The 122,074-nt window shown below is 40.3% G+C and overlaps 2 protein-coding genes and 1 non-coding gene across 17 annotated transcripts; all 3 read left to right on the top strand.

Annotated features, from left to right (window-relative positions):
• Positions 1 to 8,752: 8,752 nt before the first annotated feature.
• On the top strand, positions 8,753 to 114,120 carry FKTN (fukutin). 15 transcript variants are annotated; one of them, XM_062207821.1, is made up of 14 exons: positions 8,836 to 9,018; positions 13,353 to 13,449; positions 13,557 to 13,651; positions 15,611 to 15,795; positions 27,817 to 27,876; positions 32,982 to 33,185; positions 43,133 to 43,410; positions 45,787 to 45,919; positions 52,480 to 52,609; positions 61,819 to 61,952; positions 64,094 to 64,221; positions 83,351 to 83,448; positions 108,063 to 108,144; positions 109,310 to 109,398. In XM_062207821.1, exons 4-13 carry the CDS (start codon positions 15,691 to 15,693, stop codon positions 108,116 to 108,118), a joined length of 1,326 nt encoding a protein of 441 aa, XP_062063805.1. In that variant the 5' UTR covers positions 8,836 to 9,018; positions 13,353 to 13,449; positions 13,557 to 13,651; positions 15,611 to 15,690; the 3' UTR covers positions 108,119 to 108,144; positions 109,310 to 109,398. The 15 variants fall into 15 exon arrangements, with proteins under 15 accessions (XP_062063796.1, XP_062063804.1, XP_062063805.1 ...); XM_062207825.1 differs by lacking the exon at positions 109,310 to 109,398 and adding an exon at positions 100,715 to 100,779 and having other exon boundaries at positions 108,063 to 108,127; XM_062207820.1 differs by lacking the exon at positions 108,063 to 108,144 and having other exon boundaries at positions 8,835 to 9,018; positions 109,310 to 109,419.
• Positions 102,973 to 103,136, top strand: LOC133772114 (U1 spliceosomal RNA). The gene has a single exon (XR_009867739.1). It is a non-coding gene; the product is annotated as a U1 spliceosomal RNA (small nuclear RNA).
• Positions 109,420 to 118,237, top strand: TAL2 (TAL bHLH transcription factor 2). Its single transcript, XM_062207828.1, has 2 exons — positions 109,420 to 109,511; positions 114,034 to 118,237. The coding sequence occupies exons 1-2, from the start codon at positions 109,420 to 109,422 to the stop codon at positions 114,368 to 114,370; spliced, it is 429 nt and encodes a 142-aa protein (XP_062063812.1). The 3' UTR covers positions 114,371 to 118,237.
• Positions 118,238 to 122,074: the final 3,837 nt, after the last annotated feature.

The raw sequence follows: 122,074 nt of genomic DNA, 5'->3' as shown, positions 1-122,074 counted from the left end.
TCTTAAAAAGTTGATTAAAATGTGTAACTCAAGTGCTTTGAGCCAAACTAAAAGTTGCAGTTAAGTGTTTAGGAACTCCTTGATAATTTATAAGAGGTCTGGATTTGTAACTTCCTAAATTTTTGAAGCTCTTAATGTCCTTTAATTTTTTGACTTTCTTCCACTCTCCTTTATTTTGGGCTGTGACAACCTTCTCTTAAGAGGTAACCATTGCGGCTTACATTTGAGTTGCTTTCTACCCAAAGGCCTGTGTAATGGTGGTAGTTTCTGCTGCTCACTGAGAGGATATTTTGTTTCATTGATAAAACAAATCTGAATGAGGAGTTTTATTTGAACTGCAGTGTTTTTTAAAAGTTGAGGACTTACATATCTGCACTACTGTTTGATGACATACTGGTAATTTTAGAGACTTGGAACTTAAAGTTTAGAGAATGAGTATATCTGTAAGCATTCTTTTGATTCTCTAAACAAACGTAATTTTGATTTTTGTTCCTCATATATTTTGAAAGATATTTTTGGATATTCTTTCCCTATTTAGAGGGCTACTCCAGGACCTAAGGAAACAGGAATTTATAAGTCCGTTTTATAAACTCAAACCTGAAAGCAGTAATTTAGTAATCAAGTTGCTTTTATGTGATTAGCTACACAGTATATTTTAGCAAAAATGACCCAGAAAAAGCCAAATGTTCTTGTATACAATTTTTTACTATTATGTCTTATATAATTGTGTCTTCTCATTAATTCAGTGCCTTTTTCCTCTAAGCATGCTCTTGCTTCATGCTCCATGCAGTGTCAACTGATAAGCGGAGAGCATTATGTTATAGTGGTCAGGGCCTTCTGTGGCAGGAGCATGGGGAAAAAGAAACGTATTAATCAGGGGCTGGAGGAGTGTATCTGATCCTTTCTTGTGCTCATGCCATCATTTGAGACTCTTCATATAATTTTTTCTAATATTCTTTTGGAAAATGTATTAAATTTCACTGGGGAGGTTTCATTTCTCAGAGATTTTGTGATAAATATATATTTAGCAAATGAAGAATCCAAGTTCTCATTACATGTAATACTTGTTATTAAATTGTACTATTATCATTTTGAAATAAGAACTTGAGGGTTTCCTCTTACTATATTTCTTGAAGGTTTCTAAAATTAAAAACAAAATACATGAATTTCTTTTTAGTCTTATGTTTTAAATTTACTTGTAAAGTTAAACTGGAGAAAGTTTGTCACCCTCATTTTCAAACTAAAAAATAATCAAATATAGTGCCTATTTAGTCTCAGAATAAGGGAACTGTCTTGTTGGATCATAATGTAGAACATTCTCATTGACATTTGAATTAAGTATTGAGCATTCGTGCTCAATTTAGTATATTGTAAAAGGTTGGCAAACCCATTCAGACATTCTTTACTTCTTTATTTACTTTATGTTTTGACAGGTCAAACATGAATGCTTTCTGCAAAGGAAATGCATGAGAGGTTGACTGTCGTGGATGTAATCATAGGTGTAAAAACTTGTTTTATAAAAACATTGATCTAGTATTGCATTTGTCATTTAGCAGTTGAATTTCAAACCAGTTTTATTGAACTGGATATAGAAATGAAGGAACTGCCTTAAGCACTTTAGAAAATAATGTTTTTACAATTCATTTTGACTCTTTTAGCAAACCATGTTACATATGTCTCTAATTTCTTGTAAATATATAATTAGTAATTATAGAAATTTAACATACAGCAATTTGAATGTTCCAGGTATAACTAAACAAATTAAAAGGATTAGGCACCTGCTTTTCTGTACATGGTTTTAATTGATAACATCTGCACCATTTTGACAAACTGAAATGACTACTGTATAACTAGACTTGGCAAACTTTTACTCTGTTCCATAATTAGTAATTTTCCCCCATGGTATATAAAGAGACATACTGGCTTTCTTTTGCTTACTCATTTGCAACATTAAAGTATGAAAAATATGTGTCATTTGAATCCATTTGTGACTTATCCTAGGTCATATGATTAATAACAAGTATCTAATTAAATATTTTAATGAGGCTAATATGAATGGTTGGCTTTTATCCCTATAGTTTTTCCATAAAATTATATTTATTTCTGTATTTTTAATTGTTTCTTTTGGAAACATTGGAAACAAATTAGGAAAGGATGTATTTGGAAAATGATTACTTCAAAAAGTATTACTTTTAAAAGGAGACAGTATAGACTTCTTGCCATAAAATATGATCCCAGGCTAAGAAATTATATTTTCAGATTATCACAATTCTCTTTAAAAAGTTATATTTCCTAGATTGGTGTTCATTCATTGGCTAATTCATACAACAAATATATGAGTGTGATATGGCAGTCAACATTTGACTACTTTATATTTGCCTTTGCAAAAAGTATTGAAATTTGATTTATGATGCATAAATCATTTATGATGCTGCTTTTGAATGGGGGGACATTTTGTATCTTAAAAATAATGTCTTGCTAGCCAGATGTTTAGAAGAGTAATTTCAAATTTCAAATTCACTGCATAATAAGGTTCACTTTTGTATCGCCACATAAAGTAAGTCTGGAAAAGTTTCTTATTTTTTTTTCTACCCTGGATATTATCTTTTAGGGAAATGTATGGTCAGCATAAATTTTCTCAGTATCCAAGTACCCTAGAGTTATTAGTTATTCTTAACCAAAATGTACAGTTCAAAATGCTGGCACTGAAGTATTACGTGAGATCATGAATGTTTTCTTAATCATCACAGCAAGATTACCTCATGTTCAATATAGTTTTACTTTTATGTTAAGTACAGTATTCACATTTTTTAAATTATTTGTGATCCTGTTATGTATGGTAGCTTTGTTACTTGAATATTTGGATAACCTAAATACTTCAGTCATTTTGAATTAGCTGGAGTTTAAATGGATTGCATTTGCTGTATCTTGTTTTCATTGAAAAGATAGTGTTGGACATGCCATTTAATATTTGTTTCAGATTGTAAATAAATACCAGAAATTTCCATAGTACTTTTCTCTTCAGCCTACCCAATTTTTCAAAAATAGAGTATTCATTTTTTTCGGGGTCAATATAAAATACAGACTTTGATTCATAATTATTGAAGCTATATTAGTTTAAACTGATTTTTTTCTAATGTTACTCATTCAGTATGAGTCGGTCCTTGGGCACGGACACCTAGAGGGTCTCACAGTATGTAGGGAAGAAGGCAGGTGAATGTATTTTGCTTTGGCCTGGAGCTGATTAAGTTTAGACTAATTTAAAACAAGTCAGATTGTAAGTGATTAGTAAAAGCATTTTAATCAGTACTAGAACGTTTTTTGGAAAGCATAAGGAAAATGCGTAATTTGTTTTAACATTTCAAATATCTCTGAGGTACCAAAGCACTGAATCTAATTTAGCTTTCAAGGGAGACTCTTTAAAATCAACCTTATAGCTACTGAATACTATAAGATATATAATAACTAAGGTTTTGGAATAATTTATAAAAGTTACTAGTCAAAAATCTCTGGATATAAAAAAAATTGGGTTTCATATCCTTTGAAGTTGTTATTCACCTTATCTCTACCATATGATATATCTACAACCTCTACATAAATCATTAATCATCTTTGGGCCTCTGTTGCCTTATTTCTCAAAAAATTGTAACTTACTCAGCCTACCTCACAGGGCTGTTGTAAGGAATAACGTGGAATGGAGCACATAAAATTGCTTTAACGACAGTAAAGTACTGTGTAAATGTGAGGTGTTACATTGAGTTAATAATGGATTTAAGTGTTTGGGTACTTCTAGATGTCACTTACTTTGATAGAGCATGTTCTTTAAGTGCTATCATCAGTGATTTCAAATGTGATTTTGAAAAATAAAACCTCCAATTTTAAAATGCCCTTTAATATATACACGTAGTCTGTATTTTTATATTTTCTCATAAAGCATGTCACTATTTCAAGACTTTCTAGAGCTTTAAAAGTTCTCTCACCACATTAGTGTGTCAATGTAGAATAGTAGCATAAATAAATAGATGACTTAAGCTACATTTCTGCCCAGGAATTTGCACTTACTGTTTAGGGGTGCTCCGCGCCACATGCTAAGAATTGATTGGCCTAAATGACTCCAAACAACCAAGGGATTCAATGGTTTATTGTCACTGGATGAACAAAACAAGGTACCCAGTGCACTTTTGACAACTTTGTTGCATTGTCATTTTTAAAAAAATAAAATGAAGCATTTGAAAACCTTGCTAGTTAACCTGAATATCATTTAGTATCTCTCCTAATGTATTTGTCTTAAAATGGTTTACATGTTAATCTACAGATTTGGTATGTCTATTATCTAGACATGATTTTGCTATGCAGTTGTGATAATAAAAATTCTAAGTCAAAGTCCTCAGGTTTAACGTTTAAGTTATAGATGAAAACCATTAATGAACAACTTATGTTGTACTCAGTGCTGCAAAATAGTGTTTTTATAAGCACATTGCCTCATTTTCCTTGGAAACAAGATAAACCCTCTTAAATGGTTTTGTAACTTTAAAATAGGTTATTCAGAATGAGTAACTTGTATGTTGAAATGATTGTATGTTCTATGTAGAATGTCCCAGTTAAGTTTTTACAAAAATACCTGGAATATGTCATCTACAAATTAAAATTTTTTCTGCTTTATTTTGCTTCAATGCTTACTTTTATCAACTTTTATTTAAACATCTGTAATGTTCTGCTGGAGATGAAAATTAAAAAAAAAAAAGCATGCTCTCTTTGCTTCAAAAGCTTATGCTTTAGAGCAGTGGGGTGGAATTTTATGTAATGATGGGAAGTTCTGTATTTGTGCTATCCAGTTAACAGTAGCCCGTGGTTAGTGCAAGTCAATTTTGAATTTTAACTTAAACAAAAAGATCTGTTTGTTGCCAGTAGCTACTAATCTGTGTGGAGATGGGGAAAAAGTTGCTGTAAGAAACTATAATGTAAATTAGGAATTTGGTTTCTGTCTTCGGAGCTTATCACATCTTGGCTTGTACTTTGACAGATGGTAACTGAGAGAACCAGAAACTAAACCTTTTTACAATATATGTTCTAAGTTAAAACCAGTTGGGTAGAAAACAGAAAATTAATCTGACTTTGTGAGACTGATTCCTGTAAATAAGATCACTTTTACCAGGAAAAGAATGAAGGGGTACTGGTTAGTCTTGAGTCACGGGGAAAGGAGTACTGACAAAGATACTGAGAAAACACTCTTTACTTGGGTGCGACATTTCTTGAGAAATTTAGCAGTGTCAAGATTTTAAATGCACATACCCTTGAATAGTTAATATTCTAAGTATTACTGTTACATATATACTAAAAAATAAACCATTATCATTGTAGCTCTACAATGGCAAAATTCAAACAACATAATTGTTAATTAAAGACAAATCTGGATGATCCTAGAGGCAAATTTCTTTTTTTTTTTTTTTTTTTTTTTTGGTAACCAGGCAAAAACTGCTGCAACAAACCTAAGTTTCTTTAACAAAAGAATGAGCTACCAGAATTCCCAATACTCCCCTTTTCTAACTTACTGTATCAGTAAGCTACTGTTGCTGTGTATTGGCCTGGATACATTATGTACACATGTACTACTCCATAAATGTTAGAAATCTTTAAACCATTATGGGAGTTACCTTCCTCAATGAGAGCCTTTTGCTTGGTATACCAGTTTTGTGCCTGGATGAAATCATGAGCATTCTGCTTTCCTGTCCAAGATTTTCCTTATTAAATGTCATTTTACATTTATATGCGTGGTGCTAATAGTGTTTATGCCTCCTTTGCAGTTACTTCAATGGCAGATGATCAGATTGTGGTATTTCCATATATCTTTACACAGCTATTAAGGATATGGTATTAATGGAAGGGTATTCATGATATTATGAAGCAGGGAATGTCACCCAACAATATGCAGAGTATTAATACCATAGGATGTCTACATACACTTAGATCTAGACCCCAGACACTTGCTGTGCCAATTCAGGAATGAGAAATTGAAGGAGTCAAGAGATAATGCCTGCTTGGAGGCCACATTCCTCAACTCACTTGTAGACTGTTTAGATAACCAGGACCCCGGAATTCCCTGCCGTCCCCTGAAGCTTGCTTCCAGGACACGTGCAGGCCTCTTCCCCAAGTCCACCTTGAAAGAACACTGTACTAAAGGTGTATATACCTATATGGATGGCAGCTTGTGGGGAGTGTGGGTGAAGCTTGCATGTGCAGACTGGGTTTTCTCCTATGGGTGAATGATGAAGCTAGAAGTAAAAAGAGATCCAGGGGCTGGAGGAAGGACAAGGCAACCTGGTTCATAGGAGGATTACATACTTAACTAGATTTCTGTTGCTTGAGATATTTGTTGAGGTAGAAGATACAACATCTTATTTGATGGTTAGCTCTTAGCAGTTTTTAGACATTGAAAACATGTCAAGGTTGCCTTCCATTTGTATTCTTGCCCCAGACCCCACAAATATTAGGAGTGGGCCAGAATTGGTGCCTATGTGCACAACTGAGTGACTTTAGAAAACTGTTTCAAAATAAGTTTATTTATTTGAAAGGTCAAGAGACGAAGACATTCGCTGATTCACTCCCCAAATGGATGCAGCAGCCAGGAGTGGATTAAGCCGAAGCCAGGAGTCCAGGACTCAGTCTGGGACTCCTACAAGGGTGGTAGGACTTCAAGTACTTTGAGCCATCACCTGCTGCTCCCAGAGATGTGCATTAGCAGGAAGCTGGAATTGGGAACAAAGCCAGGACTTGAACCAAGATACTCAAAACAACAACAAAGAGGATGCAGGTGTCCCAAGCAGCATCTTAACTGCTGTACCAAGCATCCTGACACCTGAGTGGTTTTGTACTCCAACTGTAGGAATTTCAACAGATTAAAGCATAGTCATGCTGACAGTGCCCTGAAGGCTCACAGTGAACCCTCTGGTATGAATGAGCAGTACCATTGCCATTCGAGTAGTATGCTTACTTCAAGTTGGTTGTTTAAACTTGTGCATGTCAGTGGCAGTCATTGTTACATAATTTATTATGTATAATTATGTATAATTTATTATATAAACCAGTGAAGTGAGTATGAAAAATTACTTATCAGGAAGATGAGCTAATCTAACCAGATATTTGTGTTCAACATACTTGCAAATGACAGAAGAAAATTGCCATTCCACCACACACATTCAAAATTCCAAGACTCTGAATTCAGATTTCCTCACTTATTGTTAAGTTCCTGGTCCACTTTACAAAAAAAAGAAACTAGAAATTGACTGATCCATATTTTAAAAGTGTTTAACTCAAGTTGGAAGACTGGCCAGTGTAATCAGCTTTAACGGCCTTCTTTTACATTTATGCGGAACATTTTTAAGTACTTGGAATGTTATTCTTTTTTTTTTTTTTTGACAGGCAGAGTGGATAGTGAGAGAGAGAGACAGAGAAAGGTCTTCCTTTGCCGTTGGGTCACCCTCCAATGGCCGCTGCGGCCCGCGCACCGCGCTGATCCGAAGCCAGGAGCCAGGTGCTTCTCCTGGTCCCCCATGCGGGTGCAGGGCCCAAGCACTTGGGCCATCCTCCACTGCCTTCCCGGGCCATAGCAGAGAGCTGACCTGGAAGAGGGGCAACTGGGATAGAATCCGGTGCCCCGACCAGGGCTAGAACCCAGTGTGCCTGCGCTGCAGGCAGAGGATTAGCCTAGTGAGCCATGGCGGCGCCGGCGGAATGTCATTCTAAGAACCAACACCTCAAGCTCATTACCTAGATTTACCAGTTAACATCTTGCCGTTTTGTTTCAACTGTTTTTATATGTTCTGCAATATGCATAATTTTAAAAAAACTCCATGAATACCCTTAGCATTATTAACCCTAGTACATCACTAGCATGTAATGACGGTTCACACTAAAGCTGCAATGAAATTAACTTGTATGTACACAGAGAATTTCTGGGAGGGAAAAGCAAACGATGTCAAGAGTGATAGGTTTTAGGAAGTAAGGGAGAATCTTCCTCCTTTACTTTGTGTATTGATAAAAGCTTTTTTTCTAAAACGAGGCTTAGAAAACAAAAGTCCCTGGGGGAGTATCTTCACTTTCTACTGTGGACCGACAGTACTTTTTGTAGAAAGAAGTTAGAGCTATTTATTTAGTGCTCTATAGTTTAAAAAATTCCCATTAAGTTTAATTCCTACCTAATTCCGTGGTTTACACGGTTATAGGAATTCCACGGGCGTTCTGACCCTAAGCTGGCAGAGAACAGCCCGCCAGAACGCACACAGGCCCCTCAGCCAAGGGGCTGCTGCCCACCCTCTCCTGCAGCTCAACGAATGGTACCCGCACCAGAGATTATCCTGAACCCGCCTGTGCCTACCACGTGCACTGAAAATTATTCGGAGTTTATCTGAAGTGCACACGTAATTGGCATCCTGTATCTTATCTCGTGAACTCCCATATCTGAGGGCACAATTCGGTCGGTGCCCCCTAAGCTCACGAGCACTCGGGTTTCCCTACAGTCTCACGCTGCCTCGGTGCGCGGCGGTAGTCGTTACACGCAGAGACGAGGGGCTGCGGCCCAGGGGCTACATTCCAAACACGAGGCAAGCGCCAGCGCCCACAGCCCGCAGGGAGCAAGCGCCGGGAGACCCAGGCAAGCCGACGCAGACTCTCGCCCGGCGTGCACGTTCGCGACACCCGTCGGCCCGTAGCGCGCCTCCGCACTTGGCGGCCCCGTTTGCGGCGGTTGCTGTGAGTGCCGTAAAGCGGCATTGCGGCCGCTGCTGTTGAGAAAGGTAAGGCAGGGGAGGCTCTGCTCGGTCCCTGGGCATGGCTGAGTACCTTCAGGCAGAGATCGCTGGTGGCTCAGGTGCCAGGCGGCTCCGGGAATTCTGGCCACGCGCCTTCGCCGAGGCCGGCCACAGGCTGAACGCCCTGGGCTGGATACTCCTGTGTGCCCACCAGCATCGCGTGCTAGAGATCAGTGGGCCATCTTCCCCACGCCCCCGGGGGTGTCACCAGGTAACAAGCCTCATCCTGGGACAGGTTCCGTTTTGGAGGGCAGTGGAGACGCCTGTAGGAACGGGGCTGGGGTAGTGACATTGAGCGGGCTCGTGAGAGCCGTGTCGGAATCTGCTAGCGGGTCCGTGGGGGAGAGAGTGTGGGAAGTACGGAGAAAGGAGCAGCTGGGTTTCGGCAGCTCTGCGTGCGTTTTAGGGTGGTGGCTGGAGGAGGACCTCAGGGACTTCAGTCACTGTTTCCAACCGTTTTCATGTCTTGGTGTGGTAAGATCAATAATAAAAGATGTAAAGATACTTCTAAAGGAATGTGACCACTCTTGGCTGGAGGAGACCAGTCTTGGGCCCGAGGTGCCCCAAGCCCAAAGACTAAGGATTGATAGTATTTTAGCCTACTTAGCCTGTTGAATAATATTTAATGTGAATTCAGCCAGTTTTAGGCTGGTGGGGCAGATGATTGATGTACACTAATAACTTTTTTTTTTAAGACTTATTTATTTGAGAGGTAGAGTTACATGCAGAGGGAGAAACAGAGAGAGAGGTCTTCCATCTACTCCCCAAAGCCGCAAGGGCCAGAACTGGGCTGATGCAAAACCAGGATCCAGGAGCTTATTCCTGGTCTGCCATGTGGGTGCAGGGGCCCAAGCACTTTGGTCATCTGCTGCTGCTTTCCCAGTCACATTAGCAGGGAGCTGGATCAGAAGTGGCACAGCCAGAACTTGAACTGGCACCTGTATGGGATGCCAGTGCTGCAGACGGCAGTGTTAGCTGCTACACCACAGCACTGCCCCCCTACTAAAATATTTAATTCAAAGTAAAAAGTAGGAAAAAGCTTTAGGATTAGTTGCCTTTCTTTATGCTTCCATGGTGGACTGTACTTATCCCTTCATAGCAATTATACTGCATTGTTATTGCCTCTGTATTCGCTCTGATAAAGTCTATCACAGATTTTCTAACTTCAGGGGGAGGGAGAGAGAGAGAGAGAGCATGCGAGTGAGCAAACAGGCATATTTGCATATGCTGATTGATTCATTAAATGTCCACAACAGCCAGGGCTAGGCTGGGCAGGAGCCAGGAACTCAATCCCTGTGAGTAGCAGAGACCCAGTAACTTCAGCCATCATCATCCCAGCCATGGATCCATCCCAGGTACTTTCATGTGGGATATAGGCATCTTAACTGCTAGGCTAAACGCCTGCCCTACAGTGATCTTTGTTTTTTTTTTTTTTTTTTTTAATATTTCTTACTTTCTTTGAAAAGCAGAGTGTTGGGTGGGGCAGAGTGGAGCAGTATCTTCCATCCACTGGTAACTCCCCAAATGGTTGCAAAACCTAGAGCCAGACCAGGCTGAAGCTAGGAGTCAGGTATTCCGTCTGGATCTCCCATGTGGCGGAAGGGGCCTAAGCACTTGGGCCATCTTTCACTACTTTCCCAGGCATGTTGGCAGGGAGCTGGATCAGAAGTAGAGCAACTAGGGCTCATATGGGCAGCAGTTTAACCTGTTGTACCACATTGCTCAACCCCTGGCATCTCTTTAAAGTTTCACAGTATTCATTATTTTTTTAAAAAAAAGATTTATTTATTTGAAAAATGCAGAGTTAGAGAGAGAGGGAAAGGCAGAGAAAAATCTTACATTTACTGGTTCATTCCCTAAATGGCCACAATGACCAAAACTGGGCCACTCCAAGACCAGGAGCCAGGAGCTTCCTCTGTGTCTCCTACATGTCTTCCACTGGTTTCCCAGGCACGTTAAGCAGGGAGCTGGATTGGAAGTCGAGCAACTGGGACTTGAACCAGTCCTCATATGGGATGCCAGTGCCACAGGTGGTGGCTTTACCAGGTAAGCCACAGTACAGGCTCTTACATTATTCATTTTTTGGCACCCATATAGGATTCTGGTGCTGCAGGCATGGCTTTACCAGGTACACCACAGCCCTACCCCCTACCTTATTCATTTTTAAGTGGTTACTGTATTACTAATAGAGAGATAGTGCTAATAAAAAGGAGCATTTTAACAGGCTGATATTCCCCCTTTGCTCTTGAATTGCCTTGACATTTGTAGAAAATAAATAATGTAGTAAAGTTAATTCAATATCATCTTGATAATCAAAATGTAGTTAAGCTTTTGATATAGTTTGGTCTTTTATTTCATGTAAGAATTAATTGTAACCTAGAGATGTTTCTGAAGATAGAACAAGATATTAATTTTGATTTTATGTCTGTGGTGGCTCATGTAGGTTTTTATTTATTTATTTTTAATTTATTTGACAGAGTTACAGACCGTGAGAGAGAGAGACAGAGAGAAAGGTCCTCCCTCCATTGGTTCACTCCCCAAATGGCCGCTACGGCCGGCGCGCTGTGCTGATCTGAAGCCAGGAGCCAGGTGCTTCCTCCTGGTCTCCCATGCGGGTCCCGGGACCCAAGCACCTGGGCCATCCTCCACTGCCCCCCCCCCCCCCCCCCCGCCGCCGCCACAGCAGAGAGCCGGACTGGAAGAGGAGCAACCAGGACTAGAACCCAGCACCCATATGGATCAATCCCATCCGAAGTGGAAGTGGAACAGCTAGGTTTTTTTTGTTCTTTCTCATTTATTAATTTAAGCTTAAAAGAGGCTGAGCAATGATGATCTATCTGAGTGCTACTTTGGATTTCACTAGCTACCAGCATATAATACATTAATGCATGATTTAATACAAATATAAGTTCAGCTGAAAGCTAGAAAATGAAGAGTATTCTCCTTATCTTGTGAGCTGCATATATCAGAATAATGATTTTGTTTTAGTGAGTTTTAGCTAAAAACACAAACTAATGCCGTCATCAATGTTGATGTATGTTGCTTGTTTTCATGGTTTTAGGAGATAGAAAATAATTATGATTTATTCAGTTATCTTTGCTTAATAAGCTTTGTAGATCAAGTGGATTATTCACATTATTATTATCATTTCTCTTAAGTAGTTTGTTGACTTTATATAATTTATTATAGTATTTGTGTTATGTAGACTTTAGCTTTGAAATCTCATTTTATTTGCTTTAAAACTTCAACACTTTTGGGGGCCCAGTGTTGCAGCATAGGGGGTAAAGCTGACTCCTGTGATACCAGCATCCCATGTGGGTGCCAGTTCATGTCCTAGCTGTTCCACTTCGGATCCAGCTCCCTGCTGATGCCCTGGGAAAAGTAGCAGAGGATGACTCAAATGTTTGGCCCCTTGCCAAACATGGATGAAGCTCTTGGCTCCTGGCTTTGCCCTGGCCCAGCCCTGGCAGTTGCAGCTATCTGGCAAGTTAAACAGTGGATGGAAGATCTCTATCTGTCTCTCCCTCTCTCTCTCTCTCTAGCTCTATCAAAATTAATAAATAAATCTTTTTTTAAAAAACATTTGAGGGTTTTGATTTTAAAGTGTCAGAGTGAAGAATTTCTGCCCTTTTCTATTTCCTGAAACAACAAGGAAATCAGAGACAGAGATGTAATTACATCTTTGCTGAGATTGGAAGACTTTTAACTCCTAAAAGAAACACTTAAGAAATGATTGTCAGCTGTACGCAGGAAGAGGTTAAAGGAAGATTTTGATAGAGATCTTGGGTAGAGCTGGCAAAGCAAAGAGAGATGGATTTCTTTACAGTGGGATCAGGATGCATAGGAAGGCAGTGGGAACTTTCTTGGACTATTTGGCAACATGAGCTTTCTCTTGCTTAAACTCTCATTCTCTGACTTTCTCACATAGACGTTTGTGCAAAACACTGTCAGAGCTTTCTTGTATGCCACACGGCCTACCTTCCAGTGTATAGCACAGCCTTGCTTCCTCCTTCCACAGTCTTCCTGCAAATAACAGATCCAGAGTGTGCTCAAATTATTGAAGGATAAATAGTAATAAAAGGGAAATGAATTCAATATCTACATACAAATCTACAAGAAAAAAGGAGAAAAGCAAGAGAGAAAACCAAGTGAGAACGAACCCATGAGAAAACTATTGGCCTAACAGTTACAATGAACATCTATTTCCTCAAAATTAAAAAAGTGACTGGCGCAGGCAGAAGTAGTAAAACAGTAAATGCTGAATCACAATCTACAGAGCTTACAAGAGAAAGGAAAGGCAAAATCAGAGAAACAAAGGCCATGTTGGAATCAAAAAGGAATATTAACTTTGTTGAAAACTCAGTAAAGGACATGATGACAGGTTTTTGAAAGTTGAGCAGAGTGAATTGGGCATGAAAGGTGATAGACAATTATATTTCTGGAAACAAAGAATTTAGTGTTCTAAGAAAAAGATATTCAAATATATAACTTAAAAAAACTTTCAAAAAAGATAACTTTCCACAAAGAAAAATCTTTATTCTACAGATGAAAAGGATACACAAAGATCGAGGAGAAACTGATACAAGGGTATAGTCCCCATCATCATTACATAACCTGGTTGAACAAAAATTGAATTTTTAAGGTAAGGAAAGTATGTATCCTTTGCTTATTCCATTAAAAAAATCAAATTACATACAGGATGTTAGAGTTGGGGAATCATGTTTTCAGGCATATTATTTGTCATTACAGGACAATGGCATAAAGCCTGTAAGTCATCATGGGAAACAAAGTATGACCTTAAACTGTCAACTTGCAACTATTTTTGAACAGTGCCAGAACTCAAGGTAGGTGGTACATTTTAAGTTCTTTCTGATAAATGGCAAGATGATGGAGTACCAGTTATCCAGTAGATGAACAGCGATGATATAGCAAAAGAACTGGCAAGGAACGTTACAGGAGTAAGATCAAAATAACTGAGACTCATAGTCACAGAATAGAATAGAACCATAACAAAGTAGAAATAACTAATAAAAGTTAATACTATGGGCCGCTGCTATGGCGTAGCAGGTAAAGCCGCTGCCTGCAGTGCCAGCATCCCATGTGGGCGCCGGTTCAAGTGCCAGCTGCCCCACTTCTGATCCAGCTCTCTGCTGTGGCCTGGGAAAACAGTAGAAGATGGCCCAACTTGGGCCCCTGCACCCACATGGGAGACCCAGAAGAAACTTCTGGCTCCCGGCTTCGGAGCAGCGCAGTTCCAGCTGTTGTGACCAGTTGGGGAGTGAACCAGTGGATGGAAGTCCTCTCTCTCTCTCTCTCACATACTCTCTCTCCCTCTCTCTCTGTAACTCTTTCAAATAAATAAATAAATCTTAAAAAAAAAGTTAATACTAAAAGAAGAGATAGGCAGAAGGAGGTTTAAATGTTCTAATTAGTTTATGGCTGGAAAATAAAAGACATTAAACTTAGATATCAAGTAATAGAAAAGTTATTATATTTGAAATCATTAAAAAATACTTGAAGAGCTAAGTATAATTAACAAAAATCATGCAGTAGAGAGGATGTAAGAACTAGAACTATATTAAGCTTCTTATGTTAAAGAAGTAATTATAGAGATTGGAACTCAGATGAAAGAACAAAAAGTGTTTATCATGCCAAAAAACTGAAATTATACATGGAATATTTATAAAAATTGACCACATCCTAGTTTACACATACACAAAATCTCCAAATCATTTAAACTATGGTTCATTTTTATTTCAAAATTTTATTTATTTATTCATTTCTTACAGAAAAGCAGAGAGAATCTTCCATCTACTGATTCACCCCTCAGATGCCCATAATGGCCAGGGCAGATCCAAGCTGAAACCTGGACCCCAGAACTCAATCCAAATTGCCCATGTAAGTGGCAGGGAACCAGCTGCTAGAACCATCATTGCTGCTTTCCAGGGTGCGCATTATTAGGTATTTGGAGTGGGAAATGGAGACCAGACTTGAACCTGGCATTCTGATACAGGATACAGCTCCCAGGGGGCATCGTAGCCTCCGCACCAGATACCTGCTTCAGACCACATTTCCCACCCATGTTTCTCGGTTTCTGGAAGTGGCTCTAGTGTGATGGGCAGCAGCAGCATCACCTGGAAACTTGTCAGAAGTACGGATTCAGCAGTCCCATACTAGATTTATTGAATCAGAAACTGGAGAAGTCGTCCCTCCCCAGGCCTACTTGTTCAATTTTTATAAATATCTGATTCATGTTTTCTGTTATTTGTAATTGTAAAGACTGTCATGATAGGCTGGTGCCGTGGCTCACTAGGCTAATCCTCCGCCTGTGGCGCTGGTACCGCAGGTTGGGGCGCCGGGTTCTATCCGGGTTGCTCCTCTTCCAGTCCAGCTCTCTGCTGTGGCCCGGGAAGGCAGTGGAGGATGGCCCAAGTGCTTGGGCCCTGCACCCGCATGGGAGACCAGGAGAAGCGCCTGGCTCCTGACTTCAGATCGGCGCAGCGCGCCGACCGTAGCGGCCATTTGGGGTGTGAACCAACGGAAGGAAGACTTTTCTCTCTCTCTCTCTCTCTCACTGTCTAACTCTGCCTGTCAAAAAAAAAAAAAAAAAAGACTGTCATGATAATCATTTTTATTCTTTCATCTTTGGTCTCCTATTTGGTTATTTTCTTCAGTTAGGAATTTATGAGATCAAAGAATGGTCTGTGGCACTTTAGGTAACTTTTGCTTTGTTCTGTTGCTGATTCCTAAAGGTGACACACTTAAAATGGGTTTTGTCTCTTGAGAAATAACTTTGTTCACAGAAACAGGATTATCTTCCTATCCACAAAGATGAAAAAGACTGGATATTTTCAAAAGACAACGAAGTGAGCAATGCACACTGATGAATAGAATCAATAAGAACGTGATTTTGGCCCTTTTAACAGTGGCAAGTTCTGCGTTTCTGCTGTTTCAGCTGTACTACTACAAGCACTATTTATCAGCAAAGGTAATTCCAACCCCTCTTACCATTAGACTTCATTTTAGATGGATACTTTTTAACTCACTTCTTTGTATTACCTAAAATTAATCATGGGTTTTTAACTCTTTAGAAATATTTCTTAATGTTCTATGTAGATTATTAAAGCAATTTAGAATAGCAGTTACATGTTTTTGTAAAAAACACACTAAAGTCAAAAGTGTCACATTTCAGTGATGTTTAACCAATTGAGATTTTCTGATGTAGCTGTGGTGTTACTCTAAACAGGTTATCTCTTGTTTAAGTAAACTCTATGATAAATTACTTTGACAAAATTAGTATTTTACTATTGTGTATATTTGAATTTAATACCTAACCTACCAGAGAAGTGTACCACTATCTGTGTCTGCACAAATAAATAAGTAGAAACAATGGTTTAGGAACTAATAGTTGTAGCTTCTAAAGAGCACACAGAATATACTTTTGTAGTCCAGATAAAGAATTCCAAAGTTGAGAACATGGTGTATTGTGACTAGTTGGCAAATTTTCCACTTGGGGCTTTTATTATAATAATTAAGATTATTAAGAATTGCTGGAAGGTACTTCAGCAAGTTTATTGAAAGATAGAATTAAAAGGTGTTTCTTTTGTTGGGAAAAAATTTTGAAATCCATGTATAGTTTTTCATAATATTCATTTTCCATGAACGTTTTGAAGCCCCCCTCCTATTACATGCTGTGCATACAGAATTTAACCCTAAAAACAACCCAGGGGGAAAATATATGGGATTTTTTTGTTTCTATTGTTTAACCTCCACTTCATAGATGAATTATTCTCTAGATATATTTAGTCTCTACTCTCCTCCACTAATGAGAAGTATACTTCTGTGCCCTGTTATTGTTGGGCATGACCATGGACTTGCTTTGGTTAGTGGAATGTTAGCGTACCCGCTCAGAAGCTTCAAGTGGGTAGGTAATTGTGGTTTGACTTGCCCTTTGTGCTCTCTTGACCTACCAGGAGAAAATAACGTGCCCTGTGTGGATACAGCCCCTCGAGCCCTGGCCCTGGGTGAGCTATGGAGCAGGCCAGAGCATAGCTGCTTCACCTGACTGCATAAAGAAGTGACTTAGGATTGGGAGACGTTTGTTATGCACATTGCTGTGGGAGTTATCAGACCTCATTTTACAGAAGACTGGTCTGAAGCTCGTGACAGAGATGTTAGAAAATTTACCTACCCAAACCACCCGATTTCTTTTTTTTTTTTTTTTTTTTTTTTTAATTTTTGATAGGCAGAGTGGACAGTGAGAGAGAGACAGACAGAAAGGTCTTCCTTTTGCCGTTGGTTCACCCTCCAATGGCCGCCGCAGTAGGTGCGCTGCGGCCGGCGCACCGCACTGATCCGATGGCAGGAGCCAGGTGCTTCTCCTGGTCTCCCATGGGGTGCAGGGCCCAAGGAATTGGGCCATCCTCCACTGCACTCCCTGGCCACAGCAGAGAGCTGGCCTGGAAGAGGGGCAACCGGGACAGGATCGGTGCCCCGACCGGGACTAGAACCCGGTGTGCCGGCGCCGCAAGGCGGAGGATTAGCCTATTGAGCCGCGGCACCAGCCGTACATTTGTGTATTTTTTTAAAAAATATTTTATTTATTTATTTGAGAGGTAGAGTTACAGACAGTGAGAGGGAGAGACAGAGAGAAAGGACTTCTGTCCATTGGTCACTCCACAAATGGCTGCAATGGCCGGAGCTGCGCCGATCCAAAGCCAGGACCCAGGAGCTTCTTCTGGGTCTCCCACACAGGTAAAGAGGCCCAAGGGTTTGAACCATCCTCTACTGCTTTCCCAGGCCACAGCAGAGAGCTGGATTGAAGAGGAGTAGCCAGGACTAGAACCGATGCCCATACAGGATGCTGGTGCTGCTGGCAGAGGATTAACCTACTGTGCCATTGCACCGGCCCCTGTATATTGTTTTAATTGTTCTATTATTTTATTAATTTCTTACTATGCCTAATTTATAAATTAAAGTTTATCAAACTTTATGCATAGGAAAAAGGGTAATATACATAGGGCTCAGTATTATCTGCAGTTTCAGGCAGCCACTGGTCTTCGAATACATCCCCCATGTTTAAACTACTGGGGCCAGTGTTGTGGTGTAGCTGGTAAAGCCATCGCCTGTGATGCCAGTATCCCATATGAGCTCCAGTTCATGTCCTGGTGCTCCATTTCTGATTCAGGTCTCAGCTAATGGTCTGGGAAAGGCAACAGAATATGACCCAAGTGTTTGGGCCCCTGCCACCCACATGGGAGACCCAGATGAAGCTCCTGGCTCCTGGCTTCAGCCATCTTGGGAGTGAAGTAGTGAATGGAAGATCTCTGTCTCTCCCTCTCTCTCAATTAACTCTAACTTTCAATTAAAAACCTTTTTTTTTTTTTCCTAGAAAGGGAAAACTACTGTATACAGTGTTTTGACTTGAAACTTGAGGGAAGTACAAATGTATTCTCTGTGTTCCAGTATAGTTTCTCCTGATGTAGGAAGAGAATCCAAAATTTAGGTAACTTTGTTTATTGATTGTATCTGAATTACATTCCTCATTTGTTCAGTGAACAGCATCTTGTAAGGTATTCTTAGATAAACAAAGAAAATTTACACAAAAATACTTTCTGGTACAATTAAATTGGTTTGACTTGTTAGCTGAGCAGTAAAGAAAAATAATGCATACAAAATTATAGCTCGGTGTCAACGTAAGAATCATGATTCTAGGGCATCCTTGAACTTCATGGTGATTTAAACAAAGGATGGAAAACTGATTTTTATCTTTCATCCCAACCTATGTCTAGTAATAGTAAATGCCTGCTGGAAGGACTACAGAGCTTTTCAGGCTCTTCAAGAAAGAGTACTCTAATGTCTTTGATTGGTGGGGAAGAAGTTGTTTGCTATCCTGGAGTTAAAGTGGCCTCCTTCTGTCTGTTTTTGGGGCTTTATTGCAGAATTCCTTTGGCTTTAACTGGTTAGACAAGTTTAGATTTTCTATGATCCCTTAAATGAGGTCTGAATAATCCAGTTAGCTAGTAGCATTGAAGATAAGGGATGAGTACATTATATCTGTTGGGTCTGCTAAAATTCCATAGATGAGTACAGTCAGCTCTTCAGATTCCAGAGCAGTCCTCTGGATCTTTGAAATACAAACTTTTTTTTTTTTTTAAGATTTATTTTATTTGTTCGAAAGACAGAGAGAGAAGGCCGGCGCTGTGGCTTAACAGGCTAATCCTCCGCCTTGCGGCGCTGGCACACCGGGTTCTAGTCCTGGTTAGGGCGCCGTATTCTATCCCAGTTGCCCCTCTTCCAGGCCAGCTCTCTGCTATGGCCTGGGAAGGCAGTGGAGGATGACCCAAGTGCTTGGGCCCTGCACCCCATGGGAGACCAGGAGAAGCACCTGGCTCCTGGCTTCGGATCAGCGCGATGAGCCGGCCACAGCGGCCATTGGAGGGTGAACCAACGGCAAAAAGGAAGACCTTTCTCTCTGTCTCTCTCTCTCACTATCCACTCTGCCTGTCCAAAAAAAAAAAAAAAAGAAAAAAAGAAAAGAAAAGAAAGAGAGAGAGAGAGGTGTCTTCCATCCACTGGTTCACTTTCCAAATAGCAGCAACAGCCAGAGAAAATCTGATCCAAAGCCAGGAGCCAAGAGCTTCTTCTGGATCTCCCATGTGGATGCAGGGACCCAAGGACTTTAACCCTCTGCACCACATTACCAGCCCTGAAATATAAACTCTTGTAGTATGGTGGCTTTGTAGGCCCCATGGACTCTGACTTTTATAAATAGATGCTCCTGGACTTAGTATGGGATTGTGCCCTGATAAACACATCATAAATTGAAAATGCATTTACTGTATCTAACCTACTGAGCATCTTAACTTAGTAACCCAGTCTACTGTATGGTTTCAATTTTTTGCCCTCATGATCGTATGGCTTACTGGGAGCTGCCCAGCATCTCAACAGTATCATACAATATATTACTAGTCCAGGAAAAGATCACAATTCAAAATGGAGTTTCTACTGAAGGCGTATCATTTTTGCACCATCATAAAGTCAAAAATCACAAGTTGGACATTAACTATGATTATAATTTCATGTACTCCATTCATCTGCATTTATTGATCACTTTTTATACACCATTTGCTTAGTAAGAATATAGGGATAGATAAAAATGGCCCTATTCTTAAGCTATTGCAGTAGTTCTTGAATTCGGGAGCTAGATAATCCTGAATTCAGATCCTCATTCAGTTATTTTGTTTTCAGCAAGTCACTTAATTTCTTTGAGCCTTGATCCCTTTAAACAGAGTTAATAGCAGCTTTGCCAATTGGGATGATGTTTGTGATGCATCTAATTTAGTGACTGATTCAGGGTGAATGCTCAGCATATGGTAGCTATTAATAAGTTATATTTTATAGTCCTTTTAAGGTTTATGTTACAGTTAGAAAAAGTTATATTTGGTTATTTAGTGCCCTAGTGAGCCTAAATTCATCACTTTTTCATAAACACATTAATTGAGCACAAATAATTAAGATTGATAAGAAAATTTGAAGCAACATGCAGGTGTTGTGGCATGGTAGATTAAACCTCCACTGGTGATGCCTGCATCAGATATCAGAGTATCAGTTTGAGTCCTGGTTGCTCTGCCTGTGATCCAGCATCCTGCTAATGTGCCCTGGGAGGCAGATGGTGGCTCAAATGCTTGGGCCCCTGCCTCTCATGTGGGGGGACTGGATGGTGTTCCTGACCCAGCTCTATCTGTTGTGGGCATCTGAATAGTGAACCAGCAGTTGGAAGATATTTCTTCCTTGTCTGTCTCTCTCTCTCTCTTGCTCTCCCTTTCAATAGATAGGAAAAATTTCTGTAGCACTTCAGAAAATCATAAAATATTAATGCCTAGGTGGAGGGAATACAAAACCAATGAACTGAATGATCCAAACCTTATGTTGTTGTTGATTAGGTCAAGATAACCAGCACCAGTGCCTGCAGTAATCGGCTGCTCTTATTGTCTAGGAGCCATTTTCACATTATGTGCTAGGATATTTTACTTTGCGTTATATTTAGTAACCTGTATATATTTAATTAGAAGGAAGGAGGAGGGAGTTGAAAGGAGAGTTTGGATTTCAAATTAGGCAACAGTCATTCACAGTGAACAATATCATGTGCCATTAATAGAAATGGAAATGAAGCTCACAGCTATCAGATTATTGTGCAAAAAATATTTTTTAAAGATTTATTTATTTATTTGGAAGACAGAATTAAAGAGAAGCAGACAGAGAAACAGAGAGACAGAGGGGTCTTCCATCTACTGGTTCACTCCCCAATTGGCCACAACAGCCAGAACTGTGCCAATCCAAAGCCAGGAGCCAGGAGCTTCTTCTGGATCTCCCACGCAGGTGCAGGGTCGCAAGTACTTGGGCCATCTTCTACTGCTTTCCCAGGCTATAGCAGAGAGCTGGATCGGAAATGGAGCAGCCGGGACTCTAACTGGTGCCCATATGGGATGTCAGCACTGCAGGAGGTAGCTTTACCTGCTATGCCAAAACGCCGCCCCATGTTCCTTCCTCCTTCCCTCCCTCCCTCCTTCCCTCCCTGCCTGCCTGCCTTCCTTCCTTCCTTCCTTCCTTCTTTAAACAGGCAGAGTTAGTGAGAGAGAGAGAAACAGAGAGAAAGGTCTTCCTTCCGTTGGTTCACACCCCAAATGGCCGCTATTCTACCAGTCTTTTTGCCATTTGATTCTATCTTCTCATTATGCATTTTACTTTAATTTTCATTCCAAATATCCAGTAGGCAATGTTTTAGAAATCTGGGCATTTTTTTTTAAAACTACTGACACTTCAAACATATGGTCCTTCATTTAACAATGATCGGTCATTTATTTGTTAAATATTTGTTGAAAATTCATGTGTCGGGACCTGCACCATGACTTACTTGGTTAATCCTCTGCCTACGGTGCCGGCATCCCATATGAGTGACGGGTTCTAGTCCTGGCTGCTCCTCTTCCAGTCCAGCTCTCTGCTGTGGCCCGGGACGATGACTCAAGTGTTTGGGCCCCTGTACCCGCATTGGGAGACCAGGAGGAAGCACCTGGCTCCTGGCTTCGGATCGGCGTAGCTCCGGCCGTAGCGGCCAATTTGGGGGGTGAACCAATGGAAGGAAGACCTTTCTCTGTCTGTCTCTCTCTCTCTCACTGCCTACCTCTATCTGTCAAAAAAAATATATAAAGTTCATGTGTCAAGCACAATATTAAATGATGAAACACAGGAATAACGTTCAGTTCTTGCTTTACTAGAACTCACAAATTGGCAAAGCTCATGATTGAAAGGAGTGACAAGTTAAGAACAAAGAGACATATAAACAAGTAACAACATGTTACATCTTCAAAGCACACATCATAAAACCCTGTTTGGCCTGTTGTGCTACTTAAACCTTAAGAACACTTCTGCCCCCTAGTATCCAGCCTTTGTAATCCTTTCTTTAGTACGGAACAGATGAAGTTAATTCTCTAGATAGTATTTCCATGCAGTAAGATCCACACTTTATAGCATGGTATTCTGCATATTCTCTGTTTGCTTCTCTAGATCTTCTCTTTACCATAGTGTGCCCCAGGAGGCTGTCCTCTATGGGCTGTGTTAGCTGAGCTCCCTTACACTTTGGTTTCCAGTTGGGTTCAGTCAGTGGGAAAAATTAATTGAAGATTGGAAAAGAAAGAGTAGTCAGATTATTTATTCTCTTAGTTCTCTGTTTATAGGCTCATTGGTTGATAGTGACTATTCCTCCTTATATCTACAGTTAGAACCACTGGGTGCCAATACTGTTGCTTCTCAGAGGTGGATTAACCAGTAAGATAATGAAATTTAAAACACCAGGCCCTCCACCCATAGGCCACCAAGCTTCATATTTTTGTTACCAAATTGCTTTAGTTACAAAAGACATTCTGCCTTCTTTTTCTTAAAAAGGACCGCCAATATGGTATAATCTTCAGGCCCTGTAAAACTTTATTCTCCAATGTCTCTTCCCCTGACCCTTCAAGCTTATATAGGTGCAAAATTTTCAGGAAATACATACTGCCAGATAATATATTTAAGAATATCATTGTTAAATATTTCAGAGCAGGAATATTTTGAGGTGCCCTGATAGGATGAGTAGGAGTTTTCCAGGTAAACTGGAAAGATGAGAAATCTCTTACAAATAGAAGAAATGGCCTATTCAAAGAAAGATGAGCTATTTTGGATGTCTAGAAGAAAAGAATAGTACAATAGAAACCAAAGGAAGTACAAATGTCTTGAGGCAGGAATGTACTGAGCAGTTTTGAAAACATCAAAAAACAATTTGTCTGTAGAAGGAGTGAGAGACAGGGAGAATAAGGCCAAAGAGTTCCATATTGTTGAGGGCCTTGAAAACCCTTATAAAGACTGTTTTTATTCTGAGTGAGACTGGGAACCATAGGAAAGTTTTGAGTTGATATATAACATAGCCTAACTTTTCTTTTAAAACTAGTAGTCTGAATGCTCTGTTAAGGATAGATAATAGATTGTGGGGGCAAGTACTGGAACAGAGAGACCAGTTAGAAGTTATTCTAGTAATTTACATAAGACATGATGATGGCTTGGACCAGAAAATTGGTGATGGAATCAGTAGAAAATGTGAAATAGAGCTGTCAGTTTTTCTTGATTGATTAGGTGTGAGATATCAGAGAGAGAAAATATAGGGTCAGGATAGTATTTCTGGCCTTCCTAATTGAAAGAGAGAAGTTGCTGATATAAGAAAGACTGGGAAAATCAAGTTTGAAAGATAGTGAAGACCAGTTTTTTGGTACATATTAAGTTTGAGAAGCCCTCTGGATACCCATGTGAAGAAGACGAATAGACAATTGGATACATAAGTGGAGTTCAAAGGGGTGACATGGGTTGGGAATATAAAATGGGGATTTTAAGCAGAGAGATGGTATTGAAAGCCAGAAGACAATATGAAATACCAAGGGAGTGAATATAGAGTAGAGGCAGGAAGTCCTAAAATCTGAGCCTAGTGGTGGGAAGAACCAACAAGTGAGTCTAAGAAAGAATAGCCAGGGAGAAATAGCAAGAAAACCAAAACTATGGTGATCTTTTGAATCCAGTATTTCAGTGAGTCAAAGGTTGCTAACAATTCTTAATAGATCAAATGCAGAACTAATAGGTAACAATGGATTTAACAATTTGGATCATTGGTGATCTTGGTGAATGTGTGGGAGAGTGTCTTTAAGCTCAGTTGCATTCATGGGGGGAGAGGAGCTGTAGGCAATGACAACAGAAAACCCATTTGAAATTTTACTGTAAATGGCACAAATTTGGGCTGGTAACAGGAGTTGGGAGGGTTTTCTTTTGCTTTAAGATAGGATAAGGAATAAAATGTTTGTATCCTGATGGAGATGACCAAAAGAGAAAGAAAAACCACTGGAGCAATGTCTTTGACCATGCAAGAGGTGATGGGATTTGGTGTAATGAGTGGAAAAATTGGCTCTAAATAGGAATGTAGGCAGTTCCTCTCTTATGAAGGGTGGAATGGCAGGTGATATGGCTTAATTATCATAGATGGAAAGATGTGGTAGTTTTTGTAAAGTTCTTCAGTAATTTATTTTTTCAAGAAAGGTAGGTAGGGAGGAAGTGTCAGAAAGAGAAAGGAATAGAAAAGTCATCTAGGACAGAGAGTTAATAAGCAAAGGAAAAGTAAGACGATTGCTGGACCAAATTTAGGCCCTACTTGAGACAAATGATCATGAATTTAAAGAGGCACCAATCAGCAGCCGTGGTCAGCTGCACAGTTGCAGGTGCAGAATTAGTGGACGCTTGGATTTTTGCTGAACAAATCAAATGAAGTGAGTTAGAGGCAGGTTGTGATTGTACCAAGGAAGTGATTATAATAAAACCTGAGTATTTGTGATGGCATTATAATAGCCATAAAGTGAAATAGACCAAGTGTTTGTCCACCGAATGAATGTAAAGACATTATTTCTTAGCCATAAAAAGAAATTAAGTACTGATACATGATCTGCATTATGGATGAACCTTGACAGCATTATGCTAAGTGAAAGAAACCAGATGCAAAGGGCCACATTTTATGATTCCATTTTTACATAGTATCTAATAGGCTAGTCCGTAGAGGAAAAATTATATTAGTGTTATAATTGGAGCACAAGGAGAAAGAATCAGAAGTGACTGCAACAGGAACATGGTTTGTTTTGGGGAGGAAGAAATTATTCTGGATTTACATAATGGTGGTAGTTGTACAACTCTGTCAATATACTACACATCATTGAATTGTACACTTTAGAAGGGTGACTTTTATGGTATGTTAAATATATCTCAGTGAAGGTATAAAAATCATCTGCTCGTTCACTAGAATTTTACTTGTCCCAAACTCAGCAAATTAAACAGTTCAAAAATTCATTCTTACATACCAATGTGGGGCTATTGAGAACAAGTAGCTATACAGTAGAGTATACAGTCTATTTTCAAGATTGGAGATTACAGACCTGACTCTTTTTTTTTCTTAAATATCGTTTCTACTAAAACGTTGTTGGCTAAGTTACACAGCGCTTGTGAGAAAAGACCAATTCTGACTGTACCTTAATTGCTCAGTATATTCAACTCTCCCCCATTCTTTCTCCCTCCAACAAACCCTTATTAAGTATTTACTAATTGCCAAGCCCTATGGTAGGCCTGGGTGTTAAAAGATGGATTGGATTTTATCCCTGCCTTTGAATATACCTTTTAGTTGGAAGGTGAATTTCCTTTTTAGGAAATTGGAGGACAATTTAGTACTACTCTAATTATTTTTCCACATACCCCCAACTATAGTCTGTAGCTAAAGAATGTTTTAAAGGAATAAGAATATCTTTAGATCTTTTTTGAGTTTGAAACAATCTTCCTCTTATCTCTGGACCATTAGACACATTTTCTCCTGTTCCTTTCAAAATATTTTTGGGCTTAACAGTGAATACTGGTATTTTTATTCTTTCTGATTCTCTAGAACTTAATATTTTAAAAAACAGTTTAAGAAAATGACTCCTCATTTGAAATTATGGTGTATCTTAGGAAAAGTAGGGGCACTGGAGCTGTCAGTAAAACAGAAATAATAACGTGTCAAACTGTACCTGACACTTAGGAACTGTTTAATAAATGTTACACCGGGTTCTAGTCCCGGTCGGGGCACCGATCCTGTCCCGGTTGCCCCTCTTCCAGGCCAGCTCTCTGCTGTGGCCAGGGAGTGCAGTGGAGGATGGCCCAAGTGTTTGGGCTCTGCACCCCATGGGAGACCAGGATAAGCACCTGGCTCCTGCCATCGGAGCAGCGGTGCGCCGGCCGCAGCGCGCTACCGCGGCGGCCATTGGAGGGTGAACCAACGGCAAAGGAAGACCTTTCTCTCTGTCTCTCTCTCTCTCACTGTCCACTCTGCCTGTCAAAAAAAAAAAAAATAAAAATAAATGTTACATTTTCTTATCACTTTGCCAAGATCTAAAATGCTAATTCAGTGTGTATGGATATTTTGAGGTTAGGAATTTAGAACTGAATGGATAAACCCTAATTCAAAGAAATGGCAGAGTTTGCTATTCCACTGATGGAAATTAATTGGCTCAGAGATGGTGGCCATATATGTACTCTTTTTTTTTTTGACAGGCAGAGTAGACAGTGAGAGAGAGAGAGAAAGGTCTTCCTTCTATTGGTTCACCCCCAAATGGCCGCTATGGCCGGTGCTGCGCCAATCTGAAGCCAGGAGCCAGGTGCTTCCTCCTGGTCTCCCATGCGGGTACAGGGCCCAAGCACTTGGGCCATCCTCCACTGCCCTCCCGGGCCACAGCAGAGAGCTGGACTGGAAGAGGAGCAACTGGGACAGAATCTGGTGCCCCAACCGGGACTAGAACCTGGGGTGCTGGCGCCACAGGTGGAGGATTAGCCAAGTGAGCCGCAGCGCTGACCCATATATGTACTATTTAATGATCTGATTAACTTAGTGTAGTCTGTCAGTACTTTCCATCTTGAGTTATTATATTATAAAATTGTTGAATTATTAGCTTTTTATTTTATGGAAATATGTATTTGGATAATGGTTTTAAATATTTATGAGCTAATTATGCAGGTTTTTTTTTAAAGATATTAGGATATTTTATTGTTATTTTATGATTATTCAGGTTATTTTCTTGTTTTTTTTTTTTTTTTGACAGGCAGAGTGGATAGTGAGAGAGAGAGAGAGAGAGAGAGACAGAGAGAAAAGGTCTTCCTTTTTGCCGTTGGTTCACCCTCCAATGGTCGCTGCGGCTGGCGCATCGCGCTGATCCGAAGCCAGGAGCCAGGTGCTTCTCCTGGTCTTCCATGCGGGTGCAGGGCCCAAGCACTTGGGCCATCCTCCACTGCCTTCCCGGGCCATAGCAGAGAGCTGGCCTGGAAGAGGGGCAACCGGGATAGAATCCAGCGCCCCAACCGGGACTAGAACCCAGTGTGCCGGCGCCGCAAGGCGGAGGATTAGCCTGTTAAGCCATGGCGCCGGCTCAGGTTATTTTCTAAATGACTTTTGAAAATGATGCCAAATTGCTTATGTTGTTAAGCAGAGGAATTTTAATAAATTTAAATGTGGTAAAGCCACTATTTGAAAGTAATGATTAGTTAGCAGTAGTGTTTTTAAAAAAATGTTGGGCTGTCTGTACAACTCTATGGTTAATCCAAGACATTGGAATGACAATTTACCTTTAAGCCAAAGAGCATATTACAAGCTGTCCTCCTTGTAATATGAACTGTGGTCTTAAATACATTTTTCTCTCTCCTGCTCCTTAAGGACCAGACTAACTGTGTACAGGGCTGACTACACTTCAGCATTGCTTGTCTAAAGAATTAATGTTTTAAAATGTAACCAGCTTTTGACTTGTAAACACTAACGTCAGTAATGAAACACTACTAATTATGCTGTTTGACCCTCATTCTTACCCTAAATGTAATATTTCATGCTGAGCTCTGACATTACTAAAATAATTTTTTTTAATCTTCCTAGAATGGAGCTGCTTTATCAAAATCCAGAGGAAGCAGAATTGGATTTGATAGCTCACAGTGGGTATGTACAATAAACAAGAAATTCTGTAATTACAATATTTACTTAGTTCATTTGTTAATACTCCATAAAGAGTTGCTGAAGGATGAGAATGACAGTGTTTACCCTTGGGGTGGGGAGGGGAGTTTGGTAGTGGCAGGAAAGGGGAAGGCTCTATGCCAGGTATTTTTATTTATTTATTTTATTTGTGTTATTTTTAGGGGGTTAAGGCCAGAAGGGAGCATATTAACTGGTGCCTTAAACTCTAGGCCAAATGCTGGTCCTGTGAAGTGCTTTTCATGTAGTGTCTCATATAGTCCCCATAGACACTTAGAAGGCAATGCATGTTGTTATTCTGAATTCATTTGGAGAGATTAAGGTTATTTGGCTTATAAATGCCTGAGTCCATATCATTTACTGTGGTGGTTCCCCAAATGAATGGATATGTGAATCAAAACTGAACTATGAATGAGGAGAAATTAATGATCAGGAATAAAAAATCTGATCAACCTGTTTCCTTTTTAAGATGAAGGAAATTAGCAGTGTATGTAATGTATTTGTATTTTATAAATTTGAAAGCCTGCACATTTATAAAATATATTTTTCTTACTAAATTTAGAATGAAAAACAATGCTGGGTTACTAATAAAAATAATTATATTCATCCTGTTAGTATCCATTATAGAAATGACTAGATATTTCTTGTAGATATACTTAAATCTTGGCTTCTGTGTAACCAGAGACATGGAAGGCTTTAGATTAGAAGTGAATTTTCCAATAACCAAATAGTTTGATTTGGGATCATTGCTGACGTCAGCTGGATTTAGACAAGTGTTTAAAAAGTAAAGTCCAGGCCGGTGCCGTGGCTCACTTGGCTAATCCTCCGCCTGTGGTGCCAGCACCCCGGGTTCTAGTCCCAGTTGGGGTGCTGGATTCTGTCCCAGTTGCTCCTCTTCCAGTCCAGCTCTCTGCTGTGGCCCGGGAAGGCAGTGGAGGATGGCCCAAGTGCTTGGGCCCTCCACCTGCATGGGAGACCAGGAGGAAGCACCTGGCTCCTGGCTTTGGATCGGCGCAGCACGCCGGCCATAGCGGCCATTTGGGGGTGAACCAACAGAAGGAAGACCTTTCTCACTGTCTAACTCTGCCTGTCAAAAAAAAAAAAAAAATGTAAAGTCCAGCATATCCTATTATCAGACTCCTCAGCTACTTGGTTTAGAAATATCAATGTGCACTTTTAATTATTAAAAATGCCAAATGGTTTGCTTTAGGAATTTTGGGTACTCTGAGGGGAAAAGGAAGCATGATATAGTTGGTGCACTGTTAAGAACAAGTTCAGAAACAAATTTAAAAGATGTAATAGCTTCAGTGGAATGGAAGATCTTGCTTTGTCTGTGTTAAATAAACACTTTCTTACAGCATCTCCATACCTTTTAGTAGAGTCATCAAAGGGGGTATAAATTCAGCCATTTTAAAATAGAAATTTTTGTATTGCTTAAGCCTTAAAACAACAGAAAAGGAGGGTGACTCCCATCTTTTTCATTTGAAGAATGATTTTTTTTTTAAAGGTTTGACTTCCAAGATAAATGAGTAGGAAAATAAAGGGTAGCTTACTACATTGACTTCTCTTTTTACCTTAATTAATTACATTGCAGGAACTAGCCCTTTACTAAGAACAAATCCTGACAAGCCCTTTTTAGATTTTAATAAAATTTTAATACACGGATAGATGAATGGGCTTTTATGGCCTCAGCATATCCTATTTTCTTTTTTTTTTTTATTTTTTATTTTTGACAGGCAGAGTGGACAGTGAGAGAGAGACAGACAGAAAGGTCTTCCTTTTGCCATTGGTTCACCCTCCAATGGCCGCCGCGGTAGGCGCGCTGCGGCCGGCGCACCGCGCTGATCCAATGGCAGGAGCCAGGTGCTTCTCCTGGTCTCCCATGGGGTGCAGGGCCCAAGGACTTGGGCCATCCTCCACTGCACTCCCTGGCCACAGCAGAGAGCTGGCCTGGAAGAGGGGCAACCGGGACAGGATCGGTGCCCCGACCAGGACTAGAACCCGGTGTGCTGGCACCGCTAGGCGGAGGATTAGCCTAGTGAGCCGCGGCGCAGGCCATCCTATTTCAACAAGACATTTTGTGTTTTGTAAACAAAACAAGTTATTGAAGGCCAGGTGATAATGTTGAAGGTTATGTTGATTTAGAATTAATTGAATTTAGTCAATTGGATATCTGCTTCCAAGGAACATTATGAGTGTGCTAATCTCTATTTATATTAATAATTGTGTTGAAACAAGAAATATGTTCATCTAATTTGTATTTAATAATAAAATGAGGTTCATTCAGCAAATATTAAAGTACCTTCTATGTAATTATTTAAAACTTTTGCTCATCGAAAGGCACCATAATGGATAACTGCAAACTAGAAAATATTTGCAAAACAGGTATCTGAAAAAGGACTGGTATCAAAGTTACATAAAGAACTCCTGCAACTCAATAACAGATTGTTGTTGTTGAGGCCTTTATCAAATTCCTTATGCCTTATTACTGAGAGTTTTAATCATGAATAGGTATTGAATTTTGTCAAACCTTTTTCTGAATTAAAATTATCATAGTTTTTTTTTGCTTTATTCTATCAATATGGTACGTTTCATTGATTTTTAAAGTGCTAAGCTAACTTCATTTTTGTGATAAATACAACATGTTCATAATATTTTTATTTTTCTTCTTTAATTGATTTTTTTAATATTAAGCATTTTTGAATGTACATTTATCAGAAATGGTGGTTTATAATTTTCTTTTTTGGTAATGTCTTTGTCAGGTTTTGCTGTTAGTATTATACTGGCCTCATAGTATCAGTTGGCAAGTATTCGCTCTTGCTCAGCTTTCTGAAAGGGTATTTGTAGAAACATAAAACATCTTTTCCTTAAAACTTTGAGACAATTCACTGGTGAACTGTCAGAGTTTTTGGTCATTGTTTTGAGAAGTTTTATTTTATTTTATTTTTTAAGTTTTTTTATTTATTTATTTTGAAAGAGTTACAGAGAGAGAGGGAGAGACACACAGAGAGAGAGATCATCCATCTGCTAGATCCCTCACTAGATGGCCAGAATACCAAGAGCTTCATCTGGGTCTCCCACATGGGTACAGAGGCCCACATACATGGGCCATTTTGTGCTGCTTTTCCCAGGCCCTTAGCAAGGAGCTGGATTGGAAGTGGAACAGACTGGACATGAACCGGCACCCGTAGGGATGCTGGTGTCACAGCTGGCAGCTTTACATACTATATCCTAATAACAGACCCTGAGGGTTTTTATTTTTTAAATAACAAATTCAGTTTCTCTAGTAGGTAATAGGGCAATTCAGATTTCCTGTTTTATCTTACTGTAGCTTCAGGTAGTATTTTTAAGAAATTTGTCCATTTCATCTAAATTGTTGAATTGTTTTGGTCTAAGGTTGTTTATTGTAACCAACTTTTTATTTAGCTGTTTCTCCAACTAACAGACAACACTGTATGGCAGGGGTTGTTATGATTCTTGGCATTTGCACAATATTCTGCATTAAGAGCAAATGATAAAAGATGATTTCTTTCTTTATCTAATTTTTTCCTGACATTGATTCTAGATATCTTGGTTTTTATCTTGAATCTGTTTTTATAAGTTTCTGCAGATGTTGTAAACAAGTATCTGTTCTTAATTCCATGAAGGTCCTTTTTGATGGGCATACAATCCCTTTATTTATTTATTTGAAAGACAGAAAACCAGAGCCAGAGAGAGAGAGAGAGAGAGGTCTTCCATCCATTGGCTCACTCCCCAGATGGCTGCAATGGCTGGAACTGTGCTGATCAGGAGCCAGGAGCTTCTTCTGGGTCCCCCATGTGGGTGCAGGGTCCCAAGGACTTGGGCCATCTTCTGCTGCTTTCCTAGGCCTTAGCAGAAAGCTGGATCGGAAGTGGAGCAGCTAGGACTCGAACCAGCGCCCACATGGGATCCTGGCACTGCAGGCGTAGCTTCATCCACTGTGCCACAGTACCAGCCCCCATACAATCCCTTTAAATTCAATATTATCCTCATTAAAGCAGGCTGTTAAGCCATAATGTATTCCAATTATTTTATTTATCTTTGCTACTCCTTGGAATCACCTAGTTGTAAGAGTGATTTTTGTGTGATTTCATCTAACTTTTTTATTTTTTTGACAGGCAACTAGACAGTGAGAGAGAGAGACAGAGAGACACAGAGAAAGGTCTTCCTTTGCCATTGGTTCACCCCCCACACGGCCACTACGGCTGGTGCGCTGCGCTGATCCAAAGCTAGGAACCAGATGCTTCCTCCTGGGCCCTCTATGCGTGTGCAGGGCCCAAGCACTTGGACCATCCTCCAGTGCACTCCTGGGCCACAGCAGAGAGCTGGACTGGAAGAGGAGCAACTGGGACAGAACTGGCGCCCCAACCAGGACTAGAACCCAAGGTGCCTGCGCCGTAGGCGGAGGATTAGCCTAGTGAGCCACGGCACTGGCTGCTTTCATCTAACTTTGAAATTTGTTTTCTGAGGAGAGAATACTTCTTACTGCCCAACAGAATTATATTTTAAAATGTTGTATTATTAAAAAATCAGCTGTGTATGGGAATGACCAAGCAGGCAGTGTATTTTGGTCTCTCTTGCTTAGAAAGGTCATTAGGCAGCATTACAAATAGGAAGAAAGGTGGCACATGGAATTGATGTTTGGTTTTGAAAGACTGGCATTACAATTTTTAAAAACTGGCATATCTGATATTTCTTCCCGCACTTTTATTGGAAAAGATTTAGCTAATACCAAAAGAATAACTTATAAGTCCAAAATTTTATCTCAAATGCTACCTGCTTAATAAAGATTTCCTTATCCATTTGACTTACAGCTAGTTAATAGCTTATTGATAATATATTGTATACATTTAAATTATAGCCTTAAAAGACTGTGTACTCCTTGAGAGTAGGGACTTTATTTGTTATTTGTTTGTTTTAGTGCAATGATAAGCATAGTATCTGTTGGGTAAATACTATATATTCTTACAAAACTAAAGAATAAAAATTAAGCAAAGTAAGTTGCTTTATTGGTTTAGTGAAATTAACAGGATTCTTTGCCTCTCAAACAGCGTGCTGTTAAAAAATTTATTATGCTAACATCCAGCCAAAATGTACCAGCTTTTCTTATTGACCCTTTGATTTTGGAATTGATTAATAAAAACTTTGAACACATCAAAAATACTTCTCATGGCTCCACCTCAGAATGCAAGTTTTTCTGTGTTCCAAGAGACTTCACTGCATTTGCGCTACAGTATCACCTATGGAAGAATGAGGTAAGGTGATTTCCTTTCAGATAATGGTTATATGTCATTTACCAAATAGTGTGGGATTAAACTGATTTAAAATGGAAAGCATTTAAAATTTTTCTTCAAACTTTTTATAAATTGTAGCAGAAATATTTCTGTCTGTAGCTAACAAACGCAATAATGGCTGAAGCAAACAGGGCTGGCTTTCTTTCCTTCCTTCCTTCCTTTCTTCCTCCCTCCCTCCCTTCCTCCCTCCCTCTCTTCCTCCCTCCCTTCCTCCCTCCCTTCCTCCCTTCCTCCCTTCCTCAACCCTCCCTCAACTCTCCCTCATTCCTTCCTCCCTCCCTCCCTCCATCCCATCCTCCATCCCTTCCTTCCTCCCTCCCTGCCTGCCTTCCTTCCTTCCTTCCTTTCATCTTTATAAAACAAGAAGTTAAAAGTTGATGACTGCTGTCCACTGATGCACTGATGTCAGGGCTTACATCTGTGAACTTCTCTCTTCACTGGACTGATCATCACAAGATAGCTCTCATAGCTCCAGGTATCATAACTGTGTTCAAAGCAGAAAAAATGAGAGGAAGGAATGATAACATATATCTATTCTTTGAGGGAAAAATTTTGTTAGAATCTTCTGGTAAACTACTGTTATATATCTCACTGTACAGAACTATATAATCACATGTCTGCTAATTATGAGGAGGGGTAAAGAATAGGTAGGTATTTAGCCTGTGTATTACTAGACAGGCAAGTAGACAGAGATCTGGTGATAAATATTCAGAATGTATCACACAAAGTATTTGTAAACTTAGTATCTTCTACTTGTAGTGCTGTTTTTATCATTCTCTGGGTGATGCATGGTACCGGCTTAATTCTTGAGTAGAGTGCTTCTTAGGTGTATCTAAAAATTTGAACTTATCTTTCCATCCTGCTTAATGATTGCAAGAAAGTCAACCAGTAGTCCAAAATAAAACACAAACAACACCTCTACTGAACCTGCCAAAATTTGCTTTCTTCATTATTTGGAATACCCCTAACTTCCTGATTTTGCTGCTGTTCATTCTGAGAAGTTATTTGAGTAAGGAAATTAGCATAAGATTGAATGAATTTAATGAGGTAGCCACCTCTGATGGGATGTACAGTAGTTCTGCGGTAGGAGCTGTCTTAGTTAATGTTGACCCCCACTAGTTGGAGCTCGCTTTCCAGGGTGGTGGTATGGTCTGAGAAAGCTGTTTATGCTGGAGATGTCCTTGATTGCCCCAAACTGTTACACAGAGCATCAAGAGAATGAGCCTTCTGTTTTCTTTTTTTTTCTTTTTGGTCTATGGTTCCGTGCAGGCAGTGATGCATGCTTATTTTTCTTTCTTCCTAACTTTATATTTTGAAAAATTTTTTTTGAAAATGTTTTTTTAAACTTTTATTTAGTAAATATAATTTCCAAAGTGCAGTTTATGGATTATAATGGCTTTTCCCCCCCATAACTTCCCTCCCACCTGCACCCCTCCCATCTCCTGCTCCCTCTCCCATTCCATTCACATCAAGATTCATTTTCAATTATCTTTATATACAGATCAATTTAGCATATATTAAGTAAAGATTTCAACAGTTTGCACCCACACAGAAACACAAAGTGTAAAATACTGTTTGAGTACTAGTTATAGCATTAATTCACATTGGACAACACATTAAGGACAGAGATCCCACATGAGGAGTAAGTACACAGTGACTCCTGTTGTTGACTTAACAATTTGACACTCTTGTTTATGGCATCAGAAATCTCCCTAGGCTCTAGTCATGAGTTTCCAAGGCTATGGAAGCCTCTTGAGTTTGCTGACTTCGTTCTTATTTAGACAAATTCATAGTCAAAGTGGAAGTTCTCTCCTCCCTTCAGAGAAAGGTACCTCCTTCTTTGATGGCCCCTTCTTTCCACTGGGATCTCACTCACAGAGATCTTTCATTTAGGTCCTTTTTTTTTTTTTTTTTGCCAGAGTGTCTTGGCTTTCCATGCCTAAAATATTCTCATGGGCTCTTCAGCCGGATCTGAATGTCTTAAGGGCTGATTCTGAGGCCAGAGTGCTGTTTAGGACATCTGCCATTCTATGAATCTGCTGTGTATCCCACTTCCCATGTTGGATCATTCTCTCCCTTTTTTATTCTATCAGTTAGTAGTAGCAGACACTAGTCTTGTTTGTGTGATCCCTTTGACTGTTAGACCTATCAGTGTGATCAATTGTGAACTGAAATTGATCACTTGGACTAGTGAGATTATATTGGTACATGCAATCTTCATGGGATTGTATTGGAATCCCCTGGCACATTTCTAACTCCACCATTTGGGGCAAGTCTGATTGAGCATGTCCCAAATTGTACATCTCCTCCCTCTCTTATTCCCACTCTTATATTTAACAGGGATCACTTTTCAGTTAAATTTCAACACCTAAGAATAATTGTGTGTTAATTACAGAGTTCTGGAAAACATCATGCTGAGTGAATTAAGCCAATCCCAAAGGGACAAATATCAAATGTTCTCCCTGATTGGTGACAACTAACCAACCACAAAAAAGGAAACCTGTTGAAGTGAAAAGGGACGCTATGAGAAGCAGTGACTTGATCAGCCCTTGTCCTGACTGTTGATGTACAATTTAATACTTTATCCCTTTTAGTATTTTTTTTTGTTCTAGTTAATACTATTGGTTGAACTCTGTAACTCTGAAAATGTTTTTTTAAACGATTTATTTATTTATTTGAAAGTCAGTTACAGAGAGGCAGAGGCAGAGAAAGAGAAGTCTTCCATCTGCTGGTTCACACCATAATAGGCCGCAGTGGCTGGAGCTGTGCCTATCTGAAGCCAGGAGCCAGGAGCTTCTTCCAGGTCTCCCATGTGGGTGGAGGGGCCCAAGGCCTTGGGCCATCTTCTGCTTTCCCAGGCCATAGCAGAGAGCTGGTTCAGAAGTGGAGCAGCTGGGACTTGAACCAGTGCCCATATGGGATGCTGGTGCTGCAGGAGGTGGCTTTACCCACTATACCATAGCACTGGTGCTGAAAATGTTTAAACTCTGGAAAAGTTAAATAATGCTTAATTATTTTTATTTTTAAGCAAAATAATACTTGTAAGTTTAAAAATATGAATAATAATATAAAGTTCATAATGAAAAAGAATAGTATCTGCCTCTCCTCTCCCACCCCTGTTCCCACTCCTATAGTAAACAACTTTCAACTCTTCCTTTATGACCTTTTTTTAAGAAAAAGAAAATTATTTGAAAAGCAGAATTACAGAGAAAGAGGTCTTCCATCTGCTGGTTCACTCCCCAGATAGCTGCAATGGCCAGGGCTGGGCCAGGCCAAATCCAGGAGCCAGAAGCTTCTTCCATGTCTCTCATGTAGGTTCAGAGGTGCAAGCACTTAGGCCATCCTTGCTGTTTTCCCAGGCACAGTAGTAAAGAGCTGTGTTGGAAGTGGAGGAGCTGGGACTTGAACTAGCACCCCTGTGAGATGCTGACACTGCAGGCAGTGGTTCAACCCTCTAGGACACAAAGCCAGCCCAATGACTTTTTCATTTGTATATGTCTCAAGGAGTCTCTGAGTTGCTTTTTTTCGTCCTTGAGACATTTATCCTGGAGCTTTTGATCTTTCTGCTCTAAAATAGACCACTGTGCTGTGCTAGTATTATTTGTAATTGTATTCTAGAAAGTCTATCTTTTTGATAAAAACCTCTATTTTCTCCATGTTTTAGTCACACATCATTCAAAGGATGAACAGTTCTTTCTAACTTCCTGTGAAGGGGTACATGGATGGTTGAAACCTTACATATCTGATAAAGTTTTAGATTTTACCTTCACGTTGGATTGGCTTCCACTCTTGAACAAACCACCCCAAAACTTAGTGGCTTATTAATTGGTTAGGAATCTGTGATTTAGTAATTGGTTAGGAATCAGCTGGGCATTTCTTTCCATCTCAGCTGAGCTCACTTATGCAGCTGCCAATCAGCTAGGTAGCCTTGCTCTTTCAGGATAGCTGACTGTCAGATGGAGTAGTGGAGAGGTGCCTGGGCTGTGTCAGGCTTATTCACAGAGCATGAAAAGAAAAAGCTTTCGGGGCCAGTGCTGTGGTGTAGCGAGTTAAGCTGCTGCCTGCAGTGCCGGCATACCATGTGGGTGCAGGTTTGAGACCTACCTGCTCCACTTCCGATCCAGCTCTGCTGTGGCCTAGGAAAGCAGCAGAAGGTCGCCCAAATATTTGGGGCCCTGCACCCATGTGGGAGACCCTGAAGTAGCTCCTGGCTCCTAGCTTCAGATCAACACAGCTCTGGCCGTTGTGGCCAATTGGGGAAGTGAACCAGCAGATGGAAGACCTCTCTCTCTCTGCCTCTCCTTTTCTCTCTGTATTAACTCTGACTTTCAAATAAATAAATAAATCTTTAAAAAAAAAAAAAAAACTTGCATGATCTCTTGACACTGTTAAGATATTATGATTTCTGGGGCCAGTGCTGTTGCAGCAGATTAAGTCACCGTCTGTAGCACTTGCATTCCATATGGGTGCCAGTTCAAATCCTGGCTGCTCTGCTCCAATTCCAGCTCCCTGCTAATGTGCCTGGGAAAGCAATGGAAGCTGGTCCAAGTGCTTGGGCCTCTGTACCCGCATTGGAGACCTGGATGAAGCTCCTGGCTCCTGACTTTGGCCTGGCCCGCCCTGGCTGTTGCAACCATTTGGGGAGTGAACCAGCAGATGGAATACCTCTGTCTCTCCCTCTCCACACCCCCTGCTATAACTCTGTCCTTCAAATAAAAAAAAAAAAAAAAAAAAAAAAAAAAAAACTCTATCTCTGCCTCTCTCTATCTCTGGCTTGCAAATTAGTAAATATTTTTTAAAAATATTATTTCTCATCCATGAACATAAAATATCTCTTAATTCAGGTTCCTTTGGTGCTTTTTAATAGAATTTCATAATTTTTCTTATAGATTTGCACATCTTTTTAAGGTTTTAGTTATTGCTACCGTATCATTTTTGTTGTGTGTGTGTATATGGAGGGCATGTAGATGCAACAGTTTTCTTCTTCCAATGCATTGTTATAGCTGTATGAGAATGCTGTTGGCTTATCTGTTTAGATGTTGTTTTCCAGCTACTGAACTATACAGGTACACTCTAATAGTTTATTCTCTTTATTTATTTTTCTGAATGTAGACCATTGTATTGTTTGCACAGAAAAGTTTGGTCTCTTCCTTTCAAACTCTTATAGCTACTTTCCTTTTCTTGATTTACTGATTTAGGTAAAACCCCCAGCAACAATATTGAGAAAAAAAAGTTCTTTCTTTATGAACTTTTTGTTATTTGGATGATGGACTTTGAGAATTGATTGTCTTATTTTCTTATCTTTGTTCTGATTTTCTATCTTTCTCCAACTGTGTACTTTCTAACAATATCTTTAACAGTAGTAATTTATTTTGTCATTTTTCTGAAATTATCATATTTTTCTTTTTTAAAAGCTCTTTGTACTTTGTTGTTGTAGCATTCTGTTCATACTTCGTAAGTATACATTTATCTTTTATTCAGTAGATTTAATTTTTAAATTATTTTTATTTTTCTATTAAAGGTAGAGAGAGAGCCTCACTTTGCTTGTTGACTCCCCCAGATAACTGCCTGAAACAGCCATCGCTAGAACAGTTCCCAGCGTGAAGCCTGGAACTCAATCCAGGAATCCCATATGGGCACCCAGGACCCAAGTGCTTGAGTCATCACCTTCTGCCTCCCAGGGTGCCCATCTGTAGGAAACTGGAGTGGAAGTGGAGGAACCAGTACTCAAGCCAGGCACTCTGTGGGATGCAGCTGTCCCACGTGTCAACATAACTACTGCTCTACCCCTAGTCTGCAGATGTCAAAGTTTTGATTTTTTTAAAAAGTATTTTTCTTCCTGCTGTACTTTTTTTTTTTTTCTAAATTCCTTCCTTGTGGATGTTTGTTTTCTGATATGTTTATTTATTTTTATTTTGTTTGTTTTTCATGATACAGGCTTTCTGTAATATTTGTTGAACTTTGTTCATATTTAAGAATGAGATTCTGAAACTACCTAGAAACATTTTTTTTTTTTTTTATTGTTAGGCCTCATTCACTGGTGAATTTTATTATGGGGTGTTAGAGAGTGCCAGCTTTTTCTCTGAGGAGATTCTAAGTGTCATTCAGGTCATTTCTGTTGGACTGTTTGATTTTCTCAGAAAAAGTCTTTAAGGCTTATAAACTATTTTTTATAGCTAAAAAATTTTTTTAAATTTATGTAATGATATTTCATCTATTTCATGTATACAATTTTAAACCCATAATGATGCTTCCCACCCTCCCTCCTTCCTTTCTTTTTGTTTTCTTTTAATATTTGCGATAATATACTTTCAGTTTACTTTATAGTCACAGGCTTAGTCCTCCACTAAATAAAGAATTCAACAAGTAGGAAGAACACTGTTCCACAGGAATATAGACAAGAGCTGTAAACAATAATCAGGTCTGAAGATGTCAATTTCATTCCTCTACATTACTTTTTTTGTGCTCTATATTAGCCTCAAATCAAAGAAAACACATGATATTTGTCTTTTTGGGTATTTTTTACAAGGAGTATTTTGTAGTGTACCTTTATAATTCTAAGACAAAGTTTGTGGAAATTATAACCTACCTACACACATAATCCACCAAATCAATGTGTCTAAACTGTAATATAATATATAAATCAAAGGAAATAATGCATATTTCAATATGTAAATGCTCAGGCATGACTGCAATGAAAATATAATAATACAATTCAAAGGCTTATAAATAGATCTAAGAATGATAGCTAAAAATATAAACTCACACTGTAAATAGTGTTATTTGTAATGTTTTTTGTAAAATAATGAAAACTTTCCAATAATACAAAAAAATATAAAATTACCTCTTCACTGACATGGCTGCTAGAATCCTGGGATATAAGGTCTCAGCTAATTCAAAATAAGATTTTTACTATAGGATTGTCTGATAGGACATTTGAACTTATGTAGGACATAGCATATTTTGGATTGTAGAACATCTAGTATTCCTGGCCTAAGTCTTTAAATGCCAGTTTACCATTATGATAAATAGAAATATCCCCACAAATTTCTAAAATATCTCCTGGATGCAATACCACTTGCTGAGAGAACCGCTACTTTAGAAGACAGGGAATATTCTAAAATTGTCAAGACTACTAAGACCGGTATCAGTGGAAGAAACAAAAAGTCAGGTGTACTCAGCATAAGCACACAGATTTAAGTTTATCCTTGTATGAATATTATATCATACAGAGTCATATATAGTACTCCTCCAAAACTTCCCTCGTGGTAGATATAGTTAGATCTAATTACTATAGATTTTATTTGCATGTGTTTTTTTTTTATTAATACCATCACCATAAAGTGATGAACCACTGCCAAGACAACTGAGAGATTTGTGCAGCACAGACTTGACCTAGGCCTTTACTCTCCTGGATTAGAGCAAGTACTCTGTTCTTCACCTGTCTCTGTCATAGTCATAAGAAGGCAAGCTACATTATAGTTCTGCCTATTTTGCCTGTTAGTCTTTCTCTTTTCCCACAGCTCAAGGTCAGATTTGTCTCAAATTCTGTCTGGCGGCCGGTGCCGCGGCTCAATAGGCTAAACCTCCGCCTGCGGTGCCGGCACCCCAGGGTTCTAGTCCTGGTCGGGGTGCCGGATTCTGTCCCAGTTGCTCCTCTTCCAGTCCAGCTTTCTGCTGTGGCCCAGGAGTGCAGTGGAGGATGGCCCAAGTGCTTGGGCCCTGCACCCACATGGGAGACCAGGAGAAGCACCTGGCTCCTGGCTTCAGATCAGCAAGATGTGCCAGCTGCAGCGGCCATTGGAGGGTGAACCAACGGAAAAGGGAAGACCTTTCTCTCTGTCTCTCTCTCTTTCTCTCACTGTCCACTCTGCCTGTCAAAAAAAAGAAAAAAAATTCTGTCTGGCATTTTAAATTTTTTTCTTGAATTTATCAACTTTTTTTTAAAAACAATATAAAAGTTTATTGGACAGGAGGTAAGAGACAAGGTGTGGGTGTAGAGATTTCCAGAAAAAAATATGGAAGCATACATTTCCAGTTTGAGAAGAAGAAAAAAATCTAATATGTAGATTTTTTTTTCATTTTCAATTATCTTTATATACAGAATATCATTATAGCATATATTAAGTAAAGCTCTCAACAGTTTGCACCCACACAGAAACACTAAGTGTAAAATATTGTTTGAGTACTAGTGATAGCATTAAATCACAATGTACAGTACGTTAAGGACAGAGATCCTACATGAGGAGTAAGTGCACAATGACTCCTGTTGTTGACTTAACAAATTGACACTCTTGTTTATGGCGTCAGTGATCACCCTAGGCTCTTGTCATGAGTTGCCAGAATTTATCAACTTGTAATACCTTTCATTCTATACAGTATTGTCTTTCTCTCAATTGTCCACCCTCACCATCGATTAGTACCTCATATATATAACAATAAAGAAAAAGGAAAGTAGGAATTCTACAGTTGATAATTCTGAAATAAAGAGAATCAAGATGAAATTATATTAGCCTGCATACTATATTAGTTGGTGTTAAGAACAACCCTAAGTTGTAGTTGACTTATCATAAGAAAGGAGTATTTCTTTAAACAAAATCCAGTGTTATTTAGTCCTGGTCAAACACTCCTGGGTGATTTTTCTATAAGCAGTGACTCTGGGATCCAGACTGTTTCATTTGTAGGACTTTCCCATCTTAGAGTTCTTTGCTTTCATAGATTCAGATGGGAAAAGACAACATGGAAGATCTTTTGGGATATTGTAAGGCTAGCTTGAGTATGGCCTTCAGTCTATGTTTCACTGAGCGGAATATAATTTAGCTATTTATCTGGAAAGAAGAAAACAGATGTGATTGGTACTAGTTAGCATTTTCTACAGGAGGTATCACTTTCTCTCATTTAAAACAAATAAGGGTTATCTGTACCTGTTGCATACTAGACACTCTGATTCCTATGCTTGAGGAACTTGCAGTCTATTAATGGAATTTAATCATACAAACAAGTAAAAAAACAATAAAGATAGTATATGATAGAGGTTTTTATGTGTTTTTAAAAGAGCGTAGATGAGGGTAAAATTCATTCAAATGACAATAATGAAAGATGTTTCATGGCATAAAGAGAGTATTCTTGAAAAATATTTATGAGGGGCTGGCGCTGTGGCATGGAGGGTAAAGCCACTGCCTGCAGTTTTGGCATCCTATATGGGCACTGGTTCGAGACCCAGCTGCTCCACTTCCAATCCTGTTCTCTGCTATGGCCTGGGAAAGCAGTAGAAGATGGCCCAGGTGCTTGGGCCCCTGCACCCACACAGGAAGAACCGGAGGAAGCTACTGGCTCCTGGCTTCGGGTTAGTGCAGCTCTGGCTGTTGCAGCCAGTTGGGGAGTGAACCAGCAGATAGAAGATTCTCTCTCTCTCTCTCTCTCTCTCTCTGCCTTGGAAGTGGAGCAGCCGGGATACGAACCGGCGCCCATATGGGATGCCAGCACTGCAGGCAGGGGCCTTATGCCCTACACCTCGAAAGAACTATTTTTTAAAAATACTTTTGAAAATAAGACTAGAAGTTAAATTAAGAATTCTTAAGTTTACTATTAAGTACTATCCTTATATTAAGGTTATTTTATAGAAACTAACCAGAGAACACTAAAACTAGCATTCCTGTTCCAGGGAAGCATTTTTATTAATTTCCATAAAGAGACTCTTTGGACATAGCTTCTCTTGCTGCATAGTTTCTCTTTTTGCTGAGTTCTTTTATTCTCTCAATACTACCTTCCACTTAACGCTTTTAAAAGTCTCCTGTCAAAACACAGATTGTCCCAAGAATATGGCTTAATCCAGTGTTGGAATCACTTTAGTCTTGCTACTAATATTTGGTTTTAAATATTCAATTTTGATTTCTCTTTGGTTCTAGGAAGGCTGGTTTCAGATAGCTGAGAATATGGGATTTCAGTGTCTAAAGATTGAGAGCAAAGATCCTAGACTTGATGGGATAGACTCACTTTCTGGAACTGAAATCCCCCTGCACTATATCTGCAAATTGGCCACTCATGCCATCCACTTGGTGGTCTTTCATGAGAGAAGTGGTAACTACCTCTGGCATGGCCATCTACGACTCAAAGGACACATTGACAGGAAATTTGTTCCTTTTCGAAGATTACAGTTTGGTCGTTATCCTGGAGCTTTTGACAGGTAAGTTATGAATCAAAAGGGAAATATTAAATCAGTGTTGTCCAGTCACGAATTAATTTACTTTTTGTAATTAAAATATAATAAAATAAAATATAATATGTAATTCACATAAATGTTCTTGGTAACTTTTTTTTTTAAAGAGAGAGTACTCCCATCTGCTGGTTTACTCCCCAGATCCCATCTGTCTGTTTATTTCCCAAATGCCTGCAATATCCAAGAACAGAGGGTGGAGGAGCCCAAAGCCAGAAGCCAGGAACTCAGTCCACCACGTTCACGTGGGTGGCAGGAACCCAAGCACTTGAGCCGTCACCACAGCATTAGTATTAGCAGCAAGCTGGACGCAGGAGGGGAGCCGAGCATCTTGACCAGCATCTCAACTGCTAGGTCAGATGCCCACTCCAATAACATTGTTCTTACTGTTCCCAAGTTAGAAGGAGCTCAAATGTCCTTCAACAATAAAAGGATAAATAAATTTATACACACACAACAGGGGACTTCAGAAAAGTTCATGGAGGGGCCAGCACCAGGGCGCAGTAGGTTAATCTTAACTCCGCCGGCAGTGCTGACTTCCCATATGGGTGCTGGTTCTAGTCCCTGCTGCTCCTCTTCCAGTCCAGCTCTCTGCTGTGGCCTGGGAGAACAATGGAAGATGGCCCAAGTGCTTGGGCCCCTGCAGCCACATGGGAGACCAGGAAGAAGCACCTGACTCCTGGCTTCGGATTGGTGCAGCGCGCCGGCTGCAGCACTCCAGTCATGGCGGCCATTTGGCGGGTGAACCAACGGAAAAAGGAAGACCTTTCTCTCTCTCTTTCTCTCTCTCTCTCTCTCTCTCACTCTCACTCTCACTGTCTAACTCTGCCTGTCAAAAAAAAAAAAATAGTTATTTGAAGGTCTCAAATAAAATTTGATTAGTGATAGCTTATGATACTAACAGTTGGAGGATGAAGAAAGAATTCTTGAAGTTAGACACTGAGTATGACCTTCTTAACTTAGACTTATACTTTCTTCACCTTTAGAAGTCACTAATAGTGATGTTACATAGTGCTTTAAATACCAGAATCTGATGTGAAGGTAGCAGTAAACATTTTTCTTTTCCTTTAAAGTTTACTAGAAAAAATTTTCATATTCAAATCTGTTTATTGGACTCTTATAGAGAAACATTCCTTGTCTGCTATACTTGAGAAGTGTGACAGTATGTATATTTCTTTGTTGGAATGCTCATTTTACTTTTTTCTCTTTTCTATAAAGGAAATGTGAACGTAAGGATAGCCTTTTTAAATCACATATTTGAAAAGCAGCTGAGTAAGATGTTGGAGACTTCTGTGTTTTTTTTTTTTTTAATGTATGTGAAATGAAAGCTTTTCTGAACCAAATCAGGTTTTAGAAATAAAATGACCTTAAAAAAGAATAAGGTGTAGAGAAAAATACTTTGTTGTTCATTTATGCACCTCTTATTTTAGTCTGAAATTAAACATTATTCTCTTCATACATTTATGCATATTTTTCTTACTCCATATTTCAAACAAGGTTCTTAAAATATCTTTCAGTTTTTTAAAGCCTTGTGAATTTATTTCAAAGTTTAATAATTCAGTAAAGTTCAAAATTGTCATCAGCAAGTACTTATTAAATTTAAATATGCTAGTAGATAAATGCCTTCTCTACATTTTACAATTTTATATAAAACTCTCAAAGAATATTTGTAGAATAGGGGACCCAAATTATCTAAGACCTATTACCAGATTAGTATTTTTCTCATTAATGAGACTCTCAGGCTATTGTAACTTACATTGTCTTAAGTGTTAAAAACATTTATTTCTCTAAAAGTAAGCTAATAGTTATAAATTACGTCACTTCATTCTTTTTCTTTTAAAATGCCAAAGTGTATAAGATCAGATATAAAAATGTTTTGGGTGTTTAGCTTCATTTAAGACGCCTGCATTCTGCATCTGAGTGCCTGGGTTTGATCCCGAGCTCTGGCTCCTGACTCTAGATTCCTATGAAAGCAGACCCTGGGAGGCAGTAGTGATGGCTCAAGTAACTGGATTCCTGCTAACCATGTGGGAGACCTGGATTGAGTTTTCAGCTCCCAGTTTCAGCCCCCAGCCCAGCTTCAGCCATTGTGTTTGGGGAATAAATCAGTTAATGGGAGCTCTGTCTCTCTGTGTGTCTCTCAAAGAAATCTTTAAAAACATTTAAAATATGTAAGACACAGTTGGTGTTTGATACCAGATTTTCCAGGTCTTACTGAAGCTGCTAATTGATATCTGAGGTAATTGAAGAAAAGCTGCTTCATATTTAGCTATTTCACTAATGTTTGATGTTTTGAAGAGGTTTCCAGTTGTTCTGGTTATAAATCTTAACCTTTTTTTTTTCCAGACCAGAATTACAGCAGGTTACTGTTGATGGACTAGAAGTTCTCATTCCAAAAGATCCAGTACACTTTTTAGAAGAAGTACCACACTCTAGGTTCATTGAGTGTCGGTATAAAGAAGCTCGAGCATTCTTTCAGGTTAGAGACACTCAACTAATGCACTTTTAAATAACAGGAAATGTGTTTATTTTTAGTGGTTTGTTGGAGAAATGAAGGGACTTACGGAAAATAGAGAAGAAAACCTCTTTTTCACTTAATCTATTTTCTTCTATCTTGTTTTTGAATTTTTGAAAAAGTAGATTAGGAATTAATCTTCAACTGTTTCTTTCCTAAATGAATAAATAAATATTAATTTATTATTTGGAAAGACAGATAGGTTAGCACTAGCCTTTACCTTGAGTCCATAAACTTTTAAAAAGGTAATGTAGTCTTTTTTGAAGTAGTCCAAATGGAATGAAACCTCTGTTCAAGATGGACTGTATAGATTTAGAAAAGACTTTATTGAAAATAGTTTTTCTCGAAGGCTTGGCACTGATTTTGTATTTTTTGTGTTTATGAAGGTTTTGAAGATAAATGCTACACAAAGACCAAGTATGTTTTGAACTTTACTTTATTCTATTGCTCTAGCTTTCAATTCAAAAAACATTTATTGAAAGCCTGTTTCCTAGGCTTCTGACCCTGGGGATATAAAGATGATTTTAAAGGATATGAAAGTTCACCTTGAAGAGATGATGTGAAACAGAAATACAGTGAAAAGCAAGCAAATTTACAGTGGGGTTTGGTACCTTTATCCACTTGACCTTTATGTTCTGGGTTTCCCTGCCAGGAAAACTGCACACACAAGGAAGGGAATGAAACTGCAATGCCCGAGACCCACAGCGGCAAGCTTTCTCTGGTGTGTTGTGCTAGCTCCCAGGACCTTGGCCTAACAGCCCAAGTAGGCTTTTTCTCAGCCCTATTCCCCTGAATTTATCATTAGGGAGCTGTGAAATTTGCCTACCTAGACTCATGAATGAAAAGCTGGGAAACCACATTGTGGATGGACCTGTTCTAGTAGGCAGGTGTTGCCTGATGTACCCTCACCACACAATAACAGAAAGTGTAACAGATGGAGTTTGGTGCTTACATGCCATAAGGGAGTTTGCCATGGTTACCACCTCTGTCACAGCAATTATCCCAGTGAATTGTGAATGTTTGATTTGTCCCTCTACTAAAATTGTGTGGGCTTCTTACTGGGAGAGATCTGATATAATTCACCTCCGTAGCCCCAGTGTCAACCATATTACTTGACACAAAGAAAAGATCCTATAAATGTGAGAAAATGCCTGGAGAATAAGGTGTTCATCTGAATTGAATGGTTTTTTAATGATACTTACTAGGGCTAATGTTTCAAAATACTGAGAAATCATTTAGTTAATGTCAGAATTTTGAGCTCTACATTTTTTAGCTTTACAATTTGTCGAGGGCAAACACTGAACCAACATGTGCATGAAGAATATGGATGACATGCACTCAGAGGGCTTAGCAGCTGGTCAGAGCCCCATAGTTTCAGTGTTTAATGTACCATCAGATAGCAAGACCTTCATGTTGGCTGATGGCTTACACTCATAAACCGGGACCAAGTGGAGCCTCATATTTGTTTTCCTGCATCTTTTGCTTGTACCAGACAGATAATGATTCTTAATTTGTTTTTCTCTCCTGATAGTATATTGGCATTACTGATGTAAAGTTCCTAATGAGCCTGATAAATTCTTTATCCTCTTTAAAATCTTTCATTCTTTGTTACTTCCTATGTTAGAGCCTTAAGTTTTCAAATTAAAGTGACCATACATATGTTTGAACACTGGATGGCGCCAAACAGTCTTAAATACAATGCTGATTGTAAAATAAGAAATAAAACTAATCTAATAGATATTTTTATAAAGCAGCCACCTAATTTTCTTTTTTGGTAATAATTTTTAATACAATTTCAAAATTGGATAAATGTTGCAAGTAAAATATAAATAACTTTTTTTTCTGACCTACTTGGGAGTAAGCTGTCAACCAAATGCCCTACAGCCTTGAATCATTCAGTATTTTCTAAAAATAAGAATGTGCCTCCTTGCCTTTGTGGCTGCTCTTCTCACCCTACCTGGGCATTGCTGTCCCTTACTGGGCTGCACCCATGCTCAGGCCCTGACCTCCCTCATTTGTTTGCTCTTCCATAGGAATGCTGTCCTCACCTGAGTGGGCTGTCACTTCCCACACTAGACTTTCACCCTATGTAGATGCACTCATCACCAGCCCAGGCTCTGACAGCCTATACAAGGCCACTCTTAGGCACAAAAAACTTAGTTGCTTTGCCTCACATTTTATTTTAGGAGGGGAAGGGGAGTAGGGGAGAAAGGGAAATGTTTGCCTTTCTTTACTTTTAATTATTTTCTCAATCTGCCAGGAAATTTAGAACTAAGATAGTACATATTTCCTGAACTTGATCTTGTTGGGGCAAAAACCATTACAAAACAAGTAATGAGCTCAAGCCTATTGAATTCAGTGAAAAAACAGAAGGGAACACAGAAATCTGTGTACATTTGGCCTAGGAATATCTGTGCAGCCACATTCTTGTCCTCCTTTGACTAATTTGTTTGAGACTATGGGCAAATTTCTGAGCCTTGGTTTCCCTGTTTATAAAAAGTAGGTACCTTCTGTCATCTTATTGGTCTTTGATATTTTAAGGGAAAGTTTGGGCATTTATATTCAAGGATTTTTCTTGGGTTAAAAATTAAATGGATGTGATTTTAAAAACAGGACATTACGTTTTGTCTTTTTTTGGAGACATGGTAATTCCAAGATTTATATATATTTTTAAATGAACAAAACAATGTATAAACTATAATTTTTAAGTCCCATAATAGATACTTATATACATAATTTTATTCATGTGTATACTTTAACACATATTAAGAATTAGTTCAAAGAAATGGAATTTTTTTTTTTTTTTTTTTTGACAGGCAGAGTGGATAGTGAGAGAGAGACAGAGAGAAAGGTCTTCCTTTGCCGTTGGTTCACCCTCCAATGGCCGCCGCGGTAGCGCGCTGCGGCCGGCGCACCGCGCTGTTCCGATGGCAGGAGCCAGGTACTTATCCTGGTCTCCCATGGGGTGCAGAGCCCAAACACTTGGGCCATCCTCCACTGCACTCCCTGGCCACAGCAGAGGGCTGGCCTGGAAGAGGGGCAACCGGGACAGGATCGGTGCCCCGACCGGGACTAGAACCCGGTGTGCCAGCGCCGCAAGGCGGAGGATTAGCCTGTTGAGCCACGGCGCCGGCCAAGAAATGGAATTTCTGAGAGTGTCTTGTTAAGAAAGGTTTGTTGGAGCCGGCACTGTGGTGTAGCAGGTAAAGCCACTGTCTCCAGTGCCGGCATCCCATATGGGTGCTGCTTTGAGTCCCAGCTGCTCCACTTCTGATCCAGCTCTCTGCTGTGGCCTGGGAAAGCAATAGAAGATGGTCCAAGTCCTTGGGCCCCTGTACCCATGTGGGAGACCTGGAAGAAGCTCCTGGCTCCTGGCTTCAGGTTGGCACAGCTCCAGCCATTGAGGCCATCTGGAGAATGAACCAGTGGATGGAAAACCTCTCTCTCTCTCTCTCTTTTTCTCTTTCCCTCCCTTCCTCCCTCCCTCTCTCTCTCTCTCTGTGCCTCTCCTCTCTCTGTGTAACTCTGACTTTTAAATAAATAACTAAATCTTAAAAAAAAAAAAAAAGATTTATTAAGGGTGGAAGTGTTCATATGAGCATATAGGATATATGCCCAGTAGGATATAACTCACAAGCCTATTTTTTTTCTGTTAAGATTTATTTATTTATTTATTTATTTGAAAGCCAGTGTTACAGAGAGAGAAAGAGAGACAGACAGAGAAATCTTCCATCCAGTGGGTCACTCCTCAGTTGGCTGCAATGGTTGGAGTTGGGCCTATCTGAAGCTAGGAGCTTCTTCTGGGTCTTCCATGTGGGTGCAGGGACCTAAGGACTTGAGCCATCTTTCGCTGCCTTCCCAGGTGCATTAGCAAGGAACTGGGTTGGAAGTGAAGCAGCTGAGACTCTAACTGGCACCCATATGGGATGCCAGCGACTCGGGCAACAGCTTAACCTGCTATGCCACAGTGCTGGCCCCGAACAACTGATGATTTTGCACAAAGTTTTCATGTCTGCTGTTTAATTTGTTCCTTTTAGTCTGTGCAATATGGTAAGTGTTCTCCTTTAACAGATTAGAAAGTGCTTTAAGATGCTAGTTACTACATAGTCATTATTGGCAGAGAATAGACTAATTCCTAGGCCTCTAAACTCCTAGCTCCAAGCTTTTTCCACTACTGCAAGGATTAAGAACATGTATCTCTCATTCCAATCATATGTTCTAAAAGAAGTTACAACCCGGAGGAAAGGGATTTTTCTTATTGAAGGGATTCTATATGAGTATAATGTGTATATTCTACAGTTGGTACTTTTCTGCAGGTAATTCAATTTCTTCCTAGGAGCACATTTTGCCTTATATCCCTATAAACCTTCTAGGAGTCGTATTCTCTCCTGCTGTATTATACCAAAAAATCACAGGATGTTAGGATATTATAGGCAGAGCAGAGACTTAATTACTTATTCATTTACCCATTCATCCATATGTAATATTCACATGTTATGTGCTAGGCACCATTCTACATTTGTAGCTACAGTGATGGATAAATGTTGTACCTGCCCTTAAGGAACCATATGTACAGTCTAGTGAAGGTAATGTAAATAAAATCAATAATTAGAGTTAAATATAAGAATTACAGGGGCAGGCGTTGTGGTGTGGCATGTTGAGCCACCGCCTACAATGCTGGCATCCCATGTGGGTTCCAGTTCAGGTCCTGGCTGCTCAACTTTTAGTCCAGCTCCCTGCTGATGTACTTGGAAGGCATTGAAAGATGGTCCAGATACTTGGGGCCTTGCAACCACGTCAGGGACCCAGAGCAGGCTGCTGACTCTTTGTTTTGGCCTGGTCCAGCCCTGGCTATTACGGCCATTTGGAGAATGAGCCAATGGATGGAGGATCTCTCTGTCTCTCCCTGTCTTCTCTCTTTGTCTGTGGCCCTGCCTTTCAAATAAATAAATCTTTAAAAAATAATTTACAGTAAATATATGTATAAGCAGTTACTGCTATAGCTCATTGAGGAAACATTTCATTTGTCTTTGTATTTCTAGTACCAGACATAATTCTCTGCTCTGTAAATGTTAAACTGAATAGAAACAATGGGAAAATAAATGCACATGTATTCCTGAGAAAATCAGAGATTGTTTCTCAGAAGCCAGATTAGAGACTTGAGATTCTGTAGTCAAGGACAGGGCAGACAAAGGAAACAACAATTATGAAAATGCAGAGGCTTGGAAAGTTGTGGTATATTTAAGGAGTTAATGTTTTATTATTCTGATAGCAAGTGTGGGGAAATACAGGGATGAGGCTGGACCCATAATCAGGGACCAGAACACAATGTGCTTTGCCTTCTTACCGATGCTCCAAAGGCCAAGTAGATTTTGTCAATAGGTAGTGAAATATCACTGTAGAATTTGTAGTGCTTTCAGGACTGGTGCTGTGGTACAGTGGGTTAAAGCTCCAGCCTGCAGTGCCATCATCCCATATGGGTGCCAGTTCAAGTCCTGGCTGCTCCTCTTCTGAGCCAGCTCTCTGCTATGTCCTGAGAAAGCAGTAGAAGATGGCCCAAGTCCGTGGGCCCCTGCACCCACTTGGGAGACCTGGAAGGTCTTAGACCTGGTTCCCGGATCGGCTCAGCTCTGGCTGTTGCGGTCATTTGGGGAGTGAACCAGCGGAATGGAAGACCTCTCTCTCTCTCTGGTTCTACCTCTCTGTGACTCTATCTTTCAAATAATTAAAATAATTCTAAAAAAAAAAAAAGAATTTGTGGTATTTTCATCAGTTCTAGAACACTCTAGTAATGAAGAAAATCAGAAAACTAAAGACTAAATAAATTATAATATTTGTATAAAATGTCATAATCCACAAGGCGTTTTCTCCTTACATCTTCACAGCAGTCCTACAAAGTGTAATTACTATCCCTAAATTAGAGAAGAAAATTAGATCTAAAAGAGGTTTGCTTATTCTTTCCTTCTCTCATTCATTCAAAAATATTCATGCACTATTCTGGGTACTGGTGATATAATGATAAATAAAATGAAGTCACTTTCCTCATAGAGCTTATATTCTTCTAATATGCCTGCCCAGGTTCACAACTAAAGGGAAATTGAGCTAGTGTGAATGTAGGTATGCAAATCAAAAGTTCTAGGTTCTTTCAGCTGTACCACAGTCTCTGGAGACCAATAGCATCAGTGAATGATGAAGACAACATTGAATTAGTTTTGCTTCAGCTATGCTTCAGCTCCCATAATTAGCCTCTTTTCCCCTGCCTCTCCGACTTACTAAATTGTGAAGTGAAGGAGGAAGCTAATAAATGCATAAGTTTCATGCTTTTGACTTAGCTCTCCCAGCATCAACTCCTATATTCTTATTTTAATGTGTGATTAAAAGTTATAAAACTTGATTTTTATACTAGGAAAGAGATAGAATGTGGGGATAATTTTCAGATTTAATTCAGATGTCAGAAATGTTTCTAGCAACTTAGACATGGCTATAATAGCTGACTTTTTTTTTTTTTTTTTTTTAATCTGTAGCAGTACCTTGATGAGAACACTGTGGAAGCTATGGCCTTTAGGAAGAATGCAAAAGAATTATTGCAGCTAGCAGCCAAAACACTAAACAACTTGGGAGTACGATTCTGGCTGAGCAGTGGAACTTGTCTAGGTAAAATTCTGTTGCCTCACATTTGTCTTTTTGTCACTCATCATCTGGCTTTAGGGTTGACTAAGATGATTTCAGTAAAAATTGAAGTATCATATTTGTAGACACAATTAACAATGCATGGAGCAAAGATCTATTAATTTCTTTAAAGACATTAATTTCAAGAATATGACAGACTATTAAGAAAGCCACCCCTTGTTTACTAAAAAATAAGTAATGTGTATAAAATTATATCAGAACATGCAGACTGTAGTTCATTCTCTGGTAGTTCTTGAGTTAGCATTTTATTATTTCTATACCAAAGATTATTATTGTCTTTCTTTAAAAAGTGTATTCTCTTTCTTTACTTATACATTGTGCAAATTGCTTGCGTTTCACCAAAAGTTTCTAAAGAGAGGGGATTGAAAACCTTTTCATAAGGTCTTCCATAAACCTTTTTCAGGTTGGTAGTCTTACTCATTACATTTCACTGTTCATCTGAGATGGGGAAATGCAGACATGTCTATAGTCCATAGGAAAGTTGTCATTAGAATCTGAAGGATTTCTGGCTCTCTCTCTACTATTCATTAAGTCAAACTTCTTTGAAATTTAAAATTATTTAGAATCTTAAATTTAGTTCTGTTTTTATTTGTGTCCTTTGCATTACAGCACTAGCTGATTATAACTGTATTTGTTCTTTCTTGATTGTAACAAAACATAATTAAATAAAATATAATTCAGCTGCCACTTTGTTTTTTTCACACACACACACATTCTTTATTGTTTTCCCCAGTAACCTTTTTTTTAAGCTATACAAACTTCATGCATTTCATAAATACACCCTTAGGAACGTAGTGATTCTTCCCAACATACCTGCCCTCCCACCTACACTCCTGCCCCTCTTCATCCCCCATCTCCTTATTCCTATTCTTATTTTTCACAAAGATCTATTTTCAATTAACTTTATACACATAAGATTAACACTGTATTAAGTAAAGTGTTCAACAAATAGTGTAAAAAAAAAAAAAAAACTGTTCCTCAACAGTTGTGACAAGGGCTATTCAAAGTCATCACGTCTCAAAGTGTCAATTTCAAGTCTATCAATTACTTTTTAGGTGCTCTATTAGTTACCACTTATCAGGGAGAACATATGGTATTTGTCCTTTTGGGGCTGGCTTATTTCACTAAGTATAATGTTTTCCAGTTTCATCCATTTTGTTACAAATAACAAGATTCGTTTATTATTTTTTATCATTGTGTAGTATTCCATAGAGTACATATCCCAAAATTTTGTTATGCAGTCTTCAGTTGACAGACATTTGAGTTGATTCTATATCTTAGCTTTGTGAATTGAGCTGCAGTAAACATGGGGGTACAGATCACACTTTCATATGCTGATTCCATTTCCCTTGTGTAAATTCCCAAGAGTGGGATGGCTGGCTCGTATGGGAGGTATATATTCAGATTTCTAAGGTATCTCCATACTGTTTTCCACAGTAACTGTACTAGTTTACATTCCCACCAGTGGTGGATTAGAGTACTTTTCCCCCTATATCCTCACCAGTGTTGATTTCTGTATGAAAGCCATACTAACCAGGGAGAGAAGGGTGGGTTAGGTGAAACCTCATTGTGGTTTTGATTTGCATTTCCCTGATGGCTAGTGATCCTGAGCCTTTTTTCATGTGTCTTCGGCCATTTGGATTTCCTCTTTTGAAAAATGCCTTTGAAAGTCTTTTGCCCATTTCTTAATGGTTTGTTTGGTTGGTTGTTGTTCAATTCTTGAGCTCTTAATAGGTTTTGATTATTAATCTTTATCAGTTGTGTAGTTTGCAAATACTTTCTCCCATCCTGTGGGTCGCCTCTTCACCTAGCTGAGTGTTTGTTTTGCAGTGCAGAGCTTCTCAACTTGATGTAATCCCATTTGTCAGTCTTGGCTTTGCCTGTGCCTCTGGTGTCTCTCTAGGAACTCTGCCTCTGCCAATGTCTTATAGGATTTCCTCAGTGTTCTCTAATAATTTAATGGTATAGGGCTGGCACTGTGGCGCAGTGGTTTAATGCCCTGGCTTGAAGCGCTGGTATCCCATATGGGTGCTGGTTTGAGACTTGGCTGCTCCACTTCCGATCCAGCTCTCTGCTATGGCCTGGAAAAGCAGTAGAAGAAGGCCCAAGTCCTTGGGCCCATGCACCCACATGGGAGACCTGGAAGAAGCTCCTGGCTCCTGTCCTGCGGCCAACTGAGGAGTGAACCATCAGATAGAAGACCTCTCTCTCTCTCTCTCTCTCTCTCTCTCTCTCTCTCTCTCTGCCTCTCCTCTCTCTGTGTAGCTCTGACTTTCAAATAAATGAATAAATCTTTAAAAAATAATTTGAAGGTATTAGGTTGTAGATTTGTATCTTTAATCCATTTTGAGTAGATTTTTGTATAAGGTTTAAGGTAGGGGTCTTGCTTCATACTTCTGCATGTGGAAATCCAGTTTTCTCAGCACCATTTGTTGAAGAGACTGTCCTTGCTTATAGGGATGGATTTTAGCTCCTTTGTCAAAGATAAGTTGGTTGTAGATGCATGAGTTGATTTCTGGAGATTCTATTCTGTTCATTTGATGTGTCCATCTGTTTTTGTACCAGTACCAGGCTATTTTGATTATAACTTACATCTTGAAATCTGTTGTTGTGATGTCTCCAGCTTTGTTTTTGTTGTATAAGATTGCTTTAGCTATTGAAGGTCTTATGTGTTTCCATATGAATTTCAGCATCATTTTCTCTATATCTGAGAATAGTGCCCTTAGTATTTTCATTGATGTTTTATTGAATCTATAAACTGCTTTTGGTAGTATGGACATTTTTGATGATACTGATTCTTCAAATCCATGAACATGGAAGATTTTTTCATTTTTTTGTATGTGTCTTCTATTTCTTTAATGTTTTGTAATTCTCATTGTAAAGATTTTTGATGTCCTTGGTTAAATTTATTCCAAGGTATTTAATTTTTTTTTTGTAGCTATTGTGAATGGGATTGATCTTAGAAGTTGTTTCTCAGCCATGGCATTGTCTGTTTATATAAAGGCTATTGATTTTTTTTTGTGTGTGTTAATTTTATATCCTGCCACTTTACCAAACTCTTTTATGAGTTCCAATGGTCTCTTGGTGGAGTCTTTTGGATCTCCTATATATAGAATCATGTGATCTGCAGCTGGCACTGTGGCTCAATAGGCTAATAATCCTCCACCTGCGGCACCAGCACACCAAGTTCTAGTCCCGGTCGGGGCACCAGTTCTGTCCCGCTTGCTCCTCTTCCTGTGCTGCTCTCTGCTATGGCCTGGGAGTGCAGTGGAGGATGGGCCAAGTGCTTGGGCTCTGCTCCCCCATGGGAGACCAGGAGAAGCACCTGGCTCCTGGCTTCAGATCAGCGCGGTGCGCTGGCCGCAGTGACCAATGGGGGGGTGAACCATCAGAAACAGGAAGACCTTTCTCTCTGTCTCTCTCTCTCACTGTCCATTCTCCCTGTCAAAAAAAAAAAAAAAAAAGAATCATGTGATCTGCAAATAGGGATAGTTTGAATTCTTCCTTCTCAATTTGTATCCCTTTGATTTCTTTTTCTTGCCTAATGGCTCTGGCTAAAACTTCCAGAATTGAATAGCAGTGGTGAGAGTGGGCATCCTTGTTTGGTTCCAGCTCTTTGTGGGAATGCTTCCAACTTTTCCTCACTCAATATGATGCTGGCCGTGGGTTTGTCATAAATTGCCTTGCTTGTATTGAGGAATGTTCCTTCTATACCCAATTTACTTAGAGTTTTCATTATGAAAGGGTGTTGTATTTTATCAAATGCTTTCTCTGCATCTGTTGAGATAATCTTATGGTTTTTGTTCTTGCCTTTATTAATGTGATGTGTCACAGTGATTGATTTGCAAGTGTTGAACCATCCCTGCATTACCAGGGATAAATCCCACTTGGTCTGGGTGAATGATCTTTCTGATGTGTTGTTGGATTGGATTGGCTAGTATTTTGTTGAGGATTTTTGTGTCTGTGTTCATTGGGGAAATTGGTCTGTAGTTCTCTTTTCTGTTGCATCTTTTTCAGGTTTAGGAATTAGGTGATGCTGGCTTCATAGAAGGAGTTTGGGATGACTCCATCTGTTTCAGTTGTTTTGAATAGCTTGAGAAGAATTGGAGTCAGTTCTTCTTTAAATGTATGGTGAATTCAGCAGTGAAGCCATCCGGTCCTGGGCTTTTCTTTGCTGGGAGGGTCTTTATTATTGATTCAGTTTCTGTCTTGTTATTGGTCTGTTTAGGTTTTCTATGTATTCATGTCTCAATTTAGGTAGGTAGCATGTGTCCAGGAATATATCCATTTTTTCTAGGTTTCCCAATTTGTTGGCATACAGTTCTTTGTAGTAATTCTTGATGATTCTTTTTATTTCTGTGGTATCTCTTGTCACATTTCCTTTTTCATCTCTGATTTTGTTGATTTGGGTCTTCTCCCTCTTTTTTTGGTTAGTTTGGCCAATGATGTGTCAATTTTGTTTATTTTTTAAAAAAACCAGCTCTTCATTTTGCTGATTTTTTGTATTGCTTTTTTGGTTTCAATTTTGTTGATTTCTTCTCTAATTTTAATTATTTCTTTTTTCTACTAGTTTTTGGTTTGGCTTGCTGTTGTTTTTCTAAATCCTTGAGATGCATCGATAGCTCATTTATTTGGTGCCTTTCCAATTTCTTAATGTAGGCACCAATTGCTATAAACTTCCCTGTTCACACTGTTTTTGCTGTATCCTATCTGTTTTGATATGTTGTATTGTCATCTTTACTCATTTTGAGAAATCTTTTGATTTCTTCAATAACTCACTTTTCTTTCAGGATCATGTTGTTTAGTCTCCATATGTTTGCATATATTCTAGAGATTCTTGAATTGTTGATGTCCAGCTTCATTCCATTGTGATCAGAGAAGATGCATGGTATGATTGCAGTTGTTTGTTTTTTTAATTTGCTGAGACTTGTTTTATGGCCCAGCATGTGGTCTATCCTAGAGAAAGTTCCATGCACTAGTGAGAAGAATGTGTATTCTGCAGCTGTGGGATGAAAAATTCTGTAGATATCTGTTAGGTCCATTTGGTGTATAGTGTTGATTAACTGTTGTTTTCTTGCTGATTTTATGTCTGATTGATCTGTCCATTGCTGAAATTGGGATGTTGAAGTCCCTTATTACTATTGTATTGGTGTCTGTGTCTTCCTTCAGATCCCTTAACATTTCTTTTAAATAGACAGATGCCCTGTAATTAGGTACAGATATGTTTATCATAGTCACATCTTTCCATTGAATTGATCCTTTAATCATTACATTGTGCCCTTCTTCTTCTCTTTTAACAGTTTTTGTGTTGTCTGTTTTATCTGATATTAGGTGGCTATACCAGCTCCTTTTTGGTTGTTAGTAGCATGGAACATCTTTCCATGCTTTACTTTCAGTCTGCGTACATCTTTGTTGGTGAGATGTGTTTCTTATAGGCAGCAAATAGATGGGTTTTGTTTTTTAATCCACTCAGCCAGTCTGTATCTTTTAACTGGAAACTTGATGCCATTTACATTCAAGGTGATTATTGATAAGTAACAACTTGGTCCTGCGCTTTTCTGTAAATACTCCTATTGTTTACTTTGTGTTTCCTTTGTACTTTTCCTGGGAGGTTTTCTACTTTCACCTTCTTTCATAGTGATGATCATGTTTCTGTGTTTCTGTGTGTAGCACATCCTTATGCATCTTTAAGACTGGATGAGTGGTGACAAATTCTTGTAGTTTCTGTTTGTGATGGAAGGTGTTTATTTCACCTTCATCCATACATGAGAACTTTTCAGGGTATAGTATTCTGGGTTGACAATTTTTTTCTCTTAAGACTTAGAAAATATATTGCCATTCTCTCCAGCCTCTAGGGTTTCTGATAAGAAGTCAGCTGTGAATCTAATTTGAGATCTTCTGAAAGTAATCTGGCACTTCTGTCGTGCACACTTTAGAAGTTTTTCTATGTTTTACTGTGGAATGTTTGACTACAATGTGTTGTGATAAAGACCTTTTCTGGTCATGTCTACTAGGAATTATATGTGCTTCCTGTACTTGGATGTCCTTTCTTTCTCCAAGTTAGGGAATTTTCCTGTAACTATTTCACTAGAAGGCCTTCTAACCTTTCTTTCCACCCCTTCAAGAACTCCTAAGACCCATATGTTGGATCATTTGATAGTATCCCATAAATCTGCAACACATTTTTAAGATTTCTAATTTCTTTCTTTTTTTTTTTTTTGGTCTGACTGTAAAATTTCCAGAGGTTTGTTTTCTAACTTGGATATTCTTTCTTTTGCCTCACTGCGTGTGTTGTTGCTTTCCACCACATAATTTATTTGATCTATTGAATTCTTAATTTCCAATATTTCATTTTGATTTCTCTTTAAAATCTCAATTTCATGGGAAGAATTTTCATTCATGTCATTTAATTTGTCAATTTGCTTCCAATTACTTCTAAGTAATCCTACAATCAATTTTTAAATTCCATTTCCAGCAGTTCTTCAGTCTCTTCATTTCTCATTCTAGTATTGAAGTGTTTTTGTGTTCCTTTGGGAGTGTCATATTGTCTTCCTTATTCTTGTTTCTTGAATGCCTTTGTTTTAGGCATTTGTGGAGATAATTGTTTTTTTATTCCTGTGATGGCTTTTGTCTTTGGACTGTGCCTCTATGGCTTAATGGAGTGTCTGCTCTTTTCAGTGACTATCCAGAGGCATGTGTTGAGTCTAAGATGATGGGAGTGTCCAAGGTGACACCCAATCTGGGCGTGGTAAATCTTTTTTTTTTAATCTGAGAGGAGGTTTGTTCATCTCTGTTGTAGTCTGATGCTCACCGGCTCTCCTCCAAGGAAACCATTACCTGGACACTAGCCCTGGTAGATACAGTATTCATCTGTACTGCCACAAGAACCACAGAAGGAACTGTGCAGTCCTGAGCATGGATCCCCCAGCAGTGACCCTTACCAGGGAACCAGGGAGCCCTGAGCACATGGAGCTGCCCACAGTGACTCCTTAGAGATCCATCCACACTCTGCACCCTCCCACACGCCCACAGTGTTTTCACAGTCCCAACACACAAGGCTCCCACAGTTATGAACACCTAGCTCCTTGTCAGTGCTCCCAGCCAAACTCAGGCATCTCCTCTCGGCTGGTTGCTGGGTGCATGGACCCAAGCTGACACAGCTCTTACGTGTGTCCAAAATGGCACCCGCCCTCTCTCAGTTAGTTATAGGACGCCAGTGCCAGGTGGTCAGGGAGAAACTTGCCCCCTCCTTTTTTTCACTCTAAGTTGGCAAGTACGCTGTCCCAAACAGGGCTCCAAGCTGGACTCATGCCAGGCTCTTCCCTCAGTTTTATCACCAGTGTCTTGAGCTACTGCAATCTGATCTTACCTCCCTCTCCAAAGCTGGTGTTGAGGCTCTCAGCTGCTGAGGTCCTGAGTTGTGTGTGTCCGCAGACTCCACATAGACCCACAGTGTCCCTCTAATTTGTGTGGAGTTTCCTCTGCAGTTTTCTCCCTAACTCTTCCCTGAGATTGCACTTGCTCCACTTTTTTTTCAACTGTCTTCCCCTAGACTAGAGCAATAAGCTCCCTCCCTACTCTGCTATCTTGGAATCAGTCCAGCTGCTGCTTTTTTATAAGGTTGCCATAAAATTTATCATCTAACTCAAGAGCTATTTTAGAATGAAAGGAAGTTCCATTAAGAATTGCCTTTGGGAGTAGATTGGCCCAGCAATTAAAACACTAACGAGGCCCACATTGGAATACCTAAGGTTCCATGCTTCACTTCCATCTTCTGACTTCTGATTCCTGCCATTGCAGACCCTGGGACAGAGCAGTGATGGCTCAAGTAATTGTATTCTTGCCACCCACATGGGACACCTGAATTGCATTCCTGGCTCCTGGCTTCAGTCCCAGCCCAGCCTAGGATATCCTGGGCAGTAGGGGAGTGAACCAGCAAGCCAAAAAAGGAATACATGTCACATATTTCTGTGATACTTGGTTAAGGTTTAACTTCTTAGAACAAGATTGTTTTATAGTTGGCATCATCAAAAATACTTCGTGATCATTTGTCATGATTTTTTTTTTTTTTTTGGCCCTGGTTTTCTTGATTTAAGGGCATTTATGAAATGAGAGAGTTAGATGATGTTTAAAGGCTCTTCTGTTTTTAACAGTTTATAAATTTTTGATAGAATTCTTCTACAGTTCCAAGTAATATTGCATGATAACGATGCCCATAAGAATAATTATAGGCCATCAATATCTTTTGGCAGTATGTTGAAAATTGAAGCTTACACTGCTTTTTTATGTGACCCATCAGATATGAACTGTTCAGAACTATTACATTTTATAAATTATTGGCTCAGTAAAGGCATAGTACTTAAGCAAAATAATTTAAAAATTTTAGCATATCTTAACAGTAGTTGATATCACTAGAGGCTAATGATTAAACTTTCTAAATAACTTAATTTTTTAAACAGATGGCCAAGTTAGCATTATTAAAGCTAATAGTCATTTAGCAGTTAAAATTGGTCATGTAAGTTTTTGAGGAAACTGAGTGCTCAGTCCAGTAAAGACAGATAAGTAGGTAGAAATGTACATAGGTAGGTATATAGGCTCAGACCAGTAAAGATTGATAGGTAGGTCAATTGGGGTTGGTAGGTTCACAGTAGATAGAAAGATCTTCAAAAAGTGACTCCTATAACAGTGTCTTTTAGTTTGGGATTTCATTTTTTATTTTTCTTTTATTTATTTGAAAGGTGGAGTTACAGAGAGAGTTAGAGAAAGAGAGAGATATAGACAGAGAGAGAGAGTCTTCCATCTGCTGACTCACTCCCCAAATGGCTGAGCCGATCCGAAGCAAGGAACCTAGAGCTTTTTCTGGCTCTCCCATTGTGGGTACAGGGGCCCAAGGACTTGGGCCATCTCTGCGGCTTTCCCAAGCACATTAGCAGGGAGCTGGATCAGAAGTGGAGCAGCTGAAACTCAAACCGGTGTCCATATGGGAAGCCAGTGATGCAGGCTGTGGCTTTAACCTGCTGCACCACAGTACCGGCCCCAGATTTTTTAAAAAAAATAATTTTGGTAAAGTGCCCTAAATATAATCCTATGAAATAAACCCATTTATACAAAGATCATCCATTTTCTAATGACTAATTTTTTTCCAAACCTAATTTAAATTTTTTTATTTTTAGGATGGTATCGGCAGTGCAATGTTATTCCTTATAGTAAAGACGTTGACCTAGGAATTTTTATAGAAGATTACAAATCTGACCTTATTTTAGCATTTCAGGATGCAGGACTTCGACTCAAACACAAGTTTGGGAAGGTCAGTAACAAAAAATTGGCTTTATTTCGTAAGTAATGTGTCTCAGTTGTAAAATTTGTATTAAGCAATTCAGACATGGTTAAGAACACTGTATGTATGTCATTTTATCTCTCAGTACTGGCCAGGATGGGTTTAGCAGGTGCTTATTACCACTTGGGATTTCTGTCCTATTTTAGGAAATCCTAGAAAATCTGGCTTTCTGTTGATGATGAACAAGGAAGGATCTTAGACTCTCAGAGAAGAACTTACTACCATTATACTAGGCAATATTGTATTGAATTAATATAGCATAACATCAATTAATATAATAAGAACCCCACCCATGTATCTAAAGTCATATTGTTTCCTATAAAGTATTTAATTTTGTGTGTCCTTAGGCATAGAGGTCATTATCAATATGAAATATTCCTTTGGTTGCTAAAGAGTAAAAATATTCAATCATTATAAACAGGTACTTCAGTCTCTTGTTGATCTTATCATAGAGTATAACAGTTTTCTTGGTTGTTTGGCCTAGATGAAATTCCACAGCAATTTGATTTCTGTACCCACAGTCCATGATCCTTTACAGTCATCTTGATGTTAATTTGCTTGTTCCCAGGGAGATGTTATCCTTCCAAGCTAATAGAAGTGTGTTTAGCCACTGAATAATTATATCTCCTGTGATAAATAATCATTCTATTTTACTGAGGAATTTTGCTAAAATGTATTCCTGAGGTCAAAGTTAAAGCGTTAGAGCTCTAGTCATTCAGCAAGCTCGCACTGATCATAGCACTGTGTGTTTGGCACTGAGCGCCACACCTGGGACTCAACAAGGAATAAATTACAATTCTTACTCTTGAGGAGCTCACTGTCTAATTGGGAGGAAAAAACCCACGTAAGTGATTATTATATGATTAGTGCTGTAACAGACAGATGCACCGAGTCCAGCGGGAGCATAAATATTTGAAGGATTGTTTTCTTTAGGGAAATTATTTTTTCCCCTGAATCTTAGCTTTTTATTTCTTATTTTTTTCATGTCTAAGAGTGTATCAGAATGTTCATGGAAAAATAAGATTAACAGATAACTACTTTGGTGCAAAGAGGTTTTGAAATCTCTGCAGTTTTTTCATAATATGCATTTCCCATGAATTTTTGAAGATTCCTTGAAAAGTATGGAAATCGAAATTTTTTTGCACCAAATTAACATATATTTAAAGTTTATTCATTTCTGTCTATCTGAAAGGCAGAGTGACGAGACACATGGAGAGGTGGAGAGACAGAGAAAAAGAGGGAGAAAGATCACCAACAAATAGTTACTCCCTATATGCCCACAACTGCCTGAGCTGGGCAAACCAAAGCCAGAAACTGAGAACTCAGTCTGGGTCTCTCACATGGGCGGCAGGGACCCAAGCACTTGACCCATCATCTACTACCTGTCAGGGTGCCAACTAGCAAGAAGCTGGATCAGAAATGGAGGCAGGACTTGAACCCAGGCACTCTGATTTGGTTGAATATGTACCAAGTGACAGCCTAACTCACTGTGCCACAATACCTGCCTCTTAACTTATCTTTTAATTCCACTTTTCATGAACTTTCTGAAGTACTGTCATATGTAATGCAATGAGCTAGTGTATGTGATGTTGTATGTTGGGTTGTCATCAATTATAAGAAGCAACATTATTTTATGTGCATTTAAGTAATTTTATGTGCATTTAAGAAACTAAATGATGGCGTGTGGCTGATGTATCCCAATCTCAGAAGTGCTCCAACTTGGTTAATCCTCCACCTGCGGCGCCGGCATCCCATATGGGCCCGGGTTCTAGTCTCAATTGTTCCTCCTCCAGTTCAGCTCTCTGCTGTGTCCTGGGAAGGCAGTGGAGGATGGTCCAAGTGCTTGGGCCCCTGCACCTGCATGGGAGACCAGGAGGAAGCACCTGGCTCCTGGCTTCAAATCGGCATAGCTCTGGCTGTAGTGGGTATTTGAGGGGTGAACCAACCTTTGTCTCTCTCACTGTCTGTCAAATAAAAAAAAAAAAAAAAGAAAAATGTATCTTAGAATTAATACTCTACATATGTAAAACATGAGAACTTTTCCCTTTCTAAAAAGAAGCTAAGTGTGTTTCCTTTGTTTCAGTCTGTGAAAGTCTTCCTCTTCTTTCTAGGTAGAAGACAGCTTGGAACTATCCTTCCAGGGAAAAGAGGATGTAAAACTTGACATTTTTTTCTTCTATGAAGAGACTGACCATATGTGGAATGGAGGCACCCAGGCCAAAACGGGGAAAAAATTTAAGTATGAATCAGATAAGTAGCTATAAAAGGGGCTATAGAAATAGTTTTAGAAGGTAGAAATAAGAAGTAAGTGCAAATGGAAGAAAAGAGAGAGGGGGAGAGAGAGAGAAAAAAAAAAAAAAACTTTTGTCAAGGCTCCATTATTGCCTAATACTTTTCTCAGCTTAACCATAGAATCCATTTATGCCTGTGAAGTGAGAGCTGCCTGTAAGAACAGTTTGTGAGGAGGAGGTGTCCCTGGGTTTATCAATTCAAGGAGTCATGGTTAAAGCCTTTGAGTCATCAGAAAGAGAATACTAAAGCAAGGAACACAGAAAGCAATCCCAGAGCCTGAAGTACAAAACTGATGACCAGAGCTGTAGGAGCTTGATAATTATATGGAAGTGGTTAAGAGTTGGTGAGAAGATAGTCAAGGTGAAATGAAGTGAAGTTTAAGTGAAGAAATTGGGATAGAAGAGGACTGCAGCTGTGGGTGGGCAAGCTTTAATAAAGACTGAGGGCTAATCCAGAGCTACTATAGTTTGTCGAGTGTCAGATTATGTCAGTTGTAAGATGTGTCATTATTTTAAATGCTACTGAGAAAGGAAAAACACTGCCAGTTAAAATTTTAAGACACATGATTCACAAATGAAAAAATTGAGGGAAAGGTGTCTCATAATTAATAAAGTGCAATAGCTTAGATTTACATTATTAACAAGTAGTTGCAGGTTTTTTTGTTTGTTTGAATGCTGTGATGGTCTAACTCTTGGGTAGGGAGAGACAAAAATGACATTAGAGAAACTATAGTCTGCTTTATGATGTTTGTGATTTAGTTGGCTGGCCTTGCTTCTGAGAAAGTGAGAATGGAAACCTGAAGAAAAGGGGCTTTGGAATCCGGCAGACCTGGGAGACCTCAGCTTCCACCTTAACTACTTGGTAGCCTTTAGCTTTTCAAACAATAATCACCTTATCTATTAAGTTTGGGTAAAACTATGTGTCAGGCACTTTTCTGAGCTTTCAAATCCTCACAGCAACGTTAGAAGGTAGATGTTCTGTAAGGCACTGAGAACCAAAGCATTATTTGTTCACAGTCACCCTGCAAATAAGTGAAGGAGTGACATAGCCAGCCTGTCTCAAACTCTTACTTTTAATCACTATTCTACAGTGCCTCCCTAATACACCTTACAATATGAAACACTAGGCCGGCACCACGGCTCAATAGGCTAATCCTCTACCTGCGGCACCGGCACACCGGGTTCTAGTCCCAGTCGGGGCGCCAGATTCTGTCCCAGTTGCTCCTCTTCCAATCCAGCTCTCTGCTGTGGCCCGGGGTTGCAGTGGAGGATGACCCAAGTGCTTGGGCCCTGCACCCACATGGGAGACCAGGAGGAAGCACCTGGCTCCTGGCTTCGGATCAGCGCAGCGCGCCGGCCATTAGGGGTGGACCAATGGAAAAAGAAAGACCTTTCTCTCTGTCTCTCTCTCTCTCACTGTCCACTCTGCCTGTCCAAAAACAAACAAACAAACAAAAAAAAAAACAATGTGAAACACTAGTGCTTAGCAGTTAGTAAGTTATTAGCACATAGGGGTTATTTATCAATATTTTTATTACTAATGTGACTACTATTAATGCCATTATGATGGAAATCAAGTGACCAGTGATGGATTTACCTTACCACCTAGATGAGATTAGAGCTTCTATCAGTAAATAAACTTGACACATTGTTCAAAAAGTAGAGTATTCTGTAAACACAGGATGGATTCCAAACTCAAACTATTTTCCCCCCTGGTGCTTAAACACCTGACTAGGATCCCTTCATCTTTACCTAAAGGCAAGGAGTCTTTGTGTAAGGTGGAACTTGTTCTAGAAGTTTGAGAATAATCCCAACCTTTTTCTTGGGCTCACAATATCCCCAAATTGACACTGATCCCAGAAAATATTCTTGAAACTTTTATTAATTATAAAATTATTTTTCTTTATGACAACAAACTCTTTTGTGCTGGATAAGCTCTCATTGTAAGACACTTAGAAATCAGTAAATTATGGGGTCAGCACTGTAGTGTAGCAGGTAAAGCCACTGCCTGTAATGCCGGCATCCCATATGGGCATCAGTTCAAGACCCGGGTACTCTACTTCCAATCCAGCTCTCTGGTATGGCCTGGGAAAGCAGTAGAAGATGGCCCAAATACTTGGGCCCCTGCACCCTCATGGGAGACCCAGAAGAAGCTCCTAGCTCCTGGCTTCAGATTGGCCCAGCTCTGGCCATTGTAGCCATTTGAGGAGTGAACCAGCAGATGGAAGACGTTTCTCTCTTCTCTCCCTCTGCTTCTGCCTCTTTGTAACTCTGCCTTCCAAATAACTAAATAAATCTTTTTTAAAAAAGAAATTGGTAAATTAATGAATATAAAATCGATAGTTACTGAAACTAGGTGAAGGTGTTTTTGACACTCAGCTACAGTTATTTCAAAGTATGATAGAGTTGCCGTATGTAATGTATAATTTAATTTAGAGGCTTAAAAATACTATAAAGCAGTATAATATAAAAATTAAGAGTACAGAGCCAGTGTACTGATTTTTTAATCCCAGCTCTACATTTTACCAGCTATATTACCTTGGACAAGTTAACCTCTCTGTGCCTGAGTTTCTTCAACTGAAAAATGGAAATAGTAATAGAAATTGCCACATAGAATAGTTTTAAGGATTAAAAGAATTAATAAACAAAAAGAGCTTTGAAGAGTGCCAAGATGTACTAAGTAATCATTAGCTGATATTGTTAATACCACTATAGTAGTAGCAGTAGTAGTGAAGAAAACTATTCCTCTTAGTCTTCTGAGAAATTTATAGGTTAGAAATTTGTATAGTTATCAGTATTAAACTACTTAGCTCTTTTAAGAGTGTTACCTTATTTCTAAGAAAGATAATTTCTAGAGCTAGTATTAGAATCCTGCTGTTCTTAATTTCCTTTCTAAGACGTGAGTTTTTCTTCTCACTGACATGAAACCTACAAACCTTAAGAGAACTGTTCATTTTCAACCTTTCCATTTCTGGACAGAAAAAGCTTCTTTCATTCTGCTTTAACTGCTCTTTATCGTAGCAGTGTTTGGGAAGTGTAAAGTGTTCTGATTAACAAGAGAAATGAGCAGTGATAGAACTGTCTGGACAGATGGTTTGAGTCCCGGATTTTCTATCATTTTATTGTGACCTTAAAAGGCAGAGAAAAGAACAGGAGATGGCAGTTAGAGTAGTTTCTTTGGAAGATTCTCCCAGCCATATGCCATCCTCATTCTTTTCAGCACTATTCACTTTAAGGAAGTGTATTTTTAACACTACTATTCCTAGGGGAAAAGATCCCCAAAACCTAAGAGTCTTTTTATCTTTATAATATCCATTTTTTTTTGCATGTGTAGTTTATTTTGAGAAAGAATAACATAGAGTTCTTACCATTTTTAAGAAGCTAAAGAGGAACTCAAGATGGAAGAGCTTTTTTCTCTTTCCAAAGTTTACATGCCTACAGGTTGATGTGTTTGATCCTAATATTTGATAATAATTTTTTAAGATTTATTTATTTATTTGAAAGGCAGACTTAGAAGCAGAAGCAGAGAGAGAGAGGTCTTACATCCATTGATTGACTACCCAAGTGGCCGCAACAGCTAGAGCTGGACCAATCCTAAGCCAGGAGCCAGGAGGTTCTTCCAGGTCTCCCATGGGGGTATGTGGGCTTAAGCACTTGGGCTATCTTCTAGTGCTTTCCCAGACCATAGCAGAGAGCTGGATCAGAAGTAGAGCGCTCGTGTCTTGAACCAACACCCATATGAGATGCCGGTACCACAGATAGCAGCTTTACCCACTATGCCACAATGCCAGGCTAATAATTTTCATATTAGCAACAACAATGAAGATAAATGGATCAAGATAACTTCTAGGTATCAGGCATTGTGATAAGTACTTTATGTATATAATCTGAGGTAATCCTCATAGTATCACTGTGGGGTAGGGATTTTCACCCCCAGTTAGACCTGAGGAAACTAATGCTCAAAGAAGTGAAGTAACTTATTCAGGGTTATTGGTCATTAATGGCAGGGCCAAGATTTGATTCCAGACGTGTTTGACTTTTAAATCTAAATGCTTCCTTGTAAGAGTTAACAGGTTAGTTAGTTAATACATTTAATGCACTTAGAACAGTACCTGGCACATTCTAACAACTGTATGAAGAATAGCTTCTGCTGCTATTACCATTACCATATATATATATATATATATATATATATATTAATACCAAGCTTTTATTTTCATTCTCAGTATTTCTTTTTTTTTTTTTTTTTTTTGACAGGCAGAGTGGACAGTGAGAGAGAGAGACAGAGAGAAAGGTCTTCCTTTGCCCTTGGTTCACCCTCCAATGGCCACCACGGCCGGTGCACTGCAGCCGGCGCACCGCGCTGATCTGAAGGCAGGAGCCAGGTGCTTCTGGTCTCCCATGGGGTGCAGGGCCCAAGCACTTGGGCCATCCTCCACTGCACTCCCGGGCCACGGCAGAGAGCTGGCCTGGAAGAGGGGCAACCGGGACAGAATCCGGCGCCCCAACTGGGACTAGAACCCAGTGTGCTGGCGCTGCAAGGCAGAGGATTAGCCTATTGAGCTGCGGTGCTGGCTCATTACCATGGTTTTTTTGTTGTTGTTGTTGTTTTTTTGGTTTTTTTTTTTTGACAGGCAGAGTGGATAGTGAGAGAGAGAGACAGAGAGAAAGGTCTTCCTTTTTGCCGTTGGTTCACCCTCCAATGGCCGCTACAACCGGCGCATCGCGCTGATCTGAAGCCAGGAGCCAGGTGCTTCTCCTGGTCTCCCATGCGGGTGCAGGGCCCAAGCACTTGGGCCATCCTCCACTGCCTTCCCGGGCCATAGCAGAGAGCTGGCCTGGAAGAGGGGCAACCGGGATAGAATCCGGCGCCCCAACCAGGACTAGAACCCAGTGTACCAGCGCCGCAAGGCGGAGGATTAGCCTATTGAGCCACAGCACCGGCCATTACCATGTATTTTTTAAAGATTTTATTTATTTAAGAGGTAGAGTTACAGACAAAGGGAAAGACAGAGAGAAAGGTCTTCCATCTGCTGATTAACTCCCCAAATGGCTGCAATGGTCAGAGCTGGACCAGGAGCCAGAAGCTTCTTACAGGTCTCCCACATGGGTGCAGGGGACCAAGCACTTGGGCCATCCTCTGCTGCTTTCCCAGGCAATAGCAGAGAGCTGGATCAGAAGAGGAGCAGCCAGGACTCAAACCAGCACCGCAGGCAGAGGCTTAGTCTACTGTGCCACAGCACTGACCCCTACCATATTATTATTATTATATTATTATTATTACTTTGTGTACTGTAGTAACACAAAGCATAGTACCTTCAACACAGTGGTAAATTGAATTAGTTCTCTGGACAAGTTTTTGCTTCATTTCAGTCTTAATTCTCAGTCTCTTACTCCTTTACCTAAAGCCATTCTTTTACCTGAAATCCAAATTCCATTTTTAATTATTATTTGCATTTTGAGACCTGTTTTCCTTCTCCAAAATTCAAAATGCCATTAATAAAAATTGTTAAGTATATTAACTCTTTCTTCAGGTTGTAATTTTTATTCTGTGACATCCCAGTTTCTACAGATGCTGTCTCAATTTCTTTGGGATGTTCCTTTCCTTCCTATTTGAATCAACTGATAAGGTGCAGGCCAGAAGTTTGGAAGTTAGTAATAGTTAATTTTTATTGAATACTTCCTGGGGTGGCGCTGTGGTGTAGTGGATAAAGCCGCTGCCTGCAGTGCTGGCATCCCATGTGGGTGCCAGTTTGAATCCTGGCTGTTCCGCTTCCAATCCAGCTCTCTGCTATGGCCTGGGAAAGCAGTGGAAGATGGCCCAAGTCCTTTAGTCCCTGCACCCACATGGGAGACCTGGAAGAAGCTCCTGACTCCTGGCTTCTGATCATCACAGCTCCGGCCATTGCAGTCATTTGGGTAGTGAACCAACAGATGGAAGCCCTCTCTCTCTCTCTCTCTCTCTCTCTCTCTGCCTCTGCCTCTGCCTCTGCCTCTGCCTCTCTGTAACTCTGTCTTTCAAATAAATAAATAAATCTTTTAAAAAAAATTACTTCCTATGTGCTAGGCACTGTGCCAGGCTTCTATATACACCATCTCACTTAACCCTTATAATAGATTTATAAGGGAGATTTTATTATTGTTGCTTTCATTTTATGAATGAAGAAATCAAGGTGGAGTTAAGACTTAGACCTACATCTATATCACTTCAGAGCCCATGTTCTTATATGTGCATACATACATACATACTGTATGTTAGTGTCTCATGGTGTCTATCATCATGAAAGCCTTATCCTACCACTGTATCCTCTCATAGGAAGTCTACTCCCTTTGGGGCAAGTAGTGGGCTCCTTACTTTCTGGTAATTGCAGTTTCCACTATTCAAAAATTTGAGTTTATCCTCTGTATACTGCATTCCCATCCAAATTTGGCTCTTATGTAATGTAGTACTTCATTTCTGTAAAATTTATTAACTGCTAGATACTGATGTGAATGTGATTTAGTTTCTACTGTCAAGGATCTCATAATCTAGACCATGAAACAAGTATTAAAGTACTCTCTATTAGCAGTCTTGTAGTTGAAGTATATGTAATCTACAGTTGAGGTATGCTTTGTATATATACAAAGCATGTGTATGTAGAAGCAATGGCAAGGAAGTATGGCTTAAAAATGGAAAAGTCAATCCTTTATGTAGAAACAATAACAAGGAAGTGTTTTAAAAATGCAGAAGTTTGTTAGGTAGAAAGTTAGGAGGAATATGGAGAAAAGCATGGTAATATATTATTTTTCTACTTAGATTGTTTCCATTTTTATTTAAAACTTATTTGAACATATTTGTACATAAATAGTTTTTGGAATTGTTGCCTTGAATAGATGCTCATAAGTGGAGTTATTGAGTCAAAAGATTTGTGCCTTTTAAGGTTACATATTTTGATATATGTTGCCAGACTGCCTTCCTAAAAAGCCATAAGCTAATTTTTTAAGATTTTTGTTTTTTATTTAAGAGGTAGAGTTATAGACAGAGAGGGAGGTGGGGGGGGTGGTCTTCCATCTGCTGGTTTATTCCCCAAATGGCCGCATCAGCCAGAGCTGAGCCTATTTGAAGCCAGGAGCCAGGAGCTTCTTGGTCTCCCACATGGGTGTAGGGGCCCAAGCACTTGAGCCATCCTCCACTGCTTTCCCAGGCCATAAGCAGAAAGCTGTATAGGAAGAGGAGCAGTCAGACACTAACTGATGTTCATTTGGGATGGCTTAGCCTACTAAGCCACAGCCCCGGTCACCATAACATTTTTATAGTTACAGCAAAGGAGAATGCTTGCTTTGCTACTGAGATTTGTATTATAATTACAGTCATTAATGTAGTTGATAATGACTCCCCTGTTAGTTCCTTTCAGTAAATTTTTCTGCTATCTCTTTATTATCCTAAGGTTGCTTCTTTCATAAAACTAGGCCAGTCATGGATGGCAAGTTGCCAGTAGCTTTTACCTTTCTATTAACTATTGCAAACATCCTTTGGCTTTTATTACCATCACACACACATGCACATTTTTTTCCCACCTTACAAATCTCTCTTACAAAATTCAGCTTTAAAATATTTCACTGCATTTTAAATGCTATTTTATAAATATGAGGGTACTTCAAAAAGTTCATGAAAAGTACGTGTTATAAAAAAACTATGCATGGATTTAGAAAGATTTTACATCACAAAGAACTTAGCTTTTAATTTATTTTTTCAATAAGCTCTTTAAAGTACCCTTGTATTTGTTAGATAATGATTAAAGACTATTCTACCAAAGCTTTGTGCAAGTTTAATTTTAGGTGACTGAGCCCAAGAATCATCTGCTCTTTGTGTCAGATGATCTCCTAGGCTTTAGTTTTTGTCCATAAAATAATAACACTGTATACCTCACAGAGTATAATGATTGGATTAGGTAATGTTCTGAAGTCACCTGATTCAGTGCTTGGCACGTAATAGGTTTTCAGTTGTTTGCTGATTCTGAATTAAGCATGCAGAGCCCTGATGTCTGATCAAGAAGATTCATTGCAACATAGCCTTAGGAAAAATATCACATAGTGGTGAATTAAAGCCCACCAAGTATTACCAAGATGAATATAAACTTAACTACAAGGAGTTATAATTTAAAAGAATGAAACAAGTGGAAAGAATGCTGACATTCAGGAAATTTCCTCAGAAAGGTGAGCAGGGTTGATCCAGCACAACTTGAATGAACATTGTTGCAGGATAGTGGGGGCTGCTATTAAATTTGATTGGGTTGGCTCTAGGAAAGGAGATTTAATGAAGGGTAGAGAAGATGACATTGGACAATATTGGGGAACTGGCTGATGAACACGTTTTAGTGTTGGACCTCAGAGTTTTTTTGTTTTGATGTAGCAAACAATAGTCTTATAGGACTTTTTTTTCTTCTTTTTTAAAAAAAATTTATTTAAGGAATACAAACTTCATGCATTTCATATATACAAATTTAGGAACATAGTGATTCTTCCCATCCTACATCCCCCCACCTATACTTTCACCTTTCTTCCTCTTCCATCTCCCATTCCCATTCTTATTTTTTACAAAGATCTATTTTCAGCTAACTTTATACTCATAAAATTAACCCTACACTAAATATTCAACAAATAGTATGAAGAAAAAACAAACAAAAAAAATTGTTCCTCAACATTGAAGACAAGGACTGTTCGAAATCATCACATCACAAAGTTTCAAATTCATTCCTATAGATTACCTTCTAGGGACTCCATTAGTAATCATAGATCAGGGAGAATATATGGTAATTATCTGTTTGGAACTGGCTAGTTTCATTAAGTATATTGGTTTCCAGTTGCATCCTTTTTGTTGCAAACAACAGGATTTTTGGGTTTTTTTACTGTTGTATAATATTCTATGAGGTATACATACTATGATTTTTTATCATTTCTTCAGTTGATGAACATTTGGGTTGATTCCTTATCTTAGCTATTGTAAATTGAACTGCAATAAATATAGGGATGTGGATCACTCTTTCATATGCTGATTTCATTTCCCTTGGGTAGATTCCCAGGAATGGGATGGCTGGGTCATTGGTAGGTCTATATTCAGATTCCTGAGGTTTCTCCATACAGTCTTCCACAGTGGCTGTTTACATTCCCACAAACAGTAGATTAAGGTACCTTTTTCCATCCTCACCAACATTTGTTGTTTGTTGATTTCTGTATGAAAGCCATTTTAACTGGGGTGAGGTGATACTTCATTGTGGTTTTGATTTGCATTTCTCTGATGGCTAATGATCCTGAGCCTCTTCTCATGTGTCTTTTGGCCATTTGGATTTCCTCTTAAGAATATCTGTTGAAGTCCTTTGCCCATTTCTTAACTGGGTTTGTTTTATTTTTGTTGAGTTTCTTGAACTCTTTATAGATTCTGGTTATTAATCATTTATCATAGTTTGCAAATACTTTCTCCCATTCTGTGGGTTGCCTCTTCACTTTGCTGAGTGGTTTTTTTTTTTTTTGCAGTGCAGAAGCTTCTCAATTTGATGTAATCACATTTGTCAATTTTGGCTTTGATTGCCTGTGCCTCTGTGGTCTTTTTGAGGAACTCTTTGCCTCTCTTGCAGGGTTTCCCCAATGTTCTCTAATAATTTGATGGTATTGGATCATAGATTTAGGTCTTTAATTCATTTGAGTGGATTTTTTTGTAAGGTGTAAGGTAAGGGTCTTGCTTCATACTTCCTTTTTTTTTAAAGATTTATTTTTTTATTTGAAAGGCAGAATTACAGGTAGGCAGAGGCAGAGAGAAAGAGAGAGGTCCTCCACCCACTGGTTCACTCTCCAGGTGGCCGCAATGTCCAGAGCTGTGCCAATCTGAAGCCAGGAGCTTCTTCTAGGTCTCCCATGCAGGTGCAGAGGCCCAAGGTCTTGGGCCATCTTCTACTGCTTTCCCAGGCCATAGCAGAGAGCTGGATCAGAAGATGAGCAGCTGAGACTCATATTGGAGCCCTTATGGGATTCTGGCACTGCAGGTGGAGGCTTTACCTGTTACACCACAGCACCAGCCCTTGCTTCATTCTTCTGCAAGCACATTGTAATTTTAATTTCTATCTCCTTAATAACTTAATGAGTGTGCTTTTTCATGTTTGTGGTCATTTGAATATTTTCTTTTGTGAGGTACCTGTTGAGGTGTTGTGAATTTTTTCTATTTGAGTCGTCAGTCTTTTTCTTACTATTTGTAGGTTATAATGTTGAAAATATCTTCTCCTTTGTGCTTTCTTCTTTTTACTCTTTTAAGGGCAATATTTGTTCAATAAAAATTCTTCATTTTAATATAGTTTAGTGTATTAGTCTTTATTGGTTAGTACTTTTCTTTGTCCTGTTTAAGAAATCTTGCCCTGTCTCAAAGTAATGAAGATATTCTCTATTCACTTCTAGAAACTTTATTATTGTATCTATAATTTGAAGTAAAGATGAAGTTAAAACTCCAGACTTTATTTCAATTCATCTGTTTTTTTATTTGTTTTTCCTGTTCTAAGATCTAATCCAGGGTACCACACTACATTTAGAAACTTGATTTTTATTCACGATTTTAAGCATGTCACTAATAAAACTAGATTATCCTACAGCTTTGCATCTACAGGGCTTGCCTGTAGATTGAGTTGCCTCCTCTTTGAAGTCAATCCTTGGTATCTCTGACAACAATCTCCCTCTCCAATGAATTTCTGTGGATTGGATTTTTTTTTTCTTTACCTCTGTCATGCTTTATTGGAGTACTTTTGTTGATTTGTCTGTCTTTTCTAAGTGATAGATAAAATCAGGCCTGGTGCATCTGTTCAGTTGAACAAGCCCTACTTGAAACTAAATCAGGGCCTGTTAAGTGCAGTTTGCACTGTTTTGTTAAGATGGTAAGTGGCACCAGGTTGATAATTTGATCCAACCTAGCACTTTTGGAGAATTAAAGCCATAAACTTAAGTCACTCTACTTGTTTTTAATCTCTCTGCTGCTTTACAAGAAGTTGAAGACTACGGTTAGTTGTTGAATCCTCACTCAGTCAGCTTTAGCTTTGTAGGTTAATAGTATGCTCCTTTATTTATAGCTCTCACCAAACACATTTATCTCATCGTTACTTACAGCAGTGGAGCTTAAAAGGCAAATTTGAATAATTTCTTTAAATGAGTGTGTTTATTTTAAAACATTGACTTTTCCAAAAACAATCTCATATTTCTTACTATGTTTATGCATTCATATTTTACAACATATAGCTTATGTCTTAAGTCTCCTTAATTATACCTCCAAACTTCTGTTGGAGTAGCAGATGCAAAATTGTATTGTATACTTATACAATATATAGAAATGGCACTTATTTATATAGCAATCTTTTTTAAAAGAAAATTGCCTAGGAATGCATTAACAGAAAATCTTTCTTATATATAAAGTAAATTATATTTTTTAAAACTGCCATATATTTTGTTGTTTGAACTTCATTCTATAAGATAATTATAATAACTAATACATATAACTAGTACATATAATTAGTATTCCAAGAGAAATGAAAACATTTCCACTAAGTACTTGTATATAGGTGATCATAGCAGTCTTCTTTCTATATTTATTAATTTTTAATAATATAAAGAAAACAAATTTCTTTTTTTTATGTGTTGTATATGGCTTCAAATTTTGGCTTTGCTTTTTTTTTAACTTTTATTTAATAAATATAAATTTCCAAAGTACAGCTTATGGATTACAATGGCTTTTTTCCCCCATAACTTCCCTCCCACCCGCAACCCTCCCCTCTCCTGCTCCCTCTCCCATTCCGTTTGCATAAAGATTCATTTTCAATTATCTTTATATACAGAAGATCAATTTAGCATATATTAAGTAAAGATTTCATCAGTTTGCACCCACACAGAAACACAAAGTATAAAATACTGTTTGAGTACTAGTTATAGCATTAATTCACATTGGACAACACATTAAGGACAGAGATCCCACATGAGGAGTAAGTACACAGTGACTCCTGTTGTTGACTTAACAATTTGACACTCTTGTTTATGGCATCAGAAATCTCCCTAGGCTCTAGTCATGAGTTTCCAAGGCTATGGAAGCCTCCTGAGTTTGCTGCCTTCGTTCTTATTTAGACAAGGTCATAGTCAAAGTGGAAGTTCTCTCCTCCCTTCAGAGAAAGGTACCTCCTTCTTTGATGGTCCCTTCTTTCCGCTGGGATCTCACTCACAGAGATCTTTCATTTAGGTTTTTTTTTTTTTTTTTTTGCCAGAGTGTCTTGGCTTTCCATGCCTAAAATACTCTCATGGGCTCTTCAGCTAGATTCGAATGCCTTAAGGGCTGATTCTGAGGCCAGAGTGCTGTTTAGGACATCTGCCATTCTATGAGTCTGCTGTATATCCCACTTCCCATGTTGGATCGTTCTCTCCTTCTTAATTCTATCAGTTAGTGTTAGCAGACACTAGTCTTGTTTATGTGATCCCTTTGACCTTAGACCTATCATTATGATCAATTGTGAACTGAAATTGAGAGAACAAATTTCAAGCCGTTATAGATACAGTTCTAAAAATATAATGATTCTTCCCTCACTGCCCTTTTTCCTCCTTCCTTTCCTTTTTTTCTTTTATAATTTTTGCAATAACGTATTTTTACTTTATAATCATAAGCTTAATGCTCCACTAAATAAGGAGTTCAACAGGTAAAAAGTAGAAAAACCACTGTTCAGCAGGAATATAGATAAGGCCTAAAAATAATAGTCAAATCCCAAGATGTCAATTTCACTAATATATTTTAGAGTTTTTGTGGGGGAGGGATTATACTCCATATATATATATTTTTTTTTATTTTTTTTATTTTTGACAGGCAGAGTGGACAGTGAGAGAGAGAGAGATAGAGAGAAAGGTCTTCCTTTGCCGTTGGTTCACCCTCCAATGGCCGCCGCGGTAGCACGTTGCGGCCGGCGCACTGCGCTGATCCGATGGCAGGAGCCAGGTGCTTCTCCTGGTCTCCCATGGGGTGCAGGGCCCAAGCACTTGGGCCATCCTCCACTGCACTCCCTGGCCACAGCAGAGAGCTGGCCTGGAAGAGGGGCAACCGGGACAGGACCGGTGCCCCGACCGGGACGAGAACCCGGTGTGCCGGCGCCGCAAGGCGGAGGATTAGCCTAGTGAGCCGCGGCGCCGGCCTATACTCCATATATTAGTTACCACAAATCACAGAAGACATATGATACTTGCCTTTTTGGGTCTGGCTTATTCACTAAGCATAATGGTCTCCAGTTGCATCCTTTTTTTTTTTTTTTTTCAAAAGACAGAATTTCCTTTTTTATGGCTGAGTAGTATTCCATCATGTATACATGTCACATTTTCTATACCTAGTCATGAGTTGGTAGATATCTGGGTTGATTCCTTATCTTAACTATTGTGAATTGGGCTGCTATAAACATGGGAGTACAAGTAATTTTTATATGCCTATTTCATATTCCCAGGAGTAGCACAGCTGAGTCATTTGGTAGAACTATTTTTAGATTTCCAAAGAATCTCCGTACTGTCTTCTATAATGGTTGTACCAGTTTACATTCCCACCAACAGTGTATTAGGGTACCTTTTTCTGTGTGCCCTTGCCATTTTTGGATGTTAGCCATTCTGATGGGGGTAAGGTAAAACCTCATTGTGGTTTTATTTGCATTTCCCTAATGACTAGTGATCCTGTGCATTTTTTCATGGTCTGTTGGCCATCTGTATTTCATCCTTTAAAAAATGTCTATTCATGTCCTTTGCCCATTTCTTAACTGGACTGTTTGTTTTATTGTCGTTGAGTCTCTTGAGCTCTTTGGATATTAATCCTTTCTCAGATACGTAATTTGCAAGTGTTTTCTCTCATTCTTTTGGTTGCCTCTTCATTTTGTTGGATGTTTCCTCTGAAGTGCAGAAATGTCTTAGCTTGATGTAATCCTTTTGTCTAATTTTGCTTTTATTGCTCTACTTCAGGGTTCTTATCCAAGTCTTTGCCTAGGTCAATGTCTTGCAACATTTCCCCTATGTTTTCCTCTAGTAACTTAACAGTTTCAGATCTTAGATTAGATCCCTGATCCACTGTGAGCTGATTTTTGTATAACATATAAGATAGGGGTCTTGTTTCATGCTTCTGCATGTGAAGATTGAATTTTTCCAATACCATTTGTTGAAGAGACTGTTCTTTCTGATTTTAGCTTGTTTCTCAGTTTAGTTGGTTGTAGATGTGTGAGTTAATTTCTGGAGTTTCTATTTTGTTCCATTGGTCCACATGTCTATTTTTGTGCCAGTATCAGCTATTTTGATTATAACAACCCTGTATTATCTGGTATTGTACTGCCTCTGGCTTTGTTTTTATTAAGATTGCTTTAGCTATTCAAGGTCTGTTGTGTTTCTATATGAATTCTAGGATCTTTTTGTTAGATTTGTGAAGAAAATCCTTGGTACTTTGATTGGAATCACATTGAATCTATATTGGATAATATGGACATTTTGATGATACTAATTTGTCCAATCAACAAACATGGAAAATTTTTCCATGTTTTTGGTGTTTTCTTCTATTTCTTTCCTTAGTGTGTTGTAATCTTTATTGTCAAGATCTTTCACATCCTTGGTTAAATTTATCTATTATGAATGAGACTGATCTTGCGAGTTCTTTTTCAGTCATGGCATTGTTAGTATATACGAATGGTATTGATTTTTGTGTGTTGGTTTTACATCCTGCAACTTTGCAAGAGTCCCTTATGAGTTCCAGTAGTCTCTTAGTGGAATATTTAGGGTACCCTTTTTATAGGATCATGTTATCTGAAAACAGGGATAATTTGACTTCCTTTCCAATTTGTATGCCTCTGATTTACTAGGCCATAAAGCAAGTCTCAACAAATTTAAAAATGAAATCATATTGTATATCTTCTCTGACCACAATGGATTGAAGTTGAAAATTAATAACATGAGAAAGCTTAGAAAAAAGTATACATGGGGACTGAACAACATGTTCCTGAGTGAGCAGTGAGTCATAGAAGAAATCAAAAGGGAAATTTAAAAATCCCTTGAAATGAATGAAGATGATAACACAACATATCAAAACTTACCAGATACAGCAAAAGCAGTGGAAAGTTTAGAGCAGCCTACATCAAGAAATTGGAAAGGTATCAAATAAATGATCTAACAGTGCATCTCAAAGGCTTAGAAAAACAAGAACAAATCAAATCAAAATCAGTGGAAGGAAAGAAGTAATAAAACTTAGAAAATAAATAAATGAAATTGAAATTAAAAAATAAAAGAGATCAGTGCAGTGAAGAGCTGGTGTCTTAAAAAAATAAAATTGATAAACCATTGGCCCAGCTAATCAAAAAGGGGGATGGAGAAGACCCAAATTAATAAAATCAGAGATGGAAAAGGAAATGTTACAGTGGACACCACAGAAATGAAAAGAATCATCAGAAATTAGTACAAACAGCTATCTGCCAATTGACGATATTAAAAAATTTCAAAAAGAAAAGGAAGACTTTTGACACTAAGTTGGGGATGGAAGTGATATGGCAGTGCTGAAGGAGTAAAGTATACTGTCTCATGTTTAGTAATATGGTAGAGATTATGCATAAATTTAGTCGTTTTTTAAAATGTTATTTAAGGTATACAAACTTCATGCATTTCATATATACAAATTTAGAAAGATAGTGATTCTTCCCACCCTCCCTCCTGCCATGCATTCCAACCCTTCTTTCTCCTAAATTTAGTCTTTAATAAAAAATGTTACAGAGAATTATGTTTAAAAATAAACAGTAACTGTAGTAAATAATACCTAAAACTTGCAAACAAGCAGAAAGCAAAAGGGAATATATAAACCTTTATCAATCCAAATGAAAGTAAGAAAGGTGGAGGAGGGAGATCAAAGAAAAAGTGTGGTAAATTGAAGCTCAAAATAATCACAGCAAAATAAACATTGTTATAGTACCCAGTATCTAAGTGCTTGGGATTGAGTTCCACCTCCGCCTCTGCTTCCACTCCAACTTCCTGCTACTGCGCATCATGGGAGGCAGCAGATGATGCCTCAAGTATTTGTGTACCTGCTACCCATTTGGGAAACCTGGATGGATTCTTGGCTCTTGACTTCAGCCTGGCCAAGCCTGGGCTATTTGGGCTATTGCAGGTATTTTTGAACCAGCATCTAGAACATTCTCTCTCTGCCCCCTGCTCCCCATCAAGTAAATATAGAATTGAAAAAAAAGGGAACAGGATTAGTTATACTTGAAATATCTCTCATTTCACCTAGCTACTGATAACAATAAACAGTGTTTCTCAAGGGTAGTGGATGAGCTTCCTTTTTTTTTTTCCTTAAGATTTTTCATTTATTTATTTATTAATTAAAGAGGCAGAGCTACAGAGATAGGGAGACAGAGAAAAATGTCTTCTACCCGCTGGTTTACTCTTCAAATGGCAGGAAGAGCTGGAGCTGGGCCCGTCCGAAGCCAGGAGCCAGGAGCTTCTTCCAGGTCTGCCACATGGGTCCAGGGGCCAAAGCACTCAGGCCATCCTCCACTGGCTTCCCAGGCCATAAGCAGAGAGCTGGATCAGAAGAGGAGCAGACGGGACACAAACTTGTACCCACATAGGATGCCAGTGCCCCAGGTGGCAGCTCAACCTACTGTGCCACAGCACCAGCCCCAGAGCTTCTTTTTCATTTAGCAATTATGCTTATTGATTGTAAATTCAACTGATTAAATTACTCAATCCTTCCACCACCAAGTAGCTTTATAGATTTTAAGGATATTGGGGTGGGGGGGTGGGGGTTCTACAATTAACTGTTAGTGCCAGCTACCATTATATACAAAAATAAAATGAACTAAAAGTGATATGAAATGGAAAATTAATGGCAAGAATTTTTGTGATAGTGAAATCCCTTATATTTGTATTCTGATTTAGGTTTGCTTGTCTCTGAATGTAAATCTGTTCACATTTTGGATCCTATCCCAGGGCCTTAAAGTACAAACTGCTTAGCCAAAGTTAATCATAGCTCTAAAAGCCAAGGTCACATTGCAGACCCATGGTGTATTTTTTTTTTTTTATACAATTTTTTTTTTAATTTTTTTTTTTTTTTTTGACAGGCAGAGTGGACAGTGAGAGAGAGACAGAGAGAAAGGTCTTCCTTTTGCCGTTGGTTCACCCTCCAATGGCCGCCGCGGTAGCGCGCGCTGCGGCCGGCGCACCGCGCTGACATGGTGTATTTTAGTGTGTCATTATTTACTGGCAACCTGGACAGGCTACTTGGCCTGTGCTGTTGCCATCCCAACCCCACTCCTTTCCAGAATCCTATTTTACATTCAGTTTTCACATTTTATGGTTTGTTTGTCTTTCCTCTTCTCCTAGGAAGCTACTATTTTCTTTCTGCAGAAAGGATTGAGAAATAATTGAGGAAAGAAAAAAAACACAGTTTAGAGATATTTCCATTTAGGAACAAAATAACATTTGAGTTAAAAACTTTTTGAGTTATTTTCACATTGTTCATGTATTTAAAGTATTTTGATTTGCTCATAAAATCCTTCATGGCTCAAGATACTGCTTTGTAAAATTTGTAGTATTCTCTTTTACCTTGTCTATCCTAGATCTATTGTTTTTCTCTTTTGGCTCTTTGATGAGATTCTAGAGGCTGATACTTAACAGTTGTTTCCTAGCCTCTATGACTAAATTGACCATGATTTCAATCTCAGTTTAACTTCAGTGTATCTACTTGATAGATTGGGACAGGTGGACATACTGCTGACCAGCATCTGATTGGGGAGGGCAGAGGCTGCTGATGGATGATCATGTCTTGTGACAAAATAAGCAGTTCCATGAATATGAGTGTGCAGGGTAAAATTGGTACCAGCAGATGGTGGGGCTAGGCTGTATCTTATTTCTTTCTCGGTTCTGGGATTTGCTGTTGCCGTCTTTTCACAGAAGCCATCTGGGATTGTCCGTTAACTGCTAGCACCCATTTGTTTGAGTCAGAGGCACTTGTTGCTTTCTTTAGAATTTGTTCAGCCTCTCGTTTCTGTTCATTTGATCATAAAACATGATATTCAAAAGCAGAATACTTGTATGAGAACTGACCTTTCCTTGGAGAACATCCCAGTTATTCCCTGTTTCTACAATATGATTACATTTTGAAATGTGGTTTTCCCAGTTTCTTTTTTAATCCCCTGATATTTTAACTTCCTGTGATTTCTTCTGTTTCACTTCAAATTTCATTGCTGAAAGTTCTTCCCGTGTTATGACAAGAAGAAATATTTCTCAGAGAAAAAAAACAGCACAGAATATAAGGTCATAATATAAACCTAAGTAAACAAACTTGCTAATTTTAGCCTTTTTTATAACATATAGAATTTAATTTACTTGATCCTAAGTACCTTCAGGAAATATGTTTTGGTTTCATTTCTGAACCTACCTACTGATTGATTTAGTTCTCCAGTAAAGATATTAAATTCATTATAACTAATATTACTTAGACTGGTTTAAAGATGTTCTTTTGCATTTGAGATGAAAGAGAGGCAGAAACTATAGTTGGGATTGTGTAAGCTGTTGAACCAAATTAAAAGCCTACTAATGTAATGCAGAGTCATGCTCATTCTGGGAAATTTCAGGTTGTTAATTAAAATAATGATGATTTCCCTCCATCTTTTGGGAATATTTTGCTTTGACACTACTTCTCCCACTAGTTCCAGCAGAAATCCCAAGGCTGATTTTTCATTTCCTAACTTGGATATGTTCCTTCCCTAAACCAAGCACTGTAAATAACTGGCCAAGCCCAGATCTTTTTGACCCAGCCCTGGAGCTTAGGAGTGGTATTAACTGGTCTTTAACCTGTGGCCTGGGACTAGGGGAGGGAAATCAGGATGCTGTTAGCATTAGAACATGAAAAGAATGCTGGACAATCAAAAGCACTGAAGTGTCCACTCTGCCTATCCCCAAAGCTGGGTATACAGGGGGAGGGCCGCCCTCAGCCAACAGTTCACCCCCAGGGGCTCCTCAGCTGGGCCTTCTGGTGTAAAAGCCTAAGCCCTCCCCACATTGCCACCTTTCTGCTTGCAGGTACCTGTTTCCCAAGTTTACATTGTGCTGGACTGAGTTTGCAGATATGAAGGTCCGTGTGCCCTGTGAAACCATTGAATACATTGAAGCCAACTATGGTAAGACTTGGAAGATTCCTGTAAAGACGTGGGATTGGAAGCAGTCTCCTCCCAATGTTCAGCCCAATGGAGTCTGGCCTATTTCTGAGTGGGATGAGGTCATCCAGTTATACTGAGAATTTCTACCCTGAAATACAGGTGGATAACTGTTTTAGAAAATATGTGTCTTTTGGTCAAACATAAGTTGGAGCCAAAGAAAAAATGACAAGTTTGAAGACACAGAATACTCGCTCCTGAGCCAACTGATTTAGTTCTTGCATTCAGCGTTTGAAAAGGAGTTTCCATGTGCCTCTTTAGATGGTAAGTTACAGTGGAGAAGCCAAAATGAGTGAGACAAATATCTGCCTCTTTTTCCCTTCCCTGTGGTAAGCACTACAATTTTCCTTTGAGGGAAACATCCCTGCCCTTTGAAGAGCTCAAGTAAAACATGATATGTCCTACCAGGGTTTAAAGATATCAAGTCATGTTTGCACTGGAAGAGGAGCTTACCAGGCAACTCCAAGGAAGGCTAAATGTTAAAAAGAGTAATTCATTCCTGTTTAGGGCATGTGATTTTGTATGTTACCTTTTTGTATGCTACTTTTAAGATTTTAGAGTATGGGTTAATACTCAAATGATCAGACCTTTGGCAGCATTAAGATGGTATGGGACTGACATTTGTGGTGTAGTAAGGGAAAGCCGCCACCTGTGACACTGGCATCTCATATAGGCACCAGTTTGAGTCCCAGCTGCTCCACTTCTAATCCAGCTCCTTGCTTATGCACCTGAGAAAGAAGAGGAAGATTGACTAAGTGCATTAGGCCCCTATACCCATGTGGGAGACCCAGAAGAAGCTCCTGGCTCCTGGCTTTAGCCAGGCCCAGCCCCAGCTGTTGCGACCATTTGGGGAGTGAACAATCGGAAGATCTCTCTATCCCTCCCTCTCTTTTTCCCGCCCCTTGCCCCCAGTAATTCTTGCTTTCAAATAAATAAAATAAATCCTTAAAAAAGAAAGAAAAGATGGTAGCCGATTGATTATACAAGCAATCGGAAGTGGGAATTGATTCAGAACACAGAGCATTATTCTACAAGGTAGGTAGGCCTTGTCAGGATAAGTAAATTTCCATATACTTACTACTTTAATATTTGAAATGAGAACAAAGTTTATGCTTGTGTGATGCGTAAGTTTCCAGTCATGTGAGAAAATATTTTCCCTGAGTCCTGATAGCACTTACTAGCAAATCATTCAAATGGGACCATGTTATTGGAAATGACTTTGAAAGAGTGATGATTTCACAAATCTGTAATTCATCCTCAAATTTTGTTCTCAACTATCCTAAATTTTATAATCCATGTACTCATAATTTTGATGTTAACACTAAGATGGTATTGCAAGCACCTCTAATTTTTCTAAGTGTCCTCTTTATTGTATTTGTTTACCAATTACATCTCAATATCTTTAATTTATGGCCTGTATTCCTACTTGAATGGTATGTAAACTTATCTGTTCCTTCTTTTCTTCCAGTACTTCAGAAGGTAAATGGTAAACTTGGCAATTATTCCCCACTCTAAATTATTATAATATTTAATAAGTTTGTATCCATCTCTGGTTGTTCAGTCTGCTGAATACTGTTGGGGCAAGAACTCAGATTTCCCTACTTTATCAAATACTACCATGGAGGAACCCTGCAGTTTTCCATTCTCCCCTCGAAATACATCTCTGAGTGGTCTGAGGTAGCCCTTTTCCCATTTCTTCACTATTCACTTGAATGATATATTCACTTAGCAGGAGGGAAAGGGAAATGCAGACATAGTAAGCACTGCTTTGTCTGGGAAAGGAATTTGAGTCTTATGTCTTATCTGTGCTGTTTAGGACTACTTTCCTCTAAAACTAGAGAATAAAAGGAGTCTCAGAAACAGAAACTAGAATGTCTTAGGGAATAGGCTGACAGAGTTTCCTGAAAACAAAGTTAGGGAAAGTAACTTACAACCACTCCTCCCTCCTAATTTTAAAAACAACATGGAAACTTTCTCTGATAAATAATAACCAACAGCATTCCTCTCTTAGGGTCTGTTCTCTTTGCAGAATCATAGCATCATTTCATAAGTACACATGGAAGTTTTTCAGAGACCTTGATAGCTTATCCTCAGGCTTGTCCCTGAATGACAAGTCATCATAATGAGCTTTTTCTTCCTAGAAAATCAAGCCATAGAATATATACCCACATTCTAGGGATGACCCTAATACAAAAAAACTACTCTTTTTTATATTCGAAAACAATAAAATAGATAATTTACTGGGCAAAGTCTACGCTACTTAGTAAAAACCATTGTTTCTTCCCATTTCAAATTGCTAGTTCTACTGTTTTCCAGGAGATCTTATTCATCCCTGTTCTGGTTATTTCTCTTCAGTCTGTCCCTACGTATGAGGTCTTTGAGTATCCAAAATTCAGGATATCTTGGCCCCTTGGGCAGAGGCTCCATATCTTTCTCTACAGATACCACTGGTTGCTAAAATACTTTCTTGGCCTCTTTCTGGTCTCACAGGCTTTAGCTCTTGGGTTTCACCCTAATTTGGGGGATTGAAAGCCTTTCCCCAGATTCTGAAGGCCTAGGTTGGCTCTAGCAATGATTCAGCCATTCTCAGCCACACTGCTTCATGTGCTTCTTAGCTGCTACAATCTGCAGAGTATTCAGGAACTTTGGATTAGGTTTGTCCACTGTAATGCGTCCCCTGATCACTCTTCTTTCTCCATGAATGCTTTGACATTCATTCTCCTAATATGACCACTTTTGAGTCTAGTTTGCCTGGCCTACCTGGAGAAGACCTCTTGTTGGTAGTTAGGCACCACAGATGTCTGCAGAGAGAGCCTAAAAAGCAAGATCTATCTTAATTGACAGCTAGGCAGCCAATAAGTCCTGTTTGCAGAGAGTGTTTGACCTTCTTTCCTCTGCTCCAGCTACTGACATTTGGTCCCTGGAGTAAAACCATAGTCCCCCACATTGAGCATTCCTGAGAATACCTGAGCACTGGGATGGCTGGTTTCCTTGATAACACCCTAACTACAAACCCTGATGTGTGACCACTACATGGAAGAATATCTTCCAGCATCCCCCTAAACAAGTTAGCACTTCTGAAAATCATCCAGCTCTTGAATCTTAAAAGCCAGAAAGGGTCTCAGTGCAACATTTATTTTAAACTTATTTTATAACATGTCAGTCTAAAAAAGGAGTGATCTGAGCAAAAAAATACCTCTAAGCCTAAAACCCAAGAATGCTATGACTTCAAATCCGGTGTCTGTTTCCTTGCACCCCAGCACAGCATTTTTAGCCTTGATGAGACACTTGACAGAGAAGTCATCCAGTGGCACAGGGAAACTAGATTTCAGGGGGTTTCTACCTTTCCCCTTTTAATTTCTTTTATTCGAGTTAAGAACCTAAGATGAAAAAAAAAAAAAACCTAAAGAAAAATGTTTCCATCTTGTCCAAAAATTTTAGGCTACTTCCCTATTTTTGTCTCTATAAAATCAAACAGTTTCCATTGGGAGACATCAGCCTCTGGTACCTGTTTCTTCTAAGCTCCCGTTGTCTCCTTTTGCTACTTTCCCCCTATGTTTTTCCCCAGGGAACCATCAGCATAGATTTGCTAAATGCCTGTTTCTGAAGAGCCTCTCACCTTCCTAAAGCTAGCTTTCCTGAGGCTTCTAAAGCCTGTTCCTTCCTGGGGATCTTTGTCTCATAGTGGTGGTCCTGTTTCTTCACAGAGAATAATAGTTGGGTAAACTGGAATGCTTTGCAGTTTCTTGGACTTCTAAAAAACCTGCTTGGCTAGAAAGGCAATTGGAGTGTCTAGTTTGAAGTATTTAGACTGCTTTTAGTTGTATTTATATTGGTATCTTTCATGAATACAAGTAGATTACTAGATTATGGTTTTTACTTTTGAAATTTGTGGGCCCCACCCATCGTTTCTACTCTTAACCAGCTACAGTGTTTCAAATGACTCCCAGCATAGGCAGGACATTACACAAGAAGGGATTATAGCATAGGTTTCAGAGCTAAATCTGGAAGACAGACTTGCAATGAACTCAGCCTAAAATCTCACCACATATCTAAAGCCTAAGGCTGCAGATTTTTCTGAGTCTCCTCCAGTTACTCCTTCCAGAAAGTGAACAGTTCTTTCCACCGAGGTGTTACAAATCCCTAGGGAAAAATCTCCCCTCAAGACCTTCTCAGAGACAATGCCACATTCCCACCTTTTAAATATAATCAGCAGCTATTACAGCTTCAAGGCGAGGAAAAATTTTACTTACTAACCAAAGAATTTCTCTGAAGAAATGTCCCACAACTTCTCTTTCCTCCTGGGCTTCCTCTCTCATTAAACATGAGCTAGGTCATCCCCACTATCTCCTAAGGAAGGCAACATGTTGGCATAAAGAGACCACAGGCTTCTGAGTGAGGTCCAGGTTTGAATCCCAGTGTCGTCATGTGTGGTTCATGGTGCAGAGATCCCTCAGCCTCAGTTTCCACTTGAGTGAATTGGAGAAATTCACTCAATAAGGAATTTTAGGAGGTTTAAATGAGATGTAAAATTTTTAGCCTCAGGCCTATGATTAAGTATGTACTCAAAAAAAAAAAAAAAAGTACTACTTCCTACTTCCATGTGTGTGTTTGTTTGTTTCTAGGTATATTTGTTTATTTGAAAGGCAGAATGATAGGGAGAGATAGAAAACAATCTTCCATCCACTGATTCACTCTCTAAATGGCTGCAGCAGCCAGAACTGGGCCAGGAACTCCATCCAGGTCTCCCATGTGGGTGAAAGAGTCCCAAATACTTGGACTGTCCGCTTCTGTCCTTCCAGACACACCAGTGGAAAGTGAGATCAGAAGCAGAGCAGCTGAGACTAAAACCAGTACTCCTTATGGGAGGTTGGTGTCACATGTGGCAGCTTAGCCCCTGCACCGCACCCCCAGCTCCTCCATGTTTCTTTTCAAATTGACTTCAAATGGAACTGATAGAAGCTTTGAGTCAGGACACTGCATTACTCAGAAGTCTTCATAGCTGAATTTGCTAAAGAAAAAAAAAATCATTCTATCAATGCATTGAAGTTAAAATAGTGTGGTTTATGAATTCAGGGACATTATCAGTTTGCCTCCTTTTTTTGTTTTTTTTAAAGGTTTATTTTGTTTATGTGAAAGGCAGAGTTACAAAGAGAGACAGGGAGAGAAAGATGTCTTCCATCTGCTGGTTCACTTCCTAAATGGCCTCAACCGTTGGGGCTGGGCCAACCTGAAGCCAGGAGCCAGGAGCTTCTTCTGGGTCTCGCATGTGGATGCAGAGTCCCAAGCACTTGGGTCATCTTCCATTGCTTTCCCAGGCCATTAGCAGGGAGCTGGATCAGAAATGGAGCAGCCAAGACTCAAACTGGTGCCCATATGAGATGCAGAGTTGCAGGTGGCAGCTTTACCCGCTAAACCACAATGCTGGCCCCAACCTCCTATTCTTAATAGAACTTGTGTTTTCATTTTGTTGGTCAGGTTTTTCTCTTAGGTTTTCCTTGTATTAGCCCATGTGCTCGCTGATACTTTGGTTTCAAGCAATTCATTTTCTGTACTTACCTAGATTTGGTGGCTTAGACTGCTTAGACTTTCTTTTTTTTTTTTTTTTTTTTTTAAGATTTGTTTATTTATTTGAAAGAGTTACACAGAGAGAGGAGAAGCAGAGAGAGAGGTCTTCCATCCACTGATTTACTCCCCAGTTGGCCGCAATGGCCGGAGCTGTGCCGATCGGAAGCCAGGAGCCTGGAGCTTCCTCCCGGTCTCCCACTTGGATACAGGCGCCCAAGGACTTGGGCCATCTTCTACTGCTTTCCCAGGCCATAACAGAGAGCTGGATCGAAAGTGGAGCAGCCGGCACTTGCATCGGCGCCCATTTGGGAATGCCAGCATTGCAGGTGGTGGCTTTACCCGCTATACCACCGCACCAGCTCTGACTTTCAATATTCTAGCTTTTCCTAGAGGTAAACTTTGACCTACTTACTAGCAGAATTAGAATATTAAGTCATAATTTGTAGAGGGAGGTAATTTGGAATACTTAATTTCATTTAATTGTTTATGCTGATGAATTCTTGTATCAGTGTTAAGAAAAATGCAAATAACTCATTGCTGGGGTAGGCATTTACCATAGAGGTTATGAGACCACTTGGGATGCCCACATCCATATCAGCGTGCCTGGGTTTGAGGCTGCGCTCCTGATTCCAGTTTTCTGCTAAAGCACACTCTGGGGGAAAGCAGGTGATGGCTCAGGTAGGTAGGTCTCTGCCTCCCACGAGGGAGACCTAGATTGAGTTTCAGTGTGGTCCATGCTATCTATTGCAGGCATTTGGGAAGTGAACCAGCAAATGGGAGGTAGCATATTTCTTTCTCTCTCTTCTCTATCTCTCTCTCTTTCTCTTTCTCTCTTTGTGTGTATGTGTCTCCCATCACCTTTCAAATAAATAAAAATAAGAAAATAATTTTTAAAAGAAAATACTCATTTCTACCTTCATCCCGTAAATTTTGTTTCTAACTATGCAAGAAATCAGGAGAGATAGATGTTATCATTCTATTCTTGCTCCACATGAGACTGAAATCCTAATTATAATTTGTAAGTCAAATAGATCAATTCAACAGTGATACCTTTTGTACAGGACTAGTGCTTAACGTAGGCAAATAGACATTTTCTGATGAGAAATCTGCCTTATCAAAGCATCTAGCCTAGAATGTCCACCCTTGTCACTGCTAACCCAACTTAAAACAGATGGATCCGTTAGACAACCAACATGCTATAAACTTATGAACACCTCTTACACTAGAGTTAAAAGGGAGCATGAGAATTAGAAATACTTTATTTTGTTGTATAAAATGAGACACTGACTCATATACTTTTTAAAATTTTTTTATTTTTAATTTGTATGTATCTCATAAACGCATTATATATGTAGTAATTCTTCCCACCATATCACTTTTTTTTAATTAGATTTTATACCCTTTTGTTGAAGCATGGGAAATAATTCATGTGTTTGCTTGATGAAATCATATTTAGCTATTTGTGTATTGTTCCTTCAACTTCATAGTTATAGAAATATGTGTATGAATTTTCTAAACAAAATGATATTTTAAACATGAATAGATTTTAGTGTATGCTTACCAGTTTACTATTTGATTTTATCTTCAGGTACAGTTTATGGTACTACTGACAATACCTTTAATATTATTATCTTGATCAGAATTTCTAATATATAATCCAGTTTGGGAGGATGAATAAAATTTTTCTAATCTCTTGATATACTTTGTGTTTATTTTTAAAACTTGGAGTTCAAATAATAGCCACTAATAGTAATGTGCACATACAGTCAGGTAAAATAGTAATTTTGCTAGCAGTACAATACTTCTGAATTCAAATATTGGAATCCTAGAAGTCTGTATGCATATGGAAATCTAAAAATTTTCAGTGATAAAGCCTTCCAACCAAAGACCAACAGGAAAAATTTGCAGTTAAAGTTAGATAAATTAGATTATTGTAGCAAGACTAAACATTGTACCACAAGGAATTGTAATGTATTTCAGGAAGAACTAGGAAGGTCTTTATAGATTTTGAGCTATTACCAGAATTGTGAAGAGTAACTGTGGTAGAGGTGAAATATCATAGGATACGGAGTAAAAAAGCTGTGATTTGTCAAAACCCAATATATCTAAAAAGAAGAAGAAAAGAAATATCATAGCACGACCAGTGTGATTTATTTCAGATATACATGGTAGTTCAGCCTAAAAAATATATCAGTGTGGTGTGTCATATCAACAACCTAGAGAAAGAAATCGTATGAGCATATCAATAGACATAGAAAATGAGTTGTCAAAATCCAACTCCCATTCATGATTTTAAAAAACAACAACAAAACCCTCTCAGTTAAAAATAGAAGGGAATTACCTTGATAAAGAGCATCTACAAAAATATATGTATTAATAGTGGAAGACTGAATGCTTTTCTCTAAGATAAGGAACGAGGCAAAGATATCTGCTTTCATTGCTGTTATTCAACCTAATACTAGAAATTCTAGACTCTGCAGTAAAGCCAGAAAATAAATAAATAGATAAATAACAAGAAGCTTGGAAAGAAAGTAATGAAGCTGTCTTTATTTGTAGAAAATGTTATTGTCAGCATAGGTAATACCAAACACTCTATTTTGAAAGCATACAAACAAAACTCCTGGAGCTAATAAGTAAGCTTAGCATAGTTTAGTAGAGAAGATCAAGATCAACACCCAAAAGTCAATATTTCTGTATCCTACCAGCAAATGTATGATACAGAAATTAAAAACACAGTGCTATTCACATTCACTCCAAAGAAAAGTAAATAGTTAGGTGTAAAGTCTAACAAAACAGATATATTATCTTTATTATACTGAAAATTCAGGTAAAGGAGTCAAAGAAGGCCTAAACAAATGGAAAAACATACTATGTTCCTGGGTTGGAAAACATCAGTCAAGATGTTAGTTCTAACCAAATTGATCTATATTTAATCCAGTTCCTGTCAAAAATCTTAGCAAGGTTTTTAGTAGACATAAACTTATTCTAAAATTTGTGTGCTAAATCTAATCTAGATGGCTCAAGCAATCTTGACAAACATTACAAAATGAGCAGAAAGATTTGGAATCAAAAGACCTGTATTTGTCATTACATTTACATTTGTAAGTAGTTGTTTTTATTCCTTGTTTTTCAGGTGAGGGATCTGTAATGTAGAAATAAGACAGATCTTAAGCCTTTTTCTTATGACTTGAAATCCAGTGACTACTGTCTGCTAATTCTAGTTAACTTTACTTATCTGCAAATACATATATATATTTAAACTATAACTTGAAACCAAGCTCTTACGTGGAAAGTGAGAAGGATCACTCTGCCCAGTACCAAGGCTTACTATAGAGCTGTGGGTAATTGTTAGGGGATGAATAATGCTCCCCTGCACCCTTCTAAACTCATATATTTTAGATCCTGACTGTTCAGAATATGATTGTGGAGATAGGGCCTTTAACCATCTAATTAAGGCAAAATGAAGTCATATATGGGTGGGCCCCATCCATTGGTGACTGGTATTCTTAGAGAATAGGACAAGGAAAGGCACAGAGGAGGACCACATGATGAGACAGTGAGAAGAGGGCCATCTATAAACACCTAGATGCAGCCCTCAGAAGAAATCAACCCTGACAACATCTTGGTCCTGAATTCTGTGGAAACCACAAGAAAATACTTTCTATTGTTTAAACCACCCAGTCTATGGTACTTTTTTTATAGCAGCCCTAACAATCAAGTGCAGCAGCGATAGACACATGTGGGTGATCCTGTGCCTGGCTGGAAGACTGCCTGCCTAGCCTATGCAGGAGGTCAAGAGGGCACAGCACACCATGCTCCCTGGTAAAAACCCTGGTTGAGGACTCAGCACACTGAGACCTACATATGGCCTGACTGCTGGCAGGTGGCCGGGGCCCCAGGCACATTTCCCCCACCCCTGCTTCCTCTTGAGGAGCCTTGTGATTGTCAGCTAGATAAACAGCTCCCAGATGTGGCCCATGGCCATAAGACCACCTGGAAGGCTACATGGGCTGTGGGATCTTCAAGTTGATTGGAGAAGCATAGCAGCTCCAGTATTGGCCTTATCCTACAGAATTAGTGTTGCTACCCTGAGCTAGCTACTCCCCTTAGCCTGCCCTATAAAAGCTTTTGCCTAAATGCTAATAAATGGAAATGTTCATTGAAACTGTCTCCAGTGCTTCTTGTCAAAAACGCTGTTGCCCCAGAATCCCTACAGTGTGGGCCTTGCAGGTTGAGCCCACAGACACTTAGATCAATGAAGCAAGATAGATAATTCAGAGATTGACCTACATGAATATGTCAACTGATTTTTGACAAAAGTGTAAAAGTAATCCAGTGGAGAAAGGATAGCCTTTTCAACAAATGTTGCTAAAGTAATTGGACATCTATAGACAAAAAACAAAAACCTCAACTTGAACCTCAGCCTTCTTATGTTAAAAATGAACCTAAAGGGGCCAGTGCTGTGGTGCAGCAGGTTAAAGCCCCAGTCTGCAGAGCTGGCATCCCATGTGGGCAGCCAGTTTGAGTCCCAGCTGCTCCACTTCCAATCCAGCTCCTGCTAATGCACCTGGTAAAGCAGTGGTGGATGGCCCAAATCCTTGGGACCCTGCACCCACATGGGAGACCCAGAAGAAGCTCCTGGCTCCTGGCTTCAGCCTGGCCCAGCCCCAGTTGTTGCATCCATTTGGGGAGTGAACTAGTGGATGGAAAACCTCTCTCTCTCTCTCTCTACCTCTCTATGTAACTCTACCTTTCAAAAAAATAAGTCACTTAAAAAAATGAACTCAAAATGAATCACGTTAAGCTGGGAGGTACTAATGCCATCTTACTAGTTAAAGTGATCATTTTAAGTGTGTAACTGATCATATAGATAGGAATAAGTGTCAAATGGATCACATAAATAAGACCAAGTGTTGGCTAATAACAATAGCTAGAATTAAAAAGAGAATAATCCAACATGGGAAGCAGGCCACACAGCAGACTCATAGAATGACAAATGCCCTAAACAGCACTCTGACCTCAGAATCAGCCTTAAGGCATTCGGATCTGGCTAAAAAGCCCATGAGAGCATTTCAGGTATGGAAAGCCAAGACACGGTGGCAAAAAATTACCTACATGAAGGATCTCTGTGAGTGAGACCCCAGTAGAAAGAAGGGGCCATTAAAGAAGGATATCCTTTTCTCTGAAGGGAGGAGAGAACTTCCACTTTGCTTATGGCCCTGTCCAAGTAAGTTCGGAGTTTGTGAACTCAAGAGATTTCCATAGCCTTGGCAGCTCATGACAAGAGCCTCAGGTGATCACTGATGTCATAAATAAGAGTGTCAATTGTCAACAACAGGAGTCACTGTGCACTTACTCCCTATGTAGGATCTCTGTCCTTAATGAGTTGTACTCTGAGAATTAATGGTAAAACTAGTCTTTAAACAGTACTTTATACTTTGTGTGTCTGTGTGGGTGCAAACTGTTGAAATCTTTACTTAGTATAGAGTTGGTCTTCTGTATATAAAGGTAATTAAAAATGAATCTTAATGAAGAATGGGATGGGAGAGGGAGTACGAGGTGGGATGGGAGTGGGGGTGGGAGGATGGATATGGGGGAAAGAACCACTATATTCCTAAAGCTGTATCTATGAAATTTGTATTTATTAAATAAAAGCTTTCTAAAAATAAGAATAAATGTAATTTGAATTGGAAGCAAAAACAAATGAATCACATGCTTAAAATTAAAACACAAAACTATAAAAGCTTTAGGAGAAAAATCATGATATAGGCCTATATAGAGTTATTTCTTAGACTTGACAGCAAAAGCACACTCCATAAGAGGAAAAACTGATATTTTCATTAAGATTAAAAACAAAAACAAAAACGGGCCTGCACTGTGGCATAGTGGGTAAAGCCACTGCCTGCATTGCCGACATCCCATATAGGCACCAGTTCGAGTCCCAGCTGCTCCACTTCCCATCCAGCTCTCTGCTGTGGCCTCGGAAAGCGGTGGAAAATGGCCCAAGTCTTTGGGCCCCTGCACCCATGTGGGAGACTGAAAGGAAGCTCCTGGCTCCTGGCTTCGGATCAGCTCAGCTCTCGTGGTTGCAGCCATCTGGAGAGTGAACCAGCTGATGGAAGACCTCCCTCCCTCTCTCTCTGCTTCTGCCTCTCTGAAACTTTGCCTTTCAAATAAAAAATAAATAAATCTTAAAAAAAAAAAACAGCTGCTGTGCAAAAGCTCACTTGAAGAGAATAGAACATCAGGCTACAGACTAGGAGAAAACATTTGCAAGCTACCTGACAAAGAACTGGAATCTAGAATATATAAAGAAACTGTATGACAGGGTTTTTTGTTTTTTTTTTTTTTTTTTTTTAAGAGATCCAGTTACAAAATGAGCAGAAGGCATGAGCAGGCATTTTGCTGAAGAGGATATACAGATGAAAAAATGCCCAACGTCACTAACGAAGGAAGGATAAATTACAACCACAATGAGATATTACACTCCTATTAGGATAACTACAATCTAAAATAATGATATCATCAACTCCTGCTGATTCTTTCTTTGTGAACATTGTACTATGTGCTATTCATTTCATTATGATTTTATTTTACATATATTCATAATAGCTAACACTCTTCATAATAAAAGTGAAAGGAATAATCTTTTTTTAAAATAGGTTTTCAGTTTTTTTGTTTTCACTTTTCTATCCTCTAATTCTTCATTTATGTGCTGTATAAATTTAATAACTTTTAAGTTTTTTGGGAGTGCAGTGGGTTAAGCCCACACCCCACATCCAAGTGCCAGTTCGAGTCCCAGCTCCTCTTTCTGATCCAGCTTCCTACTGATGGATCCTGCAAGGCAACAGTGATAACCCAAGTGCTTGAGCCCCTGCCACTCATGTGAGAGATCCAGATGGGATTCCCAGCTCCTGGCTTCACCCTTGCCCTAACTAGCCCAAATTGTATTGTGGCATTAGGGAGAGAAAGCAACAGATGGAAGATCTCTCTCTCTTTATTGTTCTGGTTCTACCTTCCAAGTAAATGAAATTAAACATTTTTTAAAAGATTTATTTATTTGAAAGAGTTACAGAGAGAGGTAGAGCCTGAGACAGCGAGAGAGATCTTCCATTCGCTGGTTCACTCCCCAGATGACCTACCACAATGGCCAGAGCTGAGCTGATCTGAAGCCAGGAGCTTCTCCCAGGTCTCCCACGCGGGTGCAGGGGCCAAAGGACTTGGGCCATCTTCTACTGCTTTCCCAGGCCATAGCAGAGAGCTGGATCGGAAGTGGAGCAGCTGGTTCTTGAACAAGTGTCCATATGGGATGCCAGCGCTGCAGGCTGGGGCTTTAACCCACTGTGCCACAGCGTTGGCCCTGAAAATAAACATTTTTAAAAAGGAAAAAAATTTGTAAAAAAGAACTCAACTTTAGTGTTGGAAGTCAAATATCCATACCCTTCAAAAAAAAGTTTTCTTTTTTATTCATTTATGGTTTTCATAGTTGACCTTTTCCCAAGTAGATTTATCTGCAAAAAGCCTTTAGCAGCTGGTGTCATGCTTAATTCTTTATAATTTTACTTAATATGTATCACTTCCAAATTCAAAATTTATTCTCTAGTCTCAACAATTTGGAGAATATTTTCTAGTTAATTTTACAGGAAAGATAATAGGGTGACTAATTTTCTGAAAGGTTCATACCACTCAATCTCTCTCTTTTTTTTTTTTTTTCGATTTTTTTTTTTTTTATTTGAAAGGCAGAGTTACAGAGAGGCAGAACCAGAGAGAGAGAGAGAGAGAGAGAGGTCTTCCATCTGCTGCTTCACTCCCTAGATGGCTGCAATGGCCAGAGCTGTGCCAATCCGAAGCCAAGAGCCAGGAACTTCCTCATGGCTCCCACCTGGGTGTAGAGGTCCAAGGAAATTGGGCCATATTCTACTGCTTTCCCAGGCCATAGCAGAGAGCTGGATCAGAAGTGGAGCAGCCAGGACTCGAACTGGTGCCCATATGGGATTCTGGCATGGCAGGCTGCTGCTTTACCTGTGACATCATGGCGCCAGCCCCTCTCTTTCAAGTACAATTAGAAAAATCAAGGCTGGCGCCGTGGCTTAACAGGCTAATCCTCCGCCTTGCGGTGACGGCACACCGGGTTCCAGTCCCGGTTGGGGCGCCGGATTCTATCCCAGTTGCCCCTCTTCCAGGCAAGCTCTCTGCTATGGCCCGGGAAGGCAGTGGAGGATGGCCCAAGTCCTTGGGCCCTGCACACGCATGGGAGACCAGGAGAAGCGTCTGGCTCCTGGCTTCGGATCAGCACAATGCTCTGACCGCAGCGGCCATTGGAGGGTGAACCAACGGCAAAAAGGAAGACCTTTCTCTCTGTCTCTCTCTCTCTCACTATCCACTCTGCCTGTCAAAAAAAAAAGAAAAATCAGTTTTGCAAGTGTGTAAGTTTGGTTTTGAGCCTAAAATGGGTAACCTAATTCAGCCAGATCCTCCTGTTTGGCAGGGAAAAAAAAAAAAAAAAAAAAAAAAAAACCCTGACAATCTTATAAACAAATTAAAAAACTTTTCTTTTAGCAGGGTATCTTGTCATATCATTCCAGCTGTAATTTGCTAGGAACCATCTTTCTCCCATCCTAGTGGGAGACCAAAGGATATCTAGAGCATTCTGTGATACTGGAAATGATTTCTATCTGTAGTCAGTAGCCACAAGTGACTGTTGAGTATTTGAAATCTGTAAAGTGTAGGGCTGGCGCCGTGGCTCACTTGGTTAATCCTCCACCTGCGGTGCCAGCATCTCATATGGGCGCCAAGTTCTAGTCCTGGTTGCTCCTCTTCCAGTCCAGCTCTCTGCTGTGGCCTGGGAAGGCAGTGGAGGATGGCCCAAGTGCTTGGGCCCTGCACCTGCATGGGAGACCAGGAGGAAGCACCTGGCTCCTGGCTTCTGATCGACACAGCTTGCTGGCCGTGGCGGCCATTTGTGGAGTGAACCAATGGAAGGAAGACCTTTCTCTCTGTCTCTCTCACTAACTCTACCTATCAAATAAAAAAAAAAATATCTGTAGAGTGTAACTGAATAAATGTTTAATTAATTGAGACCTAAATAGCATTATGTAGCTAGTAGGGCTCTGAAATAGAAATCTTACAGAGAAGTTGTTATATGGGATTAGCAGGAGCGGAGCCCTCCTGAGTAGAGGGTCCTATCCTGAGGACTGGTGATGTGAAGTGACCCTGGCCTCAAGGGCACAGGTACAGGGCTTGTCCTTTGGAAAGAGAGGAGAATGGAGTTAAAACACAACACTTAACAGAATTGAGTCTCAAAGACCAGGCTGAGGCGGGGGTACCAACAGTCCTAGACTTTGTAGATGACAGACAGCACCAAGGCTAGACAAAGTTCTAAAAAGAGCAGGAACAGACTGCTTGAACAAGCTACAACTGCACTAAAGGCTGAGGTTCAGCAAATACCTGTGAATGTTTCAAGGCCAGAGCAGGGATATGGATTTCAGGCTCAGTGAGACTGATCCTAAAGACCCTAGAATGCCAGCAGTTGTAGGGGCTGGGGACAGAAGCTTAGCCAGGCAAGTGTAAAACCCTAAGTGGCTCAGGTAAGAACACTCATAGGAATTCCCAGCCCGGTGCAGACACAGGGAGTCCAGAGGTAAAAAGGGCTTTAGGCCAGGTGAGAAGGGGACATTGGGTGGTGGTCTGAGAAATGGAGCTCGAGGCCGTGCTGTAGGTGAGAGGGGAAATGTGATGAGACAAGGTGTGCTCTTGTACAGAGGGTTTTAGAGAATTAAACCAGGCCTCTGAAAGCCAAGGCAAAAGCCCAGTGGGATGAATCAGGGCAGGAGAGCCAGTAGTGAGGTTCAGGACAGAGCTAGAATGAGGATGCATGGGCAAGATATGAAGGCAGTTGTTGGAATGTGGCAGACAAGTAGAGACACAAGGAAGCCCAATGGTCAGTGCTGTGCCTGGGTACCACACTTTAGGTAATGCAAGAGAGATACAGGGAAGAGGCCATTCTAAACCTGCTGCTTCAATTAGAAACCAGGACAAGATGGACTTTTCACCGGGGGACGCCACAGGGCTTAACTGTGGGAACTGGGGAGAGCAGAACCAAGGAAAGGAGATAGGCCCAGTAGAGAATTTAAATTCTGAATTTTTACTTAGTGCTCATTTCCCAGTTGTCTGTTCACCTCTGCAGAATATGGGCTCCAAAGGGTAAATAAAAAGGAGTTGCTCTGAGGTTGTAGCTTGTTCAAGCAGTCTGTCTGCCTAGGCTACAGCGTGAGTCTCAGAAATGAGGCTGAAACCCCACCTCATAGCCTGTGTATTTCAAACAATTTGCAAAGAAATCAAATCCCATCAGCTAAAAAAATAGATATGTTTTGGGGTAGTGCAGAACTGTGTTACGAAAAGCATGGTGAGAATAATCATTCTCTAATTTTCATAAGATGCCCCAGTGGGGCCTCCTGGAAACATCTGCTGGATTTGCAGGATAAGGGGTACCTCCTTCACCCACTGGTGTGCATGTGTTTGGTTTAGGATTTGTCAGTCTGGGGAGCTGAGGGCCCTGGGCAGCTTTAGCCAGGCAGATTTCCCCCACCTGCCTGAAATGCAGCCCAAGGGCGCAGAGGCCCCTCCCCAGCCCATTCCTGCACCTTCCCTCTCAGCCCTTGGAACTGTGGCCTTTATTTCAAGTCTGGTCCCCAGGGGGCTGAATGGAGAATGAGGACAGCTGATAAACCTGACAGTATTGACTTTATGGGGCAGTATTCAATGAATTTACCTCTGCAAGGAGGCTGCGGTCTTATCTGCTGCCCACAGAGCATCTAAATCCTCATCTAGGGGACTGCTGATGAGTTGTCCCTTCTACAAAGACCAGAGAATAAAGAGGGGAAAGGGAGTCCCACCCACTCCTTTCTTTCTCCAGGACCTGGTCCTGCCCAATTCATCTCCACACACTGCCACCACCTTGTTTTCCCTGCTGTCCTTGGGTTTATTGGCTGAAGCACTCACAGCCCCATGCCTACTGGCAGCCTGGCCTTGTCAGCAGCTGGGCACACCCACGGCTGTAAGTCCCTCTAGTTGGTAACTATGGGAAGAAATGCCCACTCACTTCAAACAGTGATGTGCCCTGCTTTATGCTTCAACAGTCAACATTTGCTCTAGACAGAAACACCTGCCTGACCTCAACACCAGGTGTCTTTTAGAAGAGTGTGTGTGGTGAGGGGTGAGGGGTGGGGAGAGAGTGGTTTATAGCCATGGAATCTGGATCTGAGTTGCCAGAGGATCAAAATTTTAAAAAGAAGTCCTGATGTTCAAGAGAAAAATTTTTTGCTCCAAATAGTACAATGAGATCAATGTGTCTAAGCACAGGACGGATGCAACTCAGAGGCAAAGTAGAGCCAGAATACTGGATTGAGCAGATGAAAGAAAACAACTGAAAGTGACCTTTGGGGGAAGAGGCATAAATTTAGGTCCCGTATCTAGCTTTTGAGATAGTTTTTCTGGTAATAAAAATAAAACAAAAAGACAATAAATGTTGAGTAAGTATGATTTCATTAGATGCTTATCACTGCCAGGTTTTAGTATTCTCTCCAAAGCATTAACTTTAACATACATTAGCTCATTGAATCTTCACATTCATTCATGAGTTGATATTATTTCCATTTTACAGATCAGAACACTGAGGCTGCTAGAAGTTAAGTAACTTATCCTGGATGACAGCTGGTATCAGAGCAGGTCAGTCTGTCTCCAAAGCCAAGTCAGAGATCTCTCACCTGTCTGACTAGACTGCCTCCCATTTGGCATTGCTCAGTAACTTATCTCAGTCCACAGCGAATCAGTGAGTATTTATTATTCCCATTTATAGGAAACAGAAATGCACTGCTTCCTATCCAGGGTCAGAAAATTATAGTTTATGTAAGATACTCTACACTACAGATTCTAGCATCTCTTCTCTGTTGTGGCTGGGGGATGATTTCAGGGAAATCCAAAAATGATGAAAGAACAACCAAGTTTGCATTTCCTTGTGAGGGAAGACCAAAGTGCTCACCTCTCTAGCACCTTTCCCACCACTCGGGCGGAAATGTGGGCCATGTCGGTGCATTTCTCCCTTCTACACACCCTGGTTTCCTGGGCCACTTGCTTTCATCTTCAGCTGCTTGCTGGATAATGTTCTGATTTGAGGAGGATGGGTTGGGGGAGGCAAGAAGACCCTCGCAGGATGTGAGCTAAGCATCCCTAAACTGCCCTGTGGGTCCTGTGCGTGCAGCAGCTTTGACTTCATGAGAATTTGCAGCTGGTGCTGGCTCTGGAAAGATGGCTAAGAACCACTAATGAAACAGCTCTATGCTGCAGGCTTTGTTTTCTTTGACTATGCATCCTAGAATTTTAACTTTTTATGTTGTTAATATTTTGTTTTGTCTAGGATAACTTGTTATATAACTTTATAATTGATATATAAATGTAATTTATCATATTAAATGAGAAAACATGAGTGAAATGTCTACAAGGTACCCAGCACTTAGGTTTAAATAATGTGAGTAGAGAATTCAGAGTCAGGACCAGAGTTGATGCTCAGTGACACCCCATCAGTGTCAAATTATCATCCCTTTCCCTGCTTTCCTGTCATGGCCTCCTAACTGGTCCCCCCATGGCCTTTCTTGCCACTTCCATTTAGTAGCCAGAATGTTCTTTTTCCCTTAAAAAACAACTAATCACCAAAAATCCCCTCTCATGGCCTTGAAAACCTTGACCTCGAAGCCACAGCTATGTGTCTGCTGGCAGAAGCATGGCACACTGAAGGCAGCTGTCTAGGGAAAGAAGCCAGACTTTCTTGAACTCATTCAATGAAATGTCTTATCAAAAGTAGCTTTTGTGTATGGTGGCACAGTTCCTGAGCTCTAGTGATGAACAAAAAAGTTCTTGCCCTCAAGAAATTTAAAACATAGTCAGTAAGGTAGAATGAGATCCGTTCTGAAAAAATTCAATATGGAGATGGGGACTCCTTTAAAAAAGAGTAGAGAGTTACCAAGAAAAGGTTTCATATACCAGTGTCACACACACATGCCCACAAAGTAACCATAGAAGAATGGGCACTGTATAATTTGGACAATGCAAATTTAAAAACAGGTGCTGTAACACTAATATAAAACAAGATGAATTCATTACAAGAAACAAGACAAAGGAGGTGATTTTATTATGATAAGGGATAGTTACCTAAATCAATAAAATTTCCCTGAGTATGCTTCCAAAGCAGTGCCTCAAAAGATATCGTATCTTAAGCAAACATGCCTCAAAACAGAAAAAGGAAGGAACAAGGAGATTTTCACACAGCTCTCTCTTTAATAGATGAAATAGACTCAAACTTCCAAGAATATAGAGGGTTGAAAGATTGAATTAATGGATATGTATAAAAATATTTTACCTCTCAAGCCAAGTATACCTGCTTTTCCAGTACCTATGAAACATTGATAAAAACCAACTGTATGTTATATAAAAGAGAAAATCTCAAATCAAAGCCAAAAGCATACAGGGCACATCTTTGACTATACTGCAGTAAAGCTAGAAATTTATAACATGGTTACCAAAAAATATAACAAAACATAACTATAAAACACTTTCTAAAAAAAGTAACCAACAGACTTTAGAAACTATGGACAGTGATACCACAACTGGAACACTGGATATCACCAAAGATCTATTATAAAAAAAGTTCATTGCTTGGAATATTTTTCTTCCTAAACAAGAAAGAAAAATAAATAAGCATTCAATCCTAGAAGGGGGTGGTGGTAGTGATGGAAAGGGAATAAAAGAAACATAGTCAGATAAAAAGAGCAGATTTAATAAAGATATAGTAGATGTTATGTAATGGAAGTCATAAAAATGAATCCCAAAGATAGGGGTTTTTTTTACCTTAAAAAAGAACAATAGATACTTACCTGGCAGGGGAGATACCATGATCACGAAGGTGGTTTTCCCAGGGCGAGGCTTATCCATTGCACTCCGGATGTGCTGACCCCTGCAATTTCCCCAAATGTGGGAAACTCGACTGCATAGTTTGTGGTAGTGGGGGACTGCGTTCGCGCTCTCCCCTATAAGAAAAAAAAAAAAAAAAGAACAATAGAGTCGGGGCAGGTGTTGTGCACAGAAGTTAAGACACCACTTGCTGCCATCTGGGATGACATAATGAGTCTTCAAAAAATTTATGGAAAGTATATATCATAAAAAACTATGGATGGGTTGAAAATTTTTGCACTAAGATAAACATATCTTAATTTCATTTTCCCAGCACTGTCTTCAAGCCCCTGTGTATGCTAAGCAATCTCCTTTGGACACCATGTTATTTTTGTACCACCCCATTATTCAAAGTGATACTTACTTGTTCTAAGGCTGTCCATTATGACTAACATGAATATTAAAACCTCACCTCGGGGCAGGCATTAGGGCATAGCAGGTAAAGCCGCCACCTGCAGTGTTGGCATCCCATATGGGCACCAATTCAAGAGTGAGCTGCTCTACTTCTGATCCAGCTCTCTGCTATGGCCTGGGAAAGCAGCAGAAGATAGCCCAGGGGCTTGGACCCCTGAACCCGCATCAGAGACCTGGAGGAAACTCCTGGCTCCTGGCTTTGGATCAGCGCAGCTCCAGCTGTTACAGCCATTTGGGGAGTGAACCAGTGGATGGAAGACTTCTCTCTGCCTCTGCCTCTGCCTCTGCCTCTCTCTAACTCTACCTTTCAAATAAATAAATAAATCTTTTTTTTAAAAAAAGGTAATTAACATTATTAAAAAAAATCCTCACCTCTGCAGTTGCTAAATTTTGGATTTTTAAATCAGAATTTTCATCATCTACAAGTTAATGGTGTATGTCATTCATTCTCTCTTATGTTCTTGGCATGTTCTCTTATGTTCTTGGCGACCTCAGAATTCCCTCTCTCACTACTTGGATTGCTGTCTATGCTGGAGGTGTGTATGTTGCCAGTTGTCTTCTCTTCCTTGTGGAATCTGATTCTACTTAAAAACAAAAGAAGTAATAGTGCTGCTGACAGACATGCAATGTTTTGTAAAATAAATAAATATATAAACCTTCAAAAAAAAAAGACATCACTTGGGATGCCTACATCCTGTATCAAAGTTTCTAAGTTTAAGTACTGACTGCTTCTGATTCCACCTTCCTATTAATACAGACCCTGGCAGGCAGCAGGCACCAGATAATGCTCAAGTACTGGGTCCCTGCTGCCCACGAGGCAGACCCAGATAGAGTTCCGGGTTCCTGCCTTCAGCCTGGCCCAGCCCCAACTGATGAAGGCATTTGGGGAATGAACCAGCAGATGGAAGATCTCTCTCTGTCTCTTTCTCTGTCTCTGTTGTCTCTCTCTCTCCTTCTCTCCCCCCTTCCCTTCTTTCCAAATAAGGTGAAAATAAATAAATTTTTTAAAAGATTTTTTGAAAGACAGAGTTACAGAGAGAAGTAGAGACAGAGAGAGAGTTCTTCCATCTGCTGGTTCACTCCCCAGATGGCCGCAACAGCCGGAGCTGCACCAATCCGAAGCCAGGAGCAAGGAGCTTCTTCCATGTCTCCCATGCGGTTGCAGGGGCCTCAGGACTTGGGCCATCTTCTACTGCTTTCCCAGGCCATAGCAGAGAGCTGGATCCAAAGAGGAGCAGCCAGGACTAGAACCGGTGCCCATATGGGATGCCGGCGCTTCAGGCCAGGGCTTTAACCCGCTGCACCACAGCACCGGCCCCAATAAATTTTTTAAAAGAAAAATAAAATGGACAAACTTGAAGGTGAGACAGAGAAGTCATAAACACATAGTATGAGGCATGAGAGAGATAACAAAAAAATTTTTTTAATTGAATAACTGCTTATCACACTCTACTAATGATTCTGAAAATGTCAAAACACATGTCGAGGCCAGCACTGTGGCCCCATTCTGCAGTTCAAGTCCCAGCTGCTCCAGTTCTGATCCAGCTCTCTGCTATGACCTGAGAAAGCAGTGGAAGATGGCCCAAGTCCTTGGATCCCTGCACTGGTGTGGAGACCTGGAAAATGCTCCGGCTCCTGGCTTCGGATCGGCACAGCTCTGGCCGTTGAGGCCAATTGGGGAGTGAACCAGCGGACGGAAGACCTCTCTCTCTCTCTCTCTCTGTAATGCTCTTTTTCAAGTAAATAAAATAAATCTTTAAAAAAAACTCACATGTTAAAAAGTACCAAATTTGATTTAAGAAAAAATAGAACTCATGAAGAAACAAAACTTACCTAGAAGGATTTGCTAGTCAATTAGATTAAATTTCAAGACCCGGTGAATTCAGATGCTGAATAAACTGATAGATGCATGTACAATAGCTGGATGGCAGAAGGGGTGACTAGAGGACTGGATAAATGGAGAGCCGGATGGATGCATGCATTAGGGCCTCAATACACAGGACTGGGGGTTTGGGAATCAAGAGGGGAGGAAGGGCATTTTAAGACTAGGTAAGACTGCTGCTTGACTTCTACCTAAGATAACCTTGGGCCTACACTTCCCTAACCTGGCAGAAATCCCTTCTGAGAAACCCCTGGTTTGGTCTTTCCTGAAGCTGACAACCCCTGCTAGGATGAGAGGGCCAGTATTCATAGGCTGATCCAGACAGATCAATTAAACCAGAAGAACCAGAGAGCCTGACAGTACCCAGACTCTTCCAGTGACCTGCCCGTCCCTTCCCAGCCTCCTCTTCCCTTGCTAGGAGCTCGCAGGTGCAGTCTCTCCAGGGGGGCGGTGAGAGCCATGAATAGTAAGGGTTTTAGCTCAAGCACACAGAGACATTTAGCTGCCCAAACCTAATCCTCCAATAATCGGATTATGTAAATTCCTACTCCAACCCCTTCCCCTGCAGGACCCGGCCCCTAAATGTACACTGGGGGCCTGGTGTGGGAGAGGCTTGTCACTCTGAATGATCCTAGCTAGTGGAATGGTACCCTAAAATGCTTTCCCTATTTCTAAAAGTGAATCCAAAAATGAGTTCAACCCTGGTTCCCATATATCAACACAATTGTGCTCCTTTCTTCGTCCTCCGTGTCCTTTCTGTCCATCCTTGTCCCCTTGCACACAGATCCAGTTTTACAGCTGGTTGGCGTTTCATTTCGCATCACACATTTCCAATCTTGCAGCCCACTCACACTGTTCCTTTTCATAACTGTAAAATAAGCCATTGGGAAAATATATCTGCTCAGATTTTTTGGCTGAAATGAAGGGTGCTATGGATTCTTGATTTAAAATCTAGCAAGGTATCAGAACTGTGATATAATCAGGTGGATGGGCAAGAGCACGGGCACTGTGAAGCAGAAATTCTCCTCCCAAGCACACAGAGACAAGAGAGGGGCCGAAAGGGGAGCAAGTCAGGGAAAGGCACTGCAAATAGTAGTTTGCGTTTTTAAAGATTCTTTTGTACTTGTGCACAAATTGAACAATTATTTCTCTGCAGTCAATCCTCTTGTGCTGTTAGCAGAACAAGCTTGTAAGCAATGACTAAACAGATTCTTCCGTGCTTATAGACAGTTGCCTTCACCTAGTCTGCCCCCTCTCCCACCCCCCTGGCTTTTACTGTATTCTACTGGCTTTTACTACCAGCTTTTACTACCACCCTTCCACCCGGGCACGCAGGGCCTCCTCCAGTGTCCACTCAGTGTTCAATGTTCCACCTTCTAAGCCACCCTCTGGGTATCCCAGACCCTGAATTTCTGTTCAGATGGACCTGAGGTCATTTTCAGGGCCTGCACAGGACTCTTCCTTAGGTCTGTATGGGAGTCCACACCGTATACCCAAGACCATCACAGAACAGAACAGAACTAAGGGATAGAGAAATAATGGGGAAGGGGATGGGCCAGGAGTCTCCATTTGTACCTTTGTCCTGAGTTCCACAAATGTCACAGTCAGCCTTGCTTCAAGGGCTAGGGTTTTTTGTTTTTTTTTTTTTTGTTTTGTTTTTTTTTTTTTAGATCTATTTCACTTATTAGAGAGAGAGAGAGAGAGAGGGAAGACTTCTTCTGTCTGCTGGTTCACTCCCCAAAAGGCTATAATGGCCGAGTCTGGGCCAGACTGAAGCCAGGAGCCAGAAACTCCATCCTTGTCTCCCACGTGGATGACAGGGGCTCAAATATTTGGGCCATCTTTTGCTGCTTTCCAGGTGAGTTAGCAGGAAGCTGGATAGGAAGTAGAGCGGCCACACTGTAACCGGCAGTCCCATATGGGATGCTGGCATCACTGGTGCAGGCTTGAGTCATTGTGCTGCAACCCCAGCCCCCGAGGCCTGGTTTAAATGCTGTCGCCCCCCACCAGTAACCTCTGATCCTCCAGCTTCTGCTTCTGTATTCCTAACTCTGATTTCACACTCGCTGGCAATGATAGCTGTCTTATATGCAGTCATTTTGTCACACCCTTTCTCTTCCAAACCCTGTGAGCTCCTTAAAGGCAAATGCAGAGCCTTCTTCCATGTCCTGCACATACACCCATCTGACCCTCATACAGCATCCTTTTTTATTTATAATAAAGCAATTAGTTTATCTTCCCAGGGGCTGAGGAGGCTTGGGATGTGCAAAATAGCACCAAAGGCCCCATGGCTTACAACAACAGCAAAGCATAGCTCATTACACAAGACTGACATTGGCTGTGGATTCTCTGCATGGTGTCCAGGCTGCTAGGTCCAAGCATGACCCTCTCAGGGCTGGGCCCAACCTGTAATCTCTCTTACAGCTTCTGCTCCACTCTCACCTGTGTCAGGTCTGCTCACATTCCATTGGCTGATGCAAGACACATGGCCAAACCTGGCAATTGTTCAGGGAAGTATAGGGAAGTGCTGCCAGTCACGTGCCTGGGAGTGGATCCTCTCATGGGGAAGGGAGTGAGTAGTTGTAACAAAAACAGAATCAGCCACAATAAAAATTTACAATAAACTATGTGCTAGTTACAGTGCTAAATGCTTTACCTGTTGTTTTTCCTTACTTGATACTCACAATCCTACCATTGCCTCATTTTGTAGATGAAGAAAGTGAGGCAGGCAGAAGTTATGTAACTTGCCCAGGATCACCCAAGTGAACAACAAACAAGGAATTTCAAGCTGGGTAAGAGCCCTTTGAGCTTAGCCACAAAGCTGTCGATATATTTGTGACTTTATTGTGCCAAATCCTATGCTATGCCAAGTCTTTCAAAGACAGCAGCACCTAGAATTTCATTTCTTATTCATTCATTGACCAGCCAACATTGGGAGTGGGGTGGCACGGGGAAGAGAGAGCCAGGATGAAGAAGTACTGCTAAGTAAGGCTGAGTGTAAGGAGAAGGAAAACGACAAAGCATGAGGAATCTGTGCATGGGAAGGTTCAAGTTTGGTCTTCGGTCAGAGGCTCGTTAACAAGAGGATAACATTGGAGTAAAGAATGATGGCAGCTTCTCGAGGCCAGAGGTTTGTATCTGTTGTATTTGAAGTTGTGTCCTCAGCACCGAAAATGGATCCTAACCCGTGGAGGACCCTCAGTTATAATTTGTTGAATGAATGAAAGGAGCTAAGGGAGGGAATCATGTGGGTAATTTGGGAGGAAGAGGAAACAGTGCGAAGGTCCCAAGGCAAGAGGGCTACTGGTGCATTTCTGAAAGTGAGAGACTGAGAGAGGTGCGGGGCAGGCCGGGGCCCTAGAGCTCCATGAACCTTGAAAAGTTAAGGGACAGGCAGATCATAAGGAAGGGGGGATCGGATGGCACATTTAAAGGCCTTAACTCTGAGAGAAGTGGAGAGCAGAATGTGACCAGGGGAGAGGGGGTTCACAGGGTTGTTCCTAATGTTAGATGATGGAAGGAGGCTAGCCCAGAAAGAAAAAAGAGCACGGAGGAGGCCCCTCCATCACTGATGCGCTGGGCACTGTGGAAACTGACATGGATCCATCTGGGGTGGGGGACTGTTAACTTTGCTGTGCATCTTAATCTCCTGGGGTACTTGAAAAAATGTCAGTTTCAGACCCCACCCTGTCCCCAAAATCCTGATTTTGTGGGCCTGGGCTATGGGGTTGGGGTCTTTTTCTGAAGCAAGTGGTGGTCTCACACTACAGTTGGAGCCTCACTGGGCTTAAATCAACACCTGCTGAATTAATGGCGGTACAGACTTTATGATGTTTGCCTGTGTTGGTGAGGGAGGCGGCCCAGAGGCACCCCCAGTCCAGATGGGGAGGGCAGAATCCCTTCCTTCCCCCAAGCCTTACACAAAGCGGGCTTCTCCTTCCCTTGCCCCCTCTCCAGGGCACGAGGGAGGGCTGGTCCCAGGAAGCCAGCGCGGGGAGTGGCGAGGAACTGGCCGGAGTCTCCGGCGGGGACCCGGGCCCCAAGAGACAAAGGACGGTGTCCTATAAATGCGGCAGCCGAGACGCAGCGTCCAGGCGAGGGCGTACACGGCCGGCGACGGCGACAGCACCGGCGCGGATTCCCAGCTCCCGGCGAGGAGGTGCGTCAAGTCTGGGGGTTCGGGGACACCACCCCGGCCGGGCTCGTGAGCCTGGAGCTTCCTTACTCAGTCCCCTGGGTCCGAGCCACCCTCATCTGGGAGGGCAGGGATGTAGTGGCCGCTCCATGGGAAGACTTGGGGGCTTTCCTCGGGACAGCGGCGCGGGGCACGCCGCAAAGGTAGCACTCCTTGGCGGTGCAGCTCCGCCCGCATCCGCGATGCCGGAGACCCCGCCCCGCAGTGCATCTCCCAGGTCCCTTTCTGTAGCTCGTGCCCCTGCATAAGCCACTTGTGCACACCTGGCAGACAGTTGCGAAACTTCAGCCGCGAGCTGCTTTCCCAGACTCCCGAAATATTTACTGGGCAGAGCAATGCTCTGCAGCACAATGCAAAGATTTTGAAAAGGAGAAAGGGAAAACCCGAGGAGTGAAGCAGGCATGGGCAGCAGGTGGGGTTGGCATGGGCAGGTTTTTTGGCGGGGCGTGGGAAATGGGAGTAGCGGGTACTGAGCTCACTTCACTAGTGAGCTGCAGAGAGAGCTGCATGAACCGCAAGCGTCTTCCCAGAGAACGGTGTCCATGGTGTGTGTACTGAGTAAATGCATCCATATGCAGAGTTGTCTAGTGAAAAAAGTATACTGCATAATAATAGCAGCGTGTAGAGTGATGTTTAAAGGGCGAATGTGGAAGTGTGTGCTGGAGAGTGTGGATGAGTGTAGGCAGAAGTTGGAGTCTTTGCCATTTTAAGTTCTATGTTTGTGTACTGGTTGATTTCTTTTTCTTAAACTAGCGTAAAAGCTACTTCTATAATAATCTCAAAAGGCAGAACCGTGACTCGTGTTGGGGTGAGGCACCTTCCCTCAATCTAGCTTTATAAACTGCCCTTCATCTCTGTCTTTCTGACAAGTGCTTCCATTTACTTTCAAGAGAGAGATGAGAGTCCAGGAGCTGAGACTAGGAGACGCGTTTACAGCCAGAGCCTTGTGAGTCTGGGTGCCTGGGACCGGCCGGGTAGGGAGGTTAGCCTCCTCCTTCCTAGCTGGCCGTGGCTTTGTATCCAGGGGCCACAGGGCACAAAAGAGCAGCAGCTCCTGTTGGGGGCATCCGGCACCTTCCCTAAGGGCATAATTGTCACTCTTTTCTCAGGTCATGTGTCACTTTCCATGGTGACAATATAGAGAAGTCTGTGGACATCTCTATTCCTACTGGATCTACCCTGGCTTTTCCCCAGTGCAGGTATTCTTAACCTGGGTTACAGCCTCTACCCACACAGGGATACACAGATAGAATTCAGGGGTCCTGTGAAGGTTCTAACTTTATTCTGAGTGTAACATTTCCTTTATTTATTGATATGGGTAATAAAAAACAATAATATTAGCAGAGGTGGTGAAACCATCACCAATAGAAATCATAGCTTCTTGCATCTCACATCACAGATGGATGCCACAAATCTTTGGAAAAGGTCATTTATAAATCATATATTAGGAATTACGGTAATAAGTCTGGCTATTTTATGTGTTAAAATGAAGCACATGTACTGCTGTATTGCACTTTAATTATTTTAATAACTAATAAGTAGAACTGATTATTTTTTATTGATGTATTATTTTAACTTAGACATTTAAAATCATTATCCTGAAAAGGGAACTAAAGGTTCTTTTAATATTATATATTTAAAATTATTATTCTGGGAAGGAATCTGTCCCTGGGCTTCATCAGACTGCCAAAGGAGTCGAAGGCACAAAAAAGTTACAAATCCTGACCTGGGAGTACTCAGTGGTCACCAAAACCCAAACTTGGACATTGGCTCTGCCACTGATTCTGTGTGTGACTTAAATGCTTCACCTTTGTTTCTACCTCTGTCAGCTGTTCTCTGCGTCTGTGGCATCTAGTGTACATGTGTGTGTTGTGTTTTGTTTTAGCTCTTACGTTGCTCTGCAGTGGAGATTAGCAGCAATCATTCCTTGCTGTTGGAAGAACACTAAATGCAATTTCCTTTGATTTAATAAGTATTTAAGTAATTTTCCAGTGACCTCTACTTTGAGCTTTTCCAGCTTGTTTAGTGACTAATTTCTGTCCCCCCCCCCCCGTGGAGAAGAAGAGTCACACACTTGAGAATAAATCAACAAGTAATTATTAAGCACCTCCTAGGATGGCAGGTTCCACTTTAGAAGCCAGGCTTTGCTTCTTTCTGCTCCTTCTGTCTGCTTCCAGTACAATAGGATTGAGCCCTCTTAGAGCACCACAGTTAGTTTATCCTGACTAATCTTTTTTGCTCCCAGCTTGAAAAAAAACCCCCACGGGATTGGAGTTGACTTAGTGAATGAGCTAAAACCTCTTTTGACAAGAGAAGCTTGAACGTAACTTTGCTCCCACAGTCCTGGCCAGTGTCAGTGTGAATGAGACTTGAGTTTTCTGTCCATCCTAAAGTTCCCTTGATTCAGTTCTAAACCTCTGCATTTTAAGTACAGTTAAGGTACAGTTCTGTATGCACTGATATTTTCATTATAGAAGCTAAGACCAAGTTATTCAGAAAAGACTTTGGGGTAAAGAAAAGGTAATGGACAGGGCATTGTGGCATTTCAAAAAAAGAGGCCAGGGGCCGGCACCGTGGCGCACTAGGTTAATCCTCTGCCTGTGGCGCCGGCATCCCATATAGGGCGCCGGTTCTAGTCCTGGTCGCTCCTCTTGCAGGCCAGCTCTCTGCTGTGGCCCGGGAGTGCAGTGGAAGATGACTCAAGTGCTTGGGCCCCTGCACCCGCATGGGAGACCAGGAAGAAGCACCTGGCTCCTGGCTTCGGATCGGCACAGCTCTGCCCGTTGCTGTCATTTGGAGAGTGAACCAACGGAAGAAAGACCTTTCTCTCTGTTTCTCTCTGTCTGTAACTCTACCTGTCAAATAAATAAATAAAATCTTAAAAAAAAAAAAAAAAAAAAAAGAAAGAAAGAAAGATCGCCTGATATACCCTGTTAAGTTTTGGGACATGGGCTACCTGGAAGCCCGTTAGAATACCTGGTTGCTGCTTTTGCATGCGCTAAGTTTCTCTCTGGAATATCAACACAGGCAGTTGACTCCTTAGATTCCAGCAGCCAGCACAACACAGGTGCTCCTCCACTTATGATGTGGTTACATCCTGTTAACCCCACTGCAAACTGGAACTCTTGTAATGCATATAATGCATCCAACCTACAAACATCACAGCATGGCCTAGCCTACCTGAAACAAGCTCAAAACACATACATTAGGCCTACAGTTGGGCAATGTTATCTAATGCAAAGCCTATGTTGTGAAAAAAGTATTGAATATCTCATAATTTATTGAATGCATGCATCCAAAAAATGCTGACAACATATTTCTGTAAGCTGTAGACTGTCACTTGTTTACCCTCCAGATTGCAGATGGCGTGGCTCACAGGGGAGCTGCAGCATTGCTAGAGAGCAATCCTACCCTGCTATGCAGACACCTGTAGAGTCAGGGCTTGGTGGAGAGGCAGGGTTTGAGCTGCTCTTTAAAGAATGTGCAGAAATAGGCAAGGAGAGAGTGGGGAGGGAATTCAAGGAACAGAAAATGTCACATGCAAAAGGGTGGAATTAGGAATGTTTATTACTGTTTGGAGGAACTAGAAGGGTCCCGGTAATGAGGAGAGCTAAGTCTGGAGCAGGCAACAGTTTGAGAGCGCTAAGGGAGAGCAAAACTGTCTTCTCCATCTCAAATCTTACTTGATTAACAAAACTTAGCATCATAGCTCTTTTCTTCTTAAGAATTTATGATATACTGTTGATTCAGTTCCCTGTTGGCTAAATATATATTTTATTCAGACATATTCTCAATCCTGTTCTGTACCTGATTTTTAACAATAAGGAAGAATTGTCTATAATGGAAGTAATGAGGGTGTTGGGATAAATAACCGACTAACTGGAACCTTCAAAACAGCCAGAGAGAACAAAGTTGAAAGGCATTGTTCTTACCCTGCCCCTATTCCTCCCTCATTTTCTTTCCTTATTAAAAGGAAATTTCAGGCCGGTGCCGCGGCTAACTAGGCTAATCCTCCGCCTTGCGGCGCCGGCACACCGGGTTCTAGTCCCGGTCGGGGCACCGATCCTGTCCTGGTTGCCCCTCTTCCAGGCCAGCTCTCTGCTGTGGCCAGGGAGTGCAGTGGAGGATGGCCCAAGTCCTTGGGTCCTGCACCCCATGGGAGACCAGGAGAAGCCCCTGGCTCCTGCCATCGGATCAGCGCAGTGCGCTGGCCGCAGCGCGCTACTGCGGTGGCCATTGGAGGGTGAACCAACGGCAAAAGGAAGACCTTTCTCTCTGTCTCTCTCTCACTGTCCACTCTGCCTATCAAAAAGAAAAAAAAAAAATAAGAAAAGGAAATTTCAGAAAACCCAAAAGTGAGGAGATAAATGTCCTAAATTCTAGGTTGAGAACACCTAACATGATAGGTTCATGGCAGGACTTGTGCTACCAGCCAGGCCTCTTGTAAGGTATTGGCCCTCGGGGCCCTTTCTCTTTCCCATCTCAGGGCCTCAAACATGACCCGGAAGATCTTCACAAACACCCGGGAGCGGTGGCGGCAGCAGAACGTCAACAGTGCCTTCGCCAAGCTGAGGAAGCTCATTCCCACCCACCCTCCAGACAAAAAGCTGAGCAAAAATGAAACGCTCCGCTTGGCAATGAGGTATATTAACTTCTTGGTCAAGGTTTTGGGGGAGCAAAGCCTGCAGCAACCAGGAGTGGCTGCTCAGGGAAACATTCTGGGGCTCTTCCCCCAAGGACCCCACCTGCCAGGCCTGGAGAACAGAACTCTGCTTGATGATTACCAGCTCCCTTCACCTGGGCCAAGCCATCACCTCCCATAAGATGGTTCTGACTGCTAGTGTCATCCGCCAGGGCGGTACTCACCCAGAAGTTACCAGGTGTGGAAAGCCTTTTGCAATGTCTAGAGTCAACCTGATGACAGTCGTGTGAGGCAGGAAGCTAAGCTTCATCAAGATGGCCCTGGTACCACTGTGGAGAGCCAAAAGGAGGCCATGAAGGATGTCGCTTTGGAGTCCACCACCCCTGGGACTTCTGGCAGAGTGGCCTGCCTCTGTTTTCTAAATCCAAGTTCTGCATAAGGTGTTTGAAAAAAATATGTATTATAAGCGTAAAAAAGGTTTGAAAATCATTGACTCATTCAGTGTCTTCAGTTATGAAAAAGGAGTTTTATCATAAGGGACCTCAGAGAAATGGATAAGTGTTTCTCTAGAGGACGTATTTTCAAGTTTATTTAGAAAAATGAGACATGCTTAATCAACAGTGAACACAATAAATCTCAAGACTGATGATGAAAACAGCCCCTGTAGAAACCAAGCAGAGAGACTTGAGGGGAAAAGCAGCGGACAGAAGGCCCTCCTGTGGCATGAGGATTGTGGGAGCTTTGCAGATGCATGTGGGAGAGCTCCATGTCCTCTGAACCCCCTGGAACTGGGAGATGTTCCTCGGATTGCACTGGTTTTGCATATGTCATCTCTAAAGCCAAACGGAGGGTTATACTTGTGAAAGGAAAGGACTCGGTAATTTATGAGTTAGAGTTCATAGTTTTATTATGACAAATAGCTAAGTTAGCTAACCTGCTAGTTTCACATATCAGTTATCAATAATTTCAACTTAGCCTGAGTTCTTGTTGACTTAAGACCTGTAAATCGCAATTATAATTGTGAAAATCTAAATGTTAGCATTTAACAACTCATTTAGCAGAGAGCTTAAACAAAACATTTGGAGTAAACAATAGACTTTAGAGAGCTGAGGAGCATTAGCTCACTCTTACATGGAGAGGCGAGTCCTAACAAGTGTGTGAAATGGCATTGTTCTGACCAAACTCATCACCACATGCTACCCTGTTATTCAAAGATCGATCCCATAATTGAGCCCGGAATACAAATGATGTCATTTGATTATACCCAAAGTTCTTGACAATACATTGGTAAAGTACCAAGTGCTACTGAACTACAAGTAGCAAGTTGATGGATTTGAGATTAGAAATGTCCCAGTGTAAATGCAATAGGGGAATGGTCATTTCCTGCCACTCTAGAAAGAAGGAATTTTATTTATAAGAGGTTGAAATGAGCCCCCTTTGTTTGGTGATCAGAGGAAGGCTGGATGAGACTCTCACAATTTCATTCCTCCAAAATAGGTTGTTGTGTCATTAATCTATATACAGAAATCTCACTATGTCACAATGTATTTATCCCATCAATAAGATTCCTTTCAAGGTCACTTATTGAAACTATATTCAGTAAACTTCCCCATGGCCCCAGCCTGGGTCAGGCAAACATAAGCACAGAGACCAAGGGATCTTCCTCTGAAGGTGCATTTCTTCTAATAAGCTTACATGGACTCAAGTCTGATCCGAAATAACCAGGTGATAGTACATTTCAAAGTTTTGCTATCAGTTGTCAATTGAGTAACATTACTTATCCTCATCTGGTATTTATTTTTTAAAGATTTATTTATTTATTTGAAAGTCAGAGTCACAGAGGAAGAGGGAGAGAGGGGGAGGGAGAGGGAGAGGGAGAGAGAGGAAGAGAGAGAGAGAAACTTCCATCCACTGGTCTGGTTCACTCCCTAGATGTGTGCAAAGGCCAGGGTGTTATGCCACGATGTCAGCCACCCTTTTTTTTTTTTTTTAAGATTTATTTTTATGTATCTGAAAGGCAGAGTTACACACAGAGAGAAAGAGAGAGATCTTCCATTTGCTGGTTCACTCCCCAAGTGGCCATAATGGTCAAGGCTGGGCTAGACTCAAGCCAAGAGCCAGAAGCTTCATCTAGGTCTCCTATGTGAGTGCAGGGGTCCAAATACTTGGACCATCTCCTGCTGCTCTCCCAGGTGCAGTTGCAGGGAGTTAGTTGGGAAGTGGAACAGCCGGGGCTCAAATTGGTGCCCAGATGGGATGCTGGCATTGCAAGGAGGTGACTAAATCTGCTATGCCACAACACCAGCCCTTCATCTGGGATTTTTTTATGTTAGCTTCATTTTAATGTGTTCTGGAAAGGAAGAGATTATCATATTCTTGGAATTGTATCTATGAACTACATTGAATCTGTTCTCTTTCTATTCATATTACATTAACATGAAAAAAATCAGAAAAAAATAATGTGTGTGGAGGAAAGCAGAAAGTACCTCTTTGCCTGAATGTGGGGTTTTTGGCTCTATTCAGAATGATTCCCCTTTCCTGCTTTGGGTCCATGTTCATGTTCTGTGTGCATAAAGAGGGCCTTTCCACCAAACTATAATGAAGTATTTCTAAAAAGCTGTGAAGAAATTGAGTTTTCATGAAACTCTGAGGGGGATCACTATTAAGAAATCCTAGGGGCCGACGCCGTGGCTCACTTGGTTAATCCTCCGCCTGCAGCGCCGGCATCCCATGTGGGTGCCGGGTTCTGGTCCCGGTTGCTCCTCTTCTAGTCTGGCTCTCTGCTGTGGCCCGGGAGGGCGGTGGAGGATGGCCCAGGTGCTTGGGTGCCTGCGCCTGTGTGGGGGACCGGGGGAGGTACCTGGCTCCTGGCTTCGGATCGGTGTGGCTCCGGCCATGGCGGCCATTTGGGGGTGGACCAGCGGAGGGAAGGCCTTTCTCTCTGTCTCTCTCCCTCACTGTCTAGCTCTATCTGTAAAAAAAAAAAAAAAGAAAAGAAAAGAAAAGAAAAAAAATAAATCCTATAGGAACTCCTTCAGTAAATGAATCAACCTTTAAAATATTACTTCATGTAATTCATCCTTATTTTTTTGCCTGCTTGAATTTTGTACGTCAAGATGTATTAGGTTACACTGACCATCAAAAGGAATTGCAGTCACCAAATGTGGACCAAAACTTTGACAAAGGGGTATGTGTTTGATACACTGGTTAAAACACTGCTTGGGACACCTGCATTCCATATCAGAGTGCCTGGTTCGAGTCCTGGCTCTGCTTCTGAATGCAGCTTCATGCATTCGATGAGAGACAGCAGGTGCTGGCTCAAGTACTCAGATCCCTGCTGTCCACTTAGAAACCTGGATGGACTTCCAGGCTCGTGGCTTTGGGCTGACCTAGGTCTAGCTGTTATAGTCATTTGAGGAGTGAACTAGCAGATTGAAGATTCTCTCTCTCTCTTTCAAATAAATACAAAATAAATAAATGAATAGAAATTTTTACAAACCACATTAATAAGGTATCCATGAGACTAGAGCTCATTCAAATATCACTCTAGAGCCTTCTTTGGTGTCCCATACTTCAGGCTTGGTGACTGAAATGGTAAACTGTATGCTTCAAATACTTTATGGTTCACTGGGTGGCACATACGTTTACAGGTCATTTAAGCCCAACAAGAAAGCTCAGACAGATAGCCTAACCTATGCTATTCTGTTACTCGAACAAAAGTAAATGGCTTCCTAGGACAGCACTCAGAACTTCTGGAAACCAAGTATAAACACACACATTGATTCATATAGATCATTTGATTGGCTAATTCCATGCCCTCATTTTAGGGGCATGAAAATGGGTCCAGCAGGTGTTAGGGTGAATTTCCAGAGTTCATAGGGACAGTTAGTGGAAATTAGAAGTCATAGCCCCAAGTCCAGCCTTTCTACAGCCCTGCTCAGCCACCAAGTATTGTAGATTGACAATATGCTCACCTCTTTTCAATTATTTTCTGTAATCTTAAGATGGCATTTTATTGAATAGAATCATTGTTCTTTGTAGAATGTGATTAGACATATCAACCAAAGATTTTACTTGTTGATGTGTTTTGTGAGTTTCTAACTATTTATTATAATTTGTTATTTAACTGTTAATTTATTGCAAATAAATTATTGAATAAAAGAAATTGTGATTCTTTTCTTTTTAGTAAGACTTTCATAAATTTACTAAGCCCCCCCCTTCTCTCCATCTTACAGCCACCATCCTGGCTTTGACAAAACCCTCCACTGCCCATTGTCTTTGGTCTGGAAAAATCCAGCATCATCTGCCTCTCTCTTTGTCACCCCCTACCCCCTTCAGTTACAGTGGACACATCACATCCCTGTTACCAAAGCTTTACTGTCTTGCTACTGGGGTTGAGACCAATGCCACACCCCAGCAGACAGGCCCTCTGCAGCCTGGCCCCAGCGTACCTTTCCCCTTTACCTTGCACAGTCTCTATATGGCTTGCACATGCCAATGAAACAACTTCACCTGGTAACCTTCAAACGTGCCCCTCTTTTTGTCTGACTTTACTCTTGTGATTCCCAATGCTGGCAAAAATGTTCCCCTACGCTCACTCATTCTCATCTCTCCCCTTGTGCCAAATGTCACTTGATAAGTTCTGCATGATTTTTCCATGAAGTCCTCCTAGATTTCTACTACTTGATCTCATTTCCCTTTCCCTAGAATCCCTTTATATGGCTTTTGACCCTTATTTCTTCTATCTTGTGTTATAGACAGCTGTTTATAGTCCCTCCCACTAAAAAGTCAAAATCTGCTTAAAAACAAGGATAGTTTCAACATTTAACTCTTATAACCCCCTACATTCAAAATGTGAAAACTATATCAAGACGGACTCCATTAAGAATAACCTTCTTATTCCCCTAAATAAGAAATGGCATTGAAATGAAAACCTAACCATGTTGAATATTCCTGAGAAACCCACAGTTTAATGCTCTTCTTAGAAGTTTATTTCTTGGGGCAAACATTTAACCTAGTAGTTAAGACTCCCAAGTCCCATACTGGAGTACCTATGTTCAATACCAGCTCTGGGGGCCGGCGCTGTGGTGTAGTAGGTTAAGCTTCCGCCTGTAGTGCCAGCATCCCATATGGGTGCCAGTTCAAGTCTAGGCTGCTCCACTTCCAATCCAGCTCCCTGCTAATTCACCTGGGAAAGCAGTGGAGGATGGCCCAACTACTTGGGCCCCTGCATCCATGTGGGAGACCTGGAAGAAGCTCCTGGCTCCTGGCTTCAGTGCCAGGCTGTTGCAGCCATTTGGGGAGTGAACCAATGGAAGGAAGATTCTCCTTCTCTTTCTCTCTCTCTCTGTATCTCTGCCTTTCAAATGAATAGATAAGTTAAAAAAAAAAAAAAAAACTGACTCTGAGAGGGAGTGGTGATGGCTCAAATAGTTGGTCCTTGCAACCTCCTTGGGAGACTTGGAATGAGTTCCTGGCTACTGGCTTCAGCTTGAGGCCTGGCCATTGTGGGTACTTGGGGAATGAAGTAGTGAATGGAGTTCTCTCTCTTTGTCTTGTTCTTTCTCTGCCTCTCTGTCTCTCCATTTCTCTCTCTCTCTCTCTCTCTCCCCCCCCTCTCTGTGCCTCTCAAATAAACGGATAAAAAATATTTTTTTAAAAGATTTGTTTTTTGGGGCCAGCGCTGTGGTATAGCAGGTAAAGCCGCTGCCTGCAGTGCTGGCATCCCATATGGGTGCCGGTTCGAGTCTCGGCTGCTCCACTTCCTATCCAGCTCTCTGCTATGGCCTGGGAAAGCAGTGGAAGATGGACCAAGCTCTTGTGCCCCTGTACCCACATGGGAGACCTGGAGGAAGCTCCTGGCTCCTGGCTTTGGATCTGCACAGCTCCAGCTGTTGTGGCCAATTGGAGAGTGAGCCAGCAGATGGAAGACCTCTCTTTCTGCCTCTCCTTCTCTCTCTGTGTGTAACTCTTTCAAGTAAAATAAATAAATCTTTTTAAAAAATTTTGTTTTTTATAATTTCCATTCAAGTATTTCTCTTGCAGCACCTGCCTTGGGAGGTTTAATCACCTAAGAATGACTTGTGGTGGTCAAAATAAGTATAATTATTCATGACTGGCTTTATTCTTAAAAAGGCAAAGGGAGAAAGGGGTTTGGGAGAATGGACAGCTTAACTGCTGAACCCTAGGTCAGAGGTTAGTCAAAAGTCACATCCTGAAATACAAAGGTCAAAGATAAGGAAGGAATCCAAAAGTCCAATAGCAATGCAAAGTGAGGGACTTAAAGTGGCAGGTGTTGGGAAAGGAATGCAAGGAAAGAATATTAAGTATTATGGGAAGCTGGAGACAGGGTCTCCTGTCACATGACTATTTCTGTGCTTACTGGAGTCTCCCATCAGCAGGGAAACTCTTCATTTTATTATCTCTTTGTTGCTAAAGCTATCACAAAGAGATTGTGAAGAGTGCTACACTTTATGTAAGTTTTAGGTTTGTAATCTACCAAATAAAATTTACTCTTAAGAATTTGAATTTGCAGAGCTCAGGAATTCTCTGGTAATCTAATGAAGCAAGCTGTTGAATTGCCTTTATGAGATAACTTTCAAAATGTAATAGAATGTAGTCAATATATGTAGGTTCTTACATAAAGCAAGAACCAGAATTATGGTTAATTATGGACTTGAGTATGTCAGAATTACTTACACCATACATACAATTATAATATTAAAATAAGAGTCAAGATTGACTATGTGCTTACTATATACCAGGCACTGGGCCTTCAGCTTCCAGCCTATCAGCTCATCTAATCTTTGTAACAACGTTGTATTGTTCATCTAATATTAGTTATATTTATACTATATGAATATTATTGCTCCTGTTTCTTTTTTTAAAACTTTTATTTAATGAATATAAATTTCCAAAGTACAGCTTATGGATTACAATGGCTTTCCCCACCCCCAAACTTCCTTCCCACCCATAACCCTCCCCTTTCCCACTCCCTCTCCCCTTCCATTCACATCAAGATTCATTTTCAATTCTCTTTATATACAGAAGATCAGTTTAGTATATATTAAGTAAAGATTTCAACAGTTTGCCTCCACATAGTAACACAAAGTGAAAAATACTGTTGGAGTACTAGTTATAGCATTAAATCACAATGTACAGCACATTAAGGACAGAGATCCTACATGATATTTTTTAAAAATTGATTAATTTTCTATGCAATTTCCAATTTAAAACCAAGTTTTTTTTTTTCATTTTCAATTATCTTTATATACGGAAGATCGATTCAGTATATACTAAGTAAGGATTCCATCAGTTTGCACCCACACAGAAACACAAAGTGTAAAAATACTGTTTCAGTACTAGTTATAGCATTACTTCACATTGGACAACCCATTAAGGACAGATCCCACATGAGACGTAAGTACACAGTGACTCCTGTTGTTGATGTAACAATTGACACTCTTGTTTATGGTGTCAGTAATCTCCCTAGGCTCTAGTCATGAGTTGCCAAGGCTATGGAAGCCCTTAGGGTTCGCCAACTTCGATCTTATTCTGACAGGGTCATAGTCAAAGTGGAAGTTCTCTCCTCCCTTCAGAGAAAGGTACCTCCTTCTTTGATGGCCCCGTTCTTTCCACTGGGATCTCACTCGTAGAGATCTTTCATTTAGGTCTTCTTCTTCTTCTTCTTCTTTTTTTTTTTTTTTTTTTTTCTGACAGAGTGTCTTGGCTTTCCATGCCTAAAATACTCTCATGGGCTCTTCAGCTGGATCCGAATGCCTTAAGGGCTGATTCTATTTGCTCCTGTTTCACAGATGAGGAAACAGCTGTAGAAAGGTCTCTAACTTGCCCAAGTTTTTCCACTGCAGAGCCAGAATTTGACCCT

Source organism: Lepus europaeus, chromosome 12 (assembly GCF_033115175.1).
Source record: "Lepus europaeus isolate LE1 chromosome 12, mLepTim1.pri, whole genome shotgun sequence".
Lineage (NCBI taxonomy): Eukaryota > Metazoa > Chordata > Mammalia > Lagomorpha > Leporidae > Lepus > Lepus europaeus.
Note: the sequence above shows the minus strand (reverse complement) of the source record. Positions and strands in the feature narration are given on the sequence as shown.

What these genes read in the sequence shown, in the direction of transcription:
- TAL2 (XM_062207828.1), top strand. Translation starts at nt 109,420, where the DNA reads ATGCGGCAGCCGAGACGCAGCGTCCAGGCGAGGGCGTACACGGCCGGC. An exon ending in TCCCAGCTCCCGGCGAGGAG is followed by an intron (nt 109,512 to 114,033) that starts GTGCGTCAAGTC and finishes TTCCCATCTCAG; the next exon opens with GGCCTCAAACATGACCCGGA.
- FKTN (XM_062207812.1), top strand. Translation starts at nt 15,691, where the DNA reads ATGAATAGAATCAATAAGAACGTGATTTTGGCCCTTTTAACAGTGGCA. An exon ending in AGCACTATTTATCAGCAAAG is followed by an intron (nt 15,796 to 27,816) that starts GTAATTCCAACC and finishes TAATCTTCCTAG; the next exon opens with AATGGAGCTGCTTTATCAAA. An exon ending in GATTTGATAGCTCACAGTGG is followed by an intron (nt 27,877 to 32,981) that starts GTATGTACAATA and finishes CCTCTCAAACAG; the next exon opens with CGTGCTGTTAAAAAATTTAT.